This window comes from Carassius gibelio, chromosome A1, assembly GCF_023724105.1.
Source record: "Carassius gibelio isolate Cgi1373 ecotype wild population from Czech Republic chromosome A1, carGib1.2-hapl.c, whole genome shotgun sequence".
Taxonomy (NCBI): domain Eukaryota; kingdom Metazoa; phylum Chordata; class Actinopteri; order Cypriniformes; family Cyprinidae; genus Carassius; species Carassius gibelio.
Genome location: NC_068371.1, coordinates 14,448,718 through 14,592,896, shown reverse-complemented (window position 1 = coordinate 14,592,896; position 144,179 = coordinate 14,448,718). Strand labels below are relative to the sequence as shown.

Sequence of the window (144,179 nt, the reverse complement as noted above, 5' to 3'; positions counted from 1 at the left end):
GCACACAAGAGAGACAGCTTTCTATTCTTCAGCAAGCGCTCTCTGTCTTGTTTGTCTTATTTGGTGTTGTAAACTTTGTCATTGGGGTTTACCGTTCTATCTAGATTTACACAACGAGTTGCCACTTATTTAGCCCCCGAGTCGGCATCATCCCTAAAAACCACGGTGCTGCAGGGCAGGGCTTATATGGCTGCGGGTCGGGTAAGATATTGATGAGGGCGAGGGTTCAACTCCGGAAATTATTGCGGAGTTGAGGAAGGCTGCAGATTTGTCTCTCCTAGTCACCAAGGAAATGGCCCGTGCTATCGGCCATTCCATAGTGGCAATGGTGGTCTCGGAGAGACACTTGTGGTTAAATCTGTCAGGCATCAAGGAGAAGGACAGGGCTTTCCTCCTTGATCCCCCGATTTTGCCTTCTGGCCTGTTCGGCGACTCAGTTAATGTCGTCATTAATGTCGTCGTCGACAGGTTTCAGGAGGCAAAGAAACAGTCTACAGCCTTCAAACAATACCTCTCTCGCCGCCCGAGGCCTAAGAAGCCTGCCCCAAGCTTGGTTTCTGTCCCCTGGGAGTGTCATGTTGCCAGAAAGCCGTCTCGACAGACACCTCCCTCATGGGTTGGGTCGCGGTCATGGACGGCCACTTTACGAGAGGTCTATGGCAGGATCATTATTCCTCCTGGCATATAAACTGCCTGGAAATGTTGGCGGTGTTACAAGCTCTGAGGAGCTTCCTGCCGGATCTCAAGGGTCAGCACATCCTTGTGAGGACAGACAATATAGTCGGTGGTGGCCTATATAAACCATCAAGGGGGTCTGAGGCCTGGGGAATGGAGACTCCATCCCGAGGTAGTGGAGTCAATATGTCAGAGGTTCGGCCCAGTGGAAGTGGATCTATTCGCGTCTCGAGAGACGACTCTCTGTCCACTGTGGTTCTCCCTCACACATCCAGCCCCACTGGGGTTGGATGCCATGGTACAGACGTGTACCATGGGAGCTTCCCATCAGGAGGGACCTGCTGACACAGGCAGCGGGCTCAATACTTCACCCTCGGGCCCGAACTATGGAAACTGTGGGTCTGTGAGTCCCTGAGGGGGCACAATACTGAGAGGCCGGCCTGTCAGCAGGAGTGGTGGAGATCATACTCAGCTCTAGAGCTCCCTCCACGAGGAAATTGTACGGCCTAATATTGAATGTTTTCACCATTTGGTGCAGAGAGCGTGAGGTGGACCCAGTTAACTGCCCAGTGGCTTCAGTGCTTGAGTTCCTCCAAGATCGCTTCTCAGCTGGTCTTACCCCGTCCACTCTCAAGAGCCATGTTTCCACTATCGAGCTAGGACCGGGCGTGCTAGTGCGTGCCAGGGCCAGTCGCGTTTCCACTGTCACTTCCGGGGCTTGATCGTGCCTCGCCGGGGCTTCCTCGCGGCCAACGGCCAGGTTTTTTCGGCCCGACGAAATCCTTGGGCCAAAGCGGGCCAGCTGGGGCTAGAGGAGGGGTTATGAAGAAAGGCGGAGTTTCTCCGTGTCTGGAGAGCGTCAGCGCGGATCATTTCAGAAAGATAACAGCTTTAACCCCAGCATTAAAGACGTTTTAAAATAAGCTGAGCTCAAAACTCACTCTTAGTTAGCAGCAAGTGTTTGAAATAACTTGATCCGGTGTGGATTATAATCATTAAACAAGGCAGAAATATTTATAAGCGATGTAAAAGACTATGCACGCTTAACAGTAATGTTACCATAGTAAACATGGTAAAAATGACCGCTTGGATAAATCAGATGTCAGCTTCTTATTCTCTATCACAATTGTGTATTTATTAAGTAACATTTTATCTGTCGTCTCGTTTCATGAGTTTAGCTCTCCACGTTGCATATCATCAAAATATAATAATTATTTTTGTTTGGGAGCTTTTATAAAAATAGCGAGTCTGCACAGCGGATCATTTCAGAAAAATAACCGCTTTAACATCAGCATTGAACACTTTTTTTTAAATAAGTTGAGCTCAAAACTCTCTTTCAGTCAGCAGCGAGTGTTTGAAATAACTTTATCTGATGTGGATTATAATCACTAAACAAGACAGAAATATTTATAAGCTATGAAAAAGATATGCACGCTAAACTTGTTACCATAGTAAACATGGTAAAATATGACCGCTTGAAGAAATTAGACGTCAGCTTCTTATTCTCTATCACAATCGTGTAACTTATTTTATCTGTCACAAGCCTCGTCTCGAGAGTTTAGCTCACGTTGCCTATCATAAAACAATATAGCCTAATAATGTTTTTTTGTTCGGGAGCTTACAAAAATAGAGATATTATCATTCATTATAAATGTGACGGCTGTGGCTAATAAACAGAAACAGACTTGACTGAACAAGCAGGCTATTTTCATGAGCATTAAAAATAAATAATTAAAATAGAAATAAGTGTATTTATGTGTGAATAATTTTGAGTCCTGATAAATTAAAACAATATGATCAATGTATCACTTATTCTATAGTTAAAACAGCGATGCTTTTGAATTTGAATATATAACAAAGCATGCAAACAAACTGCTGCTTTTATCATCTTCGTTTTGTGATCGCGCATGTTTCAGTGACTTATTTCTTAGTTTTCTGATAACTTCTCTTTGTTGGTGAAATTTTGAGGTTGCATGACGTTGTTCTGAGAGGCGTGTAAAGGGCGTGTTTTAGTGACGTGCAGCGTTGCTTCAAGCTCCACTGTGGAAACTCTGCGCTATTCTGGCCTCGGTGCTACTGGCCCGGGGCTATGAGCCCCGCCTGGCCCGCTTTAAGCCCTGGCTCGCACTGGCCCGACAGTGGAAATGTGGCTAAGGTGTACTTGGCTGCCATTTCGGCTTTCCATGCTCCTCTGAGTGATGGGCCTCTTTGGAGACAGCCGTTGGTCATACGTTTCCTCCGTGGGGCTTGGAGGATAAGACCTGCGGCTCATACCAGGGTTCTCACTTGGGACCTGGCGGTGGTTCTCGGAGGGTTGGTTGAGGCCCCCTTCGAACTGCTGGAGTCGGCTGAGGCCAAGAACCTTTCCCTTAAGGTGGCTTTCTTGTTGGCCATTACTTCTCTGAGGAGGGTAGGAGATCTCCAGGCGCTCTCTATATCTGATGGGTGCCTGGAGTTTGCTCCAGGCGACATCAAAGCCATCCTACTTCCTAGGCCAGGCTATTTGCCCAAGGTGCTGTCTAATGTGGCACGGCCTACGGTTCTGCAGGCTTTTCATCCTCCACCTCACCTGCTCTGCCCTGTCAGAGCTCTGAAAATATATATCCAGAGGTCCTCCTCATGGTGGAAGTCAGACCAGTTGTTAGTTTGTTTCGGGTTGCCCAAGAAGAGGATTCCTGCTTCCAAACAGACCATTAGCAACTGGATTGTCCAGGCTATATCTATGGCCTACTAGGTGCGCAATTTGCCTTCACCTCTGGCCGTGAGGGCTCATTTTACCAGAGGCATGGCGTTCTCGAGAGTTCTCCTCTCAGGGGCCCCCATCGAGGAGGTCTGCGATGCAGCAGGATGGGCCACCCCTCACACTTTTATTAGATTTTACAGCCTGGACATTACATCGACACCTGGCACCCTTGTGCTCTTGTCCTAAGTGTGCCTGTGTGCAGCTTCACACTAGGACAGGCAGGGCTTGTTGTGGCATAGTGGGTACTCGTTCCCCCAAAGTGTCGTCCGAAGCAGTTCGATGTTCCCCTCAAAAGGGAATGTCTCCGGTTACGACAGTAACCCTTGTTCCCCAAGAAGGGGAACGAGAACTGCGTCCCTTCGCCACACCTCCCCCTGCCTGAGAGCGCTTCATCACAGAAGGCGGTCTCTGTTGTGTGCCGGCGTCCTTTTTATAGCTTCCGCATATGCCGTCACACATTATGTAATGTCGCAACACCAGTCAAGATTGGCTCAGTTTCATTCATACTTCAGAGGCACTATGCTGAGGGGCTTCCCCCAAAGTGTCGTTCGACGCAGTTCTCGTTCCCCTTCTCGGGGAACAAGGGTTACACTCGTAACCCGAGACGTCCTGTTTGATGAAGAATTTATAGATTTAGAGAATGTACATGATGAGCTGCTATGAATAATCACCTATGAATGAAACATTGCATTAATGAAAAGGACATCTATAGAGGAGCTTTGAAAGCTCTTCTTTTAGATAAGTAGTTTTGTTTGTCTTAAATCTTTTCATGATCTATGTTTCCTCCATGTGTTGTGTAATGTAGCTTCCTCTTTTGAACACCCACATATTCATTTGTGTGTTTGTGTGTGTGCTTTAGTAGTTTTAGCCTCTGCTTGGGCTCCTAAGGGGGTCTAAACAAAACACCTACTCCTTTAGAGTTAATGTAAAAAAAAAATATATTTTTTTTAGCTTTTTCTTCTGCTTATTTTATCAGATTTCACAGGTTCATGTGTGAAATTCACATATTTCCTTTAAATAATTGAAAAAGAACTGTACTGAATTGTGAACAAACTGAACATTTCAGTAAAGCACTAATGTTTGTTTTGAATGTTGGCCTGCTGGTTTGCCCCCATCAGGCTCCTTAATTAGCTTAAACAGCAAATCTACTTTGGACAACCAGCTTCAAGAAGATCGTGCTGACCGACCTACTTTACAAGCTAAAACCTGGTAGAATAACATAAGCTGGTCTGTACACGCATGGAAATTTATGCTGGTTTAAGCTAGATTTTCAGCAGGAACATTGAACCGTACATGTACACAGATGTTTAGACTGGATGTTTGCAGAAATCTCCAATAGTAGTAATTAACCTGATGGCAATTTTGTTTTGGCCTGGGTAACTGCTGATGTGTGTGGAAAAAACAAAAGACACAGCAGTTCTTGTGTTTCTTCATTGAGCTTGAGAAAGGCGTGTCTCTGTGTGCTGCATCAAACTAAGCAAGTTTTATTCTCTATTAATTACTAGTGCTTTTTTAGTGCTGCGATCACCAATTGTTACAGATCAGTGTAAAATATCTCACAGATGCATTGAAGGGGGCATATCTAAAGAAAAGATCACAGATAGGAAGGAACCACTTTACAACCACCCAGAACCCCCATGGCAAATGCATACCATAGTGAATTTTGCCTATGCAAATGCATGTAAAAGAAAATGTAAAATCATCTTTGCCTTCTGACTCAAGGGGGAAAAAAAAGCATGCAATGCATTACCTTGCCTATTTAGCTAAAAGCTTTTCAGTTCCCAGAAAGAGTCAATCTATCAGTGCAAAGAAATCCTGCTGATTGCAGATTAAGTCATATATCTGACAGCCCCCTCCTTACTTCATACCGCATGCAATGTGCTGCACTGCGGTGGCCGTCGAGGGGGAAGGTGTTAGTGTTCATCGATGGAATGATGCTGTGAGATCTACATTGCCAGGGGAGCCGTTTGCAGACAGAAGTGCAGTGCACCCTAGCTGTGATGTACGAGCCAATAAAAGCAGCAACAGCCCCACTGGATCATCAGTCAGGAGCTAATGGAGGTGCAGACGCTCCAATCAGATGTGCTCTTCACTGCGCAGAATGTTCTGGCATACACATTTGGATCACATTTGTAGGAAAGATCTGGAATCTTTCAAAGAAAATAGCTGGTTATCATATAGACGGTTTCATCGGGCGCACGCGCCTGGACCTAAGTTAACTTCCGGTCTGTGTTATATCGGTCTGGCTGTTAAAGCCAAGGTGATGAGTAAACTGAAGTTGGGCTCAGGTGGTTGTGCTGCGGGATGTGTTTCCCATACATTTATTTATTTTTGGAGAGATCGCCACAATTTTAAAACTGATCGATTTTCAAAAAGGCTTCGTTAAATAAACACGAGTAAAGTAACATTACGTAACGTACTGCACGTTTAATAATAATTCCTTACATTTATGTTTAAATATCAAAACGAGGCACGGGTGTTTTTATATGGCTGTATTTCTGAAGGAGGACTTGCATGTTATATGCCTGATAAAGCAGCGTGTGAGCGTACCAGCTCTGCTTCGTTTACAGCTGTTACTGGGGAAACCTCTATTTCTCGCGCTTTATGTCTATGCTTTAAAACATCTCCTGCTGGCAAATAATGAATTGCATTTTCATTAAGTCCGAACATATTTTGTTTGTTATCAAAAAATATCTACTCTAGAGGGACTTGACTGTTGTTATTGATTCTATTTGGAGTCTACCGGAAGTTAAGTTAGGTCCACAAAAGCGCTCACGCGCATTAACGTTTGTTTATGTTGATGCCGTTGAAACCGTCTATATTAGTATTGGCTACTTCTTGATGAGAAACTGAAAATCTATCTATCTATCTATCTATCTATCTATCTATCTATCTATCTATCTATCTATCTATCTATCTATCTATCTATCTATCTATCTACATATTATTTTTTTCAAAATGGTACCATGTCCAAAAAAGTAATATACTATGGTACTTAGTTTGGCAGAGAAAGATAAAAGTGTGGAATCAGCAGTTTTCATTATAAACTAAAACTATTACAAATTGTTTTGTTTATTCAAACAGAGCTAAAATGAAATAAATTATTGTTCATACTCAGGTCAAATTAAATGTAATTCTATTCATACACAGGTGATCAAAAATACACACATTTCCCTGCATTTTGAATGTATTATGCAATATCTCAAAACAAACAAACAAAAAAAGAGATGCAAAGACAATTATTAAATGGAATCAAGACTTTGGGGTTCGCCAGGTAGTGGTTGGGACCTGCTGCTACAGTTTAAATGGTTCAAAATGGATTCTAAAAGCCATGTATGAAAGGGTTAAACACTAAAATGAAAAAATGACAGGACCACACAAATCATGAAACTTAAACCACAATTTAAAAATTAAAATATACAAATACATCTAATGAAAAATATTAATAAATAATATTAAAAGAAAAACTTGAATAGTATATAAATAATACTAAAATAACACTGGGAATCAGGCACACGTGTTCACTACAGATTTCCTCAGCATTAAGCAGTCTTGAATGAACAGTATGATTTCTTATACAAAGCCCTAAACACTCTCTAGGAAATATACCTACATTATAGCCTTTTGAATCAGCTTTCAGAACAGTTTTATATTGATGTGGTTTTGACTGACTTCTATTGACACTATAATGGTTCTGAAACTGTAAACCTCAGCTTAAAATATTAACAGTTTAAAATAAGGCTTGACATGTCAAGGACCGTTTTTTTTTTTTTTTTTTTTTTTTTTCAGGCTGTTGGCATCTAATGTAAAACACACTGATGCTGATTTATGGAAAGCAGACATAATCCTGACTGGACAAAAAAAAAAAAAAAGAAAAAGAAAAAATATGATTCAACGGAATTTCCAGTTTTATCTCACACACTTCCCTAACAATCAGCATAAGCATCTATTTAGCTGACTTGAATGATGTTACTGTTTGATTGTGAACGACTCAGTCAGCATGTTTCAGCAGTTCCTTCACAAGTGTACATGGAAAAAGTTCATTCAAGCCATGGAAAGTTTTACTGCACATATATCTCTTTTTTTATAGCTCGTTCATTCCTCTGAAGTATCAACAGTGTCTGGATTGTTTCTTTTAAAATTCCTTTGGGGAAAGACTGTTTATTTATGCTTACTTAGGTTTACTTTATTCTCTTTATTCTGCTATCTAGAAGAAATAACTAAGATTTTAAAGAAGTTCACAAAAAATGCAAATTTGCTGTAAATGTACTCTCCCTCAGGCCATCCAAGAAGCAGATGAGTTTGCTTCTCCACCAGATTTGGAAAGATTTAACATCACTATAATTCACAAGTAATCCACATAACTCCAGTCCATCAATTAATATCTTGTGAACTTGTGATTTTCTTTCCCCATGAGAACGAATACTATGCCGCTTTGTTTTGAACTCATTTTTAATAGTTGTGTAATGGCTGTGGGTTCATGGACCTTCAGGATGGAGTGTGAACTGTGTGTTATAATTCACACCATCTTGAAAACTCAGTCTAGCTGAAACAGTATTGCAAATAGACAGAATTTAAATGAATCATAACCATCAAAACATTTGCTTCACTGTTAAATTGTCATCACATGATGATAAATGCATCACATAAAGTAGAATATTAGACTCATTATTCCTAAAACTTAGCATTACAACAAACTGTTTTCAGTGACCTTGGCATATGACATGGCTTTAGCTTTGCCCTTTTGTCCTTGTTTCCGTAGCACTCGTCCTAAAGCCACTGTGGTTGACCTCTGACCTCTTGACTCCTTCTCACATGGCTGTGAACAATGGAATAGTTCTTAGAGTTTCGAAACATTCCACTTGTTACTCAAACCTCGAGCTTTGAGCCGGTGCAAACTCCAGTTCCCACGTGAACAGCAGGGCAGGCTGTACATTTATCTGACGGGAACATGAGTCAGGAAATGTGATTACGTTACAGACAGCCAAGTTTAAAGGAGGAACCAAACTGTTTTTTTTTTTCTTTCCTTTTTGTACACCGATTAAAGGATTAGTTCTGATAAAAATTAACATTTTGTCACTTATTTGACTCACCCTCATTTTGTTTCAAACCCATATTCTGCTATTACTTTCCATGGAACAACTACATTTGGACGAATTGTCACAGCTTTTTTTCCATCAGCAACTGAATTTTCAGAAATTGAAAATAAAACAGTATAGATGAAAATAATATATTTATACATTACTGCTCAATTAATACTTTCATTTATACAACTTTCGGTTCTTCTGAACGTTCTTTTCATCAAAGAATACCAAAAAATGTTAAAAAAAACCCCATTATTTTCCAGAAACTGTCCATTATTGTTTCTCCTCTATGCCCCGCCTTCTGAAACGGTTTGAATTTTACAAGGCTCATTGGTCTGAAAAGCAAGGTGTGCTCTGATTGGCCGAATACCTCAAGCGTGTGACGGAAAAGTTATGCCCCTTAACATATTGTGATAAGACATAAACATTAAACCCTATTATAAACGTGATATAAACATGTTTTCTATTCATGTCCTGTTTTGGAAGGCCAAACAAAGTAGTTTCGCTTTCTCAAAGAAACAGCGACACACACCATGGCCTTGAGTGAGCGGAGGCTGGCTTGAGTTAGCAGAGGCGGGCGACCTTGAGAACGGCGTGGCTGGCGGATTCAATGAAGGAGCTTGCGGTAACACTTCGTCCACAGTGAAAGTCGATGTATTTCCTCAGTGACCAGCACGGATTAGCTCCAGGCATGACGAAACGGACATCGTCGTCTTTTGGAAGACCGAACAAAGTAGTTTCACTTTCATAACCAAACACACAGCGTGCATACAACATGGTGGCGGTGGCAACAATATTACTACAGCGAGAATAAAAGGTACGCCTACTTTCTTTGAGTGAACATCTGTGCGGCGTTATACAAATCTTCCCACAGTGACGTGTGGGCGAGTCTTAATTTTTATAAAGATTATCTCTTTGGATTTGAGACTTTAGTCTTTGAAACTTTACAGATCTTCTTTATGCACCAAGAGCTTGTTTACACTCCAAAGAGAAACGAAAAATTTGAATTGCATCATATGACCCCTTTAAGTTCAGAGACAGTCAGAGACTCAACCAACACAATGCAATTGTTATTCTTCAGTAAACTGATGATTTTCAGTGGAAGAAACTGTATTATTTTGTGCTCCAGCTGTCAGCATGAGCCTAAAAGAGCTTCTGCTTGCCACTTGTCAGAGCTATGAAAACGCACTTGAATAAATTCAACCGCAAAGAAACAGCGCCATCTGTCTTTTCCAAGATAGTGGAATTACGAAGCTTGATGAGTGTAGAGAAATTGTTAAAATATATATATATATGTGTGTGTGTGTGTGTGTGTGTGTGTGTGTGTGTGTGCGTGTGCGTGTGCGTGTGCGTGTGTGTGTTAATGTGCTGAATGGTTATGAGCATAATCCCTCTGTGAGATTTCTTTGCAGTATTTTTTCGGGACCTGTGGGTTTCTGTCCCTCTCGGTCCTCTGTGAGCACCACCTTGGCTGGATTCAGAACCAGGTGCTCGACTTGCAGTGTTACTTCACTCAGCGATACTTCACGAGCCATTATGATAACCATGGTTCCAGCTTCATGCTTCCTGGATCAAGTGGCGAGGGAGCCTTCTTGATCATCAGACCCCCGGCACAGCACTGGTTAGTTGAGCAAATAGTTTTACCCTTTAATGCACTTACATACCCAACTATTATTCTAGTTGTTTACATTTGTTGGCTAATGAATCTGAACTCTTGCACATGTACAATTTTTGTAAAAATACTTTTGAGTGACAAAATAAGGTAAAATGCATAAACATTTTTTAAACAGTTTTTAAATAATCTATATATTACTTCATATTTTTAGAAATTAATGTCTAAAATAACTATAATTTTTAGGTGATTATAGAAAGTAAAATGTGTCAGTTAAGCGTGTAAATAAATGAATAAATAAAAGGGCATTTCAAAGGGAATGTTGTCCAGAAGATGGCAGTATTGTATGAAATTTAAATTGTCATCCAATTGCTTATGCAAAAAACAAAAAAAAAAAAAAAAACTACCAAAAAAACATTACAACACGGGGTAAAGGGTCTATAAATGACAAGGTTTTTATTAAACAAATAAAGCTACTGATATATTGATTTTTGACTTTCAGAATGTCCACCAATATCAATATGCATGACACAGGTTTACATGAAAAATGTGATATAGCCACACACACACACACACATATATATATATATATATATATATATTATATATATATATATTAGAGGTGGGCATAGATTAATTTTTTTAATCTATATTAATCTCACTGTGATCTTGAAATTAGATTAATCTAGATTAAAATGGCTCATTCAAATTCTGCCGATGGCATTCAGAATATGTGTGTTACCCAAATAAAATTGACAAACAGTAAGTCTTTGAGAAGGGGTTTATCAAGCTAGATGGTGCATTAGAAATGTACATCTCCTGTTTCCAAAATGCATCACAAACTGCTTGAAAAAGTTGTAAACTAATTCCACATTGCACAAGCGGGGACCCGGTGAAGGTTGTACCAGTGGGCCCTGTTTGAAATTGTCTAATTTGTATGTTCGTTTATTTTTATTTATTTGTGCTATTAACACAATGTTTAAGGTTTTTTCAAGTTTGTAGGTGTCAAGGTACAGAAACATTTAATAATTAAATGTAAAAAAAAGCACTGGATAGTCTTCAATGTAAAAATGAAATATACAATGAAACCTACATTTATTCAGACACCAACATTTCTCACATTATTACAGTTTTGCTATATATATATCAAAAAATATATCTGGTGTCTGAATAATTTTTGGTTTGACTGTTAAAACTACAAAGTAGTCAAGAGCAGTGAGTGATTTTCTTTCATTTTCTTGGATTAACATTACAGCAGCCAGTAGCTAAATTAGGCGCGGTCACTTTAAGAGACGATGAACGAATCCAATATAATACACATCACATTTTTTTCCTCAACTGTTTACTTTCACTTAAGAAATAACTGACTGTTTTTTCGAGCATAATTTCCAAGGTGGACATTTTGACATATTTCGTATGTATTTGTCGGCACTAGAGCAAAAATAAGAAAATTCGATGTTCAATTGTTTTGATCAAAACACTTGAAAATACTTATTTTTAGCGTCTTGAGAACCAGAACACCACGAGTACTGAATCGGGCTTTTTCACATCTTGTTGTTTGTTTCAAACTGCGATTTGTATTTGTTCGTTACGGTGCAGGAGGGACTTTGACGAGAACTTCGCAGAAGAGAGCTCGGTTCAGTGTCGCTGTCCGTTAGGCTGGCCTCAGCCAGTTGTTATATAAAATATCAAGGTGAAAGTCATCATAGCTTGCTTAGTAAAATGACAGATTTGCACCAAAATATAGTTTGATATGCGATCATTGATGCTTCATCCGACAAATCGAACAGATCTGCAATAAATTTTTAGGTCGTGCCCCACCAGTTGAGAAACACTGTCCTAGACTGATAAAGTATAAAATTATATTATAAATGTCACACTTTTTTCTACCAACATAAATTGCTTAAAAGTTTTTTTTTTTTTTATCAGTACTTGCAACTTTTTAGTCCACAGGATTAAGAAAAAAAAAAGTTGGCCAAGTTCACTGAATGTCAGATCCCTTCTATATTTGTTAGACAGAAACACCTGCTTGACAATGCAGCACATTCCACACCTGTGATGCCAAGTGCCAATTTCTGCCTCCGCCTGCACAACTGACATCTTTAGTTCATGGTTCAGTCTGCATAACCGCCAGCTCTGATTGCAAACAGGAAATTCTTAGTTTCCTCCAGTTGATTGTCAAAAGGTTCTGGAACATTTGCCGTTTTCAGAAGAGCAATGAGCTGCGAATACAGTCTCTTATTTTTATTCCTCTGTGGCTTTGCTGTGTCTGGTAGGTTGTGACCTCATTTTGCATAGATATGTTAATAGACAAGTAAAAAGGCTCTTTTTGTTTCATTTTAGGGATTTTACTGTCGGCTCTAATATATTTTGTTGTTGAGATCAAAAGTTATAATGTGATTTAAAAATAAGAATGCATTTTCTCATGCATATTGCTTTATTTAATATCCGCTCAATATAATAGCTTATAAATTACTGTAGATCATGTTTTGTCAGCTAACTTAAAACTGTACTTATAGACCATCTAAATTCACTTTTGTTACATAAAAAATTACTATAGAGTAGATTCATTTTAAGAAATGTTAATAAGTAAAAGTAAAATGTCTAAATATTGTTTTTGGACACTTAATGGATATTTTCAAATATAGTTGTTTTTTTCTTATTCTTTTCTGTGAATTTCAAGTTTTAATGAATTTATTAAAACGGTTCAAATTAATACAAAAATATCTCATTAATGCAACAAATGCACTTACAGAATACATTTGTACATATATGCTTCTACAGTAATTTTTTGACACTTTTAAATACAAATTCAGTGACATTTACATGCAAACTGTTGCAATGAATGTTAGTATGTTTGCATGCATAGAAGAAAACAGAAATATATAGAAGTTTAAATATTGATGCTTTACTGGAATTGATGGTTTCATGGTAAACATTTAACACTCATGGAAACTTATCATCAAATGAAAGATTCTTTGTATTGGAAATAGATCCTTTAGATTGTTAAAATATTCTTTAAACTAAGAAAAATATGGTCCTGACTAAATATGGTTTTGACTGAAATCTTTTGTCAATGACATTGCTGTGAAAACCACTTTTGAAATCCTTATTTTTAGTTGTCTCATGAAGAAGTCGTCCATCTCGGTAACTACAACTTTTTTTTACAAATGCGTATTTAATCACGCACTGATCTGATGGTTTCAGACATCAAGTTCAAAAAACCTGTTGTACATTCTCAGGTTACTATCTTAAGGAGGCTATGAATCCAAAATGTTTCTCCACATGTGCAGCATGTCTTCTTTGCAGCTTTAAAACCAGCAAACAGCATTCTCTTCTTCAATGAACTTATACAGGAGTAAGAATTGTCATTGAGAAGACATAAACCTGGATTAGACGTGTAATCAGTTTGAAGTAAAAAGGACAAAACAGAGTCCATAGGTTGACAACAATTGGACATTCCCAAAACATGTGTAGAAAAGTACCTGATGATAGAGTGTTACAGTTATGACAGTTAAAGGTCTATTGCAGTTTCATTTTACACATCTTGTAATGAGTTATGCATGCACTATGACGTTGAAATGGATAAGACGATGAGCCAAGTTTTTAGAGGTTACGATTATATTAGACTACTCACAGTCGACCAGTAAGTCTGTTTATTCACGCTTCCACATATGTTTATTGGAAGAGGCTTTGCAGTGTGTACTCCATACGCCTTGAGAGCAGAGCATAACTGAGTAAAGACAGAATATGATGATGCTGGTAAACAAAACTTGGTTCTTAATTCTTGAAATGAGCTGAGTCCTTGGTGATCAAATAAGTCACCGCACGTGTTAATGCCCGATTTAGATCTAGAAGGCTGAACATATGGCCGATTTCCACATAAAAAAAGTAAGTTTTTGCCGTAACGGTGTGTTATTCCAAAATTTGAAAGGTCCTCCCGTCAGATGTTACATCCAGATCCTGATAGAATTGGCCACAACTGGGGAAAATTTCTATTTATCATTTTTATTTCCTGTGCCAGCATATAGAATACCTTGGAGCCTATGTGGTTTAACATTGTCAGCTTCAATTAGTCTCCATGAAGCTTTAGATTGAGGATCCACCCATGAAGAGCTTTGAGTTGAAATGACAAATAATATAATTCAAAATTTGGCAGAGCCAATTCTCCTGAAAGTATAGGACGTTGCAATGTGACAAGTTTTGGGTCGCTTACCATTCCAGATAAACTGAAACCTGGAGGAGGGGATAGCGGCAGCATATAGAAAAAAGAAAATCAAGCTGAGGTGACAAATTCATTTTGATGGTGGAGATTTTTATCTCGGACACTTTAAGATCATTCCATCTTTGAGTATCACTCTTGATCTTGACTAATACATTATTAAAATCGTTTCTGGCAATTATTTGATATACCCAAATGGGTGAAAGAATCTTTAATAGGAATGAATGAGGGGATAGTTACTGGGAAAGTTAATGGTGTTACCAGTTAAGACTGATATCCAGGTGAGTGGTAGAGTCTTAATCATAGAAATGTAAAGTTCACTGAAACCAAAACATTGCAGAACTGCCCACATAGTTTCACTTTAGCCTACCAAAGGCTTTTTCTGCGTCAAGTTAAAAGACCGCAAAAGGTTTTGGAAGAGAACCTGCAAAATCAAGTTCATGAATCGGTCGATGCATATTATCGGACGCGTGATTCCCCTTAATACGCCGGTTTAGTTTTCTTTAATTAAGCTCTGGATTACTTTCTTATTTTTTTTTTATCTTGAAAAGAAATGCGTTTATTAAGGTGTGGAACCACCATGTCTCTTTATGACCACATCAAACGGGAGACTTTTCAGATGCATACTTCAACTTCACCTCAGCGCCAAGCGCAAGTCAAACCAGAGCAGAAAGTAGGCTAACGTGCCAAATGAGCTTCAGCATAACAACAGTGAACTGCGGTCTAATGAGATGTTGTAGGCTATATGTCAGTAACGCAAACTTTCCTCTCCTAACAGCTGCTTTTCCATGCTCACAGCGCAAACACTTCAAATTTACACGAAAATAAGGTGCATGCTCTGGATCGCTTCATCATAAATAAAGCTAACAACAAACTATGAGCATACAATGTAGTTCTGGCATCAGTTAAGCCATGAAATTACCACAATGGCTATTAGTGCATTCATACTGTATATGTATAGCATCACATTAAAAAAAATCTCTCAGATGCATGTAGCTACTAAAATATTCTGCAATTCGAGATCCCAATATAAGGTGCAAGCTGAGGTTATTTATTTGTTTTGTTGTAGCCTAATGTAATGCTCAAGTAAATATGAACACAGTACACTCATACTTGAAAACATGCACAATTTGTTTTTTGTTTTTTTGCAAACGAAAATTAAACAATTTAAATGCATTAAAATAACTTATTTTACAATCTGACATTTATGTGCTGTTGACTTTATATAATTTTTTTTTGTTTGTTTTTTGTTTTTACCAGTTTTTATCACTATCTGCATGTCTCATCAATGAGTATGCAATGATGGAAGACAAGCTTTTGGGGGTTTTGAGAACCAGAACCAAGCTGACTAAGCAATAAAGCTATAGTAAGCCCCTACGATTTAGTAGAAATTAGGGCACTAAGGAGATTTAAGGCACTAAAATAGTTCAATACTTTGTAGTCAATCACATTTTTATATTAAAATAATGAAGATTTTTATGCCACCCCAGACTGGTTGCTGACCCCTCCCTGGCCACCCCTTTAAAAATATCTTGGCTCCGACACAGCCCTCTCAATCCCTTCTTTTCTGAACGTCATTGACTGTTGGGGTACTCATAGTGGGCTAGTGGGCTAGGTATGGAGTGTCTCAAATATACTTGACAGGATGAATTTAATTCTGACAAAGTGAGCAGAGCAAAGGACTATGCATGCATTGCTGCTGAAGGGCCATGTGATCCCACTGAATTAGAATCATTTTTGTGACATTCAGTAATGGTGGGAATAAAATACATTGAACTGTTCAACAGTTCTGTCTAATATTTTTCTAATATTGGCTTTTGTTTAAACAGAGCTGATTTAAACAGAAACCCACCCTGAGAAGCATGTTTATTGCCCATAGTCAACCAAAATCGCTGAATTGTATTAAATGCTAATATGATTTAATTTATTGCAGCCTCAACAAAGCTATGCGAACAGGGAATGTCCTGCATCATTAAGCTGCCAGCACAAAACATACCTAATGAGATAATGTGGACCCATCTCTCCAGTGGTGACTTGATAAGCAAGAAAAATGGAAGGATCAAGGTGAATTCTCTAAATGGAACAATAGAAGAAAATGGATCATTAACATTAAAAAGTGTTACTCTGAACAGCACCGGCAAATATCAATACACTGTTTATGCTAGTGACGGTACAGAGACTAGTGGCCAAGTGGAAATTAAAGTTTATGGTAAGAGTATAAATGTGTGTACCTGTCCAACACAATGCAAATAAATTCTTAATATGGCTAGTATTTACAAATTGTATATATATAACTAACCACCATGTCTTTGTCACAGAAAAGCTCCCCAAACCTACTGTGAGGCTTGTCTGCAATGCTAATGGAAGTGCATACCTAATATGTGAAATTCCATACAGTGAGGATCTGACTATATCCTGGTATAATGAAAAACAAATCATCAATGGTGCAAGTGAAAAGCAACTGTTCTTGACACCTGCTCAAATGCAGGAGAGTAAACTGTACTCATGCCATGCAAAAAATCCTATCAGGGAAGAACAAAGTGAGAGTATTACATCATTATGTAAGTCATTTTAATTTCACATCTTCCTCATAGCTAAATGTATTGATTTTGTATTATAATTAAAATATTTAAACTTTATTATTATTATTATTTTAATACCAAGACATCTAAATCATGACTTTTCCAGGTTTTGAACAGATCAGATCTTATAACTTAAGATGTCCTGCTCTGACAGAATTAATGGTCTATCCAATAATTTAATGTCTTTTAATTATTTGACTTTTGTTTCATGAAATACACACTGGTTGTTGGTCTGGCCTTTTAATTTATTATTATTAGTAGTAGTAGAGTTGGGGTACTCGAACTTGGACTCGGACTCGAGTCCGGACTCGAGTCCAATTTTGAATGAACTCGGACTTGTCACGCACTCGGGTGAATTTGTACTCGGACTTGACACGGACTTGAACATTTTGGACTCGGAAAATATTCCGAGTACAGTCGAGTCCGCGTCACGTGTAACAATAAAACCAGCATAAAATTGAAATGATAAATTAATGAATGTCTCCCCTTCTGTCATTTTACTGCACCACACCGGCAGGCAGAAGTCTCCTGCTTGCAGACGAAACACACGCACCACTCACTGGATATCAATGTGGATTAGTGATGGGAAGTTCGATTCTTTTCCGCGAACCGGTTCTTTCGGACGGTTTGATTCAATAAACCGGTTGAAAAAAAAAACAGTTCACCGGATACATAATCCATTGCGATTTATTTGTTATTAAATGAACTTACGTTTCGTCAGAGTGCCGTTCCTTCAAGCCCTCGGTTTACCCGCACTCATTACATTAGCACAAAATCAGTTCAGAATCAATCACCAAAAGAATCAGTTCGGTTCAGACGCGCTGTGAGTCATTCGGCTTCATGCTGAATCACGCATGCGCAGTATCATCAGCTCCTCGGTTCTCGAATCGGACGCGTCCGATAGAAACCGTTTTCGGTTCAGTTTACTGATGATCTGAAAACTGATACAACCGGTTCTTGACTCGAGAACGAGAATCGCTCAAAACCCGGGTAGGAAAATCTGACAGGGTAGGATAAAATGTCAGGACACCGGCACATGCTGCAGTTCAGTATCATCAGCTGCTCTACTCATGTTCATGTTCTGTTTACTACAAACTCAGTTTGTGAATCTGTCATCATTAACTATAAATACAGTACAGATATTTCATAAATCATCCCTTATTCATATTAAACATGTCTTTAGAGTCTTAATTATTGTCTAACTTCCCTGAAAACCCCTTTGGCCCATACATAATCTACAATATACAGATTAGAAACATGTAGCCCCGATCTTAAAAAAAAAAACGTATATATATATATATATATATATATTTTAATAGTTTTATCACACTTTCCGATGTTTAACAAAATACTTGAAAAATTACACGCATGCGCAGTATCATCAGTTCATCGGTTCTCAAATCGGACGCCTCCGAAAGAAACGGTTTTCGGTTCAGTGTACTGGTGATCCGAAAACCGATGCAACCGAGTACCAAAGACAGCAGCAGCAACCAACAGATGCTGCACAGCTCAGCATTGCAGGATTTGCAAGACCAGAACTGACCAAACAAGCAATGCAACTTTATGATGCAAGTTCTCCAAGACAACAAGAAATTCATAATGCCATCATTAAGGATCTCCTCATTGGCTGCACTTTACCTCTGTCAAATGTGTGGGAGAGGCATTAAATAACTGAAATGTCATCTTTAACTGGAGGACAATATAGTGTGATACAATAATAAAATAGGTTCATTTGCATTTTCATGCACTTGTAATACAATAAAACCTTTGAAAACTTTTTTGATAGGAAACTAGTTAGGTTGACATAAAATAAAAATGTTCAATGGCAATGACTAGATGTAACAGTGGTATTTTTTTTATTACATTTTTATATTGCCATTGGTTTAATGGGTTAAAAGGTTAAAATATTAATAGAATGTAAAAATGTACAATACCAATTTATACTCTTTTTTTAATTTAATTACTTTCTGGACTCGGGCGGACTCGACTCGGACTCGGCCTTTAAGAACTTGGACTTGAGTCCAACTCGGCCCCTTTTGGACTCGGACTCGGACTTGGACTCGATGTTTGTGGACTTGGTCTTGACTCGTACTCGACAAAGGTGGACTCGGACCCAACTCTAAGTAGTAGTATGTTGATGTACAATCATGAAACAATAACAATAAAACAAAAGTATTTTCTAACAACACATTGACTGTGCAGAACCATTTTAAAATGTTTAATAACTGAAGGCCTCTCAAATCATGGAAAAACATTTGACCAGTCAAACATTTGAAACTGATTGCAATTAGCTATTACTACTTAACATTATGATTATGGCATTATGATAACTTACCATTAGTGGTGGGTATTGTTTACATTTTATTGATACCGTAATGATAAGAATCGATACTGATACTTATCATTACTGATCCTTATTGATACTGTTATCAATACTATTTGGTGAAAAAAGATATGAAGTGAAAAGTTGTTGAAAATTTCAAGTTATTTTATTACTGCTGAACTTTAGCAACTGTATTAATGTTATCAGTCAAGAGCAGTGAAGTATTTTTCTCTTTGTGTTTTATTTTATTCACATTAAAGGAATAGTTCAACCAAAAATTAAAATTGTGTCATCGTTTACTCACTCAAGTTGTTTTAAACCTGAACAAGTTTCTTTCTTCTGTTGAAAATACAATGTTGGAGAATGTGGAAAACTAAAAAGTTGCTGGTCCCCCCATATATATTTTTACCTACTATTAATGTCAGTGGGTACAAGCAACTCTTTTGTTACATACATTCTTCAAAATATCTTCTTTTGTGTTTAGCACAAGAACAAATAAAAATTATTACATGTTTTGTACTACATGACTGAGTAAATAATGACAGAATACTTTTTTGGGGGTGAACTATCTCTTTAATGACAAGTGGCAGCATGTTTAGTAGGCTACTGCCGCTTTAAGAGCTGCACTTGTCTGTTTTTCTCTCAACTGTTTAGTTTCACTTAAGACATAATTAACTTTTTATATATAAACCTTGTGTGTTTTTGACAGTATTAGCACAACCAGACAATAATAAGATAAAGCAATCAGGTGATGTTTGGCCTTTTAGTCTATGGACGCTTCGGGTGTAACGCGCTCTGACTAACCACATGTTAGAACAGCACACGAATAAAACATTTAACCAGCAATATGGATTAGTTATTCCTGTCAAAGAATGACTAAACCTTGAGCCAATAGCCTTCAAGTTTGAAATGTGACGGAGTATGTGATTTGTTGAATGCAGTGTACGAATACGCCCTTCACTGAACGAGTTTCTTTTGAACGAGATCGAGAGATCTTCTTGTTCATGAACGAAATGACCGAACTGGTGCATCTTGTTCATGAATGAATGTGTAATTGTCTGGCCAAAAAAATGTAATGTTAATTATGCAATAATAATAATAATTGTGCTTTGGTCATCTGAACAACTTATTTTGACTTAATTTAATGACTAGATTACACACACATTTTTAATAAAGCCAAATCAGTTTTTGTAACATGTGAATATGTTCGTTGACTGAAGATATAACATATAAGACACTCTTTTTCACCACCTGCTGGCATATTTATGTAATATGAAGAAATGGTCACTGAACGAATCAGTGAACAAATCTGAACGAATCATTTTGGTGAACGAGCTGAAAATGAACAAATCTCTTGAAAGAAATCACTTTCCACCACTAACCGACAAGTCTTTAAAGCACAGGGATCCAAGGATTGAGCTTGGTGAAACAATTAAAATATACAACTTGTCATTAGGCCCTTTTACAAAGGTTTTGGGGGTCTACTAGACAGGTTGTACATCATTTTTCACATATTTTACATTATTACAACACATCTCTCCCCAGTCTGGCACGACTGTATCAAATGAAGGCCTGCCTTCTGAATACCCCAGAATAATACTGTAGAACTGAAGCTTTAAAAAATCTAAATGTTTTGTAAGATAATTAGGACCAAATTCAATCATCTATACCCAAAAGATTGACTTACTGTGCATTCCAAGGACCGTCTCTTGATATAACACTGTATTATGCATAATGCAATTTTTATGATTTTAGCTTAAAATAGATGTTTTTAATGATCCACATTTTTGTTCCTGATTTCATGCTATTTGTTTTTGTCTTACGGGTTCTGCTGGTGAAGGTGCTCGTAAACTCTTTGGATTAGATTTTTGGATCACGGTGAGCATTTTATCAGGTGGAGGAGCCCTTCTGCTGCTGCTATCATTTGTTCTAGTCATCTGTGTGTGGCGACGCTTTATCCAACAAAAGCACCAACGAGGTAAGAGACATCTTCACTGCCTCAGAAGTTATGCAATGAGTGTTTGTATTGTAGTTATGGTTATGTTGCAATATATCACTAAGGCTGATGCTTATATTCATTGTATGCTGTATGTAGAATTAGTACATGGGTTTTATTTGAGAAAATACAACTGAACTAAAAACAAACTTACCAGAAATGCTAAATGCACCGTTGGTTACAGAGTTTGCTTAGCATGTCTTATTTACTATCTTTAAATTAAATAGTGGCATTGGCCATCAAAAATAAATCTATAAATAAATAATAAAATAACTTTACAGTCCAGATCATGCACTAGTTTCGACATATGAAAACATAAAAAATATAACTTTGATATCTTCCAGATGAAGATGAGCTCAGGCTGAGGGTTTTTCAAGATGAAACTCCTAACGGTACAACCAGATCCAAACACACTGCTAGGGGGCAACCGGCACCCCCCATCCCGCAAGAAGACACATCTCCACAACCCCCAACACAAACCCAGACTCAACACAAAACCCAGATCCGCGCGAGACCTCCACCACCACCTAAGGACGATGAGGAATATCCTCCTCCCTTACCTAACCCTAGAAATAAACAACACCGCAAGAGAAATGAAGAGCCGTAGTGACCAATGGAAGGAGATGCTTGTATGCTCACTGAAAGACAATAACTTTGGGGCTAAACTGAATGAATTTCATAAGCCATACTGTGAGTGTCAAATAGCATGGTAAAAATTTTATTTGGTCATGTACTCACAATCATATTCTTCCAAAACTTGCATTATTTTCATTATTGTTGTCAAACACCGAAGGACAACTTAGGCAAAATTTAAAGCGGTTCTTGTTCATTCAAGGAAAGTAGATGGAGGTTTATACTCACAAGCTCTATAAACAATAGTCCTTATGACTTGTGCGCCATATATTTTTTTATTTGTTTGAAAACAACAACATTTACATAATGACCTAGTACATCTACACTAACCTCCAATAATTATTTATATTTTAGAGTTGTCCCGTGAAACGGTATACTTTCATAATTCCTCCATGCGTGCTTACGTCATATTTGTAAATAAAGGGAAGACAAAGTCAAGATATTATTATATTAAGTGGGTGTAGCTTGAAGCCACAACAACTGAACATCGATTTAAAAAGATTTTGCAAGCAAAAAGGGATCAGTAATAAAACACAAATCAACATATGCATAGAATCACATCTGCTGTGCAATTATTAGGATCACATGACATTTTAAATACAGTTGAATAATGGAACAGCTCATAATACACGGTGAGATTACATATTCCTTTTTGTTCCTGTGTGTTTTTCTATGAGAAAATAATAGTGCAAAAAAGACATTTGTATATGATTGTTTGTGCACCTATCAATCTTTATTGTTCAAAATATAATATAAATTATGAAATTTAAAATATATATTTTATATAAAATATATAAGTTTGCATTTTATACTTGTACATTAATTTCCCATTAATATGTATTCTCAGGATATATTTAAACTATTTTGACCCATTTTGACAATACCCTTACATGTTGCAATTGCAAATCATGCTTCAGTAATGCAAAACATTTTCATTTCTTGTGCTCTGTGGTGACTTTTTTGCACTTAAAATAAACACAACTAACAAGCATATGTGAAGGCCTCAGGGATGTGGTTAACTGTGTCTCATTTCACCCACTGACATGTCCGGAACATCACTGTCACTGTCACCCATTTTTTCCTGTAGTGTTTGTTGTCTTTCTGTGTGTGGGAGATTATATGGCCTCTGAAGATAAAGGCTGAACAAAACACACTTAAGACAAAACTTCCTGATTATTTTGAAAGTTTAATAATCCCATTCACACAGTGAATACTGATCCATAGCTTGCCCTAGCTGGTAAAAAATGAATAATAGAAATGAGCAATAATGTTATTTTAGGGGCCAGTCGTGTGGTAAACAGATTTTTTTTTTTCTAAAGCATAAGCAATCAATAAAAATATATTATCTTGCATGCATGATGGGGAGAAAACCTTTCACTTAAATTAAAAATAACACACAGCTAGTGAAACCTTACACTCAAAGAGCAAAACCTCAGACCAGATCTGCACTATAATATGCACTAAAAAAACATTCTCAGCCTCAGTTTTTCCAAAACACAACACACATTGTTTTGCAAAACACTAAACACACTTGACACAGAAATCTAGCATAATGTCACTTCTTTGTCATTTCAAGACACTGCTTTCCAAAATACTACACATATGAACCTATTGATCAAACCGGGCCATCAGGTGTGCAGACAGTCTTAACTGTAAACCCAACAATCAAAGTGTAAGCACTATAAAAAGTTAACAGATTAATTATTGTCTTCAACAAAAATAAAAGGCAGTGGTGCAGGAAGAAGAATAGGGAGAAACATCTTTGGCCAGAGAGCTCTTTTAAATGTCTCGGGTCAACGTGGTGGTAACATCACAATATATGCTGCAATCACACAGAATGGGGTCCTCCACTGGCCTGACAAAATAGGTCCTTACAACACCGACCTCATACTGTTTTTAGACAGACTAAACAGTGGACAGACTAATTGTCTGGTCCTATCATTTCAGTACCTCCACAGCACTCTCCCTTCCTTACCTTTTCCCCTTCTGTATGGCAGTGGAAGGTTTATGATCTCTGACCCTATGTCATACCCCTCATTCAAGCAATGGACGAGGCCTGTGACCTAATAGATGCAGAGACTGTGATGGATTCGCCATATGAGAAGATTCTTCTCTCGCTGTTTTGCAAGGGAGGACATGGATGAAGTGGCCATACCGAGCTGTATGAAGAGATGATAATAATTATAATTCATTACATTTATATAGCGCTTTTCTAGGCACTCAAAGCGCTTACATAGTCAGGGGTATCTCCTCATCCACCACCAGTGTGCAGCATCCACCTGGATGATGCGACGGCAGCCATAGAGCGCCAGAACGCTCGCCACACACCAGCTTACTGGTGATTCTAATGTGTTGTTTACTCATCTCCACAAAATTTGATGTACTACTATATATTGTATTTGGATTATGTTTTGATTTTCAGGGCAAAATGCAGCCTAATTGCAATGTACTGAAAGATTTTACAATCTACTGAGAAATAAATATTTTCATGATTGTGCAGTACTTGTCTATTTTTTTTGTGTTTGGTCAATATATCCATGTACTTTAACAATATCAATAATAATAATAAAAAAATTGCATCAAAAATAGAAATGTTAAAAGTGTTTAAAATTGTGGCCAGCAGTGTCTTAGTGGTTCAAACAGAATTGAACTGTATGAACCATGTGTGTGCCATATGGTACCAAAATTGTTTTTTGTTCAATTATTGTAAGTTTTGAATGAAGTGCTTCATTTTGTAAAAATATCTGAGATGTTCTGATACTTGTGTGTGTGGACGTGTTAATCGTAAAAAACTGTAATGTTCACACATGGATAAATGTGTGCTATTTGAGTTCATATTGTGATTCTGTGTTTTTGTGTTTTCTGAATGAGATCTATCTATCTATCTATCTATCTATCTATCTATCTATCTATCTATCTATCTATCTATCTATCTATCTATCTATCTACCTACCTACCTACCTACCTACCAAACTTAACTGTGATTTATTTTGTTTGTGTGTGTATTGCAAAATATTTACTAAATTCAATTCAAGTTTATTTGTCTAGCGTCTTTATTTACGATACAAATCATTTTTACGGAGCCCCGCACATGACATGCAGGAAAAAAATATTATGCTAAATCGTTTGCACGATTTACTAATTCATTCCCTCAATGTACTAAAACAATTACTATTGCGTTCCCTCGATTTACTATTTAGTTCACTCGATTTATAAATTGTGCCCACAATTTACCAATTCATTCCCTTGAATTGCTAAATTGTGCGCACAATTTAGCAAATTGAGGGAACACAATAGTAAATCGAGGGAACACAATAGTAATTGTGTGCACATTTTAGTACATTGAGAGAACAAATTAGTAAATTGTGCACACAATTTATTTATTTTTTCTAGCATGTCATGAGCGGGGTTCCATCCATTTTAAAGCAACTTTACAGAAAATTAAATGTCTACAATATTTAGTAGTACAGTCCCTCAAGGATTTCGCTGAACTTTTTTCAGATTTTTGCGGCCTAATTGTGCTGCGTCTTTTCTCCAAATTTGCAGTGATATTTGCGGCATTTCTTTGTTTTTCAGTGAAAATATACCACAGAAAACATTCATCTAACACTGTTATGACTTTTCTGACTTCGAGAACCACTGTAGGGCTCCAGTTCTACAGAAGGTGGCACTAAAGCAGTCACCACCCTAATCACACATGTACATCTTGGAGATGTCTATTTAATGTCTGCATTTACATGTGCAAGAGTTTACATGTATTTACATGTGCATTTACATGTGCAATACGTCTCTAAGATGTTTCCTGTCAGATATCAAATAGACATTTATTAGAATGCATGTAAAACTGCTTCTGAGACATTTATCAGAGTACACAGCAGATGGCCCAGATCCGGGCCACACAATGACTTTTCCCTCAGCCCAAGTACCACAAAGAATGATGGCCTGGAAGTGGCCCAGAACTGGATTAAAGACTCGGGCCACACATGGGCCATAACCGGCCCGAATCTCATCCAGTTAATCAGCCTTAGCTGGCCCTGATCTGGGCCAAAACAGGTTTTATTATTGGTGCCAATTCTCAGCCTTAAGTAAACCAGAATCCCCAAATCTGAGCCACATCTGAGCCTTATATAGCCTAGACCCAATTTTAATATTTCATATTATTACCTTGTATATTACTATGATCGCAATTATAAATTTTGTGACATGCTTTAATTTAGACACAAACTATGCCAGTAGTTCCAGAAGTACATTAAACTGAATAGAAAATCAGACTTAAAACCCATACATCATAACTGTGCAATAAAAAAAAAACTTATTGCATTGTTTTTTTTTTATAAAGAACAAATCAACCAATAAAGAGTGAGTGTATAAAGTATACAGTCTATTGAGAGTGAGGAGTTGTCGTCATAGCACAGAGCCCCTCCCCTCGATATCACAGTCTCCGCCATGTTGGCAGGACACCGGCGGTGAAAGAGGATTGTTTACATGTGTGTTAACTCAGTTTTTTTGCAATTCCGCACTGTTTCACCATGCCTGGAAGTTACTGCTGTGTTAAAAAAACTGCTCCTGTACCTCACACGATACATATGGAAAACATAGGAACAATGGAATACATTTTTTTTTAGGTTACACCAAGCGCAAAACAGTGGTATTTGGAGAAGCTTTCAGGCTTTCAAAATATCGACCCATACGAGCTCCCTGCAGCGGAATGGCACAGAGACCTGGAACATTTACCTCCATGCACATATATGGACATTTTTTATAATCTTGTTTTTAGTGTAAGTTACTACACAATGCAGTAGTTTAAAAGCCACAAGTCTTTGGAAAGTTACGAGGCTTTCTGCTGTGGCTGGGTCCATCTCAAGCCCCCAGGTGGTGAAAACTGCGTTGTACTGGCCAAAGTTTATTCACATGCGTTTTAGCGTGTTGTAATTACATTGCATTTAGCAGACACTTTTTGACTGTGACGAGTGGGGCGGGGCCGAGAGATGTGGGAACGAGGAGTGAGGCCGGGTGTAGTGATTGGAGATGAGCTACACCTGCGCACCCCGCTGGTCTTGAGTCCCACAGAGGAGATGGAAGGATATAAAACTGGAGCGACGATAGTGAAGGACGAGAGAGGACCAGGCCTGGGCAATATTTTATGTTTTGGTTTTTATTTATGCGCACCAGTCGTCCGTGAGGGGCTGGTGCGCTGTTCTGTGTTTATTTGGAATTATTAAAGTTTCATTTTTATTGTGCGCCGGTTCCCGCCTCCTTCTTCCCGATGATTATGGAGTTAATATTATTACATTGACCAAAATGACAAAGTAACTTAAATAACTGCCACTGTTTCGTAAACACTAGATTGTAAAGAGATGTTCAATGTACACAAACGTTTCCAACATGTTTTGATGTAGGCTTAAGCTGTGTATGTTTAGTTATAATTTGATTTTAGCTCAAACCAGTTCTGGGTTGGCTAGGGTAGTTAAATGTGTGATTGCAAGATGTAAATGTCCTGGTTAGATTAAAGCCATTAACAGCATGAATGCAAGGTGACTTACATCTTAACAATATAATTCACAATGTCCATATGTGTGCACGGAGGTAAATGGTTCAGGTCTCTGTGCTGCTGCAGGGAGCTTGTATGGGTCAATATTTTGGATGCCTGAGAGCTTCTCCAAATATCGCTGTTTTGCGCTTGGTGTGAGCTTGTTCCTGTAAGGTCCCCTTTCTTTCGCCTTATCTTTCTGCATTGTTTTACTTTCTTCATTTCTTTCTCGTATTCGTAGATCCGTCTCTGTTCCGCAGGATTTCAATGAAAATAAAATACTTTCATGATCATTTTATTTAATGCTTGTGCATGACAGCATACCCCACTCTCTATTATAGATCAGTGTGTGTCCCATAGTAAACCAAATAAATATTACTTGATAACGGTTAAATTTTCTCGGTCTCTTTCTTTTCATGTAAGGATTCTAAGATTATTTGTACCAATAATAATCATATAACATTTAATAAAGTCGTGGCCTAATGGTTAGAGGGTTGGACTCCCAATCGAAGGGTTGTGGGTTCTAGTCTCGGGCCGGACGGAATTGTGGGTGGGGGGAGTGCATGTACAGTTCTCTCTCCACCTTCAATACCATGACTTAGGTGCCCTTGAGCAAGGCATCGAACCCCCAACTGCTCCCCGGGCGCCGCAGCATAAATGGCTGCCCACTGCTCCGGGTGTGTGCTCACAGTGTGTGTGTGTGTGTGTGTGTGTGTGTGTTCACTGCTCTGTGTGTGTGCATTTCGGATGGGTTAAATGCAGAGCACAAATTCTGAGTATGGGTCACCATACTTGGCTGAATGTCACTTCACTTTCAGTACAGTACATCCATCTAGTTGCAAATTGTAATCTACAAGATTGTGTGTACTGTTTTTTTTGGTCCAATAAGTAATATCTCCGTCTTTTCCAAATTTAAGAAGAGAAGAGATGATTGGTCATCCAATCTTTTACATTTGAACACATTCAGCTTAGATAATTTTGAAGTTCCCTTTCAAGGGAACTTCGAACTGCATGCTCTAGGGGTCGCTATGGCGAACACCTCATCGTGACCTGTGTCTGAAGCATACATTGAAAAAACGACAGCCTCTGACGTCACTAGCGGCGTGACTATAAACAGACATCTGGAGAACAGGTAAGAGCGATCTTTCTCTGTCAATCATGGCAACTACTAGCAAGCGTTGCATCTGTGTCAGCTATATTTTGACACCCGATGACACACACAATCTTTGCGTTATTTGTTTGGGGGAAAGCACACACGTGATGTCTTTGAGAAGGCAATCTGCATGCAATGCAATGTGGCCCACTCTCGTTCGCCTCTCTTTCCGAGGAAAAAAAGGAAAAAAGTTGGACTTTGATGGTGCCGTGAGGTCGCCTTGACGAGTGTTATCTGTCTGACCATAGCCCTCCAGCTCAGGTGAGCCTTCCATTTCTGCCTGATCTCCATACAGAGATCAAAAAGAAATGGAAGAGGCCGTTTTCTTCTCGCATGCATTGGTTTCAGCATAAGAGTTATGCTGACATTGAGGGGTTGCCTGAAGGATGCCCCCTGTGGAAAGAGTTTATTTTCCTTCGGGGGAGACATCCTCTCTTAATCTCCCTCCTTGCCATCTGAGCCCCTTCAAGAAATACATCTTGCTTAAATGGCAAGGCAAAAGAGGCAGCAGGTCAGGCTGTGGCTTCACTACACATGATGGTGGTGATTCAAGCATATCAGACTGATCTGTTAAGAGACCTGGATAGAGGCGAGGGCCTTTCTCCTGATCAGGTAGCCGAGCTGCGCCGCACCACGGATCTCTCTCCATGCTACCAAGTGGGGCACTTCGGCCATGGGCAGGACTATGGCATCCATGGTGGTAGTGGAGAGACATCTGTGGATGAACCTGGCAGACATCATGAAGAAAGAAAAAGCTTTCTTTTTTTCAGAGCAATACTTTGCATCCACTTGTTCTCTTTGGGGGGTTTTACATCTGCCCTTGTCCTCCCCTTCCTAATTCTCCTGTAACCACCAGCTCTCCACCTGACCAAGGTTAGGTGGAAATTTATTGCAAACAGTCTCCTATGCTGGACCTATGATGTTTCGGTTGGTTCTATGTTCATGGTAACCAACTTAACGATGGTCCAGGCTAAAGGCAATCACCCCTTGAGAGGGGCTCCAGTGCAGGAACCAGGGTGGGTCAGTATGATCCATTCTGTATATACTTATGTATGTATCAAATTGCTGGTGGTTATGTGTGTACTAAACCTCGGTGAGTTTATTTGCAATGCTTGACAACAGTAATTACTAAACACTCATTAGCATTATGTCTGGCTGTTATGGCTTCATGTTTCCAGTATCAGGCGGCCAGTTCACAGATTTCTGTGGCAGCCTTCTGGATCATCAGGCCTGGCATGGCACTGCAAGGAATGTCTGGCCAGGTCACCCTGAGGGGCTTTCTGGCCGCTTAGTTGTTGCTGACACATCAAGCGTAAAGTAGAGGTGGCAGTTATGGAAGTCTTCTTGTATATGCTGCCTCAGGTGATGCTTCACTCGCCAGAGGTTTGTAAATTTGAGCTTGCCTCTCCCGTGCGGCTCGGTAAGTGTGCACATTCAAGACTCTGCACACTTTCTGAAATCCTGTACAGTAAAGGTTACATTCTCAGCTTCATTCCCTTTCTTGAGATGGTTAGATCTTGGTTCCTTGGGCTCAACTCAGCCAGTGTGCATTTATTTATACACTTCAAGCATAGCTTCCCTCAAACATGAGTGGCTATTTGGGTGGTTCTTGTGGTAGTTTAGCAGTGCTCACGCCTATGAGTGTGCTATTCTCTTTCTGATTTCGAAGTTCTCCTCTCATGTAGTTTGAGTCCTCTGTTCTTTCCCCAGAGTGCTCCAGTGTTATTTCCACAGATCGAACATATTGTTTTGGGATGCACCATTCAATCTATGAGCTGCTCTTTCAGAGTACCATGAGAGCCTCCTCCTTAGAACAGTATTTAAAATCCATGTTATGGTAAGTGTGCACGTGAAGTCTTTGAGCACTTTCTGAAAACCACACTATGCTAAATTTGCACGCTAGTATTCTGCATTCTTTTTAAATCCTATATGGTGAGGGCATCACGCAGTTGCTTCATGCCCTTTCTTGAGTTGGTAAAAGCCCTGTTCATCTTGGGCGCCACGCCACTTAGGTATCCTTGGATACCCATCTAAACAGGGTGTTGCTACTAGGGATCTGTTGAGACCGCTCCTTCAGCAAGCTTATACAAAAGCAAGCGGTAGCCCCTGTGTGACAGGCAAGACTTAGAATAAAATGCTAGGTTCTTAGCCGTATTTCTTTAAAGGAATCTATATTGATTCCAAGTCTTCAGTTCTACACTGGGCAGAGGCCCTAACAGTTAAGTTGGGTATGTTGCCTAGGCCTTTGGCCATAAGGGGTACTGTCACAGACAGCCGTCTAAACGTCCCAGGGGAAACTCCCATGGAAATCGTAGAGTTGGTACTTAGTGCTCACCATGATTCTGGCCTGCACTCCCCTCAGCATGGCCCGTGGGTATACTGTTCCCCATAGTGACACCTAGAGGACACACTTAGAAATTCCCTTGAAAGGGAACGTCTCAGGTTACGAATGTAACCATGGTTCCCTGAGTAGGGAACAAGTCCTCTAGCTCCCTGCCATGCTGTGGACGCAAGCTTCAGACGAAGAAGTGAATGACGTGTTTTCCTGGTGTCTATTTATTGTCACACCGATAGTGACGTCAGAGGCTGTCGCCGGCCAACTTGTTGGTGTTTTTTTTAATGTATGCTTCAGACACGGGTCACTACGAGGTGTTCCCCATAGCGACCCCTAGAGGACCCAGTGTCTCGTTCCCTACTCAGGGAACCATGGTTACATTCATAACCTGAGACGCTTCATCTGGTCTTGTTGAGATATATAGTTGAGTAAACATTATAACAGTGGAAACTAATCCCATATTTTCTAATAATATTACCAAGGGGCAGCAAGTATATTGAAATTAGCAGAGGGCCTAGGACAGTCCCTTTTGGCACTCCATATTTTACTGGTGATAAATGTGATGGCTCCCCATTTAAATAAACAAAGTTCTATCGATCTGACAGGTAGGATCTAAACCATCTTAAAGCCTGTCCTTGAATATCTGTATAGTTTGGTAATCAATCTATGAGTATGTCATGATCTATGGTGTCGAATGCAGCACTAAGATCAAGTAAAATTAGCAATGAGATGCAGCCTTGATCTGACGCAAGAAGCAAGTCATTTGTAATTTTAACAAGTGCAGTTTCAGTGCTATGGTGAAATTATTCATACAGATATTTTTTTGCAAGAAGGAGCCCAATTGAGCAGACACAACTTTTTCAAAAAATTTAGACAAATGGAATATTTGAAATGGCTCTGTATTTTGACAGTTCATTAGGAAGTTGTAGTTTGTTGATAAGAGGCTTAATAACCGCCAGCTTGAATGTTTTTTTTTTCCCCATGCAATTCTAAAAACTTCGAAGTTAGTTTTTTCTTTGTGTATTTATGGGTACACAGAGAGGTTGAGAGAGATCAGGCAGGTTATTTGCAAATCTGTTTTTAGTAGTTAGAACAATATTTCTGCCCAGATTGTAATGCTGAGCCATATATATAAGTGTTACGCAGCATGCAAGGAAATGGTCAGTAACAGCATCACTTTGAGGTTACTGTGATCTATATCAGTAATATCAACTCCATGAGATAAAATCTAGTAAGTGATGAGTGGGCCCAGTGACATTTTGCTTGAAAAATTTGAAAAATGTGAAAAAGAGTTTATTAGGTCAGTAAACACAAGTTCTAATGCATAATTTGTATTATCAACATGATTTTTTTTAATCTCTGAAAATTAGTACTTTATCAACTGTAACCAAAAGGTCTGAGAGGAAATCTGCAATTTCTTTTAGGAATTCTACATACGGCCCTAATGGTCTATACACAGTACCTAGAGCAAGAGATTTATTTGAGTTAATAGATTTATTTTGCATATCTGACAGTGCAACATTAAGCAGAAGTATTTCTAATGAGTTGTAAACCTCTATCCCATTTTCTGGGTAACATTGAGAATATCACTATATAATTTTGCAACACCTCCCCCAATGTTGCAACACCTCCCCAACGACCATTCTGACAGGGCTCATGCTTATAACAGTAGTTTGGTGGAGGTAGACACATTTAGACCAATATAATTATTTGGTTTTAGCCAGGTTTCAGTCAAATAATTATCAGTGATCATTTAATTTACAATAATTGCTTTGGGTGTGAGTGATCAGATTTTTTTCTATATCCTACATTGTTTTATTTTTTTTTTATTTAATGGATTGGACAGTGCAAGTGCTTCTATCATTTATGTGGGTAGAACATAAGCCATCATAGCAGTTATTCAAGAACTGGTTTACTAGTCATATTATATTGTGAAGCGTACTGGAGATGTTCTTCGGCAGGAGTTCTGCTCCGACTCTCCTGGGGTGCAAGCCATCAGCGTTGAAAAAGCCTAGGATTCCTCCAGAAAAGATTCCAATTATTAACAGAACAGACTCTGTTCTTTACACCATGAAATTAACCATTTGTTTAAAGCAAGAAATCTACTGAACCTTCGCTGCCAGTGCAGTTCTGGGTGGAGATCTCAAAGACCGGAGGGTGGAGAAGTCGTCGCCCGGGGCCTGGCTTTCGTCCTCTGCTGTGGATGCACCCAGGGTCTCTGGTGTCCCGGCGACGGGGTGAAGGACATCTGGGAAGATCACATCTTGGGTGCACCGGGCCTGTGCAGAAAAAAACACAAAGTAGAGGTGGTGGGACCGTTAATAGCGTACTGTATACTTAACCCTGGACTTGTAAGCATCAGCCAGGGAGGTTTCAAGTGCGGCTTTCCTCTCTCTCAGCTGAGCCTGCCTCACCTCCAGGTCACAAAATCTTCTTCTCATCAGACTACAGTTCAAGATGCACCAAATGCAGCTCGAATGCGTCCTAACCTTCATTCAAAGGTAGACATACATCCACCATTAAAGCAAATAACAGTGAGTAATGCAATGGTAATTTGTGTGAATATAGTATTAGCAATGCATGCGGGAACCACAATGACAATGCCAACAGGCAATACGCTAAATAGCGGATTCTAAAAATGTAAAAAAAATCTACATTTTACAGAAACGAAAGTGATGGTATTTAAAATAGATTTTTAAGATAAAAAAAAAGTAAATAATTAACATGATGGAGCTCAACCTCATGATACATGTTAGCAACAAACAGGAATAAATGTTGTTGTTGTTTTTTTTTTTTCCTACAAACAGGCACTGGAAACTGTTTTATCCATATCTTGATGTAGTGTCTAATGAATGATCTGTAGTGTGTATATGATTGACTGATGTGTGTGCGTGTGATTTGAAAGCTTTGTTTGAGTACAAGCAAAATGGTTTTGAAGCAATTGTTTGATTTTGCCAGAAGAGTCAGGAGTTATTTGAATTTTAATTTGAGGGCTTGGATTTGTGTTTACTGTAAGGTTTTGAGAAAATTAGTGATATTTTCAAGAAATGTGTTTTAGCCATTCAGAAAACCTACAAACTGTGGTTGATCACAGGATCTATGACAGTAGACCTACTCTTATCAAAGACCACTCTTCTTGTTTCTGGTCTTTGTCCTCCTTTCTCTTCTCTTCCCTTTCCGACTCATCCTTTTCCTCCCCTTGTTCCCCTTCCAACTTTTCTTGCTCTGCTTTGAACTCTTCCTTTTATTCTAATTCGAACTCTGTCTCATCCTCTGGCTCTCCCTCCAACTCCCTTTACTCTGTCTGCATTGTTTTCATTCCATTGCTTTGAAATCTATAACTTGGCCTTTGGCTGGTGTTAAGTAAAGCAATGAGTGTTTGCAGATGTGAGAAATTAGTGTTTGCACTGATGAATTAGTGTCACATTTTCATTGGTTTCATAAAGGAAATCAAGATACTTCGTGTTATGTTTTGCAAGAGGTGGAATGGTTTTGAAGCAATTTATTTTACCAGAAGAGTCAGGAATTCTGTGAATTTAGTTTTAAGGTTTTTATTTGTGTTTAAGGTTTTGAGAAAATGAGTGATGGTTTCAAGAAATGTGTTTTAGCAATTCAAAAATACTGTAAAAAAGATTGAACTCAGTCTTTTTTCACAGTATTTAGACTAATAAATCCAGAAAATGTGGAAATGCACATTGTGACTTACACAGACATTTTTTCCAATTAATCATCATAAGATCTTTTTCCACAGTTGTGATCAATCAAGAAGTGCTTGCTAATACTGGTTTGGGTCAGAAATTTGTGATCATGGAAACAGGAAACGCTTTTAATAGACACAAAGCACACCAACAAGCTCATTCTGAAAGGTTCCTTTATTAACTTTACATTTGATTCTATATATAGGTGTTTCCTGTTTTTCATTGTCCTCACAGAGAGTGGCTAAAATAAATGTTTATCTCTTTAGTAGATACATCTGAAGCACAAATACTAAGCAGTTGGGGACAACTAGTAAAGAAAACAAATAATAATAACTTTGTACATCCATAAATTAATAAGTAATAAAGGTTGTGCTTCAATACGTGTAGCAACTAAATTATTAATTAAACAAGAAAACACAGGCACAAACCCTGCAAACATGTCCTTGCGGGGTCAATACTGGCTTTTTGCGGGCACAGTGGGCTATAGGCCAGCCCACATCAAACCTAAACAGGCCCAGTGCTGGTTTGCCCAGGTGAGCTCCACAAAGCACACCAACAAGCTCATTCTGAAAGGTTCCTTTACTAACATTACATGTGATTCTATATACACAGTATAGGTGTTTCCTGTTTTTCATTGTCCTCACAGAGAGTAGCTTAAATAGATGTTTATCTCTTTAGTAGATACATCTGAAGCACAAATACTAAGCCGTTGGGGACAACTAGTAAAGAAAACAAATACTTTGTACATGCATTAAATATTAAGTAATAAAGGTTGTATGCTTCATTATGTGTAGCAACTACATTAGTAATTAAACAAGAAAACCTCCTTGCAGGGTAAGTACTGGTTTTTTGCAGGCATAGTGGGCTAGGGCCAGCCCACATCAAACCTTAACAGGCCCAATGCTGGTTTGCCCAGGTGAGCCCCACAGCTTTGAGCTCTCTGTGAGCAGCCCACACTATGGGATTTCCCACATTAGACATGGGCCAGACATGATCCTGTAAAAAAGAAATGTTTGTTGCAGTTTTCTTTCTTATTACTAGGGATGTGTTTTAGGTACAAACCCGATTCCAAAAAAAGTAAAACAAATAGTACAAACTGTACACTGTACAAATTGTGAATAAAAACACAATGTAATGATGTGGAAGTTTCAAATTTCAATATTGTATTCAGAAAACCACATAGATGACAAATCAAATATTTAAACTGAGAAAATGTATAATTATAAGGGGAAAATAAGTTGATATTAAATTTCATGACATCAACACATCTCAAAAAAGTTGGGACAAGGCCATGTTTACCACTGTTTGGCATCCCCTCTTCTTTATTTACAGTCTGCAAATGTCTGGGGACTGAGGAGACAAGTTGCTCAAGTTTAGGAATATGAATGTTGTCCCATTCTTGTCTTATACAGGCTTCTAGTTGCTCAACTGTCTTAGGTCTTCTTTGTTGCATCTTCCTCTTTATGATGCGCCAAATGTTTTCAATGGGTGAAAGATCTGGACTGCAGGCTGGCCATTTCAGTACCCGGATTCTTCTTCTACGCAGCCATGATGTTGTAATTGATGCATTATGTGGTCTGGCATTGTCATGTTGGAAAATGCAAGGTCTTCCCTGAAAGAGATGACGTCTGGATGGGAGCATATGTTTTTCTAGATCTTTTTCACACTCATTAATACATTCAATTTAAACACATTTTATTTTTTGGTAAATAAAGGGGATTTGCTATTAAAATTAAAACATGTAAGAAATATTGTGTGATTTATTTCTTTAAAAAACAGTTTTATTAATTTTTTCAACAGTGGTAGCAGTATCACATACATTCTACTACATAATAGTAATATTTCTAGCACAATGCCTTTATGTAAAAATGAACTTTTATTTTGACGGGTTGACGTAAATACCTTTACTCAAATGAAATGGTAAAATGTTTGTGAAGTGACTCAGAACAGTTCTGGTGATGTTGTTTATGTATTTAGGACCTCATTGAGAAATTACTGCAAGCATCACGCGCTTCAGTCTATGTAGTAAACAAACCCGCACATTTCTGCATTCATTCATTCACACAGAGACGCGCAGATTTGATTTGATTAATTTATGCTTTGACAAATTCCGTGACTGTCCATATTAAAATGTAAGTTTAATTTTCGTAACTGGATTTTGAGATTCCGTCCACATTTTCTGCTTCACAGAAATCATAGCACTGTATGCGTCAAGAACCCGATTGACCAGGTACTGGGTACCACCTGTACTTAAAGGGGGGGGGGGGGGGGAATGCTCGTTTTCACTCAATATCCTGTTAATCTTGAGTACCTATAGAGTAGTACTGCATCCTTCATAACTCCAAAAAGTCTGTTGGGGGCTGAAACTGAACGAGAGCAGCAGCAGCAACGACTCGCTCCGAGCGGGGCTCGAACCTGGGTCTCCGGCATGGGAGGCGGACCCACTAACAAGGAGGAAGAGATATTTGAAGCAGTTTTACTCACCGCCTGCGGTTCCAACACACGATCGTGACCCCTTTTCGTTGGGACTGCATTATCCTTAAGAAATAAACGATGTGCAAATCCGGCGTCAAACTGGGCCTTGTTTGTAAAACAAGCATCTTCGAAATGCAGGGAACAAACAAAAACACTTGAACAACTCCATTGATGCTCTGTAAAAATAAACTCCATCCACTGGTCCCTTAATGCTGGTTTTTTTTTTGTTATCTGTGCAGGGTTGTCTTGCCCTGGCAACCAAAAACACACTCCTTTTGTGACATTTCGCGACGCTCTCGCTCTGATCTGTGAATGCCTGTGCTCTCTCAGTGCTGTGCTATACGGGAGCGAGCGCTCTTCCGACAGAAGTGCCCTTATAAGGAAATTCCGCTCCATCTAACGTCACACAGAGCCATACTCGAAAAAAACTTTCCGAAACTTGTGACAAACCGGAAGGAGTATTTTTGGAACAAAAATACTCCTTCAAACGTACAACTTAATTTTTGAAACTTTGTCCATGTTTAGCATGTGAATCCAACTCTTTAACAGTGTAAAAAAATCAGTATGCATGAAATAGCATTTCACCCCCCTTTAAAGAAACCTGGTACCATGACATTTTAATATTTTTTAATACCAACTTGACATTTTCACATTTCACCAGACATTTTTTATTAACTTTAAGTAATACTTGTCTAAAAAGTTTTGCAGCTAATCTTTTAATGTATTAATGCTGGCGAACAAACAGGAATAGCATTCATTTACACTCGATCTGATTCTCTGGGGGAAACAAACGTACTAAGTAAAAGGGAATTAAAACTTTTTTAACGTATAAAAAAATAATAATTAACGTATCAACACATTACTTAATGTTATAACGGTTATATACATCATACGATTATATTAACAGTTACTTACCCTTCATAATCATGCAGGCTGCCGCTGATGTCCGCACTGAGTCTCTGATTGGACCGTTAAAATTTGAACCGGAGTGAAGCGGGAAACATATTTAACTCAACAGTTGGGTTATAACTAAAAATAACCCAACGACGAAAAATAAAAAATGACCCAACAAATTTTAAGATAACCCAACACATTGACCCAATATGTGTAACCCAACGGTTAGGTTAAAAAAACAACCCAACGTTTTTACTGTGTGTGTAGAGTGTTCAGACGCTTTTTAAAGGGGTCATATAATTTTCTACAAGTTGATATGATTCTTTAGGGTCTTAATGAAAAGTCTGTAACATAGTTTGTTTGAAATTCATCAATGTTAGTGTGAAAAACACCTTTTTTACCCTGTCAAAAACAGCTCTTTTCAAAACAGGCTGGTTTGTGGGATTCTCCTTTAATGCTAATGAGCTCTGCTGACCCCGCCCCTTTCGTCTGATCTGCTCTCTGAGAGACTGTTTACTTTAGCCACATTCATAGTGAAACTTGCTAATTAGCATATTATTAGGAAAGGCGATTTTCAATGATTCATTTAAGTACATTATACTCATTGCTGGAGGCTGGATCATGAGGATTCGCACGAACATTAAAGAGATTAAAGAAAAACTACTTGGTGGATTTTTATCATATAGGGTGGTTGTGTACACACACTGCCAACACACATTTCAGTTCAAACAACTTGTAAGAGTACATGCAGCATTATATGACCCCTTTAAATAATTGCTAAAAGCTTCATTGGACAAAAACTTTTTGCCATTTAAAAAAAAAAAAAAAAGAAATAGTTCTTGATCCTGACACAAATCTGAAACACAAGATGAGGAATTACTACTGCTACTCCTTCTCTACCTGTTTTGAGATATTGCTCAAAAACTCTCTCTACCACATGGCTTAACAAACCGGATTCCAAAGAAAGTTGGGAGACTGTACAAATTGAGTAAAAAAGGAATGGAATAATTACAAATTCTCATAATCTTATATTTTATTCACAATAGAATATAGATAATATATCAAATGTTGAAAGTGAGACATTTTGAAATGTCATGCCAAACATTGGCTCATTTTGGATTTCATGAGAGCTACACTTTCCAAAAAAGTTGGGACAGGTAGCAATAAGAGGCCGGAAAAGTTAAATGTACTGTACATATAAGGAACAGCTGGAGGACCGATTTGCAACTAATTAGGTCAATTGGCAACATGATTGGGTATAAAAAGAGCCTCTCAGAGTGGCGGTGTCTCTCAGAAGTCAAGATGGGCAGAGGATCACCAATTCCCCCAATGCTGCAGCGAAAAATAGTGGAGCAATATCAGAAAGGAGAAGTCTCAGAGAAGAATTGCAAAGAGTTTGAAATTGTCATCATCTACAGTGCATAATATCATCCAAAGATTCATAGAATCTGGAACAATCTCTGTGTAAAAGGGTCAAGGCCGGAAAACCATACTGGATGCCCGTGATCTTTGGGCTTAGTTTTGTCAAAAGACCCGGTACCAAGTTGGTACTAAAAAAATGAATTCAGATTTCTTTAAGTACGGGTGGTACCCAGTACCCAGTCAACCGGGTTCTTGATGCATACAGTGCTATGACTTCCGCGAAGCAGAAAACGTGGACGGAATCTCAAAATCCAGTTACGAAAATTAAACTTACATTTTAAAGCCTGCATCTCTGATGGTATGGGGTTGCGTGAGTAAATGTGGCATGGGCAGCTTACACATCTGGAAAGGCATCATCAATGCTGAAAGGTATATCCAAGTTCTAGAAAAACATATGCTCCTATCCAGATGTCGTCTCTTTCATGGAAGACCTTGTATTTTCCAACATGACAATGCCAGACCACATACTGCATCAATTACAACATCATGGCTGTGTTCAAGAAGGATCCGGGTACTGAAATGGCCAGCCTGCAGTCCAGATCTTTCACCCATAGAAAACATTTGGCGCATAATAAAGAGGAAGATGCAGCAAAGAAGACCTAAGACAGTTGAGCAACTAGAAGCCTGTATAAGACAAGAATGGGAGAACATTCATATTCCTAAACTTGAGCAACTTGTCTCCTCAGTCCCCAGACATTTGCAGACTGTAATAAAAAGAAGAGGGGATGCCACACAGTGGCAAACATGGCCTTGTCCCAACTTTTTTGAGATGTGATGATGTCATGAAATTTAATACCAACTTTTTTTCAGTTTAAACATTTGGTATGTCATCTATGTTGTATTCTGAATAAAATATTGAAATTTGAGCACTTCCACATCATTACATTCTGTTTTTAATCACAATTCGTACAGTCACAACTTTTTTGGAATCTGGTTCGTACTTAAGGAAACCTAAAACACATCCCTAGTGATAAGAAAGAAAACTGCCAACAAATTTCTTATTTACAGGCTCATGTCTGGATTAATGTGGGACATCCCATAGTGTGGGCTGCTCATAGAGAGCCCAAAGCTGTGGAGCCCACCTGGGCAAACCAGCACTGGATCTGTTTAGGTTTGATGTGGGCTGGCTTATAGCCCACTGTGCCCACAAAAAGCCAGTACTGACCCCGCAAGGACATGTTTGCAGGGTTTTTGCCTGTGTTTTCTTGTTTAATTAATAATTTAGTTGCTACACATTTGTGCTTCAGATGTATCTACTAAAGAGATAAACAATTATTTTAGCCACTTTCTGTGAGGATAATGAAAAACAGGAAACACCTATATATAGAATCAAATGTAAAGTTAGTAAAGTAACCTTTCAAAAGGATTGCTTGCTTGTTGGTGTGCTTTGTGACTATTAAAAGTGTTTCCTGTTTCCATGATCACAAATTTCTGACCCAAACCAGTATTAGCAAGCACTTCTTGATTGATCACAACTGTGGAAAAAGATTTTATTATGATTAATTGGAAAAATGTCTGCGTAAGTCACAATGTGCATTTCCACATTTTCTGGATTTATTAGTCTAAATACTGTGAAAAAAAAGACATAGTTCAATCTTTTTTAAAGTATTTTTGAATTCCTAAAACACATTTCTTGAAACCATCACTCATTTTCTCAAAACCTTAAACACAAATAAAAACAAACTAAATTCGCAGAATCCCTGACTCTTCTTGCTAAATAAATTGCTTCAAAACCATTTCGCCTGTGCTCAAACAAAGCTTTCAAATCACACACACACACACACACTAGTCAATCATATTCACACTACAGATCATTCATTGGACACTACATTAACATACGGATAAAACAGTTTCCAGTGCCTGTTTGTAGAAAAAAAATCAAATAATAAAATAAATTCCTGTTTGTTGCTACCATCTGTGATGAGTTTGAGCTCCATCACGTTAATTATTTACAGACTTTTTTTTATCATCACTTTCATTTCTGTAAAATGCAGATATATCCTCTATCGTATTGCTATCCTCTTACTTGCTTTAAAGGCGGATGTATGTCTACCTTTGAATGCAGGTGAGGATGCATTCAAGCTGCATTCGGTGCGACCTGGAGGTAAGACAGGCTCAGCTGAGAGAGAGGAGAGCTGTGCTGGAAACCTCCCGGGCTGATGCTTACAAGTCTAGGGTAAGTATACAGAACGCTGCTAACAGTCCCACCACCTCTACTCCATGTGTTTATCTGCACAGGCCTGGTGCACCCAGGATGTGATCTTCCCAGATGTCCTTCGCTCCGGCTGGTTATCACGAGTCAGAGACAGAATTGCAAATTCAAGGCGGTTTAATGACAAGATATAATTATCGTCATACAAACAGACAACAATGACGCTGATACCACAGGGGGAGAGTGGCGACGATCACAAGCTCAGATGGTGTGTGACGCAGGGACCTCGGTGGACAACAGTGATGATCCTCGGTGAGCCAGTGCTGTAATCCCAGTGAAGGTGCTCATGATTCCGGTGCAGGGAACAAGAAGACTCGATGAAGAACAACGGGGGAATCCACGATCCAACACAGCCAGGGGAACAGAACGGAACACAGGAAAGAACCACAACGATCTGACAACATGAGACACCAGTTACTGCACTTTAATAGACACACACAATGGAACAAAGGTGGTGCTGTTAATCAGTAGTGATCAGGGATCATGCACACAGACACACACCTGCACTCTAAACAAGCCAAGGGAGAGACAGTGCAATTCATGAATCGTAACACTCGGTGCATCCACAGCAGAGGATGAAAGCCAGGCTCCGGGCGACGACTTCTCCCCCTCTGGTTTTCGAGAAAGCCGCAGGTGCAGTTCTGGGTGGAGACTATTATTGTGTCAGGACCACTCCCCATGTATCAACGAGGACACGAAAGGTTCAGTAGACTTGTTGCTTTAAACGAATGGTTAATGTCATGGTGTAAAGAACAGAAACTGCTCTGTTAATAATTGGAATCTTTTCAGGGAGAATCCTAGGCTTTTTCACGCTAATGGTCGAAGAACATCTCCAGGACGATTTGCTCTATAATATGACTAGTAAGCCAGTACTTGAATAACTGCTATGATGGCTTTTGTTCTACCCACATAAATGATAGAAGCACTCTATCATTTATTCTATTAAGACTGTGTCTGTTCCCAAATAGTGAGGTCAAATAAATTTAACATAGGATCTAGAAAGAAATCTGATCTTGATAAAAGCAAAAAAAAATTAAATAAATGAACAAAAACTATTTTTAAAGTTTGGGCTCCTAAACATAAGATCACTCACACCCAAAGCAGTTAACTCCAACCCATGATCACAGATAATAGTAAAGAAAAAAAATGTCACCGGGCCCATTCATCGCCTACTAGATTTAATTATATCGCATGAGATCAATCTTACTGATATAGATCACAGTAACCTCAAAGTGATGATGTTACTGACCATTTCCTTGTATCGTGCATGCTGCACATCACTGATATATATGGCTCAGCGTTACCGTCTGGGCAGAACTATTGTTCCAACCACTAAAGACAGAGCTACAAATAACCTGCCTGATTTATCTCAGCTGCTCTGTGTACCCATAAATACACATAAATACTCAAGAAAGAAACTCGTAGTCTTGAACACAAATGGAGAAAAACTAACTTGGAAGATTTTAGAATTGTATATATATATATATATATATATATATATATAGAACATAACCAAAACAATCCAAGATTTTTATTTAGCACAGTAGCTAAATTAACAAACAACCAGACGCAGCCAAATTTAAATATTCCCTCAACTTTTAATATTAATGACTTTATGAATTTATTCACTGATAAAATACAGTAGATAACATCAGAAATACATTAAGAAATGTAGATTCTACAGCATCTTATACTTCAGTTTCATCTAGGGTGACCATATGAGCCATTTTCACAGGACACGTCCTTGCCAGGATTTTTATATTGCCTAAAATATCCAGATTTTGTCTGTTTGTGCTGTGCAGATCGATCATTGTATGACATTCATAAGAGCTATAGAGAGCAGAGCAGATGGCTCTGAAATCACTCTCTTGGTACAATGATCGATGCGCAGCGACGCTTCAAGTTGAATGAACGAACAAACACCTAACATGTATGTATATTTGCATTGCTTTGATCGTTCTCTGTAGATCTCACCTTCTCACACACCACGATTGGTTGATTATGTACCATACCTGCATTGTATTGGTCAGACTGCTTTGGATGTTTTAGGCAATATAGAAATCCTGGCAAGGATGCGTCCTGGGAAAATGGCTCATATGGTCACCCTAGTTTCATCCATTGCACCCAAAGATAAAATGCAGTGCTTTACAGCTATAGGACAGGAAGAGCTAAGTAAACATATCACTGCATCTAAACCTGTTTAAATAAATAAACATGTTTATTAGTACCCACTAAATTACTGACATAGTTGTTACTGTAGCAGAAGAACTGCTTCTCAATATTATTATCTTGTTATCTGTAGGTCACATCCCAAAACCATTCAAGATGGCGGTTATTTAAGCCTCTTATCAACAAACAACAACTAGATCCTAATGAACTGTCAAATTACAGACCCACTTAAAATCTTCCATTTAAGTCTACAATTTTAGAAAAAGTTGTGTCTACTCAATTGTGCTCCTTCTTGCAAAAAATGATCTGTATGAAGAAAGACCACGTCTAGCCCTATTGTTAATGCGGCCCTGTATACATTGTTAATATTGTTAATATTTTTTTAAAGCAGCTTATAATTTCAACAGAAAACATATAAATATTTTTTTAAACATTAAAAGAAATTATTCTATACATAACTGAAAGTACTTTTTACAACCGTGTACAATATAGCTTAGGTTTAACATCAGAAAAACGTCAATTATTAGCCCAGCCTTGCCTCCATGTGTTCTGGGGTCTTCAGGAGGTCAATCTCTCGGAGGACAATGCGGTGGACAGTGGAACGATGCACATGCCAAACACTGTGGAGACCACTCTGTATGATGTAGCCTACCACTGGCAGACAGAAGAGAAACACCAGAGTCTGGATTGTGTCATTTCTCAGAAGATCCAGCAGCACAGTCAGGGCCCTCCCTGTTCATTAATCTTTGGGGAAATCAGTTATTATTCATCTGAAATGAATGCAATCACCACATAACTAATCTCTATATTGTCAAAAATATACAGTATTCAAAGGGATTTCAAATCAATTAAATTATTAAATACAAAATAGAAAACATTCAATTCAGGTTAATACAGCACCATATAGCCAAAAATGTAAATACACAAAAGTACAAAAACCAAACAAAACAATGTAAGATTGTAAGATTTCGTAATGTGAAAATTGATCTGTGCGAATATCTCCTATGTAATACATCAATGTCCAAACACTGTCCATAGATGAAGTTGGCTGATAGCAAATTAATATCCCACACTCCTGTAATGAAAACGAGCCACTGTTCTCAAACACGAGAATCTTCCTTACCAGGAATAAAAAAAATTAAAATAGTCCAGACTGTGGTCTCACTTTGAAAAGAATGTTAAATCCATATTGAAACTTGACCATGATGTGGTAACCTCACCAATTTAAAGAGTCCTTCTAAAATGCATACACATACACTGTGTTAAACTCTTAGCATCAACCCAAATATAGGCCATATATACATGTACCATCTCTGTAAAAAACATCAGCAATGTTCACATTAAAAAAAAAAAAAAAAATCCTTTAGATTTGGGTTTTGAATTACACATTTCCCAACTAGGACACAGCACACCTGCAATAATTTAATGTTATACAACACAAATATCCTTTATGTATTTAATCCCATTCTATTAACCAATGTCTTTGCTTCTAAATTTCGATGACCCAGTTCAACCATATTAATAAGCAAAAAAGACTCTAAGACAAACATTTGTGTGTCTTTTTTATATCGCTGAGGTGTGTTGACATTTATTCTTCTCCATTTTACTCCATTTCACTGTACTACCCCTGTTTCTGATAGGGCTAGATGGGGCTAAAGCTAGCTGACTACTACTAGCCATCTGATTGCCAAAGCCTTACCATGCCCCCCACAAATTATCCCTGTTATTTAGTGGTGCTTTGCCGTATATTCCATGCATTATCATGGAATGATTATCATTAATATTATAGTGACTGTTCCCAAAGACCCGCCTCGTTTAGTTACTCAGAAGAATTATAAAGGACTATGGATATACAGCCTACAAGATTTTCATTACTGTATTAACAGAATTGAAATGATTGTAATGAACAGTACTAGTAAATAAATAGAAGCAGAACTGCAGCATACTATATGTCACTGAATATTAAAACAGAGAATATTGCGCAGAATGTGAAGTATACCATTACACTACAGTTCATGATCTGGTTTAATAACAAAGGGACCATTTGTCAGACACTTAACTATCTTGAGGCCATGAGTTAGTATCTTCAGGCTATATTGAGGCCACGAGTTAGTATTTTGAGGCCACAAGACGATTATAATTTTTTTTTAATTTTTTTTGACAAAGTGGGACCAGAGGGGCTCCATAGGCAAAAGCCAGACATGAGTGTTATGAAGATGAATAAAATGTTTAATGGGACTGAATTTGTTTTGAATGTGATAACTTAATAAAAATATTAGAAATGTATAATTAGGCTCTATAACGTTTCCTCACGGTTATTCAAACAGTGAATAAATGTGACGATCGTGTGTTGGGACAAACACAAGGAGAGGGTAGATCCAAATGCAGGTAGTCTTTAATAACAAAAAGGGTCATTCAAAACAAAACAGTACTAAGACAAACAAAACAAGAAGTGGGAACCGGATGAAACGGGAACTCTGAGGAACGAGAAGGTAAGGGGAAGTCTCGGGAGACGAGAACGTTCGTACACATAGGGTAAGGACTCCATACAGACAACAGAAGGACAGCTATATATATATAGGGAGACTAATGACAAAGGATTGTCAGCACCTGTGCGATTTAATTGGAGTGCAATTACTGTAAGTAATGTAAGACAGGACCAGACTAGAGGAATTAAAGTGCCTATGGTGAAGTGCCTAAGGAGAAGTGAGCTCACTAGGGAACACCCAGGAAAACAGAGACTAACAGCGTGACATTACCCCCTCCCCTACGGAGCAGCTCCCAGATGCTCTACCTGAAACACAGGAAAACCCAACAGAAAAAGAGGTAGGAGGGAGGTGAAGCGGCGGCGGACTAGGGGGAGGGACGGAGGGTCAGAAAACAGAAACAGGAGAACTAGATAGAATGGACAGACAGAGACAAACAACCAGGTGGAATGGAGAGACAAAGACAGGACAACCAGGTGAACAGCAGCGGGCACCACCTCGGGGACGGCAGTGCCCTGCTCGGAAACGTCCTCCTGGACGGCAGCGGCCCACTCGGGAACATCCTCCTGGCTTTGAGGAATGGTAGACACCCGTCTCCTCCTCCACCCTCTATGTTGGCAAGTCAGTGGCACCTTGTCTGGAGACTCAGGCGTTGAATCTTGTGCTGTGGCTCTGGGCTGGCGGCCATCTTGTGCTGTGGCGCTGGGCTGGTGACCATCCTGGGCAGTGGCTCTGGACTGGCGGCCAACCTATCGGAGGAGACAGGAGTGGCTGGGGTATCCCACGGAAGCCGATGCTGTAGGTAGCACACAAACTCCCAGAACCCGAATGTGTCCAATTGTTCGAGTTCCTCCTGAGGAACCGGGTCATCCAGTCCAGAGTTAAAATATTCCTTGAGGGCCGCATCATTGTAATCCATGCCCTCGGCCAGGGACCAGAACACCAGTGCCATGACTCCCACGTCATTGCCCTCTTGGTGGAAGGAAGTCAACCTTAAATATTTTTCCTTCCGCTCCACCATGCTGGTTGGGGAGGAGAGATGAAAAGACATACCGCTGGATCTTCGATTGATGGAGTCCTTCTGTGACGATCGTGTGTTGGGACAAACACAAGGAGAGGGTAGATCCAAATGCAGGTAGTCTTTAATAACAAAAAGGGAAATTCAAAACAAAACAGTACTAGGAAGACAAACAAAACAAAAAGTGGGAACCAGATGAACTGGGAACTCGGAGGAACGAGAAGGTAAGGGGAAGTCTCGGGAGACGAGAACATTCGTACACATAGGGTAAGGACTCCATACAGACAACAGAGAAGGACAGCTATATATAGGGAGACTAATGACAAAGGATTGTCAGCACCTGTGCGATTTAATTGGAGTGCAATTACTGTAAGTAATGTAAGACAGGACCAGACTAGCGGAATTAAAGTGCCTATGGTGAAGTGCCTAAGGAAGTGAGCTCACTAGGGAACACCCAGGAAAACAGAGACTGACAGCATGACAATAAATTATAGCTAACGTTATAGAAATTAACTGATATTAAGTGCTAAAGTTTGGTTAAAACGTTTGTAGAAATCTCTTGCATGACAGCACTTCAAAAACACAACAAAGGGAAAGACCATTGCCTTATAAAGTGGCTGTCTTATTGTTTGTGGGCTTTATGTAAAAAAAAAAAAAAAAATTACTGTCTTTTAACACTTTCGCTAGGTATTTGAGTAAATGAAAACACAATAAATATCAATATGAATTCCTCAATTGAACAATGTAGATTAATAGTGTGGGCTAAGTGAGGGTACCAGCACTAAGGGGCCAACGTTTTGATAATAGGTAAAATCTCAGAGACCTTGTGCTGGGGGCCCTTAGGTTAGCCCTAAGTGGGCCCATAAAGGCCCAGTGCAGACTTGTTTGCAGGGAGGGTTTAAGTGTGTTGCAAAGGCTAATCTTTAATAAAACTTTGTTATCTTCCCATACAGTCATCACTGAAACCAATTTATACTGCGTTCTTGACCAAAATGCAGCAGTTTATATTTGACATAAGAGGTAATTCGAAATTGATGTGTATATTCTTGCGTCTCTCTTTTTATTTTGAACTGAAACCGCGCAGACCCATACCCTGTGGAACATCTAAACTGAATTTTGCTAATAACAAGCGCAGTGTAATAATCAAATTAGCCATTTTAGCTGATATAAAGGAGAGCAGTGGATTAAGACTGCCAACCAGAAGGTTGCTAGATCGAATGAATGAATGAATGAATGAAGGTTCTTGTCAGTGTCACCACCGTTTCCCTGAAGGGTACTTACAAGTCATTTCAGATGAGAAGTGTTTACTAAGTGACTGCAGGTTATTCAATTGTATCTCAACACTAGATGGCACAAGAGGCTATATATGACTCTAATCTGCTGCGCTGAGAGAATGATAACTCAACTAAAAAGTAATTTTGCTACTAAACAGATTACATGATTCTAGAATGGAGCTGAAACTCATCTAAATTGAAATACATTTTCATTTAGTCATTTAGCAGACGCTTTTATCCAAAGCAACTTACAAATGAGGACAATGGAAGCAAATAAAAAACAACAACAAAAGAACAATGATAAGTAGCTTAGGCTATAACAAGTCTCAGTTAGCTTAAACACAGTACACGTAGCAAGGGATTCTAAATAATATAATAAATAAAAAGAAAACAGAGCTTTTTTTAGAATTGTATAATAAATGAAAAGAAAAGAATACAAAAAGATTAGAAAGGCAGGCTTAGTTTGATTTTTTTTTTTTTTTTTTTTTTAAGAATAGAATTAGAATAGTGAGTGCTAAAGTTAGAGAGCCAAATAAAGATGAAAGAGGTCTGTTTTAAGCCGATTCTTGAAGATGACTAAGGACTCCGCTGCTCGGATTGAGTTGGGGAGGTCATTCCTCCAGGAGGGAACATTTAATTTAAAAGTCTATCTATCTATCTATCTATCTATCTATCTATCTATCTATCTATCTATCTATCTATCTATCTATCTATCTATCTATCTATCTATCTATCTATCTATCATGTCTGTATGTATGTGTGAGAGTGCGCGCGCGTGTGAATGAGTGTGTGAAGTTCCTCCTCCAAGTCTCTCGTAGGGAGTCCCGTTGAACTTCCAAGACTGTGAATCAATCACGGGCTCGCGCGCGCGGTGGACGCGTTCGTCAGTCATCTCCAGTTCACGCTCAAACTGAGGCCGTGACGTCATCGCAGCGAGGGTCTCCGGATCTCAGGTGTATCCCGGAGCTGTCTATCCCTCCAGCAGTGTGTCGTCAGATCATATCAGGAATAACGCGGCGGAACGCGCGTCTCCAGCGACATGGGAAAGACCCGGGCGCTGATCCTGCTGTGGGCCGCTGTCGGTAAGTTTGCTGCGGGAACATCTGAACTGCAATTGTAGCAGAGAAATGACAAACCCTCCGCACACGGCGTGCGTCGGTTGTATCTGACAAGTAACATGATGACTGAATCAACCTGATTAAATTAGGTGCATTATCAAAGTGAAACATTAAAGTGTTTTGCTAGGTTACCTAAAATGCGTTTCACAAGGTGACATCTGAATTAGCTGCTTTTATTTATGACAAAATTTAATTTAATATGACTGAATCAACATGATTACATTAAGCGCATTATCAAAGTGATATAGTTTAGATTGTGATATCATTTTTTACAGCGTTAACCATTGCTGCTGAGATCTTATTAAACAACTCAGTCATTATAGAATTGGTCTGCCGTAATTTCTTATTAGATTGATATGATATTTACAGTAAATACCTCAAAGGAAGTAAATATACATTGATGTATAGTGTAGATTTGCATAATAAATTAGATTTTACTACACCTCTGAATCATTATTTGTTCCTCCATGATTTCTTCATATTATTAGATTTGCATGGTCAAAATTGACACTAAATTCCTCAAGGGAAGTATGCATATTGAAGCAGTCTATAGTTAAGATTTCCATTTTGAATTAACTCTAACTACAATCATTATATAATTATTAGTTCTTGATTTCTAACTATTTACAGTAAATACCTCAAAAGATGTATTAAATTAGATCTCTATAAAATGGGACGAATGCCTTGGCAACTATTGGCAAGCTATTGGCAATGCTATTTCATGCATACTGAGTTTTTTATACTGTTAAAGAGTTGGATTCCCATGCTAAACATGGAAAAAGTAAAAAAAATAAATAAGTTGTACGTTTGAAGGAGTATTTTTGGAACAAAAATACTCCTTCTGTTTTGTCAAAAAGTTTCGGAAATTTTTTTTTCGAGTATGGCTCTGTGTGACAGATGGAGCAGAATTTCCTTATATGGGTCCTAAGGGCACTTCTGCCGGAAGAGCGCGCGCTCCCTTACAGCGAGGCTGAGCACAGACATTTCACTGATCAGAGCGATTCAATGATCAGAGCGAGAGCGTTGCGAAATGTCAAAAAAGAAGTGTGTTTTTGGTTGCGAGGGCAAGACAACCCTGCACAGATTACCAAAAAAAAACATGAAGGGACCAGTGGACGGAGTTTATTTTTACAGAGCATCGACGGAGTTGTTCAAGTGTTTGTTCCCTGCATTTCGAAGATGCTTGTTTTACAAACAAGGCCCAGTTTGACGCCGGATTTGCACATCGTTTATTTCTTAAGGATAATGCAGTCCCAACGAAAAAGGGTCACAATCGTGTGTTGGAACCGCAGGCGGTGAGTAAAACTGCTTCAAATATCTCTGTGTTGTTAACTTAGCTATCAGCGCGTAAGCACATCAACACATCACATACCACATAGAGACGCTGTTGTAGTCGTTGCTGCTGCTGCTCTCGTTCAATTTCAGCCTCTCGATCCATGGCCGTAGATTACTTGGGGATGTGGGGGACATGTCCCCCCCACTTTTAATTTCATGGAAATTCTTCCCACGCACTTTTTCAGTCAAATGTGTTCGCATAGAGGTTTTCAAGAGCTGGTGTGAATAAATATAGATTTAAACTCAAAGAGACAGGATAGTCTGCGCATGACCTGATATTTTATTCGGACCCAGGAGCACTAAACTCTCCTGCAGTGTGTGTTTCATTCATCCTCGAAGCCGGAGCGCGCTCTCGCGCAGAAAGTCATTTCAGGAAACTCCTTATATGGGCAACAGCGTCCAGCTATCGCTGTATGAAAACAGTTGTTTGAAGAACTGCAACTTTTGGAAACACGAAGAGATTAATATACGATTGCGACAGTATATGTTTTTTTCAAGTAATCTCCAGCAGGTTATAAATACAGTATACTAACAAAACAGTGCTAATTGACATAGATTTATTACAGTATAGAAACTGTTCTGCCTTATTATGTGATAAATAAGTGTTTGTAGTTTATTTAAGAAATCATTATTTTTGTTATTGTCAAGCAGTTATAGATTTCTAAGCGAATTAAAAGCTAGAAATTAGAGAATAAAGTTACCCATAGTATCCACTACCAGTCAAGTCTCTTTTGTTCACCAAGCCTGCATTTATTTGATCCAAAGTACAGCAAAGCAGTAAACAGAAATATTTTTACTAGACTATTTAAAATAGCTGTTTTCTATTTGAATATATTTCAAAATTTTGAGATTTTAAAGCTTGCTAAATAAAAGTATTCATTTCTATAATTTATTTTCCAAAAAATATATATTTTTGAATGGTATACTGTATAATGTTGCAAAGGCCTTTTATTTCACATATATGCTGATCTTTGGATCCTTCTATTCATCAAATAATGCTGAAATTTTTTTGACTCATGTTTTAAATATCGATAATCAGCAAATCAGCATATTAGAATGGTTTGATTTCTTAAGGATGTGACACTGGAGTAATGATGCTGAACATTTACCTTTGATCACAGGAATAAATTACATTTTAAAATATTCAAATAGAAAATAGTATTTTAAATAGTAAAAACTTTGAAAACTTTTGCTGTACTTTGGATCAAATAAATACGGGGTTGGTGAGCAGAAGAGACTTCTTTAAAAACATAAAAAATCTTACTGTTGACTGGTAGGCTATATAGATTACAGAAATGTTCTATTATAATGTTTTATATTATATTGTAGTGTGTGTGTGTGTATATATATATATATATATATATATATATATATATATATATATATATATATATATATATATATATATTCATTTCTGTCCCCCTCACTTCTGAAAAGATGGCTACGCCCCTGATTCTGGATCATAAATATACGCTGAATCTGACTGTTAGCCATGGTTTGTTTTGGATGTTTTTTTTTTCCTCACGATAATGTCACAGCTTCCACATGCTCTCAACGCAAAAGCCTACTGGCGCTCGTGATTCTTTAGCTTCGCCCACATGTCACGCCTCCAGACGCTCGTGTTTTTCTGAAAAAAAAATCGGTACAGATTATCTTTCTCTTATGAATATAATAAAACTAAAGACTTTTTGGAGTTATGAAGGATGCAAGGTACTACTCTATAGGTACTACTCTATAGGTACTCAAGATTAACAGGAGATTGACTGAAAATGGGCATTTCACCCCCCCTTTAAATTACACTGTTACCCTGCACTTAAGATATGACATGGAATGGCATGCAAACTTATAATTTTAAAATATAATAATTGTAATTTGAATCAAAAAGGGATTGAAAGGTTTTGTTAGTTCATCAAATAACATTTTATTTTTGATTAATGTACTGGTGCTTTAAAGAAGCCAGAAACCAAACCACTGATCAGATATCTGAAGAAACCTGTAAAGAAACTAAACAACTTTTAACCTTCGAACAGCCAATCGGTCGTTTTTCTTTTTTTTTTTTTTACCTAAATACTGCAACCCTTGAAGGGCAATTATTTTTACAGGAACATTGCATAACGTATCTGTGTCTTGATTAAAAGTTTCTGATTAACATGGTCAAAATGTATAGGTTCTAAATTAAAAATGTTGTCTGTAAAGTTTTTTTATTTTATTTAAAATTTCAATTTTGTACAGTGCGATATGCTGACATATTTGGGTTTTATGCATTAAAGGAATACTCCACCCCAAAATGAAAATTTTGTCATTAATCACTTACCCCCATGTTGTTCCAAACCCGTGAAAGCTTTGTTCATCTTCGGAACACAATTTAAGATATTTTGGATGAAAACTGGGAGGCTTATGATGGTTCCATAGACTGCCAAGTAAGTTACACTGTCAAAGTCCGAAAAGTATGAAAAGCACTGTCAGAAATGTCCATCTGTCATCAGTGTTTCAATTGTAATGTATGAAGCGACAAGTATACTGTTTGTAAGAAGAAGAAAACTAAAAATAATGACTTTATTCAACAATTCCTTTTGTCAACAGTCTTTTCTGTGTCTCTCCATATCACTCAAACTGACTAAATTGCTCTTCCGTGTCAGCCGTGCCACAAGGATGCACTGTTTTCTTTTCAATTTTCAGGAGACTGTTGACAAAGGAATTGTTGAATAAAGTTATTTTTGTTTTCTTCATTTATAGGGCTGGGACAACGCGTCGAGGTCATCGATGACGTCGACACAAAAAATACGTCGACGCAAAATATGCGCATCGATTCGTCGACCTGTTTTTTTTTTTCTCTAAAAAACGTTTGCAAAAGGTTTACCTTATGTGTGGTGAATATATGCGATGGCCGGATCAACATTCTGTCCAGCGTTATATAACCAATCCTGGTTTTTTTCTGCATTGATCTTTTTTTTTTTTTTTTTCGGCTGTCAAAGCATTATTTGATCGATGAGTGATGTAGAATGACAGGGCGCGTACGAGAGATGCGCACGCACACTCACAGTCTTCAAACAACACGAGCGCTTCTTGCTCTCTCTCTCCCTTGTGCATATTAATCAAAACCATTAAACACGATAGAAAAAGGGTGAAACACCAAAGTTTCACGCACATTCGCGCACTCACAGTCTTTAAACTACACGAGCGCTGTCTTGCTCTCTCTCTCTCCCTCGTGCATATTAACCAAAATCATTAGACATGATAGAAAAAGGGCGGAACGCCAAAGTTTCATGTGGAGCATTCAGAGATTTTTTTTTTTCTTCTCCATGACAGGCTGCTGGCTCCCACTGTTATTATTATTATTATTATTTTTATTTTTTTTGAAAAGCACTCTCTGTATTAGCTTAAAGCCCTCAAGTTTACATTGGTTACTGTATTCTTTCAATTGCTCTAAACAAATATTTTGGGTAACCTTTTTATTGAATGCTAGACATCAAGTTGTTGTTATTTTCATCTGAAAGAAGAACTTTTTTTCAGTAAGTTATGTGTTTTCAAGGCTTCAAGGTTTTATTGAAAGTGCAAAGTAATGCATTCTTACTCATTCTTTTATTTTGTAATTTTAAGAGCAATAAACTTATATTGCAATCATGCAATGTTAAGGAATTCATATTTTTTTATTCAGATATGTAAATCAACATGTATAAATTGTTAGTAGTCAAATAATGGGGAGATAAGCGAAATCGAATCAGTCTGGAAAAATTAATCGTTAGATTAATCGATGCATTGAAAAAATAATCGCTAGATTAATTGTTTAAAAAATAATCGTTTATCCCAGCCCTATTCATTTACAAAAAGTATTCTCGTCACTTCATAATGTTACGGTTGAACCACTGATGGCAGTTGGTCTATTCTGACGATGTCTTTCATACTTTTCTGGACTTTGACAGTGTAATTTACTATGCAGTCTTTGGGAAAGTCACAAGCAAACCAAATATCTTTCAACCAAAATATCTTAAATTGTGTTCCGAAGACAAATCAAGCTTTTACGGGTTTGGAACGACATGGGGGTAAGTGATTAATGATAAATATTTGCATTTTGTGGGGGAGTATCCCTTTAACTCGGATAGAAAAAGCTATTTATGGTAACAATTGCAGGTTACCACTTTTTCTGGTGTGTTTAAAATCATAATTAACCAAAATACAAGAGTAAGTTGTCCTGTTTCAAATGGAAATCAATAAAGCAGTGTTGTGTTTGTGTTCTGAAGGTTTATGCGACAGCAGGTCGGTGATGGTGTCCGGGGGCCCCCTGCTCCGGGTCGAGGGCCAGCCGCTGTCCATTCACTGTGATGTATCGGAGTACCAGGGCCCGAGAGAGCAGGATTTTGAATGGACTATAACACGAGGGACAGAAACCATCAATGTGATCTCAACGTTTGATGATCGTTTCACAGACCACTCTCTTCTGGACCGCATATGGAGCAACGACATTAGTGTGTCACGACTAGCAGACAACGCCGTTGAACTAAGAATTCAGGAGGCTCGAGTTAGTGACAGCGCCATCTACCGCTGCAGTACTCCGAGCACAGACTCGGTCATTAGTGGAAACTATGAAGCAGACGTCCAGCTGCAAGGTCAGTATGTGCTGTTTTAAATTGTAAAAAATTACCTGGTGTAAAACATTTGCAAACAAATAAATAAAACAAATGCATAATGAATATGCAGAAAATTAGGTTTAATATAAACTAATGCAACTAATGCAACTATTGTTTTTCAAGGTAATGAATCCAAATTGGAGACAAAAAAGACTTAGATAGCAACCAGTGTTATTATGAGGCATTTAACCCTTTTCAACTATAAACTGATACTTTTTATTGTCTCTGTGTGAACTAGTAAAATGCATGTTGGCGTAGTGTTTCTTTACAAAGTGACATTATCAACTACTGGCCTGGTAGTTGATAATGACCATAATACAGTGTGTTTAGTCATTTTCACGGATCTGTGTAAACAAGGATCATTTTGCCAATGTCACCTGTATGTGAGACTTTTCAGTGCATCATTGTCATGTAAATGTACCCCTCAGTATCACTGAGATGCAATTATAGTTTTGATTAATATTTCTATATCTGTTATAATTATATAATTATATATTATATAAAAGTTTTTATCACTTTTAGTAGTTTTTGTATTTAAATATGTCTATACATGTTTAAATATGTCTATAGTGGCTGACACTAAAACATATCCAGGATGGAGAATACTCAGACACACACAGAGAAATGAAAATGTTAAACTATTATATTAAAACTAATTAAGAATGCTTAAACACACACACATATACATGCACACATATTTTATTGTAGACATAGATATTTGAAATTAATGAGGTAATAAAACTGGACATCTCATCTTTATAACACTATTTTTACAAACCCGTAAAAAGGAATGTAATTTACAAATCTCATAAACTTCACAATAGAATATAGATAACATATCAAATGTTGAAAGTGAGAGTGAGAGCAATAAGAGGCCGAAAAGTTAAATGTACATATAGGGACCAATACTGCGGCGAAAAATATGGAGCAATACCAGAAAGGAGTTTCTCAGAGAAAAATTGCAAAGAGTTTGAAGTTGCCATCATCTACAGTGAATAGTATCATCCAAAGATTCAGAGAATCTGGAACAATCTCTGTGTAAAAGGGTCAAGGCCGGAAAACCATACTGGATGCCTGTAATCTTCGGGCCATAAGACGGCACTGCATCACATACAGGAATGCTACTGTAATGGAAATCACAACATGGGCTCAGGAATACTTCCAGAAAATATTGTCGGTGAACACAATCCACCGTGCCATTCGCCGTTGCTGGCTAAAACTCTATAGGTCAAAAAAGAAGCCATATCTAAACATGATCCAGAAGTGCAGCCATTTTCTCTGGGCCAAGGCTCATTTAAAATGGACTGTGGCAAAGTGGAAAACTGTTCTGTGGTCAGACGAAATCAAAATTAAAGTTATTTTTGGAAAACTGGGACCCCATGTCATCCGGACTAAAAAGGACAATGCAAAACAAGTTGTTATCAGCGCTCAATCCAGAAGCCTGCATCTCTGATGGTATGGGGTTGCATAAGTGCGTGTGGCATGAGCAGCTTACACATCTGGAAAGGCACCATCAATGCTGAAAGGTATATCCAAGTTCTAGAACAACAAATGCTCCCATCCAGACTTCGTCTCTTTCAGGGAAGACCTTGCATTTTCCAACATGACAATGCCAGAACACATACTGCATCAATTACCACATCATGGCTGCGTAGAAGAAGTATCCTGGTACTGAAATGGCCAGCCTTCCCTGCAGTCCAGATCTTTCACCCATTGAAAACATTTGGCGCATCATAAAGAGGAAGATGCTGCAAAGAAGACTTAAGACAGTTGAGCAACTAGAAACCTATATTAGACAAGAATGGGACAACATTCCTATTTCTAAACTTGAGCAACTTGTCTCCTCAGTCCCCAGACGTTTGCAGACTGTTATAAAAAGAAGAGGGGATGCCACACAGTGGTAAACATGGCCTTGTCCCAACTTTTTTTTTTAAATATGTTGATGCCATGACATTTAAAATCAACTTATTTTCCCCGTAAAATTATACATTTTCTCAGTTTAAACATTTGATATGTCGTCTATGTTGTATTCTGAATAAAATATTGAAATTTGAAACTTCCACATCATTGCATTCTGTTTTTATTCACAATTTGCACAGAGTGCCAACTTTTTTGGAATCAGGTTTGTAGATTTCACTGTAATCATAATGTGGCATAATTGCAAAAAAACTGATTCCTCAGTAGAAATGAAGTGGTAAACTTTGAAAAAATGTGATGTGTAATGTTATTATAGTGCTTTTATAATGTGTAAATATGAATCCAAAAGCAAAACCTGTACAAAAAAAGTACTATATTAGGGAGTTGAATGAGCTCATTAGTTGCCCTCTGCTGAAATCTAGTGGTTATAATTGTAATTTCATGGCATTTATCATAGGAATATTCTCTTTTAAACCTTTATAACTATTATAGTGCCAATTTTTGCCCAATCTCCATAAATGTTTGCCTGCTTATTTAGAATAATATGTTGAATGAGTTTATGTAATTTTGTGAAGTTTTGAGTTTACTTTAAGGATTTAAAGGCTTTTGGGTACACTAGTTCAAGACTATATTTTTAAATCACCTTATTATAGCTGTCCAAAAGCAAAGTTTTTTTTTTTTTTTTTTTTTTTTTTTTTATAATTATTGATTTAGTGTATGTTTGAATGGTGAATATATGAAAATTTTCTGCAATTAGAGGTCATGTACCATAGAAATATTGTGTTTTTGAAGCCTTTTTAACTGTTGTAGCATCAGCTATGGTCTGATCTCTGTACAACTTTGCATGCTTGTTTAGGAACATCTGTCGCATGTTCTCACTTAGTTTTTGAAAGTTTTAAATTTTAAATTTTAGTTCAGGATTTATAGACTTTTGGGTATATTTGGTGTATACATTAATAATTACGTTTTCAGCACTACATGCTTAAACTCGTATTTAAAGGGAAAACAAGATTATTTTCTGACCCCATGGCAAATATTTTTCTTGTTTTAAGCATAATCTCATTTAGTTTATTGAGATATGACAGGAAAGCACTGGGAGGAGAAAGGGGAGTGGCAAATAACCTCAAGACTGGAATTGAACTTGGGTCGGTATAATGTGCCGACAGACTAACCACAAAGCTATTGGCTCACAATCTCATTTAGTTTTTTATACATTTTTATTAAAGTGATTGGGTCTCAAGTAAATATATCTTGATTTAAAAGTATATAGATGTTCAGACCAGAAAGTGAGACAAAAACACTGAGTAAGAAAACAATTTATAATTATTTATAATAGCTGGGCATGCAGTTCAGTACATTAATTACCGATGGCTTATGAATTATGTGTTTAAAAGCAATTTTGCAGTGGAAACTGTTCATTCTTTTTGACTGTGGACTAGCAAGCCTAAACTCTGAACACCAGCAGCATTTTTTGTGCAAAATTCACTGGGTTAATGACATTGGCATTATCATTGGTTCATGAGCACTGACTGATCATGTTGAAAATTTGTGTAAGAACCCACAGGACATCAATCCCTCTCAATAGTTTCTCCTGACAGCAGTGTGATTTAATGTCAATGTAGATTATTATTTTTTTGCTGGCTCTCAGATGTTTTTTTCTGAAGTCACAGATCTTAATACGAACTTGAATGTTTCTTATGAAATGCTTCCAAGAACAAATTATCTGCTATTCACATAAATTGTATAGCTCTAAACATTTACTAGTTTAAGTTTCTCCTATTTAAGAAATTTTAGGAGAATCGTCCGAGACAAAATATTACTGGTCAAAATTTTCCAGTAGTTAGAATTATGATTTTATTTTTTTAAAGAAGACCCTTATGCTCACTAAGGCTGCATTTATTTGATTAAAAATAATGAAATATTATTACGATTTAAAATAACTGTTTATATGTGAATATATTATAAAATGTAATTTATTGCTCTGATGCAGTTAAGAATTTTCTGCATTATTACTCCAGTCTTTACTGTCACATGATCCTTCAGAAATCCTTCTAACATATTGATTTGCCGCTCAAGAAACATTTATGATTATTAGCAATGTTGAAAACAATAGAAAACTCATTTAAAATACATTAAAAAAAATCGTAATTATTACAAACTTTTTACCGGAGTGCAACTAAAGCTAAAATGAAGAATTCATTTAAGTAACAAGAAATAATATTGGCACCTAACTGAACATAAAATCTGGTTGGAACAGAAGTTGTCATGTTCAGTAGCTCTTCCCTCTGAGGGTAATCACTATTAAAAAGATTTCAAGATTGCAAACTGTTCTGCAAAAAGCTTGCAACATCTCTAAGATCTGTTGGGTTTGTCTTCACATTTCCGTTTTCACAGTGATGTGCTGTAGATAAGCAGCATTCCTGCGTGGCACACAAGCTGATGAACACTAGCATTCACACTAACTACCTGCTGTCAGATGCTGCGTTCCCTCCTGTCTGCTTGTTCGTGGAGTAACACGCTAACTGTAGCAGGTGGAGAGTTCTGGCGACTCCATCAGATCCAGCAGAGCATTCGTGTACAAGAACCGCAGATCAGTCAAGATCAGATCAGTGATCATTTCAGCGGTTACTGTTCTGAATGATGTTGATTGGCACAAAAAATAAGTGACTCAAATCATATTTATTTATTTAAATTAATGCATTTATTCAAAGTTTAAAACTAAATGCGTGATTATTTCAAACGTTCAGTATATACATAGAGAGACAGACAGATATATAGATAGATAGGTCTATCTATCTATCTATCTATCTATCTATCTATCTATCTATCTATCTATCTATCTATCTATCTATCTATCTATCTATCTATCTGTTGTCTATCAGTCTGTCTGTCTGTTCGTTTACCCATCCATCCATTCAACCGCTTATCTGTTTGTCCATCTCTCCATCTATCTATCTGTCTATCCATCCATCCATCCAACACACACATCCATCCAACTTAGATGAGTTAACATGAGACTAGTGAGTTTAGTCCATTACTAAACAAGTAAACTAGATATACAATCAGAGTTATAGATTCTATTATAATTCTAATAGTGTTTTTCTGTTGGTTATTTTACACCTCTGTCTCCTTCCTTTGGGTCGACAGTTCATAGTTGATTGTGACAGAGCAAGTAAGGACTTTTGATCGTATTTAGAGAGTTGCATCTGCATCTGTTTCCACAAGTTTACCTCTGATGGTTTTACTTGTCGATCTGGTTCAGTGACTGGTGCATCCCTGTAATTAGACCTGGTAGACATGAAGTCTGCTTTTATTGTTAGACTAACATTGTATCGTTTCAGCAATGTTGTGTTTTGTTTCATTTTGACATTCGTCTTTATATAATCTATGTTCAGTGGTTGGATGACGATGTACAGTGGCATTTCCTGCCGTATTATTACGGTAATTAATTGACAGAAAGGTGTGTTAAAGCACACACAGTTTCCCCAGATGCCTTTTTTTTTTTTATTCGTCATGTCTGTGTCATTTAGTAATAAATATTGGTTGAATTTTAATAGGAATTAAATTGGACATTTTTTTGCATGTAAAGATAACAAGAGTTATTAATTGTTAGTTTTTATTGAATTAAAGTGCAGTAGTAAAAAGTGTAAAGTGCAGTGTCTAATCTTCTCTTGTAAAGAGCAAATGTCATATTTTGTCGACCTTTCTTAAATTTTACAGCTAAAGAAAAAAAAATTCTAAGTATGCTTCTATTGAAATAATAATATAGCCACTGATATCTAATGAGCAGACAGACAATTAATACTTGTATAAAAGGAATTATACTTGTATTCTTCATGGATACATTAAATTAATCAAAAATGACAGTAAAGACATTTATAATGTTACATATTTCTAATAAATGTTGTTGTTTTTCACTGTCTATTCATCAAAGAATCCTAAAAAGTAAAATGTATGATGGTTTTCACAAAAATATTTTTTATATTTGATAATGTTTAGTTTCCTTAAAATTGCTGGCGTCAAATTTTCACTCTGAAATTGCTAGTAAATTTCACAAATAGTTGCACAAAAAGGCATTGAATTATACACAAAATTTTGAACTAGAAAAACTTAAATAGTATTTAGTATTTAGTAGTTTATCTGTGTGTTTGTGCTTGTACCTCTTCTCTAGAAGTTTTCTTTTCTATTTTAGTTGTTCCCAGCAGTCTGATTGTGGCTCCTGATGTCCCAAACCCTGTGGTTCATGAGGGCGGATCTATCAGACTCCAGTGCAACGTCTCCCGCAACTTCATCGAAGGAATTTACCTGTCTCTTACATGGTCGGTTAAGAGAGGCTCATCTCTGCTAGAGGACCTGCTGACCTTTGGTCCAGATTTTGGTGTGACAGTTGGTGATGACTACATGCTGCGCTACACAGATGGAGGGATGCGTCTAGAAATGGGAAACGGCGTCTCGCACAGTCTCATACTCTCCGGAGCAACGCCAGCTGATCAGGGCATGTATGTGTGTACAGCCAAATTGTGGACAAGAGAGCAGAGAAACTGGAACCGCATTCAGGAGAAGACAATGGAGATAGGAGAAGTGACTGTCACCCCTACAGGTTAGTTACTTAAAACAACTCAATAAAAATACTGTAGCCCAACTCAATTAAATTAATACAAGTAAAATATATTAATAGAAATTATGTAAGGTAAACTTATGTTAATTTAAATTTTTAATATAAATTTAGAGAAACTGTCACACTCAAATATGTTCATTATCAATACCGACCTTGACTTTGATATCAGTGCAAATAGTTTTAATAAAGTTCAAATAGTTTTTAGTTTCAACATCTTTTAGGCTACGTTTACACTAGTGAATTTTAATTTTAAAATGCATAGCTCAGACCTAATTTCTATTCTTTTTCCACTGATTTACTGATGAGCATTAGCTGCTGCTAGCACTATGTTTTCTCTTCCACGATCACTGTTCTAAATCAGAGGAAGCTCATTCGCTGCACCCGATGGTGGTTTAAAGTGAGTTTAAAGGGAGTATAACCATAGTATAAATCTTCTAAATTGTCTTATGTAGCAAGATACAACAGGGTGCATTAATGGTCACATAACTTACGTTTTCAGTCATGTAGTGTGGATGGAGATCTTTTCTGAAATGCAGTGGAAACGCCAGTATGAACGAGGATTGTTTTAATTTGAAAACCAATTCAAAATGAAAATTCACTAGTGTAAATGTAGCCTTACTTCTATGGGGGTTGGGACGCTTACACACTACAGCCCAGAAGCACTAGTGTTAAGCCGCCTTTCCACTGTCTCCTTGACTAATGAAGCGACAGATTGATTGTATGTCATTCATTTCCAATGGAGAGTAGTGCGGGAGCTGCGTGGAGTTCCGATCATATGCGTACATGGAAATTTCGGATCCAATTTGAGCTTCGGATGCGTTAAAATATTTACATTTCTGCAGCTAGACCAAATGCAACCACCCGATGTGATGTATTCTAAACAAAACTACCGGTGCAAATTATTAATATTTTGTTCACTTTAACATTATTCTTTGAACACATTTTCTGTGAAATGGTGCTTTAGAATAATTTTAGCAGAAGTAATTATTTTATAATTATTAAATCATTATTTACATTGATTAACACCATAAAACTACTGTTTTTATTTTGGGGGGGGGGGGTAATTTCATTTATGACGATGCATTCATACATTAATTATATTTATTAAAATTATTAATTTTACCATGGTGAATATGCCAAGGTAATGGTTGCTGCATGAACAGTTTGAAAGTTCTATGCGACTGCCACTAGGGCGAGAAATGCAACAGATGAAAAGCATCTTAAGTGGCTCGGAATCAATTCACATTTTTATAGACTTCAGACTTGACTTAAGACTCGACCTCAAATGACTCCAGACTTGACTCGAGGAAAAGGACTGGTGAAAATGTAAAAAGCAATTTGAGTCTTTTATCCTTAAATACTTACTGTATTTTCCGGACTATTAATCGCAGGGTCATTTATGGTAAATAGCTTTTCAGTATTATATAATAGCTTTTCAGTATTATATCCTCTAGTACTTTTTTCCTGATTCCTTCCTGTTCTGGTTGAGCGAACGCTGGCGTGTCTGACAGGCGCTGCTCTCTGGACGTTACTCACTGAGCTCTGGATTTTACCGCTCTGGACTTGACTTTGTTTTTGAGCATTTTTTATTTGTTTTCTTACTTTTGTGTGAGTGCAAAACATCAAAGACCTACAAACGGACTTGGCCATGCTGTATCACCTGCCAAACACGAGCTCTCGCCACCATTCAGCACCGCGGGCTGTTCTCCCATCTTCCTTAAGTTAGTTAACACTTTCTTTCGGTTTATCGGTTGTCAGTCGCACGCTAGTTTGGCGGAGGTGGTCTTCGAAAGGGCTGCCTTTTCCATAGACATGCGTCATAAAGTGGCTTAGTTGTCTGGTGTGCTGGCTAACGTGGTTTTAAAATCTGGCTGAGTATACGCGGCTGTTGCCTTTTGATGCTCGTTGTGGGTTTTTTATAAGTTTTTACTGATTTTTGCGCAGCATCCCAGGTCTTTTTATTGCCTTCTGGCGTGTGGAATTCTAATATGCTCTTTTACTCGTCCCTGGATCTTCATAATCTAAAACCCAAAGTGCGGTTACATCTGCCAGTCAGTCTCTACAATCACTGTGTTGCTCTTGGAATTACTCGCCGGCCTCGCTATATACACCGGGGTTCTCGTCGCAATCAGTGTATAAACAACGCTTGTACAACTTCATCTGATGGCTGTACTATACCGGTCGTCTGGTCTTCTTCTCGCCGACTGCGTACTTATAATACACGTCATGAGGATAGAAACGTTCATGTAGTGAATCTCCGTCATCCGAAATATGTCTCACCAGGTGTTACGCCAGGCATTACCTCATCCTCAACGACAGTTAAAATGACTCTAGTAAATGCTAGATCATTGTCTAATAAATCTTTTATCCTAAATGACTTTTTTACCTCTCATTCCTTGGATTTTTTATTCGTGACTGAAACATGGTTAAAGAATGGAGAACTCTCAGCTCTTGGTGAACTATCCCCTTCAGACTGCTCTTTCTACAGTACACCTAGGCCAAGTGGACATGGTGGCGGCTTAGCAAAGATTTTTAGGAACTCATTTAAATGCAGACTTCTGCCCGTAGATGCCTTTTCTAGCTTTGAGGCACAGCTCTTAAAAATTTATGTAAATGGCCCCATACTCTGTGTATTGGTGTATAGACCTCCTAAAGTCAATTCAACTTTTATTCACGAGTTTTCTGAGTTTCTGTCCAATCAAGTGTCTCGCTATGACAGGCTAATGGTGTTGGGTGATTTTAACATTCATGTCTGTTGTCCATCAAAACCTTTGGTCAAAAATTTAATGAGCCTTATGGACTCACTCAGTTGTATACAGTCAGTCTCTAGCCCTACACACTCCTTAGGCCATACACTGGATCTTGTTTTGACTCGTGGTTTTTCTGTGCACATCTGTGAAGTAGCTGATGCTGGCATTTCTGACCATTTCCCTGTAGTGTTTGAGCCTGTTATTTCAATTGTAAAGCCTTCAAATTCTCTGCCTGTACATTATTCATGTGCGTTTCATGCTACGACTGCATTTGAATTTTCTGAGTCTTATTCCAAGCTCATTTCAAACTCTACTGTCAATTCTTTATCAGTCTGTACGGATACTGAACAACTGGTTGAAATTTTCAACTCCGCCTGTTGTACTGCTCTCAATACAGTTGCTCCACTTAAACGTAAAAACCGTAAGGCTATAACTAGTCCTCAGCCCTGGTTAAATGCAGCTACTCGTACTCTCAGACAAGAGTGCAGAAGGGCTGAGCGCAGGTGGAAAAAGGATGGCCTCCAAGTCTCTTACCAAATTTTAAAAGACCGCTGAGTTGCCTATCAAAAATCTGTTCATGAGGCAAAATCTAATTACTTCTCACACATAATTGCAAAAGATGCAAATAGGCCAAAAGTACTTTTTTAAAACCATAAATTCAGTTCTTAATCCTGTTGCTTTTTCAGTTCCTGTTGTCAATCCTGAGACATGCACACAATTTTCAGAATTTTTCATTCAGAAGATACAGGATATTAGATCGCATCTCCCTTCACCTTACATAGACAAAGACAACTTTCGATTAGTCCTTCCATCTAGTAGCTTTACTACTTTTAAACCAGTTTCCTTAGCTGAATTACGTAAAATAATTTCTCAGATGAAACTTACATTCTGTCAATCAGATGTTCTGCCTGCTCGTCTGTTTAGAGAGGTTTTAGATACAATCAGCCCCACCCTCTTAACTATAATAAACAGCTCCTTAATAAACGCTGTATTTCCAGAAAGCTTTAAACATGCTATCGTACAGCCTTTATTGAAAGGATCTCATCTAGACCCTACCGTGCATAACAACTACAGGCCTATCTCTAAACTCTGTTTCATCTCAAAGGTTTTGGAAAAAGTTGCTCTTTTACAGTATGGCTCCTATCTGGATACTTTTAATATTCTAGACCCATTTCAGTCCGGTTTTAGAGCATTGCACAGCACTGAATCAGCATTGCTGAAGGTCACGAATGACATTCTGCTGTCTATCGATTCTGGGTCTTCTGCCATCCTGATTCTTTTAGATTTGAGTGCCGCATTTGACACTATCGATCACGACATTCTTTTAAATCTTCTTCAGTGCGTTGTTGGAGTCCAGGGCCAAGCTTTGCAGTGGTTCACCTCATACCTAAAGGGGAGAACTTTCTCTGTGAATATTGGGTCATTCACTTCTCCCGCCATGCCTATTCGGTGCGGTGTTCCGCAGGGATCCATTTTTGGCCCTCTTTTATTCTCCCTCTACATGCTCCCTTTAGGCTCAATATTCCGGAAATATAATATAAATTATCACTGTTACGCTGACGACCTTCAATTATATCTTCCAATCAAATATGCCAACGACCTTTCCTTAGACCGTCTGTTCTTATGTCTAAATGAAGTTAAATCCTGGATGTCAAATAACTCACTGCAACTAAATGAAAATAAAACCGAAGTGCTTCTACTGGGTCCTGCTGCTACCAACAACTTTGTCAAAACACAGTTAGGTTTTTTAAGTAATAATTTGCACAATCATGCCAAAAATCTTGGTGTCTACTTTGATCCTCTTTTTCAATTTGACAAGCACATAAATGCAGTTGTGAAGAGTAGCTTTTTCCAACTTAGATCTGTAGCAAAAGTAAAACACTTTCTTTCTAGAAAAGACCTTGAAGTAGTGATTCATGCACTAATTTCCTCTCGACTAGACTACTGCAATTCGCTCTATATTGGCCTACCTCAATCTACACTTTCCCGTTTACAGATGGTTCAAAACTCGGCAGCTAGATTGCTGACAGGAACTAGAAAAAGAGACCATGGGCCCTATCTTGCACCCAGCGCAATTGACTTTGTACACCGACGCATGTGTCATTCCTATTTTGCACCTGCGCAAAGCGCGCTTTTCCCTCCACAGAAGCACGTCGCTAAACTAGTGAATGAACTTGCGCTCCCTGGGCGGTTCAGCGCAAAAAAGGAGGCGTGTTCCGGCGCAAACAATCCCTGGTGCTATTTTGCTGTTCCATTAAACAATTGCGCCACTGACCAGAAAAAACCTAGTCTAAAGTCAGTGGCGCGTTGCGCGTTGTTCATTATGCTATTTTAAGGGCGCATGCTTGACCATAGTGTATAGCGTGCACAACGCGCATACACTTTGCTCATGTAATCTACACAGATGCAACAGTTATTTTTGCAAATCATAAATTGTTACACTAAAAAAATATTAACACTTGAGATGACGGAAATCATTGTGGTGTGCCACGAAGATGTGAAAAAATAGGCATAAATCTAGCTTACAAATTATTCAGGCTAATTGTAGTAATTAAGGATCAGACATGTTTGAGGTCATATATGTATATAAGGACATCTGACAAATTGGTTTGTCCGTCAGGAACCAGGAAAAAAAATCGATGAAACAATTGTGGCTATTTCCTCCCACGCCTGTTTAACCGACGCTATTTTGGGTGGGTTTCTCCCATCCCCATACAACACAACTTCTCTGTCTTTCACTGCTCTTACAAGAACGTCAGTCTCCTCGGCTGTGAACCGCTCCTGGCGTGCGCCTGGTAAATACGCCATAATAATAGCAATCCATAATGGAACTTGCGCACCTGCTTTTAAAGGGAATGTTGGATGACGCTCTGATTGGTTTATTTCACGTTACGCCCAAACCACACCTATGAATAATGAAGCTACTTCAGACCAACCCATTTTAGATTTGCGCCGGGCGCGAGAGCCATTTATCCCGCCGGGAAAATAGCAACAGCGCCGAGACCCGCCCACAAAGTTACTTGCGCTTCGCGCTTTGACACTTGCGTTTCAGATCGTTAAAATAGGGCCCCATATCTCCCCTGTCCTTGCCTCATTGTATTGGCTTCCCATAAAATTTAGAATAGATTTTAAGATCCTTCTTTTTGCATACAAAGCATTGCATAACTCGGCCCCGGATTACATTTCTGATCTTGTAAAACCTTACAGAGCTGTTAGGCAATTAAGATCTGGAGATCAGTTACTTTTATCGGTTCCTCGTTCTCGCTGCAAATCAAAAGGTGATCGAGCTTTCTCTGTAGCTGCCCCAAAGCTCTGGAATGGTCTACCCTTGAGTATTAGGGCTTCTCCATCACTGGATGTTTTTAAAACTAGCTTAAAGACATATTTTTATACCTTAGCTTTTGAGTGATACTGTTTATGTATTTATATATATATTTTTTTTTTTTATGTATATATAGTTGGTGTTTTATGTATAATTGGTCTGTTGTATATGATATTTGCTTTTATCTCCACTCTTTTCTATTTTAATTCATGTTTTACTGTAAAGCACTTTGGATCAGCTACAGTTGTGTTAAATTTGTGCTATATAAATAAACTTTGACTTGACTTGACTTGACTTAAAGCAAAACAAGCTTTATTCAAGCCCTTTCCACTCCATGCTTTCTCTCTCTTTTCGGAATCTTTCTCTCAGAGCTGCGTATGGCGCTGTTATGTTAAAGCTGCAGTAGATAACTTTTGTAAAAATATATTTTTTAACATATTTGTTAAACCTGTCATTATGTCCTGACAGTAGAATATGAGACAGATAATCTGTGAAAAAATCAAGCTCCTCTGGCTCCTCCCAGTGGTCCTATTGCCATTTGCAGAAATACATCGCTCCCGTTAAGAAACAACCAATCAGAGCTGCGGTCCGTAACTTTTTTTGTGTTCAAAAAGTAGAAAAATGAACATAATAAGCGAGTACACCATAAATCCATTTTCCAAACCGTGTTTTTAGTCTGTCCTGAATCACTAGGGTGCACCTATAATAAGTGTTTATATTCGGACTATTTTAGATTGCTTCGGGGGTACCGCGGCGGAGTAACCCAGTACCTTTGTGATTCTTCATAGACATAAACAGAGAGAAGTAGATCCGGCTATGTTCTTCCGCAAGACACAAGCAGTTCTGTTTATTAACCGCTAGAGCGTCAAAAGTTACCGACTGCAGCTTTAACAACAACAAAAACTTATAGAAAATTACAGATTATTTTCACTGAAACACAGCAGAAAACAACAATTCTGCAAATATAGTTATTTTTCAGATGTGATTTAGCATTATTAATCTGTAGGCTAAGAACATCTCAAAATAATCATGCCATTATAATTGGGAAAAATGTTGTTAGATGGCCAAGATAGAACGTTAAAACTGCTTGTTATCTTTCTCTTTTGCTCATGATGAGAACATTTTGATTATTGTAGCTAAATTGTTTTTAGAGGATAATGCTTTTAAGCTAAATATTAAAATAGTATAGCAGCAGCAAAAACCCTGAAAAAAACCCAACAGTATTTTATTCTGTCACATGGCCTAGCATGTATTTAAATGTAAAAATACAATAGGCCTATGTAAATTCTGAAAATGTTTTTATTATTATCATTATTATTATTTATTTATTTTTAAGTCCAGACCTCTGCTTGGAAAATATAGAGGCGTGCCTCTTGGAACTTTAATTAAATACTCCTGTCTTATATAATAAAGAAACTTTATTTGTAAGGTTTTGCAATATCCGTGTCAAATATTTCCTTATGTGTCTTGGTATTGTACTCTTATTATAAAATTTGATTACAGAAAAACTGTTTTGAAAATGATAATGAATTAAACCTAAAAGGCTGGACGTACATGAACACCTCTTTTTCTTTTCTTTTTTCTCTTTTTTTACAAAGCGGATCATAAAGTAGGTCATATATTTTGTTTAAAGCCTATAAAACAGATTTGTGTCTAAAGATTTTTGTCTGAAGCCTATAAAACAGACATGTGAGCCAAGTCTCTGGGTGTAAATTATGCATTAAATGCAATTAAAATTTAGTTTATGCATTAAGTTTCTTGCTAAAGTCTTGTACAGCAAATGTTAACTAAAGCAAATGTGAATCTATTTAAAATCCTGACATGCACAATTTTGAGTGAACTATTCCTTTAATTCTCTTCCATCATGGCTTTATACTGTTGTGTATTTGCTTAATGTTGTCAATTTTATAAGTTTAGTTGTATTGTGCCCTCCTGGGAAACTGTCATGATCATGATGCCAGGAAATAATCTAATTTGACTGGATAAAAGTACTTATGATGAATCATTGTTATGCAGTTTGCTCGGGTGATCTCGGTGTTATGCAGTTTGCTCGGATGATCACAAATGTCTCACAACATTTGTGAGAAAATTTATAAATAAGGAAAAAAAGAAAGAAAGATATGTGATGATGGTTTTTCAAGTCATGTAGCGCTTCCTTAGAAAAGAGTAGATATGCTCTTTTGACTGGTTTTATCTTGTTCAATGTCTTCAGACCTTTCTCACACGCCAGGCTGTTTGACTTCTCGTTGCTAGTGAAGTTCCTGCCTGGTTACCATATATTCTGTCAATGTTTACTGTAGAGTTTTTAATTAAAATCAGGCAGACTGCGAGTGTCTACTGTCTACAGAACCATCCAGCAGACATTACACAAACACAAGCTCTCAATGTCTTTGTGTTGTCTGAGATTGTAACGAAAAGATGTTAAGAGAATTAAAATCTGCAAAGCACTCTGCCGTCTTAAATTTATATACTGAATATCACATTGACAAATTACTGAGAAATGAGAAATGACTGTTTGCTTTGAGAAATTAAAGGAATAGTTCATCCGTAAATGACAATTCAGGCATCATTTGCTTACTAATGTTATTGCAAACCCGGCTGAGTTGCTTTTTTTCTGTGTAACACAAAAGGAGGTATTCAGCAGACTGTTCATGCTGCTCTTTTCCATATTAAAAATTATAAAAACAGGAAAAAAAAAAAAAAAAAAACACCAGAAAAGTTATAAAAAGACCTGCACTCTTCTGAAGTCATATGAAGAAGCTTAGTGTTAGAAGTTATTCATTGACAATATTTCCTCCCCTTCAGCTCTTAAATTAATTTGCATTACAGGGCTCTCTTTGCGTGAAAAAAAAATTAATAAAAAATTGTGTGTCATTAATATAAAAAAGGTACATGAATAATGACTAAGGTTTGGGTGTTTTCCTCACAAAAAGCTCTTTTAAGTTTTTTTTGAATACTTGAAATCGGGCAGATACGTCATAATGAATAATGTATGATAGTTTTGAGGGACATTTTTTAATTAATGGACCCGCTTTTATTTTCCACTAAAGAAAAAGTTAGATGGGTTTGGAACAATGTAATTGTTAGAATGGGCAATGATCAGAAATCTCCATGTAAAACTGATCAGGCAGACCAAACCGTGAGTCAAAGAGACTTGACACTTGGAGAAAATGGTAGTACTCACACTGTCAACAACGTCACCAAGGCTCGCCCCAATCAGCCTGACGGGGGCGCTACAGCAATCAAAAGTACAAAATCCCTCATAACTCCTAAACCATTAGTTCTAGACTCAAGTGCCTTATGTCATTGGAATCCTTGGCTCACAGCGGGCAAAACACATACCTAAATCTACTTTGGCCAACAAGTCCTAGGTGTTTTGCCCGATTGGAACCAAACCAGTACAAAAAAACATTCTCTGGAAACGGATTATCAATAATTATCCAATAACCTTTCCAATCACCCTTGCAATGGAATGCCAAAACTTTGAAAGAGCCACTTTTACTGAAACGCGTATAACATTTGAACAGAAAGAGATATCATCACCAAACTTGGTACAAATATGTTAGACCTCAGTCTGGTCAAATTTAAACAATTTCAGAGCTTGGTCACTTGCTGGTGCTATAGGAGTGGAAAAAAATTCCTTTGGAATCTATTAGAAGTTTGAAAGAAATCAACCACTGCAATATCACATTTTTCAAGGGTGTAAACAATTGTATATTGTGTTTCACACATACACAAAATATTAATATTGTCTAATAGACCTACTCATTCTGAACACATTTGCCTATAGAACCACTGCTGTCAATCAAATTGTTCATTAAAATGTCAAAAACCTACTTTTGTGAACTATTGGTTTTCACTCAACCTCAATATAACCACTTCAGCACAATTCTCTGGACTTTCTAGATCAATAATCATCATCAGAAAAAAAATAAAAAAAGTAATTTTACACTTTGGGTAGCTATAATGGGGTAATTTAGATAAGGGGTGTGCCAATGATACCCAAAAGCCTAAACAAAAACTTTACAAAACTTGGTGAGAACATGTGTCAGATGATTCTTAACAAGCACGCACAGTTTTAACGGAGAATGGATCATAGGTGATGCCGTCGCAATATAACTGCCATAAAAGTCAACATTAGATTTCTATGATAAATTAACTGGAATTGCCAAAAATGCTCTTTTTATTTACTGATTTAGCGGGTTACAGGCTTTCTAAATATTATGTATTATATTTTTTCTTATGTGGCTAAATGCTTTAAAGCACTTGAATCCCAGTATTTGCTGCTTGCATGTAATGTAATTTTAATGTCATTTTCATTTTATTTATTTCTGTAAGTTTATATATATATTTATTCGTTTTTTTTTTTTTTTTTTTCTTCATTTTTTTCAGGTTTAGTGATTTTAGTGCTTCAACAAAAAGGCATGTTCATGTAGTTTGTATAATTAAGATATGAATTAATGAAGTTCCATTTCTAATATATCCATATTTTCCATTTCTCTTTCCCTTTAAATCATCAGCGAACTCCCTCATCGTTCAGGTTCAGGATAACACCACATTATCCACAGGAGAAACGCTGCTCCTCACCTGTTCTGTTTCTGCTGAAGACTCTGTTGAACTGGAGGTGATGTGGCTGATGAATGCTACCCTTGTTCTGGCCCATCTGAGTCATGACGGCGTGTTGACCAACACATCTGATGCCGTGGACATGAGACGATTGGGAAAGTGGGATTTCCAGATCAAGGTTCACGAAGTGGAGATGTCTGATGCGGGATTATATGCATGCAAAGTGAGCGCATGGGTTCAGCGTGATGGTGGACATTGGTACCGGGTCGCGGAGAAGATTTCAGACCCCATACACGTTCATGTTATAAAGCAAAGTACGTATGTTGCTTATTTTTTATTGACAGTTCTTTTCATGTTTCTTAAGAATTATTTATAATGTCATGACTCTTAACATAAACACTCTGTAGTGCAGGGACAAGCAACTCCGGTCCTGGAAGGCCACTATCCTGCAGAGTTTCGCTCCAACCCTAATTAAACATACTGTACCTGAACAAGGCTATCAGTGTTTTCGGGATTACTAGATAGATACAGACAGGTCAGTTTATATGAGGGCTGAAGCTAAACTCTGCTGGATAGTGGCCCTCCAGGACCGGAGTTGCCTGTCCCTGCTGTAGTGTCTCACTTTTTTTGGCAAAGTGTGACATTTAGAGATAATGCCTTCTGAAGCTCTTTACAGCTGCATATGAATGCATTCTGCTTCCCTCATCTATAACATATTAATTGAATGCAGATTATTTGGTATTTTCAATGGCTTTAAAAGCATAATATGACATTTGTATTAGTGCACTGAAAATATCTTTCAAGCTATAGTTTTCCTTTAGATCAGGGCTATTCAAATAAGTGCACTGCAGAGTTTAGCTCCAACCCTAATCAAACACACCTGAGCCTGTTAATCAATGTCTTTGGCATCATTAAAAAATCCCAGGTAGGTGGGTTTTGAATCAAGATTTGAATAGCCCTGCTTTTAGAAGATGATACACAGAACCCGTTTTATCAAACTGTGGATGACAGATGAGACATCTTTTAGTATAATTTAAGGCCGGATAATACATAATATATATATTAAAAAAATTCAGCTGCATATATCTTAATATATATCTAAATGACTTTTTTGTAAATAAATTTAAGGAACCATTTAATTACTGTTAGAAAGATATGTTAATACTTATTATTAAATAGATAAAAAATAAAAATAATCAAGGCATTTTTAAGCATTTTTTAACTAAATGAACAAAAACAAAAATGATATTTAATAATTTTTCTTTGATTAAAAAGTATGGGGTCACTACAATCGTTTACATTTAAGTTAATACTTTTATTCAACAAAGGTGCAAAAAAAAAAAGATCAAAAGAGACATATTTAGATATTTATAATGTTACAGAAGATTTATTTTGCAAATAAATGCTGTTCTTTTGAACTTTCTATTCATCAAATAATCCTGAAAAATAAAAAAACAAAACATATCACAGTTTTCACAAAAATATGCAGCAGCACAACTTTTTTCAACATTGATAATAATAATAAAATGTTTCATGAGCAGCAAACCAGCATATTAAAATTATTTCTGAAGGATCATGAGACACTGAAGACTGGAGTAAAATTCAGTTTTGATCACAGAAATAAATTACAATGAAAATATATTTCACAATTTTGCTGATTTTTCTGGATTTTTATCAAATAAATGCAGCCTTGGTTAGCAGAAGAGACTTCTTTCAAAAACATCTTAACAATAGTGCATATAAAAACAATAAACAGACAAATTTGTATGGATATATTTTATTTAAATGCTTCAATGAGTAAAAAAAAATTTATCTCCTGTGAACAATTTAGTGAAACTAAATAAGAGTTTTTTAGTTTCACTAAGTCATTAGTAAGTTTTAATAATTCACTCAAATGGACAGTTTGATGATTCATGGAAATGAATTGTCAGTAGAACTATTTAAAATAGAATAAAATCAAGCAAGCATGCTAAACTAAGCATGTTATTTTACTCTCACTACCAGACTGGTTAGTTCTTAACCCATCCATCAATGTCTGCTGTCTAGCACTGAAAGTAGAAATGTTGCATTCAGTAGTTTTGCAGTCTGTTTAGCTCTGTCGTGTTAATAAGCGAGCTTCAGGCATGAGATGTGTGTGTTAGTGTCGTGTTTCTGAAGAGTCACTCTATCACCAGCTATTGGATGGCTGTGGGTGGGCATCCTAATGAAGGACTGTTGTCTATGTTTACAGGCTAAAAGCCAGTTGCTCATGCTAGAAGTCAGCGTTAATCGTTTGGGATCTCGCTGTCAGCATGATTCACAGGGAAGAGCTTCAACCTGTTTATTTTGTTAGGAACTACAAGGAGTAGTTCACTGTCAAAGGCAAACTCTGGTGCGGTTTACTCACCTCAGTTAGTTTGAAATGTGCAGGATTTTGAGATTGTAGAGCTCCAAAAATACAGAAAACAACATTAAATTTGTTAATACAAATTTCATACAATCATCGCTTTGTTTGATTATGTACATTTGTTGAGGATTTGACAGAAATTGTAATCATTATTCAAAAAAAAAAAACATAAACCATCAACTATCACTCACTCTCTCACATACTTACACAATATTTTTAACCTGCATTAGTTGAATGTTATTATTGGTTTACAGTATCTCAGCGCCACCCTACTATGATCTACAGTCATGTCACTTAAAGTTAAAGAGAATCGTATGTTTCCAGATCTTTAAAAGAGCCGCCTTCATTTCTTTAGAACAGCCTTGAACGTTTTGCCTCTCATTCCTCACCCACGGTTCCAGGAAACAGGTCTCTTGCTGAAAAATATGGAAGCATATGGGTAGCATTATTCAATTTGGGATGTAATATGCAAAATGACAATGCAATATTTCTGTATTTACATTTACATTTTCCAATACATCTGTGCAATGTTTGGTGCAAAATGAAAATGAAAATTAAATTACATAATTTTCATTTGCCATTTACTACACCAGTTTTAATATGTAAAATGAATATTAATTTTAACGCTTTATAAGTTGCAAAATTAAAATGAAAATTTATTACAGAAATGATTAGATATGTCTAACATGTTAAAGCAAAAACTGTGGCAAAATGATCATTTAAATGCTATTTTTCTTAATTGCATTAACACTCACACGTCTCACAGTCAAGACACTTACGATTGCATTTTCATTCGTTGTCCCGCAATGAATGTAGCAAAACTCAATGTGCACATTGAAAATGCATTCCGAGCCGATCACGTGTCCCCGCCCTCGCGCCACGTCAATCATTGTGTGAACAAGGCGGGGCTTACAGAAGGTCAGAGACTCAAATCTCAAGAAGAGGATTCAATCAAGTGAGACAACATGGACAAGACAGTTGGTCCGTGTATGTTTTGATCATTTCGGTTTATGGCTTCAATATTTCATTCGGACTTGTGGGCGGAGCTGAAACGCTGCTTTCATCTGATTGGTCGAATCGGTTCGGTTTTCATCTGACAGCCTTCAGCTGAAATGTCTTAAACTACACTCACTGTTAATTAGCATAATATTTGAATCAGATGTAGCTGGGCACATAATTCGTGCTGCTGAGACCTGCAAATTATTTCTAGGTTGTAGTATTGTATGAATATTGTCCCACTGATAAAAAACAGTGCAAATAGTTCTGTCTCTTTGGATAACAGTAAAGTGGAAATAAATATAGTTAAATTTATTAAATAAAATTAAATAGGATTTTTTGGGAAGGAAAGTCTGGCCAGTTATACAAGCAACACGAGTCGGACGAGTCTAAAGATATGAGCTGAATTGGGTGAAACATTAAAGTTCTAGTCTGTGTCAATTACTCTCATTATAAATAATAATAATAATGTTAACTGTATTTTTCGGTATAAGTTGCATCAGTCCAAAAATACGTCATGACGAGGAAAAAAACATATATAAGTCGCACTGGACTATATGTCACATTTATTCAAGACCAAGAGAAAACATTACCGTCTACAGCCGCGAGAGGGCGCTCTGGGGTAGGCTACAGGAGCACTGAGCAGCATGGAGCTAATTTTACTATTTTTATTTAGAAATGTAACTATATTCATTTTTACAATTATTTATTAATGTCACACACACACACATACCTAGTGCCTTAAAAGATGAGAGTGGTAAATGTTACAGACATGGAACTGTTCAGTCTATTATTGATTTTAATTTCCACTTCACTGTTATCCAAAGGGACATAACTATTTGCACTGTATTTATCAGTGGGACAATATTCATACAATACTACAACCTAGAAATAATTTGCAGGTCTCAGGAGCACGAATTTGCCCAGCTACATCTGATTCAAATATTATGCTAATTAACAGTGAGCGTAGTTTCAGACATTTCAGTGCTTCACTCGCACTGACTCTTATTCTGCCTGAAAGAATGACAAGACCGAGCTGAAGTCTGTCAGATGAAAACCGATCCGATTCGACCAATCAGATGAAAGCAGCGTTTAAGCTCCGCCCACAAATCCGAATGAAATATTGAAGGTGATCGGCTCGGAATGCATTTTCAATGTGCACATTGAATTTTGCTACATTCATTGCGGTACACCGAATGAAAATGCAATCGTAAGTGTCTTGACTGTGAGACGTGTGAGTGTTAATGCAATTAAGAAAAATAGCATTTAAATGATCATTTTGCCACAGTTTTTGCTTTAACATGTTAGACATATCTAATCATTTCTGTAATACATTTACATTTTAATTTTGCAACTTATAAAGCGTTAAAATTAATATTCATTTTACATTTTAAAACTGGTGTAGTAAATGGCAAATGAAAATTATGTAATTTAATTTTCATTTTCATTTTGCACCAAACGTTGCACAAATGTATTGGAAAATGTAAATGTAAATACAGAAATGCATTGCCATTTTACATATTGCATTGTCATTTTGCATATTACGTCCCAAATTGAATAATGCTACCCAGGGGCGTCGCTAGGCCCTTTTTAGGGGGGCTTCAGCCCCCCTAAACTTATGCCCAGCCCCCCTAAAAAATGATTTGATTAATTAATTAGTGATCGCTCAGTCCCCTTTAAAATCTCATTTGAGACGGTGGCAAGCTGCATCATGTTCCGGCTCCTCCCCTTATCTGAGTCTGCATGGATTCAGCGCGTTTTTCAATCCACAGTGGCGCCGAGCAGAGCGAACATCAGAGAGTACAAGGTGTGTGTGTGTGTGTGCGTGTGTGTGTTCTCGCATCCAATACCAGTACGTCTTCGCTGCGTTCACCTTCAGCCTTTATCACAGTGTGACAGTTGTTTTTTCTTCCAACAAAAATGAAGCGATTAACACCCATGAAAACATACTTTAGAAAACGATCATGATTTATTTTAATTTACTTTTTAAAATTGAAAACATATTATTGTGTATTTCGGCATTACATTATGCAGCCATGCAAAATAAATTATTAACGACACACATCATTGTCTGAAAGTACTAAATGGCACAGAGAGAGAAACATCATGTGGAGATATTTTGTTTTCTATTATTAAATATAATTTTGTATTAAGTAATAATGAATCATTAGTGTATCATGATACATATATTAGAGTAAGAGTAAAGGGATCTGTGATTTTTTTTTTTTTTTTTTTTAAGTAATTGAGTTATAGAAGTGGCAAATTGATAATGGTGTTATTTTTAATAAATTGAAATAAATATAGAACAGATTAAACATATTGCCAATAGACAATTACATTAATACATGTTTTGTCTATATTCTTAATGAATATTAGCTGGTTAGTTAAATGATTTGAAATGAAATAAATTTTCAGGGGCTGACTTGATGTATAACCAACCATATTGTTGATTATAAAGGCTAAAAAGCTAAACATTTATTATAATAATAATAATAATAATAATAATAATAAAATATAATAATTTATATTTCATTGTAGATGGATATACAACATTTTTTTGTCGTGCGGGAGTAGGTCTGCAAATGAGCAACAGTCAGGTGAGAATAGAACAGACAGCCTCACACACACAATACCACTGTGTTCCCAAGATTCATTGCAGTCATTGAACCCTTATGTTGTTTTAATATTCTGCCGATTTCCACGTACATTTCATAAGAAAAAGCAGTGGTATCATCAAAGGATAAACATGAATGTCCTAATACTGAATCAGTTAGTCTTTATTGTAAAAAAAAATAAAAAATCTACATTCCCAATTAAAAATTTTCCAGTGACTGGTCACATCTAAAAAACTGTATTAGTTTTTTTTTTACAGTGTTATATATGGCTCAGTCAGTACTCCTACTCCCATATATGAAATACAGGAAATACAATGGAATAGTGGATTGCAATAAGGTTAGTAGTATACAACCCTACCCTAATAGTCCAATAATATTTTTTAATCATACCCTTATTGGGGGCTGAGCCCCCCTAAAATGAAAATCTTAGAATCGCCCCTGATGCTACCCATATGCTTCCATAGAAAAACACCTGACCTGTGCAACTGCTAATGTCTAAACTTGAGAATGTATTTTTGTGTGGTATACTGAAAAGTATTATTTTTCCCTCCTTTGTTTTCTCACTTCCTCTGCTTTGCATGCTATATGACGCTCTTAATCCAAATCAGTTTAAAAAGAAAAAGTAGGCGGCATGATCTTGCTGTCTTCTAAGATGAATATTTTCCCTCAAACTCTAAGGGTGCTTCACATCTACACTGTTTAAAAGTTATTAAATATTTTTATAAAAAGTTTCTTATGCTCACCACAGGCTTATTAAAATTAACTAAAATTAAAGTATATACTTTTTATAATTGTGTGTGTGTGTGTGTGTATATATATATATATATATATATATATATATATATATATATACAATTGTCAATCCAGCATTTCTCTTTTTTAGGTTAAAGGGTTAGTTCATCGAAAAATCATAATTATGGAATTAATAACTCACCCTCATTTCATTCCAAACCCGTAAGACCTCCGTTTATCTTTGGAACACAGTTTAAGATATTTCAGATTTAGTCCGAGAGCTCTCAGTCCCTCCATTGAAGCTGTGTGTACGGTCTACTGTCCATGTCCAGAAAGGTAAGAAAAACATCATCAAAGTAGTCCATGTGACATCAGAGGGTCCGTTAGATTTTTGAACCATCGAAAATACATTTTGGTCCAAAAATAGCAAAAACTACAACTTTATTCAGCATTGTCTACTCTTCCGTGTCTGTGTGAGAGAAGTCAAAACAAAGCAGTTTGTGATATCCGGTTCGCGAACGAATCATTCAGTTCACCAAATCGAACTGAATCGTTTTAAACGGTTCGCATCTCCAATACGCATTAATCCACAAATGACTTAAGCTGTTAACTTTTTTAATGTGGCTGACACTCCCTCTGAGTTAAAACAAACCAATATCCCGGAGTAATTCATTTACTCAAACAGTACACTGACTGAACTGCTGTGAAGAGAGAACTGAAGATGAACACCAAGCCGAGCCAGATAATGACTCGTTCACGAGTCAAGAACCGTTTCTGTCAGACGCGTTCGATTCGAGAACCAAGGAGCTGATGATATCATAGACAGTAAAAGAAATGGACACAGCGACCCCATTGGAACTCAACTGAGACAATTGAAGCCCATTTTTAGCGTTTTTTAGCACTTCCGTTTCTGACGCGCAGACTCAAACGAAGCTTGACGATGTCAGCAACCTGTCTGACAGATGTAAATCTTCTAGTAGCTGTGCGTGCAAACTGCCATCGTTAATCTTGCAGAGACGGCGAGCTTGAGCGGGGAGTTCTTTGGTGTGAGTGAGCAGGAGTAAGTATTCTGATTAATTATTTTGTATAGTATTTTAAAATGTAACGCCAGTACGCCATATTAAGTTAATTGCCTGTGAGCTTCTCCTCCTGTCTGTACGGTAATGCGACAGAGAGACGAGTGGTTATGACGCAATCGTTAGCCTATTTTTTACAAAAACTGTTTCTACGGGGCCATAATGTAACATAGAAGGTAATGGAGCCCTTTATACATTGTCGTGTAACTTTAGAAATAAATAATGGACAAACGGAGTCTTTAAATGCCTCAGATGTAAAGTTATTCGCTGTCAAAGTGACGTCAAAATGAATGGGAGTCAATGGGAATGCTAACGCAAGTGAAGTTCTGCTACAAGATGGCAGCACGCAGCCGCCTGGATGATACTGCGCATGTGTTGTGTGATTCAGTGTGAAGCAAACCGACACACAGAGCATCTGAACTGAACTGATTCTTTAGGTGAATGATTCTGAACTGATTCTGTGCTAATGTTATGAGCCCAGGTAAACCGAGGCTTGAATGAAGGGCAATCATCGCCAATGATGCCATTACGTTGAGCGCAAAAGAACTGGTGACCCATTTTCTTCAACCGATTTATTGAATCGAACTGTCCGAAAGAACTACTGGTGATCGGAAAACAGATGAGTCAATCTTTTGTTCATTATCTGGCTTGGCTCTGTGTTCATCTCTCTCTTCACAGCAGTTCAGTCAGTGTACTGTTTGAGTGCATGCATTACTCCGGGATATTGGTTTGTTTTAACTCAGAGGGAGTGTCAGCCACATTAAAAAAGTTAAGTTTAAGTCATTAATGGATTAATGCGTATTGGAGACGCGAACCGTTTAAAATGATTCAGTTCGATTTGGTGAACTGGTTCAAAAAGATCAGTTTACATCGAGTGATTCATTCGTGAACCGGATATCACAATTTGTTTTGAACTCTCTCTCACAACAGACACGGAAGAGAAGACAATGATGAATAAAGTCGTAGTTTTTGCTATTTTTGGACCAAAATGTATTTTCGATGCTTCGAAATATTCTAACTGACCCTCTGATGTCACATGGGCTACTTTGATGATGTTTTTCTTACCTTTCTGGACATGGACAGTAGGACTGAGAGCTCTCGGACTAAATCTAAAATATCTTAAAATGTGTTTCAAAGATAAACGGAGGTCTTACGGGTTTGGAATGAAATGAGGGTGAGTTCTTAATAACATAATTATGATTTTTCGATGAACTAACCTTTTAACTTCAGGTGCTAAAATAGAAAATAAACTAAATAAACTAATACATAAAAAAATAGAAGGACTTTAGACTTTTTTTTTTTTTTTACCAAAAAATAAGGGACGGAGCTAGTGACGTGAGGAGTAAACGCTGAGGGAAAAACTGAAGCTGATGCTTCACTTTATAGAAATCAATGCATTGACCAGTGCTGACGCAAGCCATGCACTAAAACACTACTCTTAAAAAAGGGACCCTTAAATGAAAGGATATTAGCATATTACCAATAAGTTACTAATATAACATTGCAAACAATGTTTTTTTATGAATATGACTTAAAACTGATGGAAGACGCGCTCAGTCTCTCGCTCTCTCTTTCTTTCTCTCTCTTGCGCGGCTGTTAGGTATGTTTTGTGCTGTTGATCGTCCTCATCTTCCTCAATAAATAAAAAATGTATTAATGCTAGGGTGTCACCGGTGAATCCAGTGGAGAAAAATCCCCTAACTGCAAACTGGCATTCAGATCTGCCTCCATTTTGTTAGCAATGCCCCAACTTCCAACTATCCGATAAATTCACGAAGGAAGAAATGAACAATATTGAATGCTAGTGCTTTCTAAATGACCACATGGTGTAAAGCACTGAGAAATGTAGGGATTTGTATATAGAGGTTTGCAGTAACAGTTCACCAAATCGGACTTGTGTGTTAAAGTAGACAAATAGTGTTTATAGTTCAGCAAAATGGGTGTGTGTTTTTTTCAAAAAAGGCATTATGGTTTAGAAATTTTAGTTAAAAAGCCTAGTTATACAATTGTGTGAAATATTTGTTCCTCGCGTTTGTATCACCATAAACAAACTCCTGCCAGCATCTGCAGAATGTCACTCTTGTTTATTTGTCATGTTGTGTTTGCTCTTATAATTCATTCTCATCATTGAGCTCTTTCATACACGCTATCCAATTGACTTGAGTTCGAAACACCGCTGTGTGTGCAGCACAATTATTTGTGCCTTATTTTAGCTTTGTAAGATCAAAGTCTGCACCTGTGGTGTCTTGAGTTCTTGATGATGAAGTCATGTTGGAGGTGTTGCTTCTCTTTTTGGTTTTCTAATAAGTGCTGTACATAGTCTTGCACCTTTGCACCGTTATTAACCAGTTTTGAAGAATGGCGTGTTTATTGTCATCTGCACAGTGCTCAATCAAAACAGTGAAGTGCACTAATACCATGCTGACATACTATATCGCCTGAACCCATGCCATATGCTCAGAGATCTTACGAAGGAACGCCGGCTGAATAGTTGGGGAAATAGCTGAAATCTCTGTCGAGAATTCAGTAGCTGTTTTTCATCTTGTCATGCACTGATGGATGATTTGTGCTGCTCAAAATCATTAGCGTTAATGATTTTAGGACCCGGTGAGCCCAGCAAACTAAAACCATGTTAATTCTATATCATCTCCAGTGTTTGGCCTGTTTGGCCTGTTTGTTGTATAGTTGTGTACATACAGTATATCATTAGTCTTTTTGAATATTTTAAATTTACTGAATGATTTCCTATTTTATTCTAATTTCTAATGTATTTTCTTATCATTTTTGTTCTGTATTTTAGAAAATTGTTATTCTCTCATTTTATTTTATTGTTTCTTTTGCAAGTTTATTCTATTATGATAATAATAATAATATAATTATTTTTATTATTGATACTTTACAATTTAATTAAATGTATATATATTTTAATCTGATTTCTAAATTTGTGTATTTTGATGAATTATTCTTTTTAATTAGTCAGTTATTAATAATTCATTTTCTATTATTATAATTAGTGTTCTAATGATTAAACTATGCATTGTTGTTATTATTATTATTTTATTTATAAAAATAAATATCCGGATTAATAATATTAATTTATGTCCGGATTAATTTTTCTTTCTGATTTTTATAAAATAATTTTAATTGTTTAAGTGATTTTAGTCAGTTCTGCTTGGTTCAGATTTTTCTAGTCTGTTCAGATTTCCAGTTATATTCTCATTTACTGTATAAATATTTTATTATTTTCTATATTAGTATTAGTTTCTAGTGTCATTCAGCAATATTGTTTTCCATTGGTAGCTAATCTCCAGTTAAGTGCTGATGAAAAAAAAAAAAAAAAAAAATGAGTAGGATTGGGTGACCTGTAATCTAAATTTACCTTTCACTGCATTAGTCTCTCTGTATTTAATTAACAACTAAACCAAACAGACGAGGACTAATCTGCCGCTCCACCTGATAACATACAAGCACTGCAGGTCATACTTTGAGGTGTGCAGCAAACCAAAACAAAGTATGAGAGAATGAAATAGAGAGAAGAAAACAGAGGACAAAAAGAAAATGTTGACTGAAATTGTGCAGTGGAGAGGCTCTTGTTTAAGGTGATTGACAGTCACTCTCTCGGCCCCTTATTCAGTTCCCAGGACACTCGGTTCCCCTCCATAGCGACGGCTTTAGAGTTCCTGTGGGACTCCTGTGGGACATTCATCTTGTCTGCTCTATTTGTCCGGGTAAAGAAACACTGTCAACCTGTTCTCGTCCTGTCTTTATTTATCATTCTTTAACTAGAGCTCTCTTTTGCTTGCTAAGAATCTGTTTCTCCTCACTCAAACCCAAAAAGTCACATAACCAAACTTCACCCAGAATAATGAAGATCTTTCACAGGAGGAACCAACTAAGTAACTAACTTTAAAAAATAATTAGCTAACTGGGAAGTAGTCACCCCTCTTGAAAAAAGAAACAATATTAAACCAGATCGAACCAGTGTTATTTATATACGGGTATGTTTTATTATATTAATATTTATATATTTATATTTATATTAGGTATTTTTATTTATTTTTATATTCTTATTTTATTGTTATAATTTACATTTTCAGTACAATTTTAAGGTTATGGTTAAGTTTAAGCTTATGGTTAAGCATTTTAGTAATTAATTTTGTGTTTTTCTCATTTTTGGTAGTTTTTTTAATTATTATTATGTCTACTCATATAATTAAGTCTAATTGTATATATATATATATATATATACAACTAGTTGGCAACTAGTTAAAATACATGTTTAAGTGTTAAATAGTTTATTCCAGTTAACGTTTATTTTAAGTAACAGTAATGCTTTTTTTTCTTTTGTCATTTTTGTAATATTATTTTAACAGAATTTGTTATAAAATAATATCTTAGTTATTTCTCCTAAGCAGCAGCAATCAAATGGAGATACTGTACTTATATTTATCTCAATAATGTCTCAAACTGTGCTCACTACAACAACAAATGCAATCAAAAGTCAAAGATCTTAATATGAACTTGAGGACAATTCTCATGAAATCCTCTCTAGAGCAGTGTTTCTTTTTTTGATCTATATTTTTGGTTTCCATCATCAAAAGTAAATATAGAAAATATAGCTTACATTGGTAACCAGCACTAAGACAATTTAAATGGGTCATTTAAGTTTGATTGCCAGCTGAAATAGGTTATCTGCTCTTTTAAAGACATAGCTCATCCAAAAATAAAAATAAACTCACCCTCCACTGTATGTTTAATTATCTTCTGCTGAACACAGAAACTTTTAAATAATGTTTTGGTAACACTTTACCATAAGGTTCCATTTGTTAATGTTAGTTCTATCATGACACCTCTCTGGAGATTTTAGCATGGTAATGGATATGACAATGTTACAGGGGTCATATGATTCATTTTTTCCTTGTCTTTGGAGTGTTACAAGCTCTTGGTGCATAAAGAAGACCTGTAAAGTTGCAAAGACTAAAGTCTCAAATCCAAAGAAATATTCTTTATGAAAGTTACGTCTCGTTTAAGCATGCCCCCATATCTCTATGTCACTATGTGGGAAGATTTGCATAATGCTGCCCAGATGTTTCTGCAAAGATAGAAGGCGTACCTTTTATTCTCTCTGTTGCTGCCAGCGCCACATCGTGGAGAAGCTGTGTGTTTCATGCTGAAAGCGAAAACTACTTTGTTTGGCCTTCCAAAAGAGCACGATATCCGATATGAGCTGATCCGCAACCACCCGCCGCTCCTTCGCCAAATCCGCTGGCTGTTCCTCGTTATAGCCACTGGCTGTTCCTCACTCAACCCCCTGGCTGTTCCTCGCTCTAGCCACCAGCTGCCGCTTACTCTAGCCATGGGCTGTTCCTCACTCAAGCTGCTGGCCATTCCTCACTCTTTGCAAGGATAGTTTGGCACTTCTGATTCATGGTACTGTATGTAAGTAGGTTTACATTTGTAAAGGATTTGCCACTGATGATTCAAAGTGAGTTTTGAGCAGTGTTGAGTAGCACATGTTGTTTGTCATTTCTCCGATCACAAATGCAGACATGGTTTTATGTTTATGCGGTGCAATATGCAACGCAACGCGAAAAAACAAAACAAATAAGTCATCTAGAGTTTCATGACAGAACTTGGTACTTAATGTATTAATAACTAACATGAACAAACAATAAACATTACATTTATTACAGTATTTTATTAATCTTTGTTAATGTTAGTTACATTAACATGAAAATACAGTTGTTAATTTTTAGTTCATGTTAATTCACAGTGCATTAACTAATGTTAACAAGCACAACTTTAGTAAATGTTAAAATTAACATTAACTAAGATTTTAATAAATGCTGTAAAAGTATTGTTCATGCTTAGTTAATGTTAACTAAAGTAGTTCACTAATGTTAACTAATGAACCTTAATGTAAAGTGTTACCAACGTTTTTAACCAAAAAGATTATGGTAGCTATTCACTTCCATAGCATTTTTTTTTCCTACTATGGAAGTCAATGGCTACCGGCAACTATTTTGTTCCCAACATTCTTCAAAATATCTTCTTTTGTGTTCAGCAGAAGAAAGAAACTCATACATGTTTGAACAACTTGGGGGTGAGTAATGATGGCAGTATTTACATTTTTGGGTGAATTATCCCTTTAAGCAAAGATTAAATCAATTTTAGGTCATTTTAGGACACATAATGAGGCTTTATTAGAGTCAACAAGTTGCCAATTAATTGATGTATATGCAGAATTTCTGTGTATTATTACACCATATGTGGGAGGGGCTTATTGAACAGGAAGTGAAGTGGATGAAAGCCACAAAATGCAGATGGTCCCAGTGACTCAGGTAGCGTGACGTCCGAAAGCTGAACGCAAAACTCACCACCACATGTGAAGCTTAAGTCAGTTGTGTATATGAGCGAGATTCTGGATGATTTTAATTTGTCCTTCTCCTCTCTCATGTGTTTTTCAGAGTTATTTGTGTTTTGTCAGTATTTAGAGTCTGAAAATGTGGGAGAACAGTGTTTTCTTTGGCACACTGTAAGTCTTTGTGTGTCTCTAGTACTGCTCATTCATGCATGAAGGTCCCAGCTGTAAAGGAAGCAATGCAGGGAGTCTTTCACTGCCCACCGGGCAGAAAGCCCAGAAACACTTGACACTTTAATGAGTGTGTGATTGTGCACATAAGTGGATGTTTGTTGTTGTGGGAGGAAAATTTATACTGTCCAACATTTCTAAGTAATTAAAAATTTGTTTTTGGTATAGCGAAGAATCAGTTGTCAGCAGCATTAATGATTAATCCAGCTTTTTTTAGGGTTAGGGTTGTGCTTATAGTATCATGCAGCAATGATAGTCAGAGATGCTGACGATAGCAGATGTCTTTGTCGATAGTCAAGACGATATTAGGCTCATTCCCCTATTAATGTATTAAATTATTATTATTATTATTATTATTATTATTATTATTATTATTAGGCGGCCTATTATAATACAGCTATTATTATCAAATTGCCCCGCTATTTCACTTCAGCACCTCACTTCATACACACACACACACACACACAAGTGAGGATTAGAGCAGATAGCTGCTGAGATCCGGTATTTCATTGCACTTTAACAAGTAATCTAAATGGCCTATATATTTTAATATATACAATGCAATATATACAGTGCAATATTTTAACTTAGTTTGATGCCACAGTTCTGTTAGAAAGCATCATTCTTGACTCTAACTTGAACTAACAGAATGCTTGAAAGTATAATATTTCTATTACTGGTGCTTCTATATGCCCATTCTTGTGTGCCTGTGCGGTTTTAAACACCAAATATTTATGAAATGGCCTAAGACAAATACAGAGAGAGTCTCTCTTTTGCTACCACCCACCCATAATAATATTGTGTATCGCAATCTCACGGGCTGGCGATATGACGATTTGAAAAATGACTGTATCGCCCAACACTAGAGTCACTTTGGCTCCATTACATTTTACTTTAGTTGTTTTGTTATGGTTGTAGTTTTTTTTTTGGGGGGGGGGGGGGGTTGCTTTGTTAGGGCTTTTTAGTTTTGTTTTGTGGGTTTTTGTTTGTCTGTTTTATGCTTTAGATTTCTGTTTTGTGTGATTTTTGTTTTCTTTTTGTGTTTTTTTTTCCTTTTTTTCGATTTGTTTTGGTAGGACTTTTCAGTTTTCAGTTTTCAGTTTGTTTTTGTTTGTTTTGCTTTTGAGATTTATTTTTGTTTGTTTTGCTTCGTATTTGTGTGTGTGTGTGTGTGTGTGTGTGATTTTATTAGGGATGTTTGTGTTTTGTTTTGTCAGGTTGAGTTTAATTTTGTTTTCTGTGTTTTGTCTGGTTGACTTTTTTTTTTGTTTAACTTTGACTATTTTCTCTTTCTCTGTCAGATCCAGACTACACTGTTGTTCTGAGTTCATCTTTGAATGCAAAGTTCTCTGGTGACCCGATGGAGTTGGAATGCAAAGCCACAAACATGTCAAACCTTCTTAGTGGACGACTGGGAGTGTTGTGGCTGTACAGAGACGTTCCACCTGGTGCCGTGCCAGGTTCTACTCACACCATCGTGTCACTGGATGAGAATGGGATCCTTGTGCCAGGCAAGACGTACAAGAGCCGTGTGGAGGCGGGGTTTATTACATTGACTCGAATGGAACCTTACACATTCAAGCTCCGCCTCTTTCGCACCACGGATGCTGACGCTGGTGAATACATGTGTGCCATAATGGCATGGGTACCATCTCAACATGGGAATTGGAAAAAGGTAGCTGAGTATGTGACCCCAGCACTTGAAGTCAGCTTTGCAAACAAGCGTAAGTGTGCATCCATTTGGATAGTTTTGTAATTTCTAAATATATTATATTATATTATATTACATTATATTATATTATATTATATTATATTATATTATATTATATTATATTATATTATTTAATTCATGCACACATATACACACACACGCACACTAGGGTGACCATATGTCCTCTTTTTCATGTACATGGCTTCTTTTAGGACCTAAAAAAAAAGCTTCCTCTCTAGGGCTGGGTACCGAACTTCGATGCCTTTATAGTATAGAACGAAAAACTTTGATACTATGAGTATCGAAAAAGTATTTATCTTTCGGTGCCAAATTTCAGTTCCAAAAGCCAAGCGGTGTTTGTTTGGATTTTTTAGTTTTTTTGCCAAGCGGCTGTGTCTGTGTGAGCTTGTAGCATACGTGCATGTAAGGACGTAAAGAGTAAGGACACCAAAGCCGGCAATACCACCAATTTAATGAAGCATTTGTTTGGATAAATGTTTTGCCCTCCCTCCCGGTTTGGTCTACTCCATTGTGTATCTTGAAACACGACCCCTTTCACGTCGTCTAAAAAACAGAGAGAGAGAGACAGATTTATCCGGTACAGCGAAATTCTCTAAGCAGCAGGCCACGTTATACGTTCACTTAAAACATAACCGACTGTGTTTACGAAAATACTTGCAGAGACAATTATTTTGATATAATTGTGTGTGTATGTGTTCATTCAGAAGTTACGATATGCAAAAGATGAATTCATTCATTCAGCATTGTCTGAAATGCTGCTCGCAGCGCGTGCTTTGAATGAGTGCGCACAAGCTCCGAACGTGCGCAAATAGTTTAAAACGCTTGAATCAGCAATATTTAGAAACAAGTGCAAACGATCAGCTACAATCCGTCTCACCCCTTCAAGCCAGTGAACAATGCGAATCAAGTTTTACATCACTATTCACAACAGCCCCGGGACGTGGGGCTAACGATTTTGCGAGCCCTGCACCTCAGATCTATCCAGTTTGTGAAACACTGGTTTCCACACTGGTTTCATTAAACAAAATAAATTATTATTTTAAAAGATTGACTCATCATTGAATCATCGGTTCACTAATCGGATCATGAACTTGTATTACTGAGCCAAAGATGATCTATTATTGAACATCTCGAATGAATAAAGACTTCAAGTTCATCTCTAAAGCACATAAAGCTATTGTTTGAGTTTATAAACTTCTATTTCATGCATGATTCGTATGGATCTGCTAACTGAATGCAAAGTGTGAGTTCTAGAAGAATGTTTGTGTCTTGATGAGCATGTATCGCTCACTAGGAGTCACTAAATGAACAGCTGCTGTTCTTATTTATTTAAATTTTTTTTTTTCAACGGAGGATCAGTTGCCTTATTGGTTAAAATCCCCAAACTGTTTACTTAAATATTAAATTAAAAAAAGTATTTTTTAATCTTAAATGTACTTAAAGGGGGGGTGAAATGCTTGTTTTCACTAAATATCCTGTTAATCTTGAGTACCTATAGAGTAGTACTGCATCCTTCATAAATCCAAAAAGTCTTTAGTTTTATTATATTCATAAGAGAAAGATAGTCTGTACCGATTTTTCCCGGAAAAACACGACCGGCTGGAGGCGTGACGTGTGGGCGGAGCTAAAGAATCACGAGCGCGAATAGGCTTTTGCGTTGAGAGGATGTGGAAGCTGTGACATTACCGTGAGGGAAAACCCATCATCCAAAACAAACCATGGCTTACAGTCAGATTGAGCCGTTTATTTATGATCCAGAATCAGATCCAGAGGCTGAAACTGAATGAAAGCAGCAGCAGCAACGACTCGCTCCGAGCGGGGCTCGAACCTGGGTCTCCGGCATGGAAGGGGACGCACTAACAAGGAGGCAGAGATATTTTAAGCAGTTTTACTCACCGCCTGCGGTTCCAACACACGATTGTGACCCTTTTTCCTTGGGATTGCATCTTTCTTAAGAAATAAACGATACGCAAATCCGTCGTCAAACTGGGCCTTGTTTGTAAAACAAGCATCTTCGAAATGCAGGGAACAAACAAAAACACTTGCAACAACTCCGTTGATGCTCTTTAAACATAAACTCCATCCACTGGTCCCTTAGGGTGTACTCACACTGCCAGTTTGAACCGTGCCCGAGTGCATTTGACCACCAAAGCGCGGTTCGTTTGACTAGTGTGAGTGCTCCGAATCGTGCCCGGGCGCGGCTCGATTGGCCGGCCCTGGCCCGCTTGGAAGAGGTGGGCCAGGGCACGGTTCAGTTGGACTCGGGCGCGGTTCGCATGCAGTGTGAGCGCTAACCGTGCCGGGGCACGGAAAAGGACGCTTTGCATCATGGTTTTGCGACGCTCCAAAACCAACATGGCAGGGAAAGGGTCGCTTTGGTCTACGGGAGAGGTGCAAAACGCATAAAAAAACTAAAAACTGCAAAGTCCTTGCTGCACTTCAGCTGCTATCTTGCAAACATCTTCATACGAGCAGCACGATTACGTGAAAATGTTCGCGCCACTAAGGCGACACATCTGTTTAACAACAGGCTGTGGACCAAACAACACAAAATTATCCACAAAGAAAACAGAGCGATGCACTCCATTGTGTTCATAGAGCGCCGCTCTTCCTGTTTATCCCGAAACCGTCGCACCATAATGACGTAAGCGTGCTCCGGCACGAATGCTGAAACCCTACATGTGAGTGCAGGCCAGAGGGGGAGTGGGGAGGGGGGACAATCGTACTCGGGCCCGGTTCATGGCAACCGTGCCTAGTGTGAGTACACCCTTAATGTTGTTTTTTTTTTTTTTTTGGTAATCTGTGCAGGGTTGTCTTGCCCTGGCAACCAAAAACACACTTCTTTTGTGACTTTTCGCGACGCTCTCACTCTGATCAGTGAATCGCTCTGATCAGTGAAATGTCTGTGCTGCTCAGCCTCGCTATACGGGAGCGTGCGCTCTTCCGGCAGAAGTGTCCTTAGGACCCTTATAAGGAAATTCCGCTCCATCTAACATCACACAGAGCCATACTCGAAAAAAACTTTCCGAAACTTGTGACAAACCGGAAGGAGTATTTTGGGAACAAAAATACTCCTTCAAACGTACAACTTAATTTTTGAAACTTTGTCCATGTTTAGCATGGGAATCCAACTCTTTAACAGTGTAAAAAACTCAGTATGCATGAAATAGCATTTCACCCCCCCTTTAAGTATTGAACGTAAATGCAAAATGGAAAAGAAGCAAATAAATATATGGTAAAGAAGCAAATAAATATACAGCTTGAGTAGCAAGATTGTGTTCAGTTTTAACTCGATATTCCATTTTGTATTTTTGAGTAAGAATAAGAAGCATTTCATCTGGCACTTAGTGTCATTCCAACATAATAAATCATTTCTGGAATCTGCATCTGGAATAGGATTTAGATGTATTTACACAGTTTAATGTATTTTAGAGGGGACATGGATGCATTTAAATTGCAGTTATGGATGCATAAATAGGACTGTTTTGTTTTTAACATAAAACGTTGAATACTGGTATTTGAAATAATTTAAAACATGAAAAAAAAATTCTAAATGGTCTAAATGTGAAATTAAAACTGACAGTAGGTGACAGCAAGTGACTGTAATGAGTAATGAGTAATGAGTGAGTCACTGAGATTTAACCGATTCATTTAAACAGCAAATTCATTCAGAAACAAAACATTTGACTGTGTTAATTAGTGAATCACTGGATCATTTGTATCACCAATTAGTTCAAAAAGCTGACTTATTCAATGAGTAAACACCGTCCATTGCGCAGAGACGCAAAATTGAACACAAACAAGCAATATTATGTCTAAAATGTAAGTCACTTATTGCTTTACCTAACACATTTAAAATTATTATGTGTTCATGCTGATATCTGCTGTGTTCATTACTCTTTGTGTTATATAGATTGTTAACTATATTAAAATATAGAAATATAAAAAGCAGCGACAGAAGCATTTTTGCAATTTAGAATGCCTGCAATTTAGAGTTTTAATAGACTAATAAATCAACGTGTGACTTCTGTGTGTGATTTGGTGATGTGAAATTATTTGATAAAGTCAGATCGCACATTAAAACAACACTTACATCGCAGAAGATATACTGTATATCGAACAACTTGAGTGGGAAATGAATCACCCGAAGGTGTGTGCACACTTGTTTGCAGATGCCAGACCACCTATTCGTCAAACTTGCTTTCCTGCAGTCCGTGTTCTTCTGACTTCTGACTATTTTGTTAATATAACACATTTTTGCAGATAGGACTATACAATAGGAGAAATTGCATTATTGGCCCAATTGGTAGTGCCATGATCTCTCAACTTCCTTTGAGGGTGCGTTAAACTACTGTGGTCTTATTCCCAAGGCTCTTGCCTGTCATCATGCAAATTTGCTGACATTTTTACTGTAGCATTTTGTAAGTTATGGTCCCACAAACTTGGCTGATATGACAATACAACAACAGGAGAAATTGCATTATATCTCAGCTTCCCTTGAGGGTGCATTTAAGGTTCTACTGGGCTCTTTCTCTCAAGGCATTTGACTGTTATCTTGCAAATTTTTAGACCTTTTTACTTTAACATTTTGAAGTTATGGACCCATGAATTAGGCAGATATGACAATAACAGGAGAAAGTGCAGTCTCCAGACTGTATTGTCATGTCTGCCAAACTTATGGGACCATATCTTCAAAATGCTTCAGTAAAAATGTCTGAAAATGTGCATGGTTACAGCGCACTGGAAATAAGGATACAGTGGAAATTTTAACACACCCTTAAATGATGCTGAAATATAGCACCTCCAACTGGTCCAATAATGCACTTTATCCTATTGTATCTTCTCATCTGCCAAACGTATGGGTCCATAACTTCAAAATGCTACAGTAAAAATATCTGAAACTTTTCATGGTCACAGTCAAATGCCTTGGGAATAAGACCACAGTTTGATGTTTAATGAACCCTCTAAGGCAGCTGAGATATGGTACCTCTATTTGGGCCAATAATGCAATGTTATCCAGTTACTGTATTTTCATATCAGCCAAGTGTATGGGTCCATAACTTAAGAATTAGTAGGACTGCCTATGCATAGGGTCCGGGATCTTGTGCAGCACCCCTGGTCAAGTGCACTGGGAATATATTACCACAGTAGAAATTTCAACACATCCCCAAAGTTAGCTGAGATATAGCGCCACCATTTGGTGCAGTAATGCTGTTTTTCCTGTCTCTGTATTGTCATTTCAGCCAAGTTTGTGGGTCCATAACTTAAAAATGCTACAGTACAAATATCTGAAAAGTTGCATGATTGCAGTCAAATGCCTTGGGAATAAGACCACAGTATTAATTGTAATGCATCCTCAAAGGAAGCTGAGATACTGCGCCTCAAATTGGGCCAATAATGCAATTTTCCTATTGTATAGTCTTATCTGCCAAACTTATGGGTCCATACTGCAACTTAAAAATGCTACAGTAAAAAAATTCTAAATATGTACGTGTTCACATTCAAGTGCACTGGGAATTAATTCATATTTATTGGTTCACGCAAAGAAAGAAGGAGTGGTTTCAGTAACTGCAGTTAGTTTTGAAGTAGTCAGGGAGATGCTGTGTGTACTTTATTTGGCCTTCCGAAAGTAGATGCATTTAAGAATCTTTAAGATTACTTACAACAGAACAGCAACGCATTTTATGGACAACTGTTTCATGAACCTAGGAGAGGAGGTAATTCTGACTTTGAATCAGCTACTGTAAGAATGTTTTATTATTAGTTTAAATATTTGCTATTGAATGTTCAAATGCGGATACGGATCATTACACAATATAATAAAAGTTAATCAAAATTGTGAGGTCAGAAGTGAAGCAGATCATATCATTGGGTAGCATAAGTATGCATTTGGATAGTTACTTAATCTTAAAGAATTAGTTCACCCAAAGAAGAAAATGGCAAGACCATGCTACAAGTTTGTCACTGCCTTGCTTTGTTTAGTTTGCAATATAAAATGTGAAATATAAAATATATTATGGGTCTAGTTTGTATCAGACAAACTAGACGCCTAAATATAGCAGCTCAAATGTTCACACTTCTATTTTGGTCTGAGATATAATATCGCATCTCATGATTTCTATAATTACCTGAATGGAATAACCATATGCATGGAAGCATTTGCAACGGATGACTTCAGACAGCAACGTCTCTGTCTGTTTTTTATATTCCAAGAGACTTGCCAATACATTGTCTTGTGCAATTCAAGACCAATAACTTTCTTTCAGCAAGAAGACAAGGCTCTCTATAGCTGCATGAAAAGCAAAAGTAGTGTATTGTTTCATGACCACATTTCTGAATATTGTCTGGATATCGATCATTCAGAGCTCAAGATTTTTCTATTGAATTAAGTTTCAACTTTGTCTTAAAAACTTATCTAAAAATTTATTAGGAAATAAACTCAGAGCCCAAATGAGACCTGAATAAATGCACTTAATGTTTATATTGTTTGGAGCAATATAATGAGGATAGCAGCTCAGATCATATTGAGATCAGTGTTATTTTAATATTATTTATATAATGTTATATTTGTATGAACATTTTAATATTAATAATATAATAAATAATACAAATTTAAATAAATAAATAACAAAATAACATTATATTATATTAAATAAAAATACAAAATAATTAATTTTGTAATATTTTTAGTTTTCATTTTTAATTTCAGTTTCTGTTTTTTTTTTAATTTTGCTATGAGCTTTTATGATTTTTATTATATATATATATATATATATATATATATATATATATATACAGTATTGTTCAAAATAATAGCAGTACAATGTGACTAACCAGAATAATCAAGGTTTTTCGTATATTTTTTTATTGCTACGTGGCAAACAAGTTACCAGTAGGTTCAGTAGATTCTCAGAAAACAAATGAGACCCAGCATTCATGATATGCACGCTCTTAAGGCTGTGCAATTGGGCAATTAGTTGAATTAGTTGAAAGGGGTGTGTTCAAAAAAATAGCAGTGTGGCATTCAATCACTGAGGTCATCAATTTTGTGAAGAAACAGGTGTGAATCAGGTGGCCCCTATTTAAGGATGAAGCCAACACTTGTTGAACATGCATTTGAAAGCTGAGGAAAATGGGTCGTTCAAGACATTGTTCAGAAGAACAGCGTACTTTGATTAAAAAGTTGATTAGAGAGGGGAAAACCTATAAAGAGGTGCAAAAAATGATAGGCTGTTCAGCTAAAATGATCTCCAATGCCTTAAAATGGAGAGCAAAACCAGAGAGACGTGGAAGAAAACGGAAGACAACCATCAAAATGGATAGAAGAATAACCAGAATGGCAAAGGCTCAGCCAATGATCACCTCCAGGATGATCAAAGACAGTCTGGAGTTACCTGTAAGTACTGTGACAGTTAGAAGACGTCTGTGTGAAGCTAATCTATTTTCAAGAATCCCCCGCAAAGTCCCTCTGTTAAAAAAAAGGCATGTGCAGAAGAGGTTACAATTTGCCAAAGAAACATCAACTGGCCTAAAGAGAAATGGAGGAACATTTTGTGGACTGATGAGAGTAAAATTGTTCTTTTTGGGTCCAAGGGCCACAGGCAGTTTGTGAGACGACCCCCAAACTCTGAATTCAAGCCACAGTACACAGTGAAGACAGTGAAGCATGGAGGTGCAAGCATCATGATATGGGCATGTTTCTCCTACTATGGTGTTGGGCCTATTTATCGCATACCAGGGATCATGGATCAGTTTGCATATGTTAAAATACTTGAAGAGGTCATGTTGCCCTATGCTGAAGAGGACATGCCCTTGAAATGGTTGTTTCAACAAGACAATGACCCAAAACACACTAGTAAACGGGCAAAGTCTTGGTTCCAAACCAACAAAATTAATGTTATGGAGTGGCCAGCCCAATCTCCAGACCTTAATCCAATTGAGAACTTGTGGGGTGATATCAAAAATGCTGTTTCTGAAGCAAAACCAAGAAATGTGAATGAATTGTGGAATGTTGTTAAAGAATCATGGAGTGGAATAACAGCTGAGAGGTGCCACAAGTTGGTTGACTCAATGCCACACAGATGTCAAGCAATTTTAAAAAACTGTGGTCATACAACTAAATATTAGTTTAGTGATTCACAGGATTGCTAAATCCCAGAAAAAAAAAATGTTTGTACAAAATAGTTTTGAGTTTGTACAGTCAAAGGTAGACACTGCTATTTTTTTGAACACACCCCTTTCAACTAATTGCCCAATTACACAGCCTTAAGAGCGTGCATATCATGAATGCTGGGTCTCATTTGTTTTCTGACAATCTACTGAACCTACTGGTAACTTGTTTGCCACGTAGCAATAAAAAATATACTAAAAACCTTGATTATTCTGGTTAGTCACATTGTACTGCTATTATTTTGAACAATACTGTATATATATATAATATTACTGTTTGTTTAATTTGTTTTTATTTCAGTTTTAGTTTATTTTAGTTCAGTTTTTATTTCCATTTAGCTTTAGAATTTTATTTTATTTTATTCCAATCAACAAAATATTTTTGATAGTTTTAATTTAACAATAATATGATAATAACACTGATTGAGATCTCTGACTTTTATTTGCAGAGCAAATATAAGCAATTGTGAACTCATTTTGAGAATGAAAGTCTCAATTTAATCTCATTGATCTCTTGGAGACATCAATATTGAGATGTGACTTGTTCTCCTCGTTCATTAGGTCCTGTTCTCGGTGTCGTGGCCCGGCGACTCCGTGAAGCCACGGCTGCTGGCTCCACGTTTGAGATGAGCTGCCAGGTCAACATCCAGAATCTCCCACCGGGAACTGCCTTCTCAATCCTCATCTTGTATGAGGTGGCCATCGGGTCACCCAGCCGAAAACTGGCCTCTCTGGGCCCTGAGATGGTTCTTCAGCTGGAGGACTGGGGTGAGCCAGGCCGAAAGGACAGCCTGATGCTGGTGAAGACCGGTAAAAGGGAGTTCCAGTTCCGGATCCAGGCGGTGCAGGTAACCGATCGTGGGTTCTATTCGTGTGAAATGAAAGCTTGGACGAAGCAGCCCGGGGAAGACTGGATTGAGATGGCCAAAGGAGTGTCCAATAAGGTTCAGATCGCTTTTGCACACAAAGGTACAGAATACAAAATATATTTGGGTGAACAAAACATATACATTTCTACCATCAGAAATGCCCATAGTGCTTTCAGAAATTACATTACATGAATTAGTTTTTGATTAGAATATTTTTTCTTCTTTTTTTATTTATATTTTTTTTATGTTTTTATTATATAACCTGTGTTTGTCATTTTATTGTGTTTGGTCTATCATTGAATTTTATTTTTGTCTTAATATTTAATGTTTATTAAAATGTGTATGATTATTAATAATAAAACACTAGTAATAGTAATAAATGTGTTATTATTGTTGTTATATTATTATTTAAATAAAATGATCAAAATATTAATAATGGTTGCACTTTATTTTACAGTACGTGTACTAGCATGTACTTATAGTGTACTTACAGTGTATTTATCTAAGAAAGTTCTGGTAATACAAGGTAACTACATGGGGTAGAGTTAGGTTTGGGGTAGGTTCAGGGTTAGTACCTAGTTATTACATTGTTATTGTAATTACTATAATAAGTACATAATATGTACATGAGGAACAGGACTGTAAAATAAAGTGCTACCAAAATAATTATTAATATTATTAATTATTAAATTATACGAATAACAATAATTTTATTATTATTGTTTATTATTATTATTATCATCATCATTATTATTATTTACAGAAAGTCGCATTCAGCAGATTAGAGAACAGCAATAATGTAGTTCACATTTTGCGAAGAAATAAAAAATTAGTAAATTTGCTATAGTCGATTTTTGCTATATTTAGTATATATTTGGTATATATGTTTGTTTGAAAATTAATTTCATGGTCAGCCCATGGCATAGGCGACATAGGTCGTTGCCTAGGGCACAAAACGACTCGGGGGCACTGCAGGAAAGTATTTATTTATGTTTTTTGGTCGGAAATCCTCTTGTGACCATGTTCTCCTACACCCATATATTAATCAAAATAATTTCTTACAATTAACATAATTTTTGTACCGATCGATCATCCAACTGATTAAAATAATATGAAAATAAAATAAATTTGACATCAATGAAAAATAAAATTTGACAACATTCCATGTTGGAATGATTTAAACAAGTTCTGCCTCATTGCATATAATACATCATCATAATGCATTAATTATGCATGCCCCACGCAGTTAAAATAGTTTTGCCTTTTATTTTATCTTAAAGTAAAATAAATAAATAAAAAATAGTGAAAAATGTAATTATCAGGAGTACAATGCAGGAAGCAAGGCAAAGAAGAGGAGCAGAAAAATATCAATATAGAGGTAAAAGTCACAGGTCAATGCCTGTGATGTTTATGTAGTATTTTGAAATAGCCTTTTAGAACACTGTTGCTTGAGTTAACTGCTTATTTAAATTAACTTTATTTTCTTTACAATAAATTTAAGCTTCTGTAATTTTGTTTTAATTTCAGTAACACTGGCTGCTTTTAATTCACCAAAAATTGTCTAAATGTATTTTGAAAAAGACCATGACTATATAATCTAGCATTCATAAAATGAAATTAAGTTTAAGATTGTCATTTTCCACTGTATGAACAAAATTCGAAATGAAAGGTATGGGTATGCTTATTATATTAACTAGATTGCTAGCTGGCTAACATCTACAAATAAATTACAAAATGTAACCTTTATTTTGTTGCCTTTGTTGTCTTTTAGACTATTTTAGGCATTTCATATCTGTCATATTTCTCTTTGTTATGATAAGTACTCACTGTAGGCATAGCTGTGTGAGTAGCTCAGGTCTGGTCTCTTCAATAGCCTAATTTAACAGATTCACTCATAAAATACAAATAATGTGCTTCAACATCTCTATTATTTATTATCACAATTTATTTACTACGTATTTATGTTCATACTTAGGCCTATGAGTATTTACATTAAATTATAGTGAGTGGGGAGGGTTGGGGGGCAGAAATCTAAATTCTCCACTAGGGCACCAACAGAGCCTGGGCCAGCCCTGATTAAGTTAAACATACTTATATATCCGACTTCATATAAATAGTAGAGTGATAATATAATTATGTAGAATAATTGTATGCCAAAATGAAAAATAAAGCCATTATGTTTAGCTATAAAGTTTACAGTATATTGATTTATTTTCAAACACATTTGTGTACGTGTGTGTGTGTGTGTGGTTATAGTTATGACGGAGTTTACATTTTGATAATCAAGAATTTTCTATCAAGTACACTTAACCTGTTTTTATTATTTTATTGTGTGTGGTGTTGATTTTTTTTTTTCTTCTTATAACTCTTTGGGTTTGAGAAAAGTGCTTTTACAAATAAAAATAACAATTAATAATAATAATAATAATAATGATGATGATGATGATGATATTACTGACTTCAAACTTTTGAACAGCAGGGTGTATATAATAAATATAATGCTCAGTATGCAGTATCCTTTAATATATCTATCATATAAGACTTAAATGATGCTATTTTTTCCCATTTTATAATTTCCTACAAGGTCCCACATTTGATTTGTCCATCAGTTCAGACTTAACGAGTGTTTTCCCCTGGGAAACTGTGAAGATGGAGTGTGACGTCAGTGTTACTGGCACGTCTCCCACTGCAGGCAAGTTCCACACGTTTCTTTCTCATCAACACACAAATGAAATAACACAAATGAATGCTAATTAAACTGCCAGCATGAAATTAATTTTCAGTTTAAGCATTTTAAATGTCATAGTTTGCTTCTTTAAGCATTAACATAGCACAAAAATGTATCTTGTTTTGAAGGAATAGTTAATCTAAAAATGAAAATGTGCAGGACGTGTCCTCACCCTTAGGCAATCCAAGATGTAGATGGGTTTGTTTGTTCATTAGATTTGGAGTAAATTAGCATCACTTAACTTGCATTACATAACCACCAATGGATCCTCTGCAGTGAATGGGAGCAGTCAGGTATGGTAGGTGTATTTAACAGTTCAAGAAATTGAACAAACATAAAAATAAACCACTATATACACTTCACTGTATAATTTATACATTGATTCTAATTAAAGCAACTGTATTAACCCTCTGGGATCGATGAACACACCGGTACGTTTTGGGACATTTTTTTCCTGATATGCAATGATATGAAATGAACTTAAATTAATAATTTTTGTTTGTACAGATAAGAGCAATACATCATTTGAATCTGTGAAGGGTCTACTTTTATTGGTGTACACTCACAATATCAATAAAAGATTGTGCTTTTGTAAAATAAAGAAAACAAACAGGGTGCGCTTTCAAACCCATCACAAAAATGAAGCCAATCTCAGCAAATACTTAACACAGACATGAGAAACATATCTATGGAAAGCTCGAAGGGTCATCTTTTAAAATAACCCTTTGGCACGTGAGTTTAAAATATCCTAACTGAGACCCCGGCGTGAGTTTTTGCCTTATTGTTTCAATGGCGACACGTCATGCTTGTCATGTGACACAACACAGCCAAAATAGATCTGTATGTCTCTGGTATGAAACATGGATCGCTTTTATTTAGTTTTTCCTATTTAAAATGTTCCCAAACATACACACTATATTATGGTATATCTGATATTCCGATTCTGAAATATGTGCAAATAATGTTAGTTCGCACTGAATCCGAGCTGTGGGATTTACATCACGCACATTCATCCTCTCCTTCCGAAGCACGTTAAAGTCTCCAGTAAACTGGGAGAAGAGCAGAGTAAACTTTAGTTACATACACAGTCTGATATGATATCAATAAAAACATGTCGTCAGATTATATTTGTAGGGATCATTATTGCCGTTTCCACAGACATCAGCGTATATTTTATGAACAGTAAATGTATGCTTTTGCTAGTACTCATGTGTATTTAAATATCTGAAACCTAAAATAAGCATCATATAGTTGAAAAACACTGAATATTTGTGATAACATGACAAGCGCTCAGCGTGTCTGATCTGGCTCTGTGTCATTCAAAGCACAAAAGCGGATTTAAATTCAGCAGTTGATGACGTGAAGCACTGAAAGTTCTAATCACACCGGTGTGATCGTATGCGTTAAAGGGTTAAGTAAGTCATGTCGAAAACAGATATTCTCTGATAAAATAATCTGAATGAAACCAATGTGCATTCTGGTCTTTCCCATCCGAGCTCATTATCTTTAATGCGATAACACCCATGTGCAGCGTTCGCTATTCATACTGTTATCATCCATGTGAGACGCGTAAACAAAGCCTGAAGATTCATCAAGTTCATCTTAGATACTTTTCGTTTCTGTAAGAAGACACACTGAGAGGAATAAGCTAGAATTTACCTCAGAAGAAGAACGCGATGCGACGCGTGGCTTGATCAGCGGAGGAGATGATTTATGATGAGTAAGTCATGCCTTATTACTTGCATTAGTTGTTATTGTAATATTGTTTAATAGCTTATTTTACTAGTTAGACTTTTCCCAAACTCTAAATCCTGACTAAGTGTATGAATTCAATTGAAACCTTTTGAGATATGTTCCATTTCATTGCATCTAAAAATATCATCGCACAAGGTTTTATTTTTTATTTTTTTTTTTTTTTTTTTGGTTTAATATTCTATAAAATATAAAACAACATGATATAAAAGTAATACAAATGTTAACATTGTAACACTATGAATGTAAGAGTCTAAGAATGTTTAGACCAGTGTTTACAGTGAAATACTCTGTTCGCAAATATGTGTAGATATTTATAATTTGCTTAATTTCGTTTCTCAGATATAAAATGTTTTTGTATTGTATAATACATACAAAGTGTTCTTGAGTTTATGCCTACAAAATCATGTTTTTGTGTTTTGTTTTTTTGAGCTGGAAATATTGATTGTTAATGTAATAATATAGTTGCTCCTGAAATCAACATGTAACAAATGTTTGTTTTAGTTTTTTTGTGACCAGATACCTTGAAAACTTCACTTCAATTATTATAAGTTTTTTTTTTTTTTTTCTGAGAGTACTGTATCAACATCAGATGTTCAGCTACAATGGCACTGATATTCTACAGGAATAGTTCACCCAAAAATGAAAATTCTGTCATCATTTACTCACTCTCAAGTTGTTCTAAATCTGAATGAGTTTCTTTCTTCTGTCCAACACAGATGTTATTTTGAAGAATGTGGGTAACCAAACAGGTCCTCAGTGACTTAGTGACGATAGGTTATTATTATTATTATTATTTTCCAGCTATCAAATTCAGTGGAGACCAACAACTGTTTGGTTACCCACATTCTTCAAAATATATATATTTTTTTTGTGTTCAGCACAATAAATAAATGAATACAGGTTTGGGACAACGTGAGATTGAGTAAATAATGACAGAATTTATTTTGTGTCTTGGGGAAGTCGTGGCCTAGTGCTTAGAGAGTTTGAATGCTAACCCGAGGGTTGTAGGTTTGAATCTTGGGCTGGCAATAACATGACTTAGGTGCCCTTGAGCAAGGCACTGAACCCCCAAACCCTTTAGGTGTGTTTATATGATGATAGTTCATATGTTCAGGAGTAAATCTGCTCAAGTGATAGTATCACAACAATCATAAAGTTTTGGTCGTCTTCATCCAGTATACCTTGATTCAGACATTTTGGCTCATATGTGCTGTAAAATTAGAGAATTGTTGAGAGATATATAGACAAATACAGATCCATTACAACAAAACTAGCTCTTTTTATTTCACTTTGCAGTCAGAACCTTTTATAACCGCAATATGTTTAATGAGATTTTATTACAAACAAAGTGGACAGTAGCATGTTCATTCATTTATGTATTTATTTATTTATTATCGTCTGTGTATAGCAATGATCTGGAGATCAGAGATAACAGCATTATTTTAGTTTCATTTTTAATAAGTTTATATAATTTATGTTTTGTTCCAAACCCAAGCCTCAGTACTAATTTAATTTCCAAAGCACAATGAGCTTTCATTTCACGACATACTGTACTATGAGGTCTTTTACACATTGATTTGTAAGCAGTTATTTGAGTTCACTGATTCAAGTACTTTAATGAACTTGTGACGTTTATTTGATTTGTTTATACCATCTGCCACTGTCACAGTTCAGTGCAAATTAATATCAAATAGGGCTGGTTTAATAAGTTACTTTTGCAAATTGTACTTGAAACTAATTTGCTAAATAATTCCTTAACACTTAACGCAGTTATGATCAGCTGGTTGCACATTATCTTCATTTAAAAAATATTTTCATATTTATTTTATATATTTAGTTTGTAAGTTTTTGTAAGTCTTAGGATTTAAGAAAAAAAAAGGTAAAAAGGAAAGAAAGGAAGTCAAGTGGCCAAATTATCTTGCGACATTTTATAATTAATAAAATTTTATAATTTTTGTAATCCAGATTTCAGGCAGGTTGCTGTTATTTTTGAAACCTGTTGGAGGTTAAATGTTGGTCAAAATGAGGCAATAAATGAGTCTTTATGAGGACATTACCGAAATTGAGTTCAAATATGTCTGTGCTTGCCTTTATTGCAGCACAAATTTGGAAATTAATGTTTAATGTTGGGAAAAGACTGATGTCATGTGAAACTGGGTCACATTCTGTGTTTTTAAGCATGCAGCAACATGTCATGCTGCCTGAAAATCAAGACGGCATGTATTAATTAGATGCAGTTCAAAGAGTTATTGTATTGTCTGTAGATCAATATAAAATATGTTAATTTAAAGCACTTTATATTTTTTGTTGTTTGATTAAAACCGCTTGATGACTGCACAAGGTGACTTGCACTATTATTTTAGTTTTTATTATTATTTTAGTGCTTTGCCTGTTGTATACTTCATATCATAACCTGTTATTTTTTAGTTTTAGTTTAGGTTCCTTCATAAGATCTCAAAATATAGGCTGCTTTGTTTCAAGTTACCTAGTTTTGATTAATATCACATGCATTCTTTGTGGAGAAGCCAGTACCAGAATTATGGAAGCTTATTTACGCCATTAAAAAAAATAAAAATAAATTATGTTTTTTTTTTCCCTCCTTGCATTTATTATTATTTTTTTAATAAGTTTATGTCTCACAATTCTGACATTTGATCTAACATTTCATTTTCATCTCACAATTCTGACTTTTAATCTCAAAAATGGAGTTTTTATTACACAATTCTAACTTTTTAGCCTGAGTTTATATATCGCAATTCTGACTTTTTCATGCAATTCTGAGAAAAGGTCAAAGTTGCAAAATGTAATTTTATTTTTACTTTTTTAAAGTTGTTATATGCTTTTGTCAGTTTTGTTTGTTTTTAAATATAATTTGTATTTCACTTTTTATTTAGGTAATTTTTAAACTTCAAATTAACCTTATTTATTTCATTTAGCTGCCAAGGCAACATTTCAAAGTTTCTTAAGTTTAAGGTTTTCATTTAATAATTTAACTTCAGTTAACAATTTTCATTAGTTAACAGTAACAACACTCATAAGGACACAGTGAGATCCTTTGTGAGTTTTCTTTTCAATATGTTTATGAGTCTGTATGTATTTTATTATGAGTTTATGAGTGTGTTACAGTATTATCATCTCTTGTAGAGATCAGATTGTGTCAACTGTAAAAACAACTTTTCTTCAATCCTGCTGTGTTGTTTTACCTGTAAGGATGCTTTAACTTGTTGTAATCTGTCATTCGTCTAACAGCTCTCATTCTCCACTGCTTTATTTTCTCCTAAGGACAAAGTCTTGCCACATCAGTAACATAGTAAAGTGAAAGTGAAGTGACATGTGGCCAAGTATGTTGACCCATACTCGAGAATTCGTGCTCTGCATTTGACCCATCAAAAGTGTTCACAAACAGCAATGAACACACACCCAGAGCAATGGGCAGCCATTTATGCTGCGGCCCCCAGGGCAGTTGGGGGTTCAGTAGGCACTTCAGTCCGAATCTCTAACCATTAGGCCATGACTAGAGTAATCTTAGGGGATGAACAGAATGTACTTCTCCTCGGCTGCGGGGCTTCATTACCATCTTTTGTCTCTTATGTAAGGCTCTGTGTATCTGCTGTCCCTGAAAAGAGCAGGTTCTAGTCAAGCTTCTGCATCTGAATCACACTGACATGCCTTTGGTTCTTCCTCCAGACATGTTCATGTTCATGATTCAAGTTCAAGTCTGCTTTATTGTCAATTCTTCCACATGTACAGTACATACATACAGATAATCAAAATTGCGTCACACTCAGACCCCCGGTGCACACAGATAACATTAACATTAAAGCCTAAAAATCTAGATCAAAATCTAAAATGTAGATACAACTATACAATAAGGGAATGTTAAAAAAATACATATAATAAAATTAAAAATAAAGTTAAATAAAGCAGCGCAAGGCAAATGACAGATATAGTGCAAATCAATAAAGTGAACAACAGTGCAGATAAAATATTATTTAGTGCAAAAACAAAAGCTTATTAAGTCTGATTAATGTGGCAAAGGGTTCAAGAGCAGTTATTTTATTTAACTGACTTATGGGGTAGTGGAATGACATCAGTTCCATGGAGAATGAGGTAGTGAGCAGACCAATGCTGCACAAAGTGACTGGTGCATGTCATCGTATATTAGTTGGGGGGGGGGGGGGGTCATAGTTCAGTGGTGGCTGGGGCAGAAGAGGGGAGGCAAGTTCGGAAGTGAGTTCAGCTTCCTGACAGCCTGGTGGATGAAGCTGTCCTTCAGTCTGCTGGTCTTGGCCTGGAGACTCCACAGTCTCCTCCCTGATGGCAGCAGGCTGAAGAAGCTGTGTGGTGGGGGGGGGGGTCATAGTTCAGTGGTGGCTGGGGCAGAAGAGGGGAGGCAAGTTCGGAAGTGAGTTCAGCTTCCTGACAGCCTGGTGGATGAAGCTGTCCTTCAGTCTGCTGGTCTTGGCCTGGAGACTCCACAGTCTCCTCCCTGATGGCAGCAGGCTGAAGAAGCTGTGTGGTGGGTGAGTGGGATCACCTGCGATGCAGAAGGCTTTGTGAGTGAGACGGGTTCCTTAAATGTTCTGGAGGAAGGGGAGAGAGACACCAATGATCTTCTTAGCTGCTCTCACTATGCATTGCACACAGTGATGCAGCTCGACAGGATGCTTTCGATGGTGTCTCTGTAGAAGGTGTACATGATGGGGGGCGGGGCTCTGGCTTTCCTCAGTTTGCGGAGGAAGTAGAGATGCTGATTTGATTTCTTGGCCAGTGCTGCTCACTCTCTCCACAGTCGCACCGTTTATGGTCAGAGGAACGTGCTGAGTGTGTGCTCTCCTGAAGTCTACAACAATCTCCTTCATCTTCTCATGCTGAACTGAAGTCAATGAACAGCATTCTGACATATGAGTCCTTTTTGTCCATCATCGGTCGAGCGGTTGGACTGATATGCAAAGTGGAAGGGGTCCAGGGAGGGGGGGGGGGGCAGACTTGATGTGGTGCATGACTAGCCATTAAAAGCACTTCATGAGGATGGGGGTAAGTGCAACAGGACGGTAGTCATTGAAGCAGGATGGAGATGGCTTCTTCGGGACTGGAATGATGGTGGTAGTTTTAAAACATTTGGGAACAACAGCCTGACTCAGTGAGATGTTGAAAATGTCTGTGAAGACATCAGTGAGTTCTGCTGCACAGACTTTCAATACACGCCCAGGGATGTTGTCAGGACCCGGAGCTTTGCGGGCATTGATCCTACTGAAGGATCTCCTCACGCTGTCTGGGGTCAACGTTATCACCTGGTCGCCGGGAGGAGGTGGAGTCTTCTGTGCAGTGGTGCTGTTTTGTTGCTCAAAGCGAGCAAAGAAGGTGTTCATCTGATTTAGCAGAGAGATGTTGTTGTCACAGGTCCGTGGTGGGGGCTTGTAGTCCGTAATGGTCTGTATCCCCTGCCACAGGTTCCTAGTGTCTCTGCTGTCGCTGAATTGATGAGCTATCCTCCTGGAGTGTTGTCTCTTATCCTCTCTGATGCTGCGGGACAGGTTGGCCCTGGCTGTTCTCAGGCCCACCTCATTTCCAGCTCTGAAGGCAGCGTTCTGTGTTCTGGCCCGGACAGTGATGGTTTTTGTGACCGTTACATCATCAATACACTTGTTGATGTAGGCAGTGACAGTCTCTGAGTACTCCTGGAGGTCAGTGGTGTTATTGAATGTGGCAGCCTGCTTAAACATGTCCCAGACAGTTGTGTTGAAGCAGTCTTGAAGAACCTCTGATGATCCTTCTGGCCACACTTTAATCTGTTTTTGAACTGGTTTGGCGACTTTTAATGAGTGGTCTGTATGCAGGCATTAGCATGACAGTGATGTGGTCTGAGGCTCCGGGGTGGGGGAGGGGGAGGGCTTTGTAAGCTCCTCTCTCTGTGGTGAAAACAAAGTCCAAAATGTTATTACCTCATGTTGGAAAGTTAATGTGTTGGTGTATTTTTGGCAACACACTCTTTAAGTCAGCATGGTTGAAATCCCCAGCTATGACGAGAAAAACATCAGTGTGCTGTCTGCTGCTCACTGATGTGCTGGTGCAGTTCATTTAGTGCGTCGTTCCTGTTGCTGATAATGTTGATGTTTATGTTGATAATGTTTGTACAATCGGTCAGATTTACTTCTATACCGAGGCCTTAAATGCTCTTTGGAAGATCTCAACCCATGCTGGAGAGCACTATTATCAGGCTTTAAGAATTAAGGGAAAAGAAGGTGAAATTATGGAACTGAATTTTTTTACTCAAATTGTAATTGTATTTTTAATCTATAAAAATGTAATTTTACATTTTGTTTAATAGGTTATAAATATTATGAAAAACACATATAATTGACTTTAGACTATAAATATCTTATCGGTCAGTGAGGTTTGTTTCTCCACAGGTGCTAAAAAATAAAAATTGTTCTGAGGTTGACAGTTAGTTCATTTGATAAAGATTACAAAGACAAACAGAATAATGAAACTTTTCACATTCAGAGGACTGTCATGTGTAAGGATCCCTCGTGCAGATCAATGGGGTTAAGCACATTTAATCAAATGGCTTTTCATGACTTCCTTCAGGCCAGATGTGTGCAAGTGTCCGTCAGCTTTTATCTCACTATGCCTGCTCCGCTTCAGCCACTGACCCTTTCTCATTATTGTCAGTCAAGTTCCAAACACATTAGTCATGGACATGGCATCGTGGAATTCGTAGGAGGAATAATGGACCATTAGCATTTCTGCTTGAGAGTGTCTCGCTATCTCAAACGATTCGATACGTCATGAAGATAAAACACTGCCATTACCGAAATAGAACTCTGTGTACTTAATTTATTTATGCATTTATTTATGAATTTGGGCATTAATTTATTTGTGCATTTTATTTCTGCATGTATTAATGCATTTGTGCATTTATTTATTGATACATTCATTGATGCATTTTTTTATGCATTTATTTATTTGTGCATTCATTCATGCATTTGTGCATTTATGTAATAATGGATTTACATTCATTCTTCTATTAAAAGTTGTGTGTTATACTAGCTGTAAAGCTGTTTAAATCATAATAATTCACAGTTGTTTTAGGGTTTACAGCATTGTTAGGAACGTGTGATAGTTTCCTGATCTATGAAAGGGCAATAACAATTACAGGCTAATGTCCTGCAATGTCTTGATTCTCTCTCCCTCTCCCTCTCTCCCTCTCCCCCTCTCCCTCTCTCTCTCCCTCTCTCTCTCTCCCTTTAATTTTCTCTGTCTTCCTCCTCTTCCCCATAGTCATTGTCTTGGTAATGGGGAAAGATGGCCGTTGTGTTCAGGTCTTTGAGTCAATGCGTGGGTTTGACAGCAGTGGGCCGTCATACAGTCAGTCTAATTGCTAGTTTGGGACCATCGTGGCTTTATAGTTGTCTCCTTCACTCTTTCTCTGCGCCTTTCTAGATGTGCCTTTCAATGCTGTTCCAGCGATAGGAGACAGAAAGCTTTATTTTTATAGGACATGCCATATCTTCTAATTGATCTTTAGTTCTTTGAACCAGTATGTGTTAATGAAGGGAAAAGACTGCTGCTGGATCCTCAAATAAATGCATCTCAAAGGAAGGGAATTTATTTATTTTAATTATTTTATTTATTTTATGTCAATTTGCAGTGCTAAAATGTGTCCTCATTGGTAGTATTTTTTAATCTAGGGGGTTAGGTTTAGGTTTAATAACCTGTGCTTTTTATACTCCATGGAGGTAGATTAGAAATGTATTTTCTTCTTATGACACAATGTTATTGTATTATATTGAGAAGGAATTTTCATAAGCAGTGTTCCCTCATATTTATTTATTTTTTTATTTTTTTATTTTTTTATTGCAGAGACCTTAAGAACACACAAACAAAAAAAGTTTAACTTGTAACTTTTTACTTGAATGTGCCATTTATATTTGACCCTTGATGTGTATATATATATATATATATATATATATATATATATATATATATATATATATATATAAATCAGAACAGTTAAATTCTTTGTAATAATATAATACAATAATATGAAAATATGAAGAAGATATTGCTCATGAATTCCTTTTAGAGGTCAATTAATTAATAGAAGGGAATAGAATAGAAAACAAACTGAAGCATTTAATCTGAGATCTGTCCGCTAAATATTTTTTACAAATGTGAACTTGTGAATTCTGCACATTACTATAGTACACACCTATGTGCGTGACTGTAAGAGTCTTGTTACCATTCTGTGTCCATCATCTGCTGTTTCCAGCACTCAATCCAGCCCCTCTTCTTTAAAACATCACAACTTTTTATTTCACGTCATTGCGTTTGCGTAGATTCTCGTGTTGAGCTATTTCGTCCACAACCATTAAAGTATTCAATTTCTACAGTGACTCATTTGGCACACATCATTCTCTTTCTATGAAACCTGTAAACCGTATCGACTCTATAGCAACACCAACTCTATTTAGATTTGCTGCTTTTTTGCAGTGCATTTTAATCAGAATTCTGTGATTTCTTCCTTGTCAGATGATGTAGCGTACGAGATGAAGTGGTTTCTGAATCGTCTGAGGGGCTCAAACAGCACGTCCCTGCAAGCCAGTATGGACCGATGGGGCATCGTGCACAAGGCCCCTCGCAACGACAGCAGTGACTGCAGCCTGGAGCGCCTGGGACCCAGAAGATTTGCCCTTAACATCCACAGCACACAGGACAGTGACGCAGGAGGCTATTTCTGCATTGCAACCCCCTGGTTCCGGTCGACCACTAGTGGGGTCTGGAGCAAAGCACCGGAGGTCACCTCACAAAGAGTCTTCCTCAATGTTAAGTTTGCATGTGAGTAACAAAGAAGTGCAAAGAATTGCTTAACGTAACCCTCAAACAAAGTCATGGAAGTTTCACAAGTTTTATACATTAATGGGAGGCTCCAGCATTTGCCACTCATTCCCACGACAAGATTGCGTTCATCCAAAACTTCTCAATGCATGTTGGAGCATGAATGTGTAATATTATGAAATCTAGTGCATTTTGTTCATCGAGGAATAGTCTAGTAGCATTGTATTCGTTTTATTTGTGCATTTATTTATTTGTACATTTGTTATACAGACGTTTATGTATTTATGCATTATTATTTATGAATTTATTTATTTATGCATCTACCTAATTCATTTATTTATGCATTTATAAATTTTAAAAAGCCCTTTAAACCATAATTTATTTTTTATTTAATTCTTTTATAGACACTAAATTTTTGTGTGTATTTTGATCTTCTTTCAGTGTGGGACTCATTGAAGCTGCCTTTGCTTTATGGGATCTGTGCTTCGGTGACTGTAGGCATTGCTTCTCTCGTCCTGGGCCTAGTCTGCGCTCACTGCTGCTGTAAAACCACGACACCTACTCCACGCGCTCACAACAAACTCATGGAGCTGGAGATAGATTGACAAAGACAGAACAGTTGTCCCCTGCCGACCTGGACGGCGTGTTGACAACTGATGGATGCTGGGACGTGTCCTGTGAAGCTACATTCTCAGAGGAAATAACTACTGAATCAGAGTCAACGGCCACAGAATCACTCAAATATTGCACTAAACACATTCTCGTATCAGCCAGGTGAACATATGGTTGGATTTATGAACCTTCTGCCATTAAAAACAAAACGTTTCTTTTGCGCTCTGATTAAATACTTGACAAGAACATGCTGATTTTGACATATCAACAGAAGGATTATATTGCTCAAGCTCCAAAGAGACCATCTGCTTCCAGATCAGGGTTTTAAAGACACTCATTTCTACCGTGATTCTTCTGAGTCTGGTGCTCTCTCTTTTTGCAAAACATGGGAGGAGCTGAACCCATGCCACAATGTGAAAGACGACATTTTATCTTTGATTCTGTGACATTTTGTGTTGTAATGTATGTACCATTCAGCTTTGTTCTCCAGAGTTTACCAGCTCTGACTAACCCACCCTCTAAAAGCTAACTAGTCAACCATTATCAACTGGGATAACTGAAATGCGACAGGGGCAGTCACACTAGATTTTAAACATGAATTTAAATATATGATGCTTTCTTAAATAAGTAGTATTTTTTAAATAAATAACACATTTCTAATGTTATAATATATAATCTCCTGTTTCCATGTATTGGGCTGACACATATGTTTAGCTAGCTAGCAACACCCTAGCAACCACATCACACTGGAACAACCATCTAAAACTCCTTCACAACTGTTTAGAAACATCCTAGGAATTGATTAGCAACTCCATAGCAATAAATTAAAAGGGTCACGAACTGCCTTTTTATTATTTTGTACTGTTCACTGAGGTCCACTTATAATGTTTTCAAGATTTTCGTCATAAATGTTCCTTATTGGTAAAAGTATTTTGTAAACCAACCCTCCTAACTAGAACTTTGGTACAGAGAGATAGTTGAAAGTCCCATGCACAATTCTTGCACACCCCACATTCACATGAAAGCAGTTTGGCTGATGAAATATCGACTCATTGACTCCTACAGATGGGTCAGTTTGAGTCACGTGGAGGTCAGCGATTGCTTAGGTTGAATCTGTGTCTTGGACCTGGTCTTGAAGCTCTGCTAACAGCTTGGCCCACAGTTCTGCACCTCCACCTGCGACTCACGGAGCAAGTAGAGCTAACACTCATTGCTGTGTATTAGGGCCATGAGACCCCCAGAACAAGTACTTTCCTCTTTAGTGACAAATCAAGGACATTGGTCGACCTTTGTCTGCTTCTGAGGGACTTTGTCTTCACCCCTAAAGCTATCGGCTAACAGCTCCTGCTGAGTCTCCAACATATAGCTAGTAGAAATTCACAGTGTTTGTGCTCTGCAAACATTCTAGTTTGGGTTTGTTTTCAACCTCTTTTCCTCAGTATTAAACTTCTGTCACTAATTCAGTCCAAGACTTTGTTCTCTAGATCTATTCAGCCTTGAGAGTGCTTCGGTATTTATTATTTCGGTTTTGTAAACTTCATACTTTCTAGGAAAATTAAGATTGAGATTCGAAACTTCTTTTGACATTGTTCACTATTTAAAATGACTGTGTTGATGTCATCATACAATTGTTCTTCGGACCTGCTTTTATTTGCATACAGAATTACGATTGGTGTTTGATTGTGCCATTGACTGGGTTGTTGAATTAAAGATTTAGTGACATGGTTAACCAGTTTATTATTGGTCACACTATAACAAAAATTAGCATGCAAAATTATTTAAAAATTTGTTTAGAAGGAATATGGGCAACAGGATATGATGTCATGGTCCAGTGATTTTGTTTTCAAAAAATCCATTCTTCAAAATCACACGATCCTTCAGAAATCATTCTAATATACTGATTTTCCTGCTCAAGAAACATTTCTGATTATTATCAACGTTGAAAACTGTTGTGCTACTTCATATTTTTGTAAAAAACCTTGATACTTAAAAAAAAAAATTAAAATAGAAAGTTCAAAGGACAATTTAAATAGAAATGACAAAAGTTGTTTTTCTGGCATATCTTTATGGAACCCTCAGTCACACACCTTTTCTGCTTAATTTTATAGGATCGCACCACATATTTTTTACGCATATGTGAAATACCTTCATAGTACCCAAAGGAAATGACAGTAAATGTTTTCTTTGTCATGTTTTTCCACTCACTGGGAAACTTTTCTGCTATAATTGTTTCTGATTAAGTGTGTGGGACTAGAAAGACGTTAGTGACGGGCAATTTCTAAGCTGTGTATTTCAGCATGTTCTACTTTCCTCTGTTGCTCTCCTTGAATTCACTCTCACTTATATGTGTTATTAACCGTACAGTTCTGCTCTTGAGACAACCCTGAACCTCACACAGAAACATATATCCTTCTTCCAAACCATCACAGAAACTGTGTACTGGTGCAGCCATTGTAGTGCAATGGTACTTTTATGAGGTATTGTATGATAATCATAATCATGTACCATGGCATTTTTAACAACACCAAAGTACTGTAGTATTGGATTACTATTTAGAGTGTCACCTCAACTATTTGGTATGGCCATTTTCAGTCAATCTCTGTATATGTCCTGGGATGTGTGTTGTGGTTCCTGGTATAAAGTCATTAGCTCATAAACATGGTTTCATCATCCAGTGTGTCCTCCAGTGCCCTGTAAAGTCCTGTAGCTCTCTGGGCAAAGTGGTAAATTAAGGGCAGGGGTGATATGAGAACATCACTCTCGGCTCCTCAGTGTAAATGTTAAAGCGCTCAGGGAGACAGAGGAATCTTTGGGTGTCTTCAACGTCATGGAAACAATGTAAATTGACCTATGGTGAGAAACGATGGCATGGAATGGATTAAGTGCACAGATTTTCATTGAACCTGTCAGTCACTGTGCCAGATATTGTGCATTTTTTTATTTGTTTTTGCACGAAATACATATAGACAGTTCAACCAAAAATGAAAAAAAATAAAAAGATATTTTGAAGAATGTTGGTAACAGAAGACAGTAGCCATTGACTTCCATAGTACTTTTTCTGAATTATGAAAGTCAATGGCTACCATCAAATGTTACCAAATTTTCAAAATATCTTCTTATTTGTTCAAGAGAGAAAAGTAATTCATACAGATTTGGAACAACTTCAGGATGAATTAATAATGATAGAATTGGCTTTTTAATTATTATTTATTATTATTTTTTTATTTTGTTTTTATTTTTTTTTTGGTAAGGACCAAGTTAATAAAAAATAACTAAAATAAATAAATAATCTAACAACAAAAATGCAACTGAGTGCTAAACTTCATTCAAGCCAGTAGTAACAAAAATATTGCATATGCTTTTTCAGATAATGCCAGTGCCTGTCAAAAATAAAGAAGTTGTTACAAAAATATTAGAGATTTTTTCAATAATTGCACTTCTAAAGAACTTAAACATGGCCCCTGGACGATTTTGACATGACACAGTTTAGATTAGTGGATAAATAGTTTAATTGACATAAATCTACACTGACACTGATGTTGGATCGATGTGCCTGTGTACAATCAGGTCCAGTTCTCCTTGTAAGGCAGTCTGCTGCTCGGTACAAATCTATCCATCATGAACCAGCGATGCCAGCTTCTCTTACGTAGGTTTATACGTAGGCTTTCCACATTGAGCTTGACCCTAGTTATTGTTATTTTTCTTCATGATTTTTACTTTCTTTTATGTAAAGCACTTTGAATTACCACTGTGTACGAAATGTGCAATTTAGTCTTGCCTTGCCTTGTTCTAAAATGGCTTTTAACCACAGATAAAGGTACATTTCACACTTAAAATTTGGATTTGGCACCACTTTTACCCAGGGTTTTGAAACCTTTTTTGCTGTCAGACTTGTACAGTATGAAATGATGCAGTGCTATGGTTCGTTCTAGTCCTCCATGAAACTTAGTATTTACTCATTGGCAAGCTGTAATTACAACATCGTGTGCGTTCAAGTCACTTTGGTTAGCACAAGATGGCAATATACCTTTTCTAAAACAAGATTTTAAAAAATTACTTCTACAAAATGATGAATAAAGAACTTCTGGTTCCATCAAAACCATTGTTTCATCACATTTTCACCATCCAGTTAGGCACATAAACCATAACTCCTTCAAAAACAGCTAGAAATGTTGGAGTTATGATTGATGATCAACTGACTTTCTCAGAACACATTGCTAAAATTGCCCGGTCCTGTAGATTTGCTTTATTCACTATCAAAAAGATCAGACCCTTTCTTTCGGAACATGCTTCACTCATTTTTCAAGCTCTTGTTCTGTTCAGGCTGGAATATTGCAATGCTCTCTCGGCAGGTCTTTCAGTCAACCTCCAAGAACTCCAAGATTTCTGGCTGTTATGGTTGATGTGCCTTACTGGATGGTGAAATTGTGATGAAATGATGGTTTTGATGGAACCACAAGCAGTTCTGTCTTGGCAAGGTTGAGCTGAAGGTGATGGTCCTTCATCCACCAAGAAATGTCTGTTAGACAAGCTGAGATGTGAGCAGCTATCGTCGGATCATCAGGATGGAATGAGAGGTAGAATTGAGTGTCATCAGCATAGGAGTGGTATGAAAGGCCATGTTTCTGAATGACAGGACCTAATGATGCCATGTAGACAGAGAAGAGAAGAGAAGTGGACTAAGAAGAGAAGTGGACTAAGAACAGAGCCCTGAGGCAGCCCCTTAGTTAGATGTTGCGTCTTGGACACATCACCTCTCCAAGATACCTTGAAGGACCTATCTGAAAGATAGAGTGCGGTTCCTAAGATGCTCTTTGCAGTTGATAGGAGGATCTGGTGGTTAACAGTGTCAAAATCAGTGGAGAGATCCAGCAAGATGAGTATTGAAGATTTGGAATCTTGAATGCAATGGCCAATCACAGCTGTTCAAGAAATCAACAAATATGACTGTGATTAGTAACTGTACATTGCTCAATGCTACAAAAACAAATACACACTGTAAACTTTAGCAAATCTGTTTCGCCAGTATCCTATTATTACAGTTTTGACTAAGGGTGCTTTTGACTGTGTGAGAAAATGGACATGTGGCATAAGAGCATGAAAACAGTTTCAACTGACCTAATGTTAAGCCCCTCCCTTTGAATGCAGATGAGCCTATGGCATTTGAGTCTCATCTGTACAGAGACCGGAACTCTGACAACTTTAGGTTTCAGTGCAATAGAGAAACATTGGAAGATTCAAAGCTCTCATCTGTTTGATGGTGTTTATGATACAAAAAAAAAGGAAAAATGGTGCGCCTGGGGTACTTTTAACACTGATTCCAGGTATCCTGAGAGTATGGGCGGTGGAATTTATTTAATACCATTTCCTAAATCCAAATAAGACAGAGCCAAATGTCCCTAAGCATTCAACTCCAAGCAATCCACCTGCTAGATGAAAACTTCATTTTCTGGTTTTCATAATCTCATTAAGTTACCATTTTCATCTTGTGCTTAAGCAAGGTATCTCTTGATAAAACTAGCTAACAAAATAGATTAGAAAAACAACCACTTACAATATTACGATCCTTTAAGTATCTGAGCAGCATTGTATCAGAAGACTGCAATCTCGATGACGAAATTGAAAATCGGATAAAGAAAGCCTCTGTAGCATTTGGCAGACTTTCAACATAAGGTCTTTCAGAATAAGCACTTTCAATTGCTTACTAAAGTTACTTATCTATCTACCTATTACCTATCTATAAAACTGTTTGCATTAGTACTCTTCTTTACAGCTGTGAAACATGGGTTATATAAAGACGCCACCTAAGATTGCTGGAGCGTTTCCATTAATGGTGTTTGCAGCTAATTTAGGGTATTACATGCTATGACCGTGTACCCAATTTTGAAGTGCTTGCCAGGACAAACTGTTAGAGCATGGAAGCCGCAATGAGCATCAGTTACGCTAGCTTGGGCATGTTATTAGGCTACCTCAAGATTGTTTGCCACATCTAATCCTTTATGGTCAGCTCCATCAGGGCCGCAGTTCCTCAAGGGGTCCAAAAATAAAGTTATAAAGACCAAATTAAAACATTGTTAAGGAAGTGCCATATTAATCCCTTATGCCTGGAATAATTAGCAGCAAATCGCACCATAGACAGCTCTGTCATGCAGGAATAATGCAGCTGGAATCAGAGAGAAATAAAGGGAAACAACAAAAAAGGCTAAGGAGACACACAGCCATGACTGCCCCAACAAATTCTGACTGTATTTGCCCGTAATAAAATTTGTGGATCAAGGATAGGGCTCTAAAGTCATCAAAGGATAGACTTAAAATGAAGAAGAAGGTGATCATCGGATACGATGGACTACCAGAAGAATGTACCAGCCCTAATAGCTAACTGTCATGTAGCTAGGTCAAAAACACAGACTTTTTCTAACCTTTTCCACTGAAAACCCCATCTAGGTAAAACTTAACCTCGTACAGACGGCAGTACATAACATGAGGATTAGCAAAATTAAATTAAATTAAATTAAATTAAATTAAATTAAATTAAATTAAATTAAATTAAATTAAATTAAATTAAATTAAATTAAAATAAATTAAATTAAATTAATGCATTTAGCAGACGCTTTTATCCAAAGCAACTTACAGTGCATTCTGGCTAACAATATTTACCTAACATGTGGTAACCTAACAATGTTAGATTTGTTATATGCTTCACATCGGGTGATTTTAGGTCAAGGTTTTGACTGTCAGTCAATAATGCCCTCTGCCGGTGGGGAATAGTAAAATGCTTACAGAGGGTTCACCACCTAATGACAGTTTAGAACGCAGTGGCATTCTAGACAATATATAGATCAGTGTTCCCAATCCGGAGGTCACGAGAGGTGGCCAAGGGCTACAAAAAGGAATGTGGTATGCACAGTCCTCTGGAGGGTCGGGACAAAATCACATTTCGAGGGCAGTTGGGGCCCCCCTCGGTAGAAATCAAAAAGTTTGAGAATAAACCAAGGTGAAATTTTCAACATTTTGAATTCTCATTCAAGCTTTTTTGAGAATTTGATTACTGTTAATTTGAAAAACTCATGATAATACTGTCCAACATTAAGCAAAAGGTTTGTTTAACTAGAAGCAGTGGTGCGCAGACAGTTCAGTGTATGACATCAAAGTACCACAAGATCTAAAAGAGAGCTGACATCTCCATATGTTTTTGGATCACTCTTGCATTTCTTTGATGTCATTTATGATCGGTGTGCGCTGCGCCACTTCAAGTTGAACACACAGTTACTAACACTGACCCTGTCCCAAATCACACCCTAAACCCTCGCAGTCCTCTGAGTTCATACTTTCGTGACATAATGCTGCTTTGACTGAAGACCGCATCAAGGGTCCATAGCGGCTGATCACGAACACCCTTCTGAAAGCTTTTAATTTCATCTTCACTCTGTCTAGTGCCTAATAAAGCAATGTTTATAAGTGCAGAGCTGCTTTGTTTACAGCAGTTACCGGGGAAACCACCTGTCAGCAAGTGGACCAGTGAAATCAATGAAATTTTATGCACCATTGTAAATTATAACCGGTTGATGGAAAATAAGCTAATGTGCATTCTAAAAATCTAAACAACTTGGATAATAAAGTACAGAATTATTAACCTGAGCAGATAAAATCCCTATAATCATTCATCATTTTGACTCATATCTCTTTTCTTAATTATAGTTTTAAATCAGCTGCAGTGTGTCGGTTATTTTGCACATTTCTGCAAATGCAATAAGTCATTGAGCTGCGCATAATATGCATATTTTGAAGTCTAAAATAAGACTATGCACAACTTACAGTACACCTTATTTAGTTAAATATATAAAACTAGACACACTCATAACAGATGAGCAATATATAGATTGAGTAGATTGAGTTTTGGGATCCATTCAAGACAGCAGACGGATCCTCCACAGCGCACCTCATGCATGTCCACAAACCACTCTAAACATCCTTCCTGACAATATACAACACTCAGCTCACAGTAAACGATTTCTAAACGGGCAGGACTGCCCACACATTAAACCAAACCATAAACTATGTTCCAGCCAAGGCCAGCCAAGATGTCAACATATGAGTTACATCCGATGGGATTTTTAGACAAGGTTTCTACAGTGTTTTCAAGTTTCTTGTAAAGCCACTAAAGCTAAAGTATCTTTTGAAACACATCTTCTCATGTTTAATACAAATCATTTTCATGGCCAGTTTTAGAATAGAGAAACACCTGAGCAGCGTTTGATGATTCTTGCTTTGATAATGCAATGGCAATTTTAAGCCAGTGAATTTTAGCTTCAAATAATGTCAGCAAAAGACTCTAAACGTTGTTCATTTAAGAATTAAAGTGACTGATGGTCAAACAGACCAACTTTAAAAATCAAAGGCATCAACTCATCTCAAATGCATCACATTTATTTAAAAAAAAAAGTCACATTTATTTTAAATAAAACTGACTTTTACTGCATTTTACGGAATCATTTTGTAGGTAAGAAGATCTCTTGTTTCTCTTACACTGCAGTGAAATTAATTGGAAATTGATAAATGCTGCTTTTCAGCTTTTCTAAAGGCAAAAGACCCCAGTAACCTCAAATCCTTCTCAAAAATGTCTCAAACTGCTCTCAGAATTGTCAATATACCAGTCTGAAATCTAAAGACATCAGTATGAACTTGAATATATCTCATTAGATGATCTCAGCATATTGATTGCTCTATACTCTTTACTGTATGGCAACTAGTGACTCATGTAGGTCTGTTTTTGTTAATTTTAAAACATAAACACATTAAAACATTAAAAACATAACTGAGAGCACCACTATCAGAGTTGCTATTACTAACAAAGTATATCTGTTAAAAATTGGTTTCGGTAATTGAAATTAGGCTGAAATAAAATAAAATGTTAAAATTAGGTACAGTAAAATAATTAAATTTAACATTAATTTTCTGAAATGAAAATTTAAAATGTTGCCTTGGCAGCTAACTGAAATAAATTCATTTAAGTTGAAGTACAAAAAAATGACTAAAAATAAATTTAAAAATAAAAGCAAATTCTGAATTAAAATAAATGTTTTAATCATAAAATAAAAATTTTAATAATTCCTAAATAACACTGACAATAATGATCTTAAGCAAAGCAATTTAAGAAAAACATTATTTTTGTCTTTCACTCATTATGTCTTATGAACACATGTATTATTTTTTCCCAAAATAGTCCGATGAGCTCCATCTGTGTCCAACATGTCCTCCTCTTGTCATATAACACGAGCATTGCTGTCGGATCATTAGCGTTCATGATAATTGTCTCCTAAAGGCAAATCTAATCAGCTCGTTTAGTGCAGAAACTCTTGTGTCATTGCAAAGCAGAGACTGTGTGCTTTCACCATTGCTTGTGTGATTAAAATAGCATGTCCCCATTATTGTAAAGTGTGAACTGGTCTCTCTAATGGCAGCTCAGCTCTGAGGAGGTTGCACTCTTTCATGCTACCATATTCACATGTTTAGCCTGTCAAGGTCTAATGGCTGTCATTGACCTACAAAGAATCAAAGTTATTGCGTTTCCAGAGCTTTCAGCTAAATGAATCCATTTCATTAATTAACCAACTAGTGAAGAAAAACATTGGAGCTGGTATGCACGGAACCGAATCAGAATGAAGATTTTGGTGCTACATTTATTTGTATCTTTTGCTGTAGTGTGTCAGTAGAAAATATCAGTTTACATTTCCAGACATTCATTTTGCCATTAATTCTAATAATAATCTAGTGAGATTGTTGAATGTACAAGCAGTCTGAAAACAACTGGTGCTCCACATGGAGATCTGATCTCATCATTATCGAATCTGTCTGTGATTACATGAAGAAACAGATGAAACTGAGACAAACTAAATTCAGAACTGACAAAGTGATTGACAAAGATTTACATTATGTGTGGTTAATTAAACAATGAGCCAGATCATGAAATACATTTATTATCCTTAGAGTTAGGGAAGCACAACCTGGGAAATAGGAGCATAAGTAATTAAAGGGAGTATAATTAAATTAAGTATATTTAAATGAGCATAATTAAAGTGTTAAGGCCTAGATGTATTTAAAATAATAATATTTATCATTTTAAATATTTTTTTATGTTCTTTATTGTTATCCATAGTTTTTAGTGGCTCTTTTTTAAGTATCAGTTCAGGCACCGTTTAGGCAGTATACCTTTTAAAAGTGTCACTATTGCAAAGGTATCATAAAAAAAAAAAAAAAAAAAAAATACAATCGATTCCCAACCCTAGTTATTATGCAGTTTGGATAATAATTGCTATGCAGTTGCTAGGGCATTCTGTGTGGTTACCAGAGTGCTGTTATGCAGCATGTTCTGAGGAGTTTATAATCATCGCCATACAGTTGCTAGGGCATTCTCTGAGTAGTAACATATTTTTTGCGAATACAGTTTTTATTGTAAAATACATTATTAAACAAATAATTTGTAGAGCAAATGATATGGGCTCATCACACATTATTAAGCAAGGTCTCTACTTGGTGTTTATCTTTTTCTCCATGTGATGGTGCAGAGAGTTAAGTTTGAAAACAGAAACACACAGACTGCAAGATACATTACCAAGAGTCAAGAAATCAGACATTCAACAGTCATAAATACTGACGTTAACACACAGGTAAAATGTGTATTGGACGCCTAGTACAGTAGATGCAAATGGGATAAATAATGTTTTGTGTTTTGATTAAAGTAAAAATTGGCCAGCAACATATCACATTTTTTATTACTTTTCAGACCGATTCACAAATCAACAGATACGAGGAGTATTCAATAAAGCCTGTGTGCATTAATTTTTACTCTATAGAGAATTTCAAAACCATAAACAGAACAAAAAACAGTAAACTTGTTATTACTTACACTACTGTCTGTTCATCAAGAAACACTGAGTAATCCATTTGCACACAATTTTTTTTCTATGCACTTTATTGTCCATTGCAATAGTGTAAATGATGTTCGTATGTTCATAGTTCTGCCTATAGTGTACATACACTTTTACATAATCCATCTGTAAAGTATGTTCATAGTACACCTATCTGTATATCATGCTGATAATATTTAAATCTGTAAATTATGTCCATAATACTTTTCTGTATAGTTATTGTACATATTATAGACCTTGTATATTACTGCTTATTGCACTTCTGGTTAGATGCTAACTGCATTTCTTTGCCTTGTGCCTTACCAACGCTATCTCACGGCCAATTCGTACGTATTTTACGAGGTGGCTTATTCGTACGAATTTGTACGACCTCACTCGTACGATTTTATACAATTTGTCTAAACCCCAGTGACGGTTAGGTTTAGGGGCGGGGTTAGGTGTAGGTCATTCATACAAATTCATACGAATTGTGCAACTCGTAAAATACGTACGATTTGGCAACAATCGTATGAATTTGTACAAGTGTGGTCGTACGAATTCGTACAAAAATGTACGAATTGCCGTGAGATCGGGTTGGCCTTACATGTGCAATGACAATAAAGTTGAATCTAATCTAATCTAATTTGCTCTATAGAGAAAATGATCAAATATCATGCTATTTTTCTGACTTTGAAACATATCCTACTGCCACATAAAAATCCAGAAATTAATGAGTGTGATCTAGAAATTTTTATGTATATTTTTTTGTCCCATCCAGGGGCGTCGCTAGGCCCTTTTTAGGGGGGCTTCAGCCCCCCTAAACTTATGCCCAGCCCCCCTAAAAATTATTTGATTAATTAATTAGTGATCGCTTCAATCCCCTTTAAAATCTCATTTGAGACGGTGGCAAGCTGCATCAAGTTCCGGCTCCTCCCCTTATCTGAGTCTGCATGGATTCAGCGCGTTTTTCAATCCACAGGGGCGCCGAGCAGAGCGAACATCAGAGAGTACAAGGTGTGTGTGTGTGTGTGCGTGTGCGCGTGTGTGTGTGTGTACGTGCGTGTGTGTGCGCGTGTGTGTGTGCGTGTGTGTGTGTGTTCTCGCATCCAATACCAGTACGTCTTCGCTGCGTTCACTTTCAGCCTTCATCACAGTGTGACAGATTTTTTTTTCTTCCAACAAAAAATGAAGCGATTAACACCCATGAAAACATACTTTAGAAAACGATCATGATTTATTTTAATTTACTTTTTGAAATTGAAAACATATTATTGTGTATTTCGGCATTACATTATGCAGCCATGCAAAATAAATTATTAATGACACACATCATTGTCTGAAAGTACTAAATGGCACAGAGAGAGAAACATCATGTGGAGTTATTTTGTTTTCTATTATTAAACATCATTTTGTATTAAGTAATAATTAATCATTAGTGTATCATGATACATATATTAGAGTAAGAGTAGGCTAAAGGGATCTGTGATTTTATTTTATTTTTTTAAGTAATTGATTTATAGAAGTGGCAAATTGATAATGATGTTATTTTTAATAAATATAAATAAATATAGAACAGATTAAACATATTGCCAATAGACAATTACATTAATACATGTTTTGTCTATATTCTTAATGAATATTAGCTGGTTAGTTAAATGATTTGAAATGAAATAAATGTTCAGGGGCTGACTTGATGTATAACCAACCGTATTGTTGATTATAAAGGCTAAAAAGCTAAAAATTAATAATAATAATAATAATAATAAAAATAAAATATAATAATTTATATTTCATTGTAGATGGATATACAACATTTTTTTTGTCGTGCGGGAGTAGGTCTGCAAATGAGCAACAGTCAGGTGAGAATAGAACAGACAGCCTCACACACACACACACAATACCACTGTGTTCCCAAGATTCATTGCAGTCATTGAACCCTTATGTTGTTTTAATTTTCTGCCAATTTCCACGTACATTTCATAAGAAAAAGCAGTGGTATCATCAAAGGATAAACATGAATGTGTCAGGATCTTGGTAAGGGAGGAACTCAGGTGCAGACAGGAAGTGACTAAACACAGGATTTATTTAACAAAAAGGGGAAAACAAAACCCACGAGGGGGAAAACACGGAGCAAGGTAAAGACTAAATAACTAAAACAGGACTGGACTGACAAGATAAACAAGGACTCTAAATACTAACTATAAACAAACACTCACGGTAATACAAACACTTCTTAAGGAACAATCACAATCACAGGTACAATCACAATGACAGGTACAATCACAAGTGATGAACAAATCTCAATGAACCGACGCAACACAGAGCACACTAGGAAAGCTAAATAGAGGGAACAATCAAGACACGACAGGTGGCACAGATGGGACAATCAAGACACGACTAGGTTAACAAGGGGGGCGGGGCAAGGGAACGAGACAACACAAGCACATGGCCCAAAGACAAGGCCATGCGCTTGTACACAAAACACGGGTCTGTCATGATCCTGCCTCAAGACTAGGAAAAATCAAGGACACGAGGGCAGAATCATGACAGAACCCCTCCCTTAAGGAGCGGCTTCCAGACGCTCCTCAAGGGAACATCAAACACGAGACATGACTGACATGACAGACTGGGACACAGACACAAACCAACAGGACATGACAAATAACAACAAAGGCAAACATGAGTACACAACGGCAGGGTTGGGGTGACAAATCAAAAAAAACAAACAGGGAAGGGGAGGGGGCGGGACCACAAAGTTCATGGGGGACAGACCAGGGCGGGTGGGTGGGGTAGGAATCCTAGGAGGACAGGACGAAGGCTGACGACGGGGGGTACGGGCAGGTCTGGGTGGTGAGGGGCGGGGAGGGGTCTCGGGACAACTGACAGGGGACATGACAGGAGCAGACAAGGGACGCGGGGCAACACCTACGGGACGCGGGGAGACGACAGCTGGACACGGGGGGACAACATCTACTGGACACGGGGCAACATCTACTGGGCACGGGGCAAGACTTACGGGACGCGGGGAGACGACAGCTGGACACGGGGGGACAACATCTACTGGACACGGGACAATATCAGCTGGACACGGGGCAACACTCACGGGACACGGGGCCACACTCACGGGACACGGGGCCACACTCACGGGACACGGGGCCACACTCACGGGACACGGGGCCACATCAACAGGACACGGGGCCACATCAACAGGACACGGGGCCACATCAACAGGACACGGGGAGACAACGGCTGGACACTTGGGACTTCTTGGGACAGGGTCAGGGGACAAGACAGGACTGACGGGGATTTCTAAAATTTGGACAAGACGGGACAAATAATCAGAAAAGGCTTTAGCAGCCAGGACAATTGGCATCTCCTTACGAGATGAGACAGACTGTACAAGAGTCTTTGCTGCAGAGTCGGCCGCGGCTCTCTCCTCCGCTCTCACGACTGCAGACTTGAATACGGCTCTCTTCTTTGCCGGCTCGGGCACGCCAGCGCTCTTCGCTGCTGGCTCGGGCACGCTCACCGCTGCTGGCTCGGGCACGCTCACCGCTGCTGGCTCGGGCACGCTCACCGCTGCTGGCTCGGGCACGCTCACCGCTGCTGGCTCGGGCACGCTCACCGCTGCTGGCTCGGGCACGCCCACCGCTGCTGGCTCGGGCACGCCAGCTCTCAACGCTGCTGGCACGGGCACGCCAGCTCTCAACGCTGCTGGCACGGGCACGCCAGCTCTCGACGCTGCTGGCACGGGCACGCCAGCTCTCGACGCTGCTGGCACGGGCACGCCAGCTCTCGACGCTGCTGGCACGGGCACGCCAGCTCTCGACGCTGCTGGCACGGGCACGCCAGCTCTCGACGCTGCTGGCACGGGCACGCCAGCTCTCGACGCTGCTGGCACGGGCACGCCAGCTCTCAACGCTGCTGGCACGGGCATCCAGCATTGCCTCCTGTCCGCTGAGTTCCATTCTGGTCGGTTCATTCTGTCAGGATCTTGGTAAGGGAGGAACTCAGGTGCAGACAGGAAGTGACTAAACACAGGATTTATTTAACAAAAAGGGGAAAACAAAACCCACGAGGGGGAAAACACGGAGCAAGGTAAAGATAGGGATGGCTGACGCGAAACTAACGTTTCGACACAGTGTCGAGATCCCGAAGCGTAGATGTTTCGAAACACTGCTCCGAACTGTGATTCAAAACACCCATGTCACGTGACTATGGCTAAACGAAGCTTCTGCGCGTTTCATAAGTGTCTCGACCGACAGGTGGCACGCTTGCCGAGTCTGCGTTTGATTGACAGGGGCGGGAACAAACCACACAATCGCACATCTGTCTCAACTGCCACAAAGTTTAAAAGAGGAGTTAATGCACCTTCACCTCGTGGGTTTTTGTGAGAGGAGAAAGATTTTGAGATAGCGTTTACGATTTATTGACATTTATAGTGCGATTTAGTTAGTTATATTTAGGTTACATTTAAGTTAAATATATTTACTGATAAACTAAAGACAGTGACAGATAGTTAGGATAGATATAGTGACACATTTATATAGGCTAAGTTAGATATTGACAGATAGCACAGTAGTTAGAGATATAGAATTTAGATAGATTCATATATATATAGATAGATAGATTCATAGATATATAAATTTATATATAGATTCATATATTAATATATATATATATAGAGAGAGAGAGAGAGATTCATATATATATATATATATATATATATATATATATACTTTCATAAATATATAGAATCATAGATAGATAGATATATATAGACATTAATAGAATAGATAGAAATGGAGGCTCCACAGAAGAGATGCCGTAAATCTGTGGTGTGGGAGCATTTCCATTTGGAAACCCCAAATAAAGTGAGATGTATGTATTGTGATAGGCAGCTAGCCTACTTCAACAATACATCATCCATGATGCGCCATTTGAGGAGCACTCATCCTGCCATTTTGCAGTGTGCAGAGGATGGTAACATTCCCCCTGTACCTAGGCCTGCTACTGACACTGCTGGGCCATCTAAACAAGGTATACATTGTTTGATATAATATGTACTTCATGTAACACTGTTTAGAAAGTCCATAGTTTTAAATAGACTTAGGCTTGTGTCCACCAGCCTTACAACGTAACGTCAATCTTTTCCAAAACTCCCAATCATGTTGAAAACAGCTTCACTCTGAATATGTAAATGTAACATCTCACAAACTTAGTCACTGTATTACATAGATATTTTTATAGGCTTGAAGACAACATTTTGGTTTTCCTAATTGTTGTAATTTTATATTGTATTTGATCTGTCTTTGCACACTGAGCATAAACTTTTCCAAACTTGAAAAAGCTTTTATTTTTTTTTAAATTTAGTTTTGTGAAAGTACTTTTAATCTTTTATCTTTATTTTCTTTTAAAAGGCAGACAGAGGGAATTGGATGAGGCTCTTGTAGACATGGTGGTAAAGGATTTGCAGCCCTTCACTATCGTGGAGGATGAGGGTTTCATGGCTTTTGTGAACAAACTTGATCCAAGCTATGTCCTCCCATCCCGGAAGGCACTTAAAACGATGGTAACCGAAAGGTACAACATTTCTAAGGAGAAGACGGATATGGACGGATACCTTGGTGTTACTTGCCACTACATAACACCAGAGGCAAAGCTGGCAACTGTTGTACTGGGTGTAAGGAGGTTTTACCAAACACACACAGCCCAGCATCTCATGGAGGCTAAAGCTTTGCTAATGGCCGAGTGGGGAATAACCACCAAAGTTTAGTGTATGGTGACTGATAATGCATCCAACATGATCTTAAGTGCCCAGCTACTGAACCTTCGGCATGTCCCATGTTTTGCCCACAATTTAAATTTAATTGTAAAAAAGGCCCTAGATCAAACCCCACTCATCAATGAAATACGACAGAAAGCCAGAAAGATAGTGGGGTTATTTAGATCCAGCTGCAAAGCAAAGGACAAGCTTGTGGAGATGCAGGGCTTGATGGGCAGACCAGCTCTGAAACTGATGCAGGAGGTGGACACAAGATGGAACAGCACTTACGACATGTTGCAGCGCTTGTATGAGCAACGAGAGCCAGTGGGTGCAGCGCTATCAAATTTAAACAGTGATACTGCTCCGCTGACAAGTTTTGAGTATAACATTATACAAGAATCATTGTCACTACTGCAGCCTTTCAAACTCGCAACGACAGAGTTGTCAGAGGAACAGAGAGTGTCTGCTTCAAAGCTCATACCACTTTACAGGATGTTGCAGCACAAGCTATCGCAGAAAAAAGGCCAATCAGCACAGGAATCAACTGCACAATTAGGTAGGCCACAATGACCATACTACTGTATGTAATGTATTGGCCACAACTGTCATATTATTTTTTATCAATATAACCAATATGGTTTGCTTGTGTTTTGAACAGGCACACACCTGCAAGAAGGTCTGCACTCAAGATGTGGTGGGTACGAGTCATTCAGAGCCTTGGCTCTGGCTACACTGCTGGACCCAAGGTTCAAAAATGTGGGTTTTGGAAATCCTGCCAAAGCCCAGGAGGCTGAAAAGCAGATCACACTGGAGTGTGCTTCGCTGATGCGTTCAAACACAGCAACTCCTGGTAAGCAGTTTCACTCTTCATCTGACATTATGGAGTTATGTCATCTGAATAATTATGTGACTTATACTTCATATATGCTGTCAGTTTAGACTTAGTAACTAATTGTTGTTTTTACTTTCATTCAGAGCCACAGTCAACATCAGGCCCATCATCATCATCATCAACAACAACATCAACAACAGAAACCCACGACAGTTTATGGGAACTTTTTGATAATCGTATCCATGAAACCCAGGCGATACACAGTGCCACAGCAGATGCCACAGTAGAAGTTAAAAAGTACCTAAAAGATGCATTTTTGCCAAGAACCCATGATCCACTAAGTTACTGGAAAGAGAGAGCTGTGATTTTTCCTCATTTGTATGTCCTTGCTAAAAATATCTATGCATGCCAGCAACAAGTGTCCCTTGTGAGAGGATTTTTTCTAAGGCTGGAGAAATTATCAGTAAAAAAAGAAGTAGGCTAAGCCCTTCCACAGCAGAGCAATTAATATTTTTGAATAAAAATCTAAAAAAAAAAAAAAAATTAGACCATTGTGGATTTATTTGTTTTATTCATTTTTCATGACCAAAATAACCTAGTTATTATTATGATATAGGATTATATAGGATATTATTATAGGATTTTAAAATATCACCACATTAACGAAAACAAAATATTTTTATTTATTTTTAAATGGCTTGTTGTCAAAGTTGTTTCAGATAACATGGGCAATTGGCCACTAGGTGTCACCGTGGAGACGGGTGTCGGTAAAGTTTCGAAGCCTCGAAACAAATACGGCACTTTGCTTCAACTGTTTCAGTGTTTCATGAAGCCTCGCTCTGCCCACCACTAGGTAAAGACTAAATAACTAAAACAGGACTGGACTGACAAGATAAACAAGGACTCTAAATACTAACTATAAACAAACACTCACGGTAATACAAACACTTCTTAAGGAACAATCACAATCACAATCACAGGTACAATCACAATGACAGGTACAATCACAAGTGATGAACAAATCTCAATGAACCGACGCAACACAGAGCACACTAGGAAAGCTAAATAGAGGGAACAATCAAGACACGACAGGTGGCACAGATGGGACAATCAAGACACGACTAGGTTAACAAGGGGGGCGGGGCAAGGGAACGAGACAACACAAGCACATGGCCCAAAGACAAGGCCATGCGCTTGTACACAAAACACGGGTCTGTCATGATCCTGCCTCAAGACTAGGAAAAATCAAGGACACGAGGGCAGAATCATGACAGAATGTCCTAATACTGAATCAGGAAGTCTTTATTGTAAAAAAAATGTAAAAAAAATTAAAAAAATCTACATTCCCAATTCAAAATTTTCCAGTGAATGGTCACATGTAAAAAACTGTATTAGTTTTTTTTTTTACAGTGTTATATATGGCTCAGTCAGTACTCCTACTCCCATATATGAAATACAGGGAATACAATGGAATAGTGGATTGCAATAAGGTTAGTAGTATACAACCCTACCCTAATAGTAAAATAATATTTTTTAATCATACCCTTATTGGGGGCTGAGCCCCCCTAAAATCAAAATCTTAGAATCGCCCCTGGTCCCATCCATTACTCTTTCGAGCATGAATCCCGCATAAGAATGCGGATGTCATTTTCAGAAATTTGCAGCGTTTACATGACTGAAAAACAGGACCTGATACAAGGACTATCAGGACCACTATTAATAAACTGACATTTAGCATACAGTTTGTATTTGGTGGTATGGTTGTTTTATCGGCAAAAATACCCCTGCCCATCCATGCAGCCTGTCAGGAATGAGCAGAGAGAGCAGCAATAACCAACAGAACATAACAAATCCAATATATTTACTTTTCTTAATTATATTTAAAAGTAGCAACATTATTTAAGATAAAAGAAGTCTGATTCAACAAGGAATATCAGAAAGCCAAGTCCTGACTATAATGAAAGGAGGAGTTGGCGATGGAGAGGGGAAATTTACTCCTGAGCAACTGATAAAGCTGTGGAATAATAGGCTACTGAATAGACCTTATATAGGAAAGATGTGATAGGAGTCATATTCCTATAGGTAGACTTGGATCAGCTGACTGTCAGCTAACGCAAGCTTGACTTACGTGACCCGCCAGAACTAATGCTATATGCTTCATTTTTATAGGTCACAAAAATATATGGGTTACAACTTCTGAATGGATTATATATAGCAAATAAAGCACACATAGAGCATTCCCTTTATAGTAACTATTGTACAAAGCCGTCCCTCAGTCTCACAACTTTGGTTATAATGAGAGGATTCACAAGCTAGCAAAATTCAGAACTGGACAAAACTTTTTTTTTTTTATGGATTCTAACTTAAATGCCTCTGATTGACAATTGCGTTCCAGAAATCAACATATATGTCTGTGATTGGCTACATTGTTCAACACTGCAAAAAATACATTGTAAATATAAATATTTTGACGCTCTCCAGAGTGCAGACACAAATATGCAGTAGATAGTATGCCAGATCTGTTTCGTCAATATGTCAGTGAATAGAGAATATCTCAGGATTTTCCCGTGCATGCTCAGATATTCCTGTGGCTGCTCGATCCCCCACCATGGGATCGGTGCCTATGACTGACAATGTAAACTTGAATGCAATGAAATGCACCTTATGAAAATGTCCTTTTCCGATGTATTGTTCATCGTCTATAGCACAAATGTTATTAATTGTTGAGAGCCTACGTTATTATTTATTTTTTATCCATTTAGCAGACTTACAATAGAAGAACATAAACAATTTGTTATAGAGCCAGTTATAGTATAATTCCTGGTTTATTATAAAGCTATAGGAAACAAGTTAGAGAAGAGGTAAAAGGAAGATTTCTGAGCATTTGTGAGGTAAACACCACTAATAACATTTCATTAAGGTGTTGAGGAACATACACAAGCAAAAGTCTGTAGCATAAGTTTGAGGGATCTTCTGCCATTCTCTACTACAAAGTCACTTATTCTCAGCTCAGATACAGAATCAGTTCAAGCCTGTGTTGAGACAACCCAAGGGTTCGACTAACCTATTTTTCTCTTCATTCTATTTGTGTTCAATGGCTGCTAGGGCCTGAAGCTGCGGCCAAAGGTGGATCTGAGATCACTACAGCAACAACAGTAGCAAAACTATTCATGGCAATTTAAGATAAACCTCTAAAATAGGATTTGAAGGTTATGTGTTCTAATGTTAAAGTGTTTCAGTTCTGTCATTGTTTATACACTGACATGTTGTTTTTAATCCATATGGCTTTCTTTCTTCAGTGAAACACAAATGTAAAGTGGTAAAGCAGAATACATATCCAAGCTGGTCTTTTTCATACAGTGAAAGTGAATAGTGAGTAAAGAACTTATTTCTCCTTTTATTGATCATTTTGGAAATTCAATGATGGCATTTTCAGATTCTGCATACAGAAAATTTGTATACTGGACACAGAATACATACTGTATTGCCAAAATAGTACAAGTAATATGTTAGTATGCTACTGCAAATATAGCCAGAGGGTTTGCACACGTCCGCTGACAGCTGCTTTGGAGTTCTTTACAGTGTTTGAACACTCCGCTTTGCTGTCAGCTTTGAGCACTTCTGCCCCCTGGTGCAAATTGAAAGACCAATTTCAATAACAAAACTCCAATCCAGGGAGGAATGAGGGTTGGGCATTGTATTCAAAATATGTAATGTTAAAAATTCCTGCCATTAAAAAAAAAAAAAAGTAGGGTACTGGTTGGATAAAGCATGTCCAATTTACCACACCACCATAAATGCTCTCTACTCTTTTAGAACATTATTTGTTACTGAACAGAGGTAGACTGTATTGTTTAAGTTTATATTGTGACAGACTTCAAAGTAGAGCACTAAAAAGATTGTGATGATGAGTTCATGTTAGTGTTACGTAGGGCTTGTGAACGTTTATGGTTCAGCCTTAACATACATATTCACACCTGGCCTCTGTATTCATACAAAAAGATCTTTATCTAGTCACGTACTAACTATCACTCTACCACAAGGCCTCTGGCTTTGTGTTCTTTCATTGTCTTTGGGAAACTTCTGAATTGAAAGACGATGCTGCCACCATCTGACGATTGTTTGTAGTCTCAGTTAGGCGATTCCACCTTAACTCGCAGTTCTAATGCACTCATACTGTAGGCCTATATTCAGGGGCGGAGACAGGGGGTGCCATGGCCGTTTGTGTCCCTTTTTTTTCTTTACAAGAAAAATATTTTAGCCACGGAAAAACTACAGCAGCCAAATGAGCTTCAGTAGAACAACTTTGATGCGGTCTGATGAGATGTTAGACCAGGGATAGGCAATATCGGCACCGAAGTGCCGCTGTTCAATCAACCTTTATTTATACACATATATAAATAAATGATTCCGCAATATATATATATATATATATATATATATATATATATATATATATATATATATATATATATATATATATATATATATATATATATGCTCACTGAGCCTGCATTTATTTGAAATATTTGTACTATTTAAAATAAAACATGAAATCTAATTTATTCTTGTGATTTAAAGCTGAATTGTCGGCATTATAACTCCAGTCTTCAGTGTCACATCCTTCAGAAATCATGCTGATTTGCTGATTATCAATATTTAAAACAGACTAGTACATTTTTTCAGCATACTTTGATCAATAGAAGGATCCAAAGATTAGCAAATAAAATAAAAAGCTTTTGCAATATTATACACTATTCCATTCAAATTTATTTAGCAAGGATTATTTAAATTGAACAAAAGTGATGAAAAAGGCATCATTTTACAAAATATTTCTATTTCAGATAAATGCTGTTCTTCTGAACTTTCTATTCATCAAAGAAACCTGAACAATTATACATTATCATAATTTATTTATTTATTTATTTATTTTTTATTTTTATTTTTTTGAGCAGCAAATCAGAATATCAGAATTTGTGTGACTGGAGTAATGATGCAAAAAAAAATTAGCTTTGAAATCTCAATAAATTATATTTTTAAATATATTAAAATAGAAAACAGAGATTTTAAATAGGCTAGTAAAAATATTTCAAAATGTCACTGTTTTGCTGTACTTTATCAAATAAATGCGGGCTTGGTGAACAGAAGAGACTTCTTTATAAAACATTAACAAGCTTACTGTTCAAAAACTTTTGATTGGTGATACTATAGGCAACTTTTATTTTTCTCTAATTTCTAGCTTTTAATTGGCTTAGAAATCTATAACTGCTGGACAATAACAAATAATAATGATTTGTTTATATACTACAAACACTGTTTCATCACATAATAAGGCAGAATAGTTTTTATACTGTTATAATAGCATTTTTCATATACTTTATCACCTGCTGGAGACATCGTGTATGTTTTTCTCATAGACTGTATGAAAGGTTTTTCTGTGAAAACAACTGTTTTCATACAGAGATAGCTAGACGCTGTTGCCCATATTGGGAATTTCCTGGTATGATTTTCTGAGCGAGAGCCCCCACCGGCTTTGAGTATGAATGAAACTCACACACTGCAGTAGAGTTTAGCGCTCCTCGATGTTCTTCTCGCCTTCTAGGTCCAAATAAAACATCAGGTCATGCGCAAACTATCTTGCCTCTTTGAGTTTATATATTAATTTATTCACACCAGCTCTTGAAAACCTCTATGCGAACACACTTTACCGAGAAAGTGCGGGGGACGAATTTCCGTGTTATCAAAAGTGGGGGAGGACACGTCCCCCGCGTCCTCCGCGTAATCTATTCCCCTGATAACACGTGTTGGGTTAAGCAGTGTAGACAATCACAGACATAGCTGTTGATTTATGGAATGAAAAAGATGTGATTAAGTTAGACTCTACTCACTGCAGTGCTGAAATTGCGGCAGCCCATGCTTGCTTTTCTGTTAGAAATCACAGTGGTTTGTGAATGTTGATGCTTAGCCTAAATAACAAATATTTTATCTGGAGTGTTTATGCTGGGATGTTTTAGAGCTTAGGAGATGTTACAGAACCATTTTATGTAAATTTCTTTGAATGTACGGAAAAAAATATCTAGGCCTATAGGCTAGATAATTTTTTTGCAGGTGGGAGCGGGGCAAAACACGAATGTCGCGGGCAGAGCGAGACCAGATAAGATATATTTCTGCGGGAGCAGGTGGGCACGGGACAGAATCTTGCGGGAGCGGGAGTGTAAAATTCATCCTGTAGGGCTACAGGCAGGTGAGGTTTTTTTTTTTTTTTTTTTTAAGTTGGAGCTAAACTCTGCAGGACAAAGGCAATCCAGGACCGACGTTGCCTATCCTACGGAACATCCTTACAAGGTTAAAAACTAGTTCAAACGTGGTCAGTGGAAATATTTTCAACATCAAGGTTCATTTAGGCATAATTTATACTGTTTCTGGACCAAATCAACACTATCAGGATGCGTTAGATTTAGACTCATGTTATTTCCACCTTTGTGTTGGACAGTGTTTGTTTTAGTTGGGATCTTGGTCCTCATACTTCTGTGTTAGCTTGTTGCTAGCTGTTGTAACTGTATGTTATAAAACACTCTTACTGTGGCAGAGAGAGTTGAGATCAAGTGGTGACATCTTGCTTTTAATGGTAACTAAACCATAGCAAAATAAGATATTAATGTTTTGTTGCAACTATGTATTTACTTAAATGGATAGAAACATTGTAGAAAAAAAAGAATGTACCTATTTTTAGAAAACACATCATGTTGTCACACACAGACATCAAGATTTGGATATACATAACAACAAAAAAGTCTGGAAAATAAGGATGAATTTGTGCTATGAAGCTCTTTTTTGTTGTTGTTGTGATGCATGTGCTAAATCTAGATGGCTGTGTGTCAGAACATGATGCTTTTACTCAAAATATTTCAAACGCATGCATTGTGTCCATCTTCAAAATAAGCAAGTATTTTATTCTTGCTGTCTGTGCTGTACAGTGCAAAGGTTTGGGGGCCTCATCCTCTGCCACTTCCTATTAAGAAATATGACCAAATATATTACAATATAATAATATATTATGATAGGCTGTAATAATTGTGATACAAAATTAATGTGAGTGCAACATTAAAACATTGCAAGGGCAAGACGAATACAAAAATAAAGGAAGCATAATAAAAAAAGTATATATTTTTTTTTCTCAAGGTAAAAGTTTCATCCTGTGTTATTTTCTTATTTTGGTGGTGTAATCACACGTAGGTTAGTTTAGTTTATCTCTAGTGGTTATCTTGACACATCATCATGCTGACTGAGATAGATCTTCAGTAAAACTGTTGGTTGTGGTAGATGCTGTTGATTCTGACGACAGTCTAAGCTATTTACTAAAATACCCTTTAAAATACCCTCCCTGCTGTAAGTCAAAATAAACTGATATGGAATCTTGTTCAAATAGCGTAAGAAGCTTACTCTATAGTTGAGTTTGTCCATTCTCAGCCACAATTGTTTCAGAATTTAAGTGCAAGGGCAAGCTGTAAGCATTAATCATTATGGAAACGTTCTATATAGTAGGCCACATTTATATTTATTGTAAGTCGTTAAAATCAATGTGGTATTTGCATCGCTGTTTGGCATGGTAGCTATATAGCCTACCATGATATAGCACTCTGAAAATGCTGGGTTGTTTTGGGTCAGATATGGACTAAGGGTTAATTTTTAAATAGCCTAAATGTTTAACCCAAAATGTCCTCTTACTGTAAGACTTTCTAAGGGAGAGTGCCTTCCAGCTTCGAGTATGAATATAACATACACTCCATGAGTGTTTAGCACTCATTGTTCGTGTTCATCTCGCCTTATTCTGGGTCGGAATTAAAAAATAATAGCAGGTCATGTGCAGACTATCCTGTCTCTTCGAGTTTAAATATATATTTATTCACACCAGCTCTTGAAAACCTCTATGCAAGCATACTTGTCCGAAAAAGTGCAGGGAACTAATTTACATGATATTAATAGCTGTGGGACGACCCTGGTACCAAGGAACTACCAATAGTGTGAATTCACAATCACATCGCTTGCGGGAAAAGCCGCGGGTGGGCGGAACGGAAATGTGCGCGGGTTCGATTACGTCATGGACGCGCGCGGGGGGTGCAAATGGAAGAGTTAGCGGTCTCTTCATAAGCCGGCTCAAGTGCATTGCCTCCCTGCTTTTCAAAGACTTAGGTAAGTGATTAGTTTTAACCGTTTAGAAAACACGAAGATCTCTGTAAGACTGTTCATTTTACCTGTGCGCGAGCTGTTGTCTTAAAGTTGTAAAATAATCTCACTCAGCTAGTTTTACATGTGATTTGATATTTGTATTAATATTATTATTGTGCAGGGTGTTAATTAGTGCTGATATAAGTTTGACGTTAATGTGTGCTTTTGAATAACGATCTGAGTGATGGCAATAGTGGACAACTAACTTAGATATTAACTTTTATAAACATTACGGTTTTAGTTTTAACTGTTTAGATGGCTTACCTGACACCATATATTTTGTATTGCTGTTGTTAATTATTATATATAGGCCTATAGCAGTTAAATTAAATAATGGTTGTGTGAATGTATTAAAATACAAATATTCCATCTAGTCAGTTATTAAGTATGAAGTCAGTTCACCTTAAGTTGTTTTAACTGGAGAAACAGGTGTCTTTAATCACAGCACAACCATAAACAAACAGTTATAAGGTTATTTAACTTAAACTGACAATTATGGCATTATTTACCCATTGCTCATAAAAAAGGTGTTTTGAAAAATGTTTACGCATATTTCCTTAAAAACATATTTTGTGTTCCATGGACTGAAAAAAATACAGGTTCTGAACCAGTGAGTAGCCTAAATAATGACAGAATTTTTTTACATTTTGGGTTTATATTTAATATGATATTTATATTTAATATGTTTAATTAAAAAATATATATATACTTATTTCTTCCTAAAACCCAAGAACGTTTTTGTAATTAAAAATGTTTTACACTATAATTCATATTTTAGCTGTTGTTAATATCAGTTCACAAAACCTGAAAAGAAGAAATGCAAGTACAGTACAGTGACAAATTAAAAGGACAGTGTTTTATAAATTGTAATACTCTCTGCAGACATCTGACCAAAATAGGAGTTGTACTTTTCTTTCCTGGTATGCATGGGTGGACTTAACTAATAAGTGAGGTAAGCGGCCGCTTAGGGCCCTGGGGAATCAGGATATTGGCTAAACATATTTGGCAAACACTTCAGTGCGTATTTATGTTTTGGGGAGTGTCACATTTTCAGAGGGTTTTTTTGTATTTTTTTTTGTTTGTGAGTTCTGCAAGCTTGCGAATCCTTTCATTAAAACAATGTGTAGATACTGTGTAAATAAGATATTCATTGCACAGTGTAGACATTTTCATTGATTAATGGAACGCTGTGAGATTGCAATGAACTGATGTGATGTTAATGTCTTTATCAAAGCTATTTACTTTCTCTCTTTCAGAATCCATTGCTATATGTGGCCAGCCGTATTGTATGTCCTGTTCTATCAACACCTAAAAAAATGGCATCGACAATGGAAGCAGCAGATATCGTTGTTGTTGCCATGTACTTCGTTCTTGTCCTGTGCTTTGGCTTTTTTGCAATGTGGAAGGCGAATCGAGGTACTGTGAGTGGATACTTCCTGGCTGGTCGTTCCATGAACTGGGTGATGATCGGTGCATCGTTGTTCGTTAGTAACATCGGCAGTGAGCACTTCATCGGCCTTGCTGGCTCAGGTGCAGCAAGCGGTTTCGCTGTAGGTGCATGGGAGTTCAATGCGATTCTACTGCTGCAGCTCCTGGGCTGGGTCTTCATACCTGTTTACATCCACTCAGGTGTGTACACCATGCCAGAGTACCTCTCCAAAAGATTCGGTGGTAAGCGGCTAAAGGTTTTCTTCGCATTCCTAACACTGCTCCTCTACATTTTCACCAAGCTCTCAGTGGATCTTTATTCCGGAGCACTCTTTATCCAGGAATCTCTGGGCTGGAACCTGTACATATCTATAATCCTGCTCATCACTATCACCGCCCTTCTCACAGTCACAGGCGGCCTGGCGGCGGTCATTTACACAGATACTCTGCAGGCGTTCCTCATGATATCAGGAGCACTGTGCCTGATGGCTATTAGTTTAGTCAAGGTGGGAGGTCTTGAGGGTTTGCGCACCAAGTACATGAATGCCTTTCCCAACATCACTGCCATTGAGCTAGAGAAAAACATCACATACTCAAATTCCTGCCATGTGCATCCTAAGCAAGATTCATTCAAGATCTTAAGAGGTCCATTGGACAAAGACCTGCCGTGGCCTGCTTTTCTTCTGGGCCAGACTCCAGCCTCGATCTGGTACTGGTGCGCTGATCAGGTCATAGTCCAGAGAGTCCTGGCAGCCCGAAATATTGCCCACGCCAAAGGGTCAACCCTGATGGCCGGCTTCCTAAAAGTTTTACCAATGTTTATCATTGTGATTCCAGGAATGATTTCACGTGTGCTCTTTGCTGATGAACTCGCTTGCATTGGTCCGGAGCACTGCATGGAAGTCTGTAACAGCAAAGCTGGTTGCACTAACATCGCCTATCCTCGCCTCGTCATGAACATCATGCCTGTTGGTCTACGAGGGTTGATGATGGCGGTGATGCTCGCCGCGCTCATGAGCGACCTAGACTCAATCTTTAACAGTGCCAGTACTATCTTCACCCTTGATATCTATAAGATGATACGTTACCAGGCTTCCTCCAAAGAACTCATGGTGGCGGGACGCATGTTTGTGATCCTCATAGTGGCCATTAGCATAGCTTGGGTGCCATTCATCGTTGAGATGCAAGGTGGTCAGATGTTCCTCTACATTCAGGAGGTGTCTGATTACCTTACGCCACCCATTGCTGCACTGTTCCTGCTTGGCATTCTCTGGAAACGTTGCAATGAGACTGGTGCATTCTGGGGTGGCATCGTGGGCTTCTTCCTAGGAGCCGTAAGACTCATTCTTGCTTTTGTTTATAGAGAGCCGGACTGTGACACAACTGATGTCCGCCCTGCTTTCATCAAGGATGTACATTTCATGTATGTGGCGGCTGTATTGTTTTGGGTTTCAGGGCTTGTGACAGTAGTCGTCAGTCTTTGCACAGATCCACCAAGCAAGGAACAGATTGCTACGGCTACTTTTTGGGGACTACGCGACAGGAATCAACCAGAGAACGGCAAAATTCATCAGCTGTCTGTAAAAACTAAAAAAGAGAAGTCAGTGGATGAAGTGGAAATTAAACAGTCATCTCAGGTTATTCAAACTGGGTCTGAAATACCTTCAAATGGCCACTTGGAGTCTCAACATACCCACAAACACCAGGGCATTGATCATGTAGGTGGAGATAAGAGACAGTGTGTGAAATGTTTTGAGTGGTTTTGTGGTTTTAATACAAATTCTGAGGAAGAGGCACTAGATTCACCTTTTGGAGATGACAACAGTAATGTTACTGAAATGCTCAAAGAACCTCCAAAAACCAAAATTATCCTCAACCTCGGTCTCTTGTTAGTGTGCACACTTGGAATATTTTTGTTTGTGTACTTCTCTTTGTAATATTCCTCATCTAAGTTTACACAGCAAACATGTTATATTGATATTCTTATACATTATACATATTATATATCTAAGGTGTAATTTATTAAGGTGTAAATTCTATTTTTAATAGTGTTTTGCACTGTAGTGTTGCATAATGTACAACTCACATTGTACTGCCAAGTATACTGTATTAGTGATATTCTTTAGTGCTGGTTGCCATTGCGCTGCCAGTACTGTACAATTGCATGTCAGACATTCACATTATGAAATGAGTGCTCTGAAAGAGCAATCAAAGATCTGATGTCATTGCATGTGACATTACAACAGGAAATATTTAAAGATAAGAAACATCTTCAGTTTTTGTAAACTTAGTGTTCATCATTGATCAACAGTATTTTTGGCATAATGGTGATTACCACAACATTTAATTTCCACTTTTTCTTTTTTTCTTACCATTAAGTCCCTATTTTTCTTGAAACATCTTGGTTGGACCATTTAACAGAACAATGGATGTGAATGGGGCCTGCATGCTAAAATAATAATAATAATAACAATAATAATAATAATAATAAAATCTTGGTAACCATTTTTGGTAAAAAAAAAAAAAAAAAAATGATGATGATGATTTCAACAGCTTTACAGAGGATTTGTCATTTATCTGCCTAAATTTCCCAAAACATTTGCCACATTAACTTCCATTATAAGTGTAACCGTGATTTTAGCTTTTGTTCTAGCTTTGTTTTTAAAACAAGGGATGAGTTTTTTTTTTTTTTTTTTTTTTTTTGTAAAACAACATTTTAACAAATGCTGTTGATTGCACTTGTACTGAACCTAGAAAAGGTTTTACTTATTTGCTTATATTTTTGTCTTGTTTTGTATTGTGCATTTGTAACTCCATTGGAGTAATGCTGGGTAAATTCAACAGTCTGTGAACAGACAGCATGTTTAATTCAGTCTCACCTCTGAAAACATGTCAACCTACCACTGACCTCATTAAAAAACCATAGACTTTTTTAGGTTTGTTGACTAAAATGTGTTTTTCACTGAGGTCACTGGAATTATGTGGGCTAATTATAACTCTTGTCCAAATAATAAAAAGTTCAAATATTTAATTCTCTTACCTGAAAATGTATACTCATACACCCATCTATGTTAGCATAGTAACTGAAAAATAATAATTTTGGCAATTCAAGTCTCTTGCGCTTTTGTATTTCCTTGGCTTGTGTTCTTCAAAGCTGATTAGTTTTAAGCAGTAAGAAGGTGGATATATTTGTAGGCCTTTGTGGTCTTCTTTCTTTGGAACTTAACCTATTTAGATTTTTGGTTTGTATGCGGCTGTCAAGTAGCTACGAGTGGGCCTGGGCCCATCCAGTCAGTTGACTCACAAGGTAGCCTAATAGGTAGTGAATTGTTGAAATTATCACAATACGTGATATTTAAAAATAAGTTGTATTGTCACTTTATTCTTGTTTGCCATATAATGATTAAGATACGTTAGTTTTGTGAGTAGTAGTGTGTGTGCCCACAGGGGTAGGATATTAGGGGGATGTGTCCCCTGCACTTTTATTAAAATGTAAAATATGTCTCCAACATTTGTTTCAGGCAAGTGTATTCATGTTGACGTTAATAAATCTAGATTTGCTTGTAAAGAGACCAGATAGTCTATGCATAACCTGACATTTTATTTGTATGCAAAATGAGGCAGTGTGAACATTACAGAGCGCTCAACATTATAATGACGCACAGTTTATGTATCATTCATACTCAAAGCGGAGAGCGCTCTCGCACAGAAAATACAAAACAGCCTTACAGAAGTGTAATAACTTATGACATGCCAGGAAATCCTTAAAATGGACAACGGCATGGAGCTGAGATGAATAAAAAGCAGAAACATTGATCAACTATCAAAAGCAAGCCACTAGTAAGTCACTGTTGTTTATTTGATGTAGCCGCTGAGCCAGGCAATGACAAAGCATTATTTTTACATATGTCCACTACTGTCCTGCTGATTTGATTATGGTGTTGCGATGCAACTGTCAGATGGACGCTTGTGTGTGGTGTGTTTGTGCATTCTTATTTCTGATCGAATAGAACTGTGAGGGAAGAGGTGAAGATTGGCATCTTAGCAAAACTTAGCATGTTTAAAATAAAAAAGAATATCAGCAACAGGAGAGAACATCCTCCCTACATTAATTCATCTTGAAACAACACTGCAATAAGCTTTCATTCTCTCCGTTAATGCTGAAGTTTGTGCTCAGTTTGTGCTCAGCCAGCAGCCATATCACACTGGAGCCCAAGACCGGTTTCCCACTGAAGCTAAGCAGGGCTGAGCCTGGCCAGTACCTGGATGGGAGACCTCCTGAGAAAACTAGGTTGCTGCTGGAAGAGGTGCTAGTGAAGCCAGCAGGGGGTGCTCACCCTGTGGTCTGTGTGGGTCCTAGCGCCCCAGTGTAGTGATGGGGACGCTATACTGTCAACAAGCACATCCTTCGGATGAGACGTTAAACCAAGGTCCTGGCTCTCTGTGGTCATTAAAAGTCCCAGGATGTCTTTTGAAAAGAGTAGAGGTGTGACCTCGGCATCCTGGCTAAATTCGCCCATTGGCCTCTGACCATCGTGGCCTCCTAACAATCCCCATATCCGCTGATTGGCTTCATCACTCTGTCTCCTCTCCACCAGTAAGCTGGTGTGTGGTGGGCGTTCTGGCGCAATATGGCTGCCGTCGCATCATCCAGGTGGATGCTGCACACTGGTGGTGGATGAGGAGATACCCCCTGTCTATGTAAAACACTTTGAGTGCCTAGAAAAGCGCTATAAAAATAAGGAATTATTATTATTATTATTATTCTTATAACCAAAATCCGTGTGGATCACGTCAGTCCTGCATTAACCTTATAATAATTCTATTTTTGGAATGGACCGCTGGTGAAGTCATGGGCAGTTAAATGTTGAATATAACAAGAAAAGGTAATGCCAGTGTTAAAAGGGTAAGTATACCCATTTTCAACCAGCTTCATATTGTTAGAATGTTCTTTTTCTACAGACAGTCTTTCTTCTAGTTATCTGTGATGAGATACCCCCTGCCAGATGATGCAGTGTCATTTTGCATCCATTGTAGGGCTGCACGATTAATGGAATGTGATGGTCATGCGTATCTAGTCAGTAAAGCCAGTTCCGTGATTAGTAGTAAATCTCCAGCTTGTG

At 37.4% G+C, this 144,179-nt stretch overlaps 4 protein-coding genes and 1 long non-coding RNA gene across 6 annotated transcripts; 4 read left to right on the top strand and 1 right to left on the bottom strand.

Moving 5' to 3' along the window:
- Positions 1–9,885: 9,885 nt before the first annotated feature.
- si:ch211-132g1.1 (hepatocyte cell adhesion molecule) lies at positions 9,886–22,877 on the top strand. 2 transcript variants are annotated; one of them, XM_052595346.1, is made up of 5 exons: positions 9,886–10,123; positions 16,270–16,545; positions 16,655–16,897; positions 21,082–21,219; positions 21,582–22,877. In XM_052595346.1, exons 2-5 carry the CDS (start codon positions 16,296–16,298, stop codon positions 21,842–21,844), a joined length of 894 nt encoding a protein of 297 aa, XP_052451306.1. In that variant the 5' UTR covers positions 9,886–10,123; positions 16,270–16,295; the 3' UTR covers positions 21,845–22,877. The 2 variants fall into 2 exon arrangements, with proteins under 2 accessions (XP_052451306.1, XP_052451295.1); XM_052595335.1 differs by lacking the exon at positions 9,886–10,123 and adding an exon at positions 12,217–12,386.
- An 18,811-nt stretch (positions 22,878–41,688) lies between these two features.
- Positions 41,689–42,420, bottom strand: LOC127943515 (uncharacterized). Its single transcript, XR_008149770.1, has 2 exons — positions 42,091–42,420; positions 41,689–41,983 (listed from the first exon to the last, which is right to left on the bottom strand). It is a non-coding gene; the product is annotated as an uncharacterized LOC127943515 (long non-coding RNA).
- A 6,933-nt stretch (positions 42,421–49,353) lies between these two features.
- Positions 49,354–113,622, top strand: LOC128010919 (prostaglandin F2 receptor negative regulator). Its single transcript, XM_052593052.1, has 9 exons — positions 49,354–49,618; positions 55,231–55,596; positions 61,727–62,134; positions 72,745–73,104; positions 88,489–88,911; positions 97,650–98,057; positions 100,542–100,649; positions 110,976–111,281; positions 111,723–113,622. Exons 1-9 carry the CDS (start codon positions 49,576–49,578, stop codon positions 111,884–111,886), a joined length of 2,586 nt encoding a protein of 861 aa, XP_052449012.1. The 5' UTR covers positions 49,354–49,575; the 3' UTR covers positions 111,887–113,622.
- Positions 113,623–128,419: 14,797 nt separating this feature from the next.
- LOC128012049 (zinc finger BED domain-containing protein 6-like) lies at positions 128,420–129,910 on the top strand. Its single transcript, XM_052595004.1, has 3 exons — positions 128,420–129,123; positions 129,226–129,417; positions 129,543–129,910. Exons 1-3 carry the CDS (start codon positions 128,580–128,582, stop codon positions 129,881–129,883), a joined length of 1,077 nt encoding a protein of 358 aa, XP_052450964.1. The 5' UTR covers positions 128,420–128,579; the 3' UTR covers positions 129,884–129,910.
- A 7,563-nt stretch (positions 129,911–137,473) lies between these two features.
- On the top strand, positions 137,474–141,743 carry LOC128011053 (sodium/myo-inositol cotransporter-like). The gene is made up of 2 exons (XM_052593131.1): positions 137,474–137,592; positions 138,885–141,743. Exon 2 carries the CDS (start codon positions 138,945–138,947, stop codon positions 140,991–140,993), a length of 2,049 nt encoding a protein of 682 aa, XP_052449091.1. The 5' UTR covers positions 137,474–137,592; positions 138,885–138,944; the 3' UTR covers positions 140,994–141,743.
- The last annotated feature ends 2,436 nt before the right edge of the window (positions 141,744–144,179 follow it).

Bases quoted from the DNA above. Each gene is read 5' to 3' on its own strand.
- si:ch211-132g1.1 (XM_052595335.1), top strand. From the start codon at position 12,332: ATGAGCTGCGAATACAGTCTCTTATTTTTATTCCTCTGTGGCTTTGCT. The intron at 16,546-16,654 runs GTAAGAGTATAA...TCTTTGTCACAG, and splicing joins AGTGGAAATTAAAGTTTATG to AAAAGCTCCCCAAACCTACT. The intron at 16,898-21,081 runs GTAAGTCATTTT...CTGCTGGTGAAG, and splicing joins TGAGAGTATTACATCATTAT to GTGCTCGTAAACTCTTTGGA.
- LOC128010919 (XM_052593052.1), top strand. From the start codon at position 49,576: ATGGGAAAGACCCGGGCGCTGATCCTGCTGTGGGCCGCTGTCG. The intron at 49,619-55,230 runs GTAAGTTTGCTG...TGTGTTCTGAAG, and splicing joins CCTGCTGTGGGCCGCTGTCG to GTTTATGCGACAGCAGGTCG. The intron at 88,912-97,649 runs GTAAGTGTGCAT...CTCGTTCATTAG, and splicing joins AGTCAGCTTTGCAAACAAGC to GTCCTGTTCTCGGTGTCGTG.
- LOC128012049 (XM_052595004.1), top strand. From the start codon at position 128,580: ATGGTGACTGATAATGCATCCAACATGATCTTAAGTGCCCAGCTACTG. The intron at 129,124-129,225 runs GTAGGCCACAAT...TGTTTTGAACAG, and splicing joins GGAATCAACTGCACAATTAG to GCACACACCTGCAAGAAGGT. The intron at 129,418-129,542 runs GTAAGCAGTTTC...ACTTTCATTCAG, and splicing joins TTCAAACACAGCAACTCCTG to AGCCACAGTCAACATCAGGC.
- LOC128011053 (XM_052593131.1), top strand. From the start codon at position 138,945: ATGGCATCGACAATGGAAGCAGCAGATATCGTTGTTGTTGCCATGTAC.